The sequence below is a fragment of the Myxocyprinus asiaticus genome, chromosome 16 (assembly GCF_019703515.2).
Source record: "Myxocyprinus asiaticus isolate MX2 ecotype Aquarium Trade chromosome 16, UBuf_Myxa_2, whole genome shotgun sequence".
Classification (NCBI taxonomy): domain Eukaryota; kingdom Metazoa; phylum Chordata; class Actinopteri; order Cypriniformes; family Catostomidae; genus Myxocyprinus; species Myxocyprinus asiaticus.
In genome coordinates this window covers 25889245-26022673 of record NC_059359.1, presented here as the reverse complement: position 1 = coordinate 26022673, position 133429 = coordinate 25889245, and the positions used below count along the sequence as shown (strand labels likewise).

General features: G+C 40.9%; 1 protein-coding gene across 1 annotated transcript; it reads left to right on the top strand.

The window, feature by feature from the left end:
• Positions 1-27791: 27791 nt before the first annotated feature.
• On the top strand, positions 27792-131672 carry LOC127453547 (small conductance calcium-activated potassium channel protein 2-like). Its single transcript, XM_051719975.1, has 10 exons — positions 27792-28277; positions 28939-30015; positions 49710-49805; positions 73608-73904; positions 84229-84350; positions 102025-102166; positions 117455-117565; positions 122853-122980; positions 127327-127396; positions 130333-131672. Exons 2-10 carry the CDS (start codon positions 28984-28986, stop codon positions 130663-130665), a joined length of 2331 nt encoding a protein of 776 aa, XP_051575935.1. The 5' UTR covers positions 27792-28277; positions 28939-28983; the 3' UTR covers positions 130666-131672.
• Positions 131673-133429: the final 1757 nt, after the last annotated feature.

Sequence of the window (133429 nt, the reverse complement as noted above, 5' to 3'; positions counted from 1 at the left end):
GTTATATGTATATTATGTCAAATGTGTACATTATGCTAAATAGTGTAATATGTATATATGATGTGTAAGAGGACTGCACTTTGGTGGAACAAGCATTCAAGAAATTTCGCTCCTTTCACAGATAAAACAAAGTAGAACTGAACTGCATTGAAATGCTATTCATGCAGGTTATGGTGTCATTCTAGTCATTTTATATGTAATATTGACTATATGAACTCTTATCACTGGACCTAAATATGAACATCATAAAAATGTATATTAATTAATCTGTATCATTATGGTTTACACATAAAATTTCAATAAACTAAACTACATTAATAAAACTTGTGTATATACAACGAGACCGTACATAAGAGAATAAGTAACATATTGTTATAGATAGTAAGGCACACAGACAAATCTGACAATGGAAGTGAATATATGAGGGTAAGTTAAATAAGTGAGCCAGTATGTTTGTGGATGGCATACTCACATTTTCACCAAAGGGGAAAGGTAGATCCTAAAATTGCTAAAGGATTTAATGATTTTACTTCATAATATACTTAAACATTTATTCCCACAGTGCAAGTATTATTTGCTCATATACTTAGTGCAACAAGAACATTTCTGCTTATTTTTGTATAAAGATTAATCTTATCTTTAATACCAATTTCCTTTTGCTATAGCATATCAGTTGTAATATCCATTATCCATAACAACATGGGTTTACCTGTGGGCAGAATAATTTCGGCAATGTCATCTGAACACCTGCTAAAATTATATTGCTCTCCCTCAACTCAGCATTATGAGGTCACATCACATTTACGCTGGTGACATATCCTCCTATGAAGGCTAGGTCCTCAAAAGCATTTGACTGTAGCTTTAATAAAAGGGTAAACCAGCGGGGATTATCATTTTGGCAATGTTATCATTACACCTGCCGAAATTGTAGTGCCCTCCCAATCTCAGGATTAAAAGATCACAGAAACATCACATTTACGCTGGGGACATATCTTCCTATGGAGGCTGTGTCCTCAAAAGCATTTGACTGTAGCTTTAATAAAATGGGTTTACCAGGGGGATTATCATTTTGGCAATGTTAACATTGCACCTGCCAAAATTTTATTTCCCTCCCAATCTCAGGATTAAAAGATCACAGAGACATCACATTTACGCTGGGGACATATCTTCCTATGGAGGCTGTGTCCCTTAAAGCATTTGACTGTAGCTTTTATAAAATGGGTTTACCAGGGGGATTATCATTTTGGCAATGTTATCATTACACCTGCCAAAATTGTAGTGCCCTCCCAATCTCAGGATTAAAAGATCACAGAGACATCACATTTATGCTGGTGACATATCTTCATATGAAGGCTATGTCCTCAAAAGCAGGTTATTCAGAGGGCCTGTGTAGCTCAGTGAGTAAAGACACTGTCTACCACCCCTGGAATCATGAGTTCATAATCCAGGTCATGCTGAGTGATTCTAGCCAGGTCTCCTAAGCAACCAAATTGGCCCGGTTGCTAGGGTGGGTAGAGTCACATGGGGTAACCTTTTCATTGTTACTATAATGTGGTTCGCTCTCAGTGGGGTGTGTGGTGAGTTGTGTGTGGATGCCATTGAGAATAGCGTAGCCTCCACATGCGCTACATCTCTGTGGAGATCAACATCATAAGATGCGCGGGTTGACGGTCTCAGAAGTGAAGGCAACTGAGATTCATCCTCTGCAACCTGGATTGAGACAAGTCACTACTCCACCACAAGGATTTAGAGCACACTGGGAATTGGGCATTCCAAATTGGGGAGAAAAAGGGGAGAGAAAAAAAAGCAGTTTATTTGGTTTTCAGTAAGGATTTACACTACATTTATGCTGCTGACATCTGTACCAATGTGAGATTATGAACATTGTCTTCCAGATTCTTTCACTCACAAACAGATGGGTGACAAATGAAAGGAAAGACTAACATAAAGTGTCTTATTAAGGTGCTGGGCCACAACCTGCCACCAGAACAGCTTCAATGCACCTTGGCATTTATTGTACAAGTCATCATAGGAGAAAGGTGATCATTCAGAACAACTTTGTATGGACTTGCTGAAAATTAAACTGAAAATGCAGTGATTGGAAGGGACTGACCCTTCCCTCTTAGGGGACAAGTGGACCCAAACCATGCCAGAAAAATTCATCCCACAGCATAACAGAGCAACCGGATCCCCTCACTTTATTCAGGCTTTTCCTTTAATTTGTTTAATTTGTGCTACTGGATGTGGCCGTTACCTCTCCCCTCCGGATAGTCTCGAGTGCTTGGGGCACCAGCATGCTGAGGCAGCTTTCGTGGAGGGGTTATGTTCTCATTGCGAGAACATGAACATGAGAACGTTGCGGTCGCGGCTCATTTCCTTCTTCAAGAAGCAAGGAGCCACCGCGGCTGCTTCCCAACATGTTCCGTCCTGGGCTGAAACTCAGGCGGCCGGGTCTGCGAGCGCTGTGGGTGATCTGGATGTAGACATGAGAGCATTTCCCCACAGGCAGTAGAGTTCAGGATGAGGCGGACGCTGAGATGGCAGCCGTGCTTTTCTGAGCGGCTGCAAACATCGGGCTAAAGTGGAACCCTCCACATTGCCCTGAGCATTCGCAGCTGGATGATTGGTTTCTGGGATCGGAGCGTGACTCACGGCCGTGCCCCACCCCGGTGTCTTTCTTCCCGGAAGTGCACGAGGAGCTAACGAAGTTGTGGAAGGCACCTTTTTCTGCCCGTACACGCTTCGCGGGCTCATCCATCCTGACTACCCTCGATGGCGGTGCGGCTAAGGGATACATCGAGCTTCCCCAGGTAGAGCACACCATAGCAGTGCATTTATGCCCGCAGGGCGCAGCCACCTGGAGGGACCGATCAAGGCTCCCTTCTAAGACCTGTAAGTTCTCTTCCTCATTGGTGACGAAGGCTTACGAGGCCATGGGTCAGGCCGCCTCCGCCCTGCACAGCATGGCCATCCTGCAGGTCCATCAGGCCAAGGCGATTTGCATGAGGGCATAACCGACCCTGGGCTTATGCAGGAACTGCGTACTGTGACCGATCTCACCCTACGGGTGACAAAGGTCACGGCGCGCGCCCTGGGCCGAACAATGTCCACGCTGGTGGTCTAAGAGCGGCACCTGTGCCTCAACCTTGCGGAAATGCGTGATGCCGAGAATGTTCGCTTTCTCGATGCGCCCATCTCCCAAGAGGAGCTTTTTGGCGACACACACCCATCAGTTCTCGATGGTGAGGAAGCAGACCGAGGCGATCAGACACATCCTGCTGCGGCGCGACTCGGCCGCCTTCAGGCCTCCGAAGCCCAGCGCCCTGTCTGACCAGATGGCTGGCCAACAGGTAAATATGCTGGTCTCTGGGGCCACTTGCCCGCCTCAGCCATCGGCCAATGTTGCGGGCTTGCGGAGCAGTACATCCCCCCTGAGTTGTCTTTCCGATGGGGTGCCTGCTCTGCCTTGCCGTGAACCACCCTCCCCGGGTGCGGTAAATCCATTCGTCCCCTTGGTGCCACTGGCGTGGAGCCTGGAGGCCTGGTTAGCGCTCTCCAGCCCCTCGTGGTGGCTTATCAGGATGATTCATCTCAGCTACACGATCCAGTTCACCAGACGCCCACCTAGGTTCAGTGGCATCCTCTCCACTTCAGTGCGGGGTGAGGGTGCCTCCGTCCTTCTGGGGAAGGGAGCAATAGGACCCGTCCCCGTAGCCGAGCCCTTATTTTATCGTGCCCAAGAGAGGGAGAGGGTCGTGCCCAATCCTGGACCTGCGTGCCTTGAATGGAGGACTTACACAGGCTTCCAATCAGGATGTTAACGCAGAAGTGCATCCCGGTGTCAGTATGATGACAGGATTAGTTCGCGGCCATCGACCTGAAGGACACGTTTTTCCACGTATCGATTCTTCCTCGACACAGACCCTTTCTTCGGTTTGCCTTTGAGGGACGGGCATACCAGTACAAAGTCCACCCTTTCGGTCTGTCCCTGTCCCCTCAAGTCTTTACCAAGGTTGCAGAGGCTGCCCTGGCCCAGCTAAGGGAGAAGGGTAAATTCTCAATTATCTTGATGACTGGCTAATCCTAGCTCACTCGTGAGATCTATTGTGTGCACACAGGGACCTTGTGCTTCTGCACCTCGATCGACTCGGGCTTCAGGTCAACTGGGGGAAGAGCAAGCTCTCCCCTTTGCAGAGCATCTCTTTTCTCAGTATGGGGTTGGACTCGGTCACTCTCATGGCATGTCTTACGACCGAGTGTGTTCAGTCAGTGCTGACCTGCCTGAAAAGCTTCGGGCAGAAGGTAGCGGCACCAGTGAAACAATTTCAGAGACTCCTGGGGCATATGACATCCTTGCCAGCGGTTCTTCCCCTCGGGTTGATGCATATGAGACCGCTTCATCACTGTCTACAGACTCGAGTCCCGAGGTGGGCATGGTGCCACAGCACTCAGCATGTGACTATCATGCCACAGTACCATCAGATTTTCAGCCCTTGGTCGGACCTGGCATTTCTATGGGCGGGTGTTGCCTTAGAGTACAGTAGGTCTCAAGGCGCGTTTTGGTCATGACAGACACCTCGAACTCGGGCTGGTGTGCCGTGTGTAATGGGAAAGCTGTATCAGGGCTCTGGACAGGGCCCCGAATTAAATGGCACATCAACTGCTTAGAGTTGCTGGTGGAGTTGCTGGCCCTGCGGAGGCTTCGCCATTGATTCAGGGCAAGCATGTGTTGGTCCGGACCGACAACACAGCGACCATGGTGTACATAAACCGCCAAGGTGGCGTACATTCATGTCGCATGCCGGATCTCACCCGCCGCCTCCTCCTTTGGAGTCAGCAGACGTTGAAGTCTCTGCAAGCCACTCACCTTCCGGGCATCCTCAACCGTGCAGCGGACGCACTGTCATGGCAGGTAACACTCCGCAGGGAGTGAGGACTCCACCCTCACGTAGTCCAGCTGATTTGGGAGAGATTCGGGGAGACGCAGGTAGACCTGTTCGCCCCATTGAGAGGCCTCCCACTGCCCCTTTTTTGGTACTCCCTGCCAGAGGCTCCCCTCGGCACGGATGCCTTGGCGCACAGCTCACTGTTTCCTCCAGTGAGCCTCATTGCATATACTCTGGGCAAAGTCAGGGAGGATGGGCAGCAAGTCCTGTTCATTGCACCGTACTGGCCCAACCGGCCTTTGTTCTCAGATCTGATGCTCCTGGCAGTAGCCCCTCCCTGGCGCATTCCCCTGAGGCAGGACCTTCTCACTCAGGGGCAGGGCATGCTCCGGCACCCATGGCCAGACCTCTGGAACCTCCGCGTCTGGCTCCTGGATGGGTCGCGGAAGACCTAACGGATCTTCTGCCAGTGGTGGTAAATACGACTACTCAGGCCCCTCTACGAGGTGGTTGTATACCTTGAAGTGGCATCTCTTCGCGAACTGGTGTTCTTCCCGTGGGGAAGACCCACAGAGCTGCGCGTTCAGGTCTGTGCTGTCTTTCCTACAGGGAGGGCTGGAGAGACGGCTGTCTCCCTCTACCCTGAAGGTGTATGTGGCTGCTATAGCAGTGTATCACGATACACTGGAGACCCTCAAGACAGCACGACCTGATCACCAGGTTCCTCAAAGGCGTGAGGAGGTTGAATCATCCTAGACCGCGCCTGATTCCCTCTTGGGATCTCTCTGTGGTCCTACCTGCCCTACAGGGAGCCCCCTTTGAGCCCCTGGAGCAGGCCGAGCTCAGCACTTTGTCACTGAACCCGGCCCTCCTGGTGGCGCTCGCTTCCATCAAGAGGGTGGGGGACCTACAGGTGCTCTCTTTCACCAGCGAATGCCTGGAGTCTGGGCCGGCATACCCCCACGTGATCTTGAGACCCCAGCCCGGTTACGTGCCCAAAGTTCCCACCACTCCCTTTCAGGACCAGGTGGTGAACCTGCAAGCGCTCCCTTCAGAGGAGGAAGACCCGGCCTTGTCATTGCTATGTCCAGTTTGTGCTCTGCACATCTATCTGGACCGCACGCAGTGCTTCAGACGCTCAGAGCAGCTCTTTGTCTGCTTTGGAGGGCAGCAGAATGGGAAAGCTGTCTCCAAACAGAGGCTGGCCCATTGGATTGTGGATGCCATTTCCTTGGCTTACCAGTCACAAGAACTGCCGTGCCCCTTGGGAGTCCGGGTGCACTCCACTAGAGGTGTTGCATCCTCCTGTGCACTGGCAAGCATGGCCTCTCTAGTAGACATATGCAGTGCTGTGGGTTGGGCTACACCCAATACCTTTGCAAGGTTTTACAACCTACGCATAGAACCTGTCTCGTCCAGAGTGTTACAGGTAACAGCAGGTAGGCCTTGCAGCCGGTTGGGTGTACCACTTGCATTTACGCCTTTCCCCTTTTTCCAAGGTGAAAATGTGCGTTATTTTGTCCGCAACAGTTTCCCGTAACTGGTGAACCCTGGATGCCTCTTTAAGTCTTAAGCACTGTTTCGGTGACTAACTCGGCAGAGGAGTGATGCCACCAGGCCCAGTACTTGTGGTATGCCCCTTTTCAGGTGAGCCCGTGTACTCGGGGCTCAGTGCTCCATATGTGGTGATTCCCCTCTTGGTAATCCCATGTGACGCGTTTCCACTGTTCGGTTTCCCCTCAGGTGAATCATGTGTTTCACCTCATCAGAGCTTTGCTCTGCTTCGGCCACTGTTGCTGTGTACCCTCTCCATAGATAGGGTCCTCCCGGTGGTATCATTCCGTATGAGAACTTCCCCGTTGGTAAGTCCATGTGAGGTATTCTCCACATGTTAACCTCCCTCCGGTAGGATGTGGTCTCCATAGTGCCCTCCCTCCTGGAGAGGGAAGAGCATTTCCCAGCGTTATTCCAGAAGGTCCCACAGAAGTAACACAGGTCTTTCAGGTCATCTAGAAAACAGTGATGTTAGAGTATTAAAGTAAATGCAGTGTTATGTTATAGTACGACAACAGTGCATTTAAAAACAACAATAACTTAAAAGAGATTTTTACAGTCACTACATACAGTTGTATGCAAAAATGTGGACAGCTCGAGCCAAATTACATGTTATGTTGATTTTCCAAGTAAGAAAAAGACCATACAATCTTTTCAGTGGGCACACTTAAACTAGACATATTTCTGCAAATTGATGTGCACAAATTTTTGTAATGTATTTGCTAACTTTAACATATGAAATCTACTGAAATCTCTGGATAGATCTAAAACATGCAGTGCATGCAGACGCTCTAAGAATATTGCTGAACTAGAAGCATTCTGTAAGGAAGATTGAGGGAGAATTCCTAAAGGAAGAATAGAAAGACTTTTAGCAGGCTACATAAAACATTTGGAAGCTGTGGTTTCTGTCAAAGGTGGTGTTACTAAGTACTGACTGAAAGGGTTTCCAAACTTTTCACCTGCCACATATATACAGTTTTAATTTCTTTTTAATCTGTTAAATTATGCAATTAAATAATAAATGTGCTCAACAGTTTGAAGAAATATATGTATTTTAAGTGTGTTCACTGAAAAGATTGTGTTGTTTTTAACTTTTTAACTTTTGCATACAATTGTAATTACAAACTGCAAGACCAGTATTGTTACCAGTGTTCTGTAGGAGGGAAGTTGCTATCGCCATCCTTAGATCTTCAATACCACTGGTGGATGTGGACAGTTGTATTGGCTTGTCATTTAAGATGCATTCTGCAAACTAAAAAGGAAATCAATTGACAAATAATGATGTGGTTTTAAGGCAAAAAGTTGTGTCCATCAAAGATAAAGCTTGCAGTTTATAATGATAAATCACAGTTTAAGCTTATCAAAATTCCATGATTCATCATTCGTCCTAAACTACTTACTTTTAGGACAAAGACACCACAGGAACTGTTGTCATTTTGGCATGGGTGTGACAGTGTATCACATGTCCATCTGGATATGTGCACTCCCTTTTGTCTCATGAATGATCTGTAATACATTAAAATAATCAAAAGTGTGAAAATGCTCAGTGACGCTTTGTCTATTTCATGTTTATTCATCATGTTCCCTTTCATAAGACTTGCTGAGAACATTGGTTTACCTTGTCACATCCTGACATCTCTTTAAATTTGCTTGGCTCTCTCCCATGGGTCCAAGAATAGAGCGCTCTTCTCTTGTGGGATCATGACCTGAAAATTTTTTCTTTGTTGCAAAAGCAAAGAAAAGAAACAGTCACACCCACCCACATATACAAATTAGTTATGCCTCTTATATTTATATTACTGTTAGAGTCCAATGATGGCAGTCATTAATGATTCCCAAGATGTATTTGTAAATCCGGGGATCCATTTGAAAATGCAAGTTACATTTAATCTAAAATGCTTGTAAAGAGGTGGAATTACCACCTCCTCTTTTGCCTAATTATGCGTTGAACAGTCACAAACAATATTTATGTAATTTATTAATGGGTGATATCCATCCATCCATCACGTCTCTCTTTGTCTTGTTTTTTTATTTCATAATCTGTCTGTCTGCCTATCTGGCCATCAAAGTTTGTCTTGTCAAATTTGACCTATCTAGTATCTTATAGGTGTCATGCTTAACAGTTAATTGTGATTTTAAAGCCAGATTTATAATACAAAAGCATTTTTTAAATATCAGAGAAATTGCTTAGTTACCAAAAATATATATTTTTTCAAGATGCAGAAAAGTGCTTGCATTCATAACTTCAAGACCTCATTATTATTTTTTAAGGATGCCCTAAAGTCACCAAAAATAAAGCTGCAACTTAAAAAAAAACAAACAAAAAAAAACAAAAACAAAAAACAAACAAACAGTAGAACCAAGATAATATGATGATAGCTGTCTAAGTTTATCAGAGCAACACTGACCATTGTCAGGAGATGGCAAACCTGGTTTCCAGTTATTGAAACAAGATCGGATGTCTGAGTTAGAGCTACTTTGACTCATAAAAAGCACTCAATTATTTTGAATTTGCTATTCACAAAAAGTATCTGCTGGTGTGGACCTTGCCTATCAAAAATTGATCTCAGAAGACCTACGATCAAGAATTGTTGCTTTGCATAAAGCTGCAAAGTTTTACAAAGTTTTCTGAAAAGCTTAGATAGTCATCTGTTCATGGTTGGACAAACTGTCTATATATAGAGATGATTTGGTACCTTGAACTTCTCCCTAGAAGTGACTCAAATGACACTGCAGAATGATCAGTGAGGTAAAAAAAGAACCCTAGAGTGACAATGAAATACTTGAAGGAAACATTGGAACTGGTTATCATCTCTGTTCATGACTTTACTATATAGAAAAGATTAAATGGGCAATATGTCCATGGCAGGGTACAACGAAGGAAGCCACTGTTTCTAACGAAAACATTGCTGCACCCCTGAAGCCTCCATGGGAACATATGTCCCCAGCATAAATGTGATGTCTCTGTGATCTTTTAATCCTGAGACTGGGAGGGCATTACAATTTCAGCAGGTGTAATGATAACATTGCCAAAATGATAATCCCCGCTGGTTTACCATTTTATTAAAGCTACAGTCAAATGCTTTTGAGGAAACAGCCTCCATAGGAAGATATGTCCGCAGCGTAAATATGTGATGTCTCTGTGATCTTTTAATCCAGAGATTGGGAGGGCACTACATTTTCGGCAGATGTAATGATAACATTGCCAAAATGATAATCCCCGCTGGTTTACCATTTTATTAAAGCTACAGTCAAATGCTTTTGAGGACCTAGCCTTCATAGGAAAATATGTCACCAGCGTAAATGTGATGTGACCTCATAATGCTGAGTTGAGGGAGAGCAATATAATTTTAGCAGGTGTTCAGATGACATTGCTGAAATTTTTCTGCCCACAGGTAAACCCATGTTGTTATGGATAATGGATATTACAACTGATATGCTATAGCAAAGGAAATTGGTATTAATCTTTATACAAAAATAAGCAGAAATTTCCTTGTAGCACTAAGTATACGAGCAAATAATACTTGCACTATATTACAAAGTAAAATCATTAAATCCTTTAGCAATTTCAGGATCTACCTTTCCCCTTTGGTGAAAATGTGAGTATGCCATCCACAAACATACTGGCTCACTTATTTAACTTACCCTCATATATTCACTTCCATTGTCAGATTTGTCTGTGTGCCTTACTATCTATAACAATATGTTACTTATTCTCTTATGTACGGTCTCGTACTATTTATAATGGTACACATTATACCCCCCCCCCCCCACCCCATACAATTAAAAGTTTAATATTACATTCTCTCACTATCATGTATTCATTTGTGGTAAATGTGTAATTTTAACATTGATAGTGGAGTTTTTTTTTTTTGGGTGTCCCTTGATTTATTGTCCACCTTATGTCATAATACTATGACCTTTCATTGAAGATATATGTTATGAAATGACATCATACACACTGGAGGTGGACATCAGCCGTTCTATAAACTTCTTTTGAGTTATTTGAAGTTTGTTACTCTTTTGTTTTATTTATGTTTTCCTTTATTTTGTGGTGTTAATCATATGTGGTCAAGCATAACATGTCCACACTGTTATGGGAAGATATATGGGAAATTAATATAATTTTACAATTTCAATATATTTATGTTAACAGAAATAAAACCATCAATATAAGTTTACAAATATGTTTGCTAGATATCAATCACAGTCCATGTAGTGGCTAATTTATCAGCTGATTGTCCACCGTGTTACTGTCCACCCTGTTATTTTCCATCCTGATGCTGCCCATTTAACTCGATGGACATCTGGATTTTTGTTATTTTTTTTTTTTTTTTTTTTTTAGTCTTCATGGAACATGAAGATACTGTAAAATTATATTTGGACTGAAATGGCAAGCGCTAACAATTAGCTGTATTTAGATAAATGAACTTAACCTGCCATTCACTACTGAAACATACTCTCCTCAGCCAACTCAGAAACTCGGGTATCAAAATTATCTCATGAGTTTGAGATATTATGAGTTTCCCAGTAGTAATTACAACTTGAGGGGGTCATTCATGTGCAACTTCTGAGTGGGGAAAGTCGTATTTAAAATAATTCCGATAGCACGTGAAGGCAGCATTTACAACAGCGTTTAAGCTCCATGTAAAAATAAAATAAATAAAGTCGCAATGTTTTGAGAATAAAGTAAAAATTACAAGAATAAAGTCGTAGCATTATGAGATTTAAGTCTAAATATAAAGGAAAGTATTATAAAAGTGATGTGGTGGACAACAGCAATTTTGAGCTTCTGGGTCTTTGGATACAGTAAACACCACTAACAAGGGAGATAATACTGGCTATGCAATTTTGCTGTCAAGTTAGCCGAGCTGAATTTGTGGGAAGGTTTTGCGAGCTCTGTTCATGAATGAGGTGTGCATTAGTACAGGAGTTTTCAACCTGTGAGCTTACACTCAAGTAAAGCGAAAAATATCTGGGACTGCTGTGAATTATATAGGTACATTTTTAAGATATTTACAATCTACAGTGCAGACTTACACGACAACGATGTACTAAAAACGGAAAAGTTTTTCCTTTGCGTTTTTGAAAAGTTTCGCGTACAGACGACAACGTTGTCAAAATGATCCCCGTTCACACGGATCCGCGAAAACGACAAAAAATGCTGTATTATTCATGCCAGACCAGTAGTTGGCGATGTCACTTTGTAAAGAAACACTACGCGCCTGCGCACATAAGCATTCTTCCACAGAGTGGTGAATACAAACAATGAAGATGGCAAAAGCATCAAGAAATTTTGTCTGGACGTACGATGAGTTTGCATAATTACTACAATTACTTTGTTGGAGAAGCATCAATAAGCTCAAAATCTTGAGCAGCACAAACACAGTCCTGTAGTCCGCCATTGTAGTTTTGAAGGTCTCGTGCGCATGCCTATAGACTGAACTCTCAAGATTATTCAATAAAATTTGCTCATTTTTACCATCACTTTGTATCCTGCCTTCTTCTGTATTCCCCCTGCTGACTCTTGGGCTGGTAGGAGAGTAAGTTAACATAACGAGCTGTTGGAGTTGACTGGTTTTGGATATCAGACAGAACTCTGATATATGGATATCTTCTGATGGAGAGAGAGGTCTTGTGTACACTGGAGCTAACATGCTGCCTCATGTTTTCATATTCTAAGCATATCATTGAATACTGTACATGGCATCACATCTCTGTCTATAGGCTGTCTATACAAAAGCGGTGGGTGAATGAATTGCAGGTTAAAGGAACATCAAATAAAATTAAGTAAATAAATAAATAACATTTAAAATACAAATAAATTTTTCCCATCTGAATCCATACATTACATATCTATACACATGAATCCATGCAGGTTCTGCCTACTGTACAATGTTCACACTCCATACAAAACACTCCAATTGAATAAATAGTTGATTATTGTTATTTGCACAGACATCAGTATTCATATTGATAGTTATACATCTCAAACTGATGCCTATCAATCCATCATTCTTTATATAACACGTAATACGCGTGCGCACGACGTCATCGTTTTCATAAATTCACGTTTTTGTATGTTTACACGGAGACGATAACGGCATCATTTTCAAAAACATGCACTTTGAAACCCGTTTTCAAAAGTTTGCGTTTTCAGGCCCCAAAAAGCCGTTGTCGTGTAAACAAACAGCCAAAACGCTTACAAAGTTTTCCGTTTTTAGTTGAAAACGTTGTCGTGTAAATGGCCCCTAAGCATCACCCACGCAGAGTGGGACTGCATGAATATTTGTCTGGTTCTTTCTCCAAAATAAATAAAATTTCCTACATACCGCTGCAGTGTCCAAACACTAATAACTCCATTCTTATGTGTTTATTCTCAAAATATTACGACTTCAATCTTATAATTCTATTACTTTATTCTCGTAATTTTGAATTTATTCTCAAAACATTAAGAATTTATTCTCAAAATCTAGAATCTAAATCTAAATTCCCAACATTGCACTAAAACACTATTGTATCGGGAACGTGGGAATTTTCCCGTGATCTGAATATGTAACGTTGTAATAACCGCAAAATAGTTTACTCTGGTTTTGTTAAATAAGTACAATTTAAGCACACACAACATCTTTCTTAGTATAGGACTTACAGTTGAAAAGAGCCACATGTCTGTTTTTGTTTTTAATTCAGCGTTTTGAGTCTGATGTCTTCTCAGCTCCCATTGCCTTCTGGGATAGTAAAGTTTCCAGTGGATGCGCACTTGGATGTAGTAGGTAATCCGGGTAATTCTCGCCTACTGTTTTTGAATACTGAGGATTTAGTCATGCTACTCAATTAAAATTCAGGCTGAGTTCGGAATGGCATACTACCATACTACTCTTACTATATCTGTCATAGGGCCTATGGCAGAAATAGTAAGAATAGTAGGCTATGGTAGTATGCAATTTCAAACTCTCACTGCTTTTGGTATACTACAAAGTAGGGAAGTAGGCATATTTGGATGCAGGGGGTGTCTAAACAGTGAGTGTGGTGACAGCCTCAAGCCAAGTCGTTATCTAACTCCACTTCTGTGTGAAGTATTTCGACAGATATGTCAAACAAGTACACAGTGTGTATTTGAAATATTAGTCTGGCCATAGGCTGTGTAAATGCAGCAATCGATGCCCCCAGATAAGAATGAATGAGGGAATACGTTAAGTAGTGTGGGCACAAGCAAAGGCCTCGAGAGAAAGCAAGAGAGGGAAACACAGAACTGAAGCTTACAGTGGTGGTTAATGAGTAAGCAGAAGTAAAGGCCACTAAACAACGTATTGTGTGTATATGAGTTGCTCCCGGTGCTTGTGGCATCCCAGTGATGAGCCGCAACAGCTGACACTGTTTTGAGCCCTGAAAGAAATTATTTAAGGATGCTCACACATTGCTTTTCCATGAAAGCACCCACATTCTCAGCTAAGTCCTTCCACCAGCTGACTCAGTAAAATAAAAGTTGTTCTGCAGGCCTGCCTAGACTGGCAGAGAATGACAAATGCTCTAATGTGATTTGATATGTGTGTCTCTGAGAGAGTGTGTGCATGTGTGTCAGAGTGAGAAAGAGAGAGAGAGAGATCAACCTCAGAGGGCTTTCCCTTCTAACTTCCACCTACTCACCAACAGCAGTGGCACAAGTGTTATTACTGTATTTAGAATTCTGTGCATATCTGTGGTGTACATAATGAGATTAAAATGTGCTGCTATTTAAAGTGCATTCCAAATCTATGTAGTTCATTTAATAAATTAACCAAATTTGAAATTAAAACACCTCTTGTGGTGGGCTCACATGTAACTTTGTCTCAAAGGACAACCTTGGACTTTTTTACAGAAACATTATCACAAGATTTGATGCTGTCAATATGCATCATAGAGGACAAAACAGGATTGTGACATCTGTAGAAAAAAGCAGGGTGGCAAGATTAACAGAGAGAGAGAAAGAAGTAGACAGAATATGTGGGTTAATAAAGAAATATGATCCATAAAGTATAGGCATGATTCAGAAAGAAAATAAAGGCAAATTAAAAAAAAGACAACATTTAATGGAGGTTGAAAGGAAAACGCGAGTGGGGGCAAAAGGGGAGAGCTGAAATGGAGACAACAGGGGAAAGGTGAAAGGAAGGTGAGAGATAAGGGACAGGATGATGGGCTGGTATTTGGGCAATAATCTGTTTATAGTAGGCTAACCCTGACCCCTTCGCCTCTGGTTTAGGGAATTTTCCAGGGGCTACAGGTATGCGTGTAATGAGAAAGCTTTAAAGGTTCCCAGCTCTCATAAGTCAGAGAGAGAACAGAGTAAACGTACTCAAACGCCAGATACAGCCAGTGACCAGCAGTGTTTAAATTACACCAGAGGTCTTAGGGAACCCCCTCTTTTTTTCTTTAATCCTTTGAGGAGGATCAGGAGTGATGAGCCTCAAATCATATGATGGGTGGGTGGCAGCAGGTCGAGCCTAATTGTGTTAGTTTAGACTATGTTTTGTTTGTTTCAATATAGAGTCTCAAGTAAAAGTCATAAAATCTAAATTTCATATTAAAAACACAACATGCACACACTTGTAGTATTAAATGCTGTTGCTGTGTTGTGCTACAAATGGAGTATGTTGCAAATCAGGGACTAGGTGTTCTAAAAAAAAAAATTGACCTACTTCTAAGATCAAATTTTTTTGCTGGATTGATACCCAAATAAAGTTGAACCTACATCATTATTATACCACAATAACAGGCATGAAACATTTGTTGCAGAAGTACAGTGAACTGCAATTATCATGATTTAATTACATATAAAAGCATATTTATTACAGTGGTAGTGCATCCATTTGGAATATACATTTATTCATAATGTCTTTAAAACTTAATTATAGTCAAGAAAAACTAAATAATCCAAACCATTGAGTTATACTGTAGTTGGGTTCTTTTCTGAGCTCAAGTACAACGTTTGCAATTTGTACTAATTTGAGGCACTCAGTATCTTTTTCAGAATCACACGTTGTCCCTGTGAATGGGGTGACCTGTCAACGCAGTTGACAAACATGGTTTGTCAAGTTACAAGTGTGATCTCTTAAAGATCTTATTTAAAATGTGTGGAGCATGAGTAGATATTAATTGATAATAAAAAAAAGATATTAAGTAATAATAATTTAATAGAATTTCCTTTAGAATCCTGAAGTTTACTCCAAAGAACTGGATAGCTGCAATTGTTTGATAAATTGTTACATATAGACTATGTTTCTACAAATAATTTTATTGTACCGTTACTCTTATCAGTTGAAGACAAGGATCTGTTGTGTTGGTTCTGTAAAACACCTCACAAAATTGTACATCTAATCATACACTCACTTAGAACTTTATAAGGTACACCTGTACACCTGCTTATTCATGCGATTATCTAATCATCTAATCTTGTGGCAGCAGAGCAATGCATAAAATCATGCAGTTACGGGTCAGGAGCTTCAGTTTATGTTCACATTATCCATCAGAATGGGGGGGAAATGTGATCTCAGTGATTTCGACCGTGGCATAATTGTTGGTTCCATCCGGGCTGGTTTGATTATTTCTGCAACTGCTGATCTCCTGGGATTTTCACACACAACAGTATCTAGAGTTTACTCAGAATGGTGCCAAAAAGTTCTGTGGACAGAAATGCCTTGTTGATGAGAGAGGTCAACGGAGAATGGCCAGACTGGTTCGAGCTGACAGAAAGGCTACGGTAACTCAGATAACCACTCTGCACAATTGTAGTGAGCAGAATAGCATCTCAGAATGCACAACACATCGAACCTTGCGGTGGATGTGCTACAACAGCAAAAGAGCACATCGGCACTTTATTTGGGACATAGTGTTCAGCGAGTTTATAATCAATAAAATTTGCATCACTTATGAAAACTGGGGGATATGGACGTCACACTGTGTCAATATTTAGACAGAAAAATCTCTTTATTCCATTATACCATTTGTTTTTGCCAAGATTCATCAATTGTTTGGCTCAAATCCTAAAGAAACTGAGTGCATCTTTATAATGCCAGACATTGATAGAATTTTAGAGCCCTGATTCCAAATGCAGCTAGTATTTTACTCATTTGCAACTCTCTCTACTAAAGATTTTCTTCCAAAACACTTAGGACACAATTATTTTATGAATACCCAGCCAATTTCTCCAGTTAGAACAGTAGAGAAACATTGAGTGAAGCCTGGCAGAACATTAGGCCTGGGCAGGATGGTGTAGAGTGCTGATGTAGCATTGAGAGTGAGCGTGTGGGCAGTAAGGAAGTCCATTAGTGAACATAGATAGAGAATACTCTCTCAGTCTATTTGTTCGATGTGTTGTGTTTCACTGTAATTGTGTTGCATTGTGGTGTGTTTGCTCTGTAGATGTCCGTGTGGATTATTTAGGCTCTGCACCTGCTGTAATGAAAACGTAATTTTTTTTTTTTTTTTTTTTAAAAACATTTTTTTTTTTAGATGAAGAGCATGAATGTGTGGCATGCATGTTTTGTTTGTGCCTTTTCGTTTAAGTTAATAATTATATGCTGGAAACATGATATGCAGTGTCTGTGCTCATAGTTTAATGGGATCTAAGGCAAAGCAATTGATGTACCGCCAGACTGTTACTGTGGCACCCCTCTTTCTGTTTACTTGTCTCTGTTTGTCCATCTGTCTCTCTCTCTCTTTCTCCTCTCTTTCCCCCCACCCACCCAATCACTCGTAATCTTAACTGACAGTCATTTATTTTCCTTATCTTCCTCCATTCTCTCATTATTTCGCTTTTTTTCTTGCTTCATCCAGCTCCCACTCTCACCCCTTTTATCTTCCTCTCATTGTGCTCTCATATTTCTTTGCCTCTGTCAATCCCATGAACCCTTTTGCTCATTACCGTCAAACAAGAGTGTGCAAGTGAGTGTGGAAACATGCACGCAACTGTGAGCGAAAGAGGGCAGATCGCGTGAATGGCTGAGGGAGGGAAAGATTGTGTGGCTATGACTCAATCAGCTACCTGACATGGCTCTCTATGTGATGGAGTGACACTAGAGAAGAGCAGATAATTTTTAAAACACTGCAAGAGTTTTGCATGTCCAGTGAGTCATAAGGGTCAGCGAGTTACCAACGCCTCCCACTTACTTCGAGAACAGAGTGCGTTTAAGCGGATGGACAGATGATGCATGGCTGAAGTGCAGTATTGCTGAGTTCACATTTGCAGTAAATAAGGTGGGTTTGTTTTCTCATTGCTGATGTTGGACTGCTATTGATTAGCACTGATGGGTGTGTGTTGGTCGGTCCAGGTAGAGATGGGAATTTGACGGCCTGTTGGATGCATGTACGTGACATTGCCTCTGCACACTCATGAATCAAATGTGCTGGGCCTACACATCTATTAAACAGAAGTGCAATTGAACATAAAATAAAAGATCAAGGCTAGATGGATGACGGCTCCTACCTGGTTGATGTGGACTCTAAGGCATGTAGAGAAAATGGTTTCATCCAACAGGAAAAAGAGAAGACAACTGTCTGTATACTCTGATGTTGGCATGGTAACCGCTCTGCCTGTGCTCATTCTTTTGTTTGGTCATATATATTTATCAGGCGAGTGTTTTTCCAGCATTTATCATTCTCTCGCTAACTTTCTCACTCTCTCTTAATGTAATACACAGCTTCGGAGGGTCCTAAAGGAATGACATTGACCTTTTCTCTTCAGCACTTGTTTGATGTCACTATCTCCCTATCTCTGTTTTCCCTATATCCATAACCTTCACTGCCAAAGAGAGTGAAAGCGGCATACTGTAACAGATTTCTCCTTTTTATTATGATTCCATTTCTTTCATTAACTATGGTTCACCCTGTTTCTATTTGTGCCATTGTGTGTCCTCTGAACTGCCCTGTCTGTCTCCCTCTCTTACTGTCACTTGCTGTATTCCCCTGCACACTTCTCGGTTCTCCAGTTATAACTGGACAGCTGTCTTTGCAATGTCACCTCTGCCCTTTCCAGTGGGGTGATTGGGGAGGCTGTTGGCTTTCTGCTGCCCTGAGCTTTCACTCTCCTTTATCTTTCTTTGCCTTTCAAATTTTGTCTTTGTGTTATTTTCTCATTTAATTCCCTATTCCCTCTTATAAAATCTTCTCACTTCCCGCTCACTGTCATTGTTTTAACCCTAAAAAAGTTTTTGTATCCTGGGAGAAACATTTGAGGGACTGGGGAAAGGAGCACTGAGCAAGTGGGCCAAATTAAAACATTTGTGAAAAGGGCTTCCATGCAAAAACTGAGGTCATGTGACTAAATAAAAACTCTGTCATCAACTCACAATAATTATCTAAATGTGACAGGGTAGCATTTTGTGAGAAAAACACTGACCTTGTTAATTATATTTTGAGGGAAATTCTCTGCTTTAAATATTGTTGCTAGGAATTGTATTATGTTCATGTTGAAAACGTATTAATTATTAATAATTATAATTATATATATATATATATATATATATAAAAAATCTCATAATTTGCTCGCCTTTATGCCATCACAGATGTGTATGACTTTGTTTCAACTGCGTAAAAGTAATCCGTAAGCTCCAGTAGTTAAATCAATATCTTCAGAAGCGATATGATAGGTGTGTGTGAGAAACCAATATTTAAAGGTGATGTAAGTAATTTTCTGGAACATCCACGAGACTGTGCCGTTTAATAACCAAAAATAACGTTGAGACCATCACCAAACAGTTCATCTTTTCACGGTTGTCAAACAGAACAGTAGCAAAATAGTGCCCTCAGCTGACAACTGACAACTGATATTAAACCTGACTGCATAAACTAGTACACTATGAGAATGTGCAAAATGGTTGACAGGCATAAAGCACATCAAAATCTTCTGATAGACCTTGATAGACAGCAGCGCCATTTTTGATTTTTGACGGTATTGACAATGAGGCTGTGAGGGATAGACATACAATCTCTTCAATGGGTTGTAATGCAGTTTATAGGGTTTTTGCATCGTTCCGCAGACAAAATATTGAAAAAACATCTTTTCAGGAACATTCAGTAGACAAAAAATCATCTACAAATACTAAAAAAGTATTTGGCCCTAATGTGTCAGAAAGTAGCAATAAATACATTTTATGAGGTTTCTTTATGGTCTTGCCTTTTTGAGGGTTAATATCATCCCGATTGGCCGCTGGGGAAATAAGCTTGTGCAGTGCCCCTAGATTATGTGATACTGAAAAATGTGCCTGGACACATACACTGGAAGTGTGACCCCCTCATCATCACCATGACTACTACTGGGCTTGATACAGATGATGTCTCCAGGGTAACATATGTCTTCTGCTGCAATATTCCCTAAATCTGGGGAAATCATCTCCAGGTGACATGATGAATATTTAATTTATTCATACCTGCCAAATAAAATAACCTCTGTCCAGGCTGATGGAGCATCATCCAGCTATATTTGGTTTAGGGGCTGGCAGCAAGCACGAAATGTAGGATTTAAAGTGGTAATTACTGGAGCCAGAACATAATGACATGATGGAAAGCACACTGTTGCCACGAGATAGCACTTTCACCTGTTTAATTTCCCTTTATTCCTATTTTTTTCTTAGCCTACTCAATGCAGTGCATCAGCAAGGGTCAGCATCCTGTGCATTCTTCTTCTGTTGAATAGGCGGCTGTGGTTTGCTTTTCTTCTGCACTCATCATGAAAAGCTTATGTCAACACTGGCGATGTGCTCATCTTAATTCTTAAAACTTGTCAGCTTTAGGAATACCTCTTACATGGTTATCGGCAGCTGTGTGTGTCCCGGTGACAGGTGCAGATTCTGAAGACAAAGGGGTGGTTAGGTAAACTTTTGATGGAATTAGCGGCTGTGCTCTTTGCCACATGTTGGTCAGCCTTTGATTTGTTCTGACGACTCTGTGTTTGTGCATCAATGCTGATAAGACATTGTCAAGATATGTCATTAACTGAAGCAACAGTGCAGATCATGGATCAGCTTAGGGGCTGTGTTTCGGCCGTCTAGCTGTTTTATAATTGTTTTTCTATGTAAACAAACATAGATGGAAGTCTTTGTGTTTTTTCAGCGTCTCATGCAGTTACGCCACGTTTTTTTAGACGCCATGTCATGTTAAAACATCAAAAGAATTTCAACTTTTAAACGCATTTCGAAACAAGAGCGTTTTTTAACGCTGCGTATAGCTTTTGTTTTAGCACAAGAATGCGTTCAGTCTGAACGGCGTACAAAATAATGTGTTCGTGTGAGGGTGCTGTAAAATTCACAACACCTGCAGAAAGCCATTGTAACTACAGGTAGGCTTACTGTTACTGCAGCTTACTTGGTATTAGCCCAACATGACAATAAATAAATAAATAAATAACAGTTTGAAGGCTATATCTAAAATTAATTTATTATGATTTTACAGAAATAACAAGGGTAAGGGTTAATGACTTTGTGTAGCTAAAAAAAGCACCTGCCACACAGCGTGGCAATTTGCACTGCAAAAGTCTGGTGGAAAAACAGAAAATGAAGACAAACTGCGCCTACTATTGTTGCTGCAAAGGGATGTAACAACAGTGTGAATTGTTTTTTTTTTTTTTCATGCGAATGACCCGGGTTCGATTCCCCCTTTTGTCCCACTTTTCCCCATCCTGTTTCCTGTTGACAGTCTTAATGTTTCCTTTAAAGGGGTCATGACATACTCTTTTTTTTTATATAATTTTATTATCTTCCCTGGGTCCAATTTTAATTTTAGTATAGGTTTTTTGCACCAAAACAGTTATAATTTAGTCATATATAATAATTTTCCACCCTGTCTCTGGCCCTTTATCTGAAACGCTTGGTTTTAAGCTATCTAAGCTGTCTTCAATGTAAATGGCCACTGTTCTGACAGCTATATTTTAAATGCAATCTGAAGAAAATGAAGAAACCCCACACTACATTTCAGGGTTAACACATAACATACACCCAACACATTTCATCTAAATATATTAAACTTTTCACTCAAGCAGCACCATAAAATATTAAACAGTCATGACAAGGGATGTACCTGAAACTGAATACCTTATTCGGAAAGGCACGAATAATTACTTAGCGGATTCATCCGAATAATATAAAAAATATTCGTATGACTGATTATCCAAGAGGCACAAGGATAAAGTGACATTTTAAATAAACATATACAAAATTATAAAGAATTTATGAAGCTGTGCAGCCAATATTTCTAAAGTGTAAACCTTATGAATGAAAATGCACACGTTGTAATTTTGGACGGGCGCGGTCTCGACTCCATTTGCGGTCTCTGTTAAATGTGTACGTCTGGAGCTTATCAAGTGTACAATTAAGATACAATGTCATATACACGTTCCACTTCTTGAAATGTCTATGTTAATGTATCACACGATTCACACATGATTCCCATATATACATGTATAGCCTAAACCTGAGCACAATTTTAAATTCCTGACCTGAAGTGATGATTTCCCATCAGAGCCCATCTATCCGTCTTTTAAAGTTGACCACATTTATGTCCACATCAGCGATCAAGGAAATTATCTGTAAAAAGACTTTATTCCGAAAAAAAAAAGTTAAAATGCTCCATAGAGTATTCATCTATTAGGAATATTCCTCCTTATGTAAAACGAAGAAGCTGAAACATGCTCTGTCTTTTTTTCCTTCTTCTTCTTTAAACTGTGCTACCTTTGGTTGGGCCCTATATAAATGTAACATTATTATTATTATTATTATTTTTATTATATTATTATTTAACTAAATAATTGTAAAAATTCCTGATAGTTTTATGGGATTTTCACCTGTTTGTAGGCTATATTGATTTTATTTTAATGTTTGAATTTGTATTTATTATTCACTGTATAATGTGTGCTTGACATTTCACATTTTGCTTGACACCTCCTTCCTTCAGAATAAAGTTGTTATACATTATCAGGATCCTGTCGCTTTGTCAGTCATGTTTTTAGTGGTGATAGGATACTGCCACTCATGTTTTGTGTTTGTGTTTTTCATGTTCAGAGCGTGGCGTCTGGGTCCTGACTCAGTCTAGTTCGGTGTCTGTTCTGGGTCGGGATCCGGACACTCATGCTCCATTGTCTCATCTTTTGTGAGCGCATGGCTTCGGGTTCGGTCCACTTGCCATGCGCACTTCTGTCAGTCTTGTGTGTTGTGTGAGTGCACATGGCTGTGTTTGGTCCTTCATCATCATATGCACTCGTGTCTGTTTTTAGTCTTGTGTGTTAGCACATGGTTTTGTGTTTGTCTGCCATGTGCTTCCCTGACCCCGTCTCCTTGTTACCCTCTTCATTCTCCCTCGTTTAGTCCTTGTCATGTTAATTGTCTTCACCTGCTCCTCATGTGCCCTACCTGTATTTATTGTTTTCTATTTCTTCTTGTGTTTGTCAGATCGTTTTGTTTCTCATGTTCATTTGCTCTGTCTCCCTGTACGGTTTGTAATCTCGTCTTTCAGTTTGTTGTTCTTTAAGAGTTTGTTACTGTTTTTCTCCCCTGTGTGAGTTTGTTTACCCCATTTGTATTCTTTTATTTAATTAAATCTTAATTTTTTCATCATTCCTGCAATTGGGTCCTCATTCCTGACTCATTCCGGGACATAAAGATCCGACCAGCATAGACCCAGAAGGAATGAGTTCTTCTTTTTTTTACAACTTACCACATGACGCAGAGCCAAGCAGGCCATGAAGCTCCTCAGACTCCAGGTGGAGGAGGCCACTGCTGACTGCCAGAAGGCAGCGACTGTTCCTGCGGTTGACCGCCAGGAGGTGGCGGCGAAACTATTCAGTCCCCTGTGACCGTTGACGAGCCTGTCCAGCCCTTTGTGACCATCAACGATCCTCTCCAGTCACCAGCGGTCACCATCCAGGCTGCTCAGCCTCCTGTGGCCACCAAAGACCAGCTTGCCCGTTCCACTGCGGACCGCCAGGAGGCGGAGGAGCCCACTGCTCTTTCCACCCATGAAGAGGAGAGGGGTCCCTTCATCAGGGTCTGCTGCCACATTCCAGGAGGGGTCCGAGCCCTGTCTGATCCCCGTCCAGCGGCCGTCCACGTCCAGTCAGACCCCTGTCCAGTGGTTTGTAACCTTGTCTTTCAGTTTTTATGTTCCTCAAGAGTTTGTTATTGTTCTTTGCTTTTCAGCTTTATCAGTTTTTCTCCCCTGTGAGTTTTTCCCCCTGTTTGTATTCTTTTATTTAATAAAATCACATCTGAACACTAAAACATCATTTTAAGAAATAACATCTCATAGTGGAGCTTTTAGATTAAATTGCATTCTACACATTTGATAGTCACCTAAAGCTGGGTTGTTAGGTCACGTCACACATGGCACCAACAACAGATCATGCATGGTACAACAGGAAGCAGTTTTTTGTCTTTGAAACACACAAAAACATTTAATACACTTGATGTATGTTTTCCCTTTGCATCCTTCTCTCCTGCACCGTGATGCATGTACTGCCTCCACCATCTTTGGCAAATGGAGCACCCCATATTTTTTGACATCGTCACTGGGCTGTGGTTCAACAGACCTCCTCTTGTTTGTTGGAATGTATTCTTCATCATCAGTGCTCATCTCATCATCATCACTGGCCACCTTGTCAACCTGTTGACCTCGACCACCCTGTGCCTGAGCAATCATTTCTTCAGCCAGCAGTAGCTTAAAGTCAAAATACTGCAGTCTCTCCTTCTCTGGTCTCCCAGAGACCTGGTGGTCTGACCTGTACTTGATCCAACTGTTTGTGGCAGCCAGGTCAAAGAAATGCAGGACCGTACAGATGGTCCATTTTCTTGTGCGGCCTGACATCGGGTAAAAGCTGATCATGCGGTCACACAAATCAACTCCACCCATGTTTTTGTTGTACTCAGCCACAACAGCAGGTCTAGGCACAGTAACATGGCATTTCTCTTTTGCTGACCATCTAAGGCAGCTGTACAGGGGCTCTATTCCATGGACACTGGAGGCCATCAGAACTGCCTTATTGTCCTGCCACTTCGTCACTGCAACCCCTGATGGTTTTCAGACAGCCATTTTGGATGCACATCCGAACATATGATTGGCCCGAAAATATGATTGGTGAACATATTCTGGCCCTTGTAAACTTCAAAATCCAGCACCAAACCATTGGGACTGGCAAACACAAATACTTTCAGTCCTGTGGGATTTGGTTTCCCTGGCACAAACTGCCGTACAGGACACCGACCTGTGAAGGGAATCATCTACTCATCAACGCAGGCCTTCCCTGGTCTTGGCAGATTGAGGCAGCCGTGTTGCACTCTGTTTAAGAGAGGTCTCACCTTCCAGAGGAGATCATTCTTTTTCTCCTCATCAGAGACATCAAGATCATTTGTGACTTTGATGGACTGCCTAATCTTGAAGAATCTGTCTCGACTCATTGAATTGGCTATAACTGGGACCCTCGTCTTTGTCGCCCAGTACATCCGGATCCTAGGGTTTCTGAGACATGCCATGAACATAGATATGCCAAAGAAGGTTTTCAGCTCATCTTGAGTGGTTTTAAGGCTGCCTCCAGAGATGAGCACCTCCCGTTGGTTTGTGTGCTCTGATATTTTTTCAAAAACCTGGCTGTCTATGTACTGTTTGAAGTAATCAGAGGGCCTCCAGTCTTGGTGGTTGTGGCCAGCATTGACTTGCAAGTTGTTCTCCTCCACAACAGGGTTGAAACTTAATTGATAAAGAAAGGAGTGGTATAGTTTAATGCACTTTTAGCAAGTGAATTATTAATTATATAAATCACAAGGTCAATAGTTTGCCAAATCAAGCTTTTAACTGATTGTATACTGTACATTTGTGTGTGTGAGAGAGTGTGTGTGTAAATTCAACTAAAAAGGCTCTCATTTCCCTTTCTAGCCACTGTAATACCAATAAACTTCAGAGCCCTAGCTTACACATTGCTTCTTATCCATAATGGACGGTAGGTGTCGTCACTTTGTCCCTGCTTAGTCTCCTCAAAAGATCATATGTCCTCCTCTGAGCTTTCACCTTCCTGCTGTACTGTCTGGCCCTCCTCTACCTCATCTCCAGCTCTAAATCTGAATCCCCTTCCACAATTCTGAGTAAAATCCTTTCTGCCTCACTCAGCCCTCTGCTTCCTCAAGAATGGAAAACAGGAGTTAGTAAATCCTGCTGTCCACTACAGAATAAAAGAACATTATAAGAACATTGAATAAAAGTTGTGTTTTGAAAGGGTTAAAATTACTGTACATTTCTGAAATCTTACTAAATTGAAGAAACAATTTGATTATTAGCAAGAGAAACATAATATCTGCAAAATATTTATCACTTACCTCCCTTGTTGCCATAAAATGTGGAAGCTGCAATGGCTGCCATTTTGAAAAGAAAGTCTGTGTGCTCTGTTAGCCACACCGCCACAACTGTGGCATCACTAGAAAGCCCAGGATGTCCTCTTGACAGTACTGTAGGACTCAAATAGATTGCATAAATTGTGCTTGACTTAGAAGTCTCAGACTCATGTCCCCAACAGAGGGCTAAAAGGAATTGCTGGGTCTTAGGAGGATATGAACAGATACAGATAATGGCTTCACTGCACACCCTAGTCATGACATATAAAAAAAATCCATGAATAAAATAATTTACTTATGGATTTGCAGTCCAATAGTGTTTTAACATGCCCCATCCTTCAATAACAGTTCCTTTGCAAAGCTTGAATCATATTGTGACTGTAATACAATCCATGATGTTGAGTGCTTCAACAGGCCAAAGTAGAGACGCTGGTCTTCACATCTCACATATTCCGTGTTTGTTTACACACAGGACTGCATGTGTTTCACCCATCCAGTGGCAGCAGCAGAATGAGACGCATTTTTAATAGTAGTGCTTGTATGCTCTTAAAACACGGCGCACATTGCCGGTGTTGTGCGGAAAGGCACCAATATGATCAATGACCAACGTTTTCAAAAGGCCAACAATTAAAAATAGCACAGATGGGTGCAAAAACGGTCCAGGATACAGCATGACAGCGCAGCTAAATGAAACACAATGGGGGTCTCCATTTTAGAGTTATAACTTGATATTGTGTCTTTTAAAAGTGCCGTGAGATGTATGATGACGGTCAAAGCTGTTCGTCTAGTGCACGTTTATGTAGAAAAACACTTAAATCCAGACAGGCACATGAAGGTGTCCTGTGTAAATCCACTTTGGATGAATCTCCCATGACAGGTCCATCTCTCTCCCCTACACCTGTGTGACTGTCTGAGCACCAAAGGGCAGGGCCAAGGGTACAATGACGGAAACATTGGCATTGTATTTGGTCCTTGTGATGTCACAAGTTCCAGGAATTCCAAACAAGCCGTTTTTGCAGCTTGTTTTAAATAAATGCTCTTTTTATTTTTTTATTTTTATAGTACAGATGACCTCTTATATGTCAAAAGATCAAGGAAAATTTTATTCCTCATGTCATGACCTCTTTAATACTACTTATAATAATAAATAAAGGTTGATTTCCTCACAGTGATTTGGTCATGGTGAAGGTCGTGTAGTTGAGCGAAAGGTTTGATCTTGGAAAATGTACCATGGTTTTATTATAGTAATATTGTATTAACCATGTTTTTGGCAGAAGCCATAGTTTTAATGCAATTCACCATTGTGTTACTACATGGTGTTAATATAATTACCTTGTTTAGTTTTTTTGGTTATATGATTTTACTACAAAATACCATAATATGATTACTGTTGTAAAAACCATGGTAATTTTTTTGTAGGGTTAGGTTTAGGGGTAGGGGTTGGTGTAGGGTGTCTGTGGGACTCAAAATTAACACAATAAACATGCTGCAGAGATGCCACTATACTGTATGTTAGTATTAGGGGTGCAAATAGCATAATAAAATGATGGCAGCTTCTATTTGCACTTAGTGCAAAGATGATGCTTTTTGTTGCTTTTTACACTTAGTGTAAATAGAAGCTGCCATCATTTTATTAGGCATATATGATTTATAGAATCATAACTATTATTATAATTTATAGTATACTTTATTATTATTATTATTATTATTATTAATAATAATATTATTATTATTATTATTAGGTTAGGTTTTATTAAAGAATCTTTTGTGCTAGGGAAGAAGGAAGAAGAGCGGAGGAGGCAGTTTTTTTTTATTTTTATTTTTATTTTTTATTTTTTTTATAAATTACATTTTCTCTTTAGTTTTTTCAAAGCTTATTTCTTTGGTTCTGCGATGTGTGTCCAATGAGAGGAGCAGAGAGGAGGGACCGGGGCGGAGAGACGGAGCCCAAAAGAGAAGTTGAGAGGGAGAGAAAGAGAGAGAATGAGAGACGTGCTGTCAGAGTGAGAGCTGGAGGATATCCATCCATTTCGAGACATAATATCTTACCACTGTTAGTTTTCACCTATACTCATATTCAGATGCCTACTTTAAATCGTTGTCGTTCATAGGCGTTCAATGATGGCTTTCGAAGTTATTAACGCAACGAGTGGATTTATTCCCTGAAATATTAAACAGTGGAGAAAATCTTATTTCCCCGCAATTTATTTTCCTCTTTATTTCGACAGCTGTTAGGCGTTAAACGCAACAGTCGCTTTCGTCCGTTAGGATCTAATATTTAAGACGCAAATAACGTTTTATAGACAGAAAGAGGGATCCTTTTTACTTCTGTCATTAAACACCTTCAGTCTGGAGTCATAGGCTGTCTGCAACGAAGCGAATAAGAAATGATGGCATGATTGTGACAACATGAAAAAGAAAAAGTGTGGAGGAATATTTTTCCACCGCTTTTGAAATCACCATATGAACGTGGAGAAGGACTGACAGAAGAGCGGTAAGTGACAGAGAGAAAAAGGTGCCTGGAAAGATAAGAGATCAAAATATAACTGAGTGACTATTAAATGGTTCTGAAGGCGCTATTATGAAAGTGATGCCCACAGTTTTGTCATGTATATTTTGGGTGTTATAAAATGCCTTCAGTAGTACAGTGCATTGATGGTAATATGTTGAATCTTGCATTTGTCACAGGCCAGTCCAGAGACCATAATTTGACCATTAAGTTTTTCTGTAATACAGAGGCTCCTGGTTGCACTTGTGTTAAAGATATTGCTAGAGGGAGAGAAATGAGAGGAGGGGGTGAAAGAAAGAAGGCGAGAGAGAGAGAGAGAGAGAGAGAGAGAGAGAGAGTATGTGTTTAGAGCGATAAGTAGATTGTGGATGGGTTCAGAGGTTCATCAGTTTTGCTCCTTTTCTCTCCCTGTGACATTTAATAAAAACGTGTATATACATCCATTGCAACTCTTCACTAAGTGTAAACCTGCACTTTCATTCTATTCCCCAGTTAACAAACGGGGAGTCCCCACACCCCACCCTACATCCAGCATCCTCTTGTCTACTAATTTTATCAGTTATAAATAAAACCATCCTCCTGTCTCTCTGTTCATTTTTTAATTTGCTTCTCTCTCTGTTTGTCTCTCCCTCTATCTAAACTCCAGAGTTGAGGAGCAGAGCACAAACAAACCTGCTGGAGCCTGGTTGCCATGGATCCCCCTCCCTCTCTGAGTCTGGCCCTTCTCAGTGGGAGTGAAGATGAAGAGCAGCGTCCGTCCCTCCCTCTTAGTGGTATCTCCCATGCCTCCCTTTCTGGAAACTACCCTGGCAGCAACCACTCTAATCACACAGGAGGCAACAGCAGCCTGGAGCGTCTCAATGGCACTCCTTCACCAACTACGCCCAACCTTCCCCCAGCATCGCTGCCCAAGTTACCCCTGTCCACAACTCCCCAGCTGTCCACGCCAATCCCCAATGCGCTCCACCCCACCAGCACGCCACTGTCCTCCTGCCTCGGTAGCCAACACAGCCTGAGCGGGGAGGCCTCGCCCGTCTACAACGCACTATTCTACTCCTCACATTCACCTTCCACCGAGAGAGAACGAGAGCGGGAGAGAGAGCGAGATAGAGGATGTAAGCACAGGCAGGCTAGTCCACTGGTACACAGGAGGGACAGTAACCCCTTTACAGAGATCGCCATGAGCTCGTGCAAGTACAGCGGTGGCGTGATGAAGCCACTCAGCCGCCTCAGCGCCTCCCGCAGGAACCTCATTGAGTCTGACAGCGGCAGTGACACCAAAGAGGGCGGTGCAAGTGCTGGCCAGGGTACTGCGCCCTCCTCTCAGAATAGCCAATCACAATCCCAGAACCCTCCAGAGATCGTTATCTCCTCTAAAGAGGATCCGCCTTATGCACACGCTTATGAACTCGATGCATCTGCCAATCAAATGTCCATCTACCACCAGAACCACGCTCTCTCTGAGAGTAGGGGCATGTTGGGGATGGGTGGCATGCCGGTGGGTGGGACTAATGGAAGAAGGGGCGGTGCCGTGGGAGGGGTGGGGAGGACTGCTTCCAAAGCTACTAAACGTAAGAATCAGAACATCGGCTACAAACTAGGCCACAGGAGGGCACTGTTTGAAAAGAGGAAGAGACTTAGTGACTATGCTCTCATATTCGGCATGTTTGGCATTGTTGTCATGGTGATTGAGACCGAGCTATCCTGGGGTGTCTACAATAAGGTGAGACGTTCACAGGACTTTGCTTTCCAGGAAATTTAATGTCTTTATTAGATCAATAGAGCGCAACTGTGTCCGCCCACTTTTTCACCCATCTTGGTTCCGCAAGTATTTTTCCCATTCATTTTTTTCTATAGAGTTTTCATAAAATTCTTCATAAAAGAGTTCTAGGACATGAACCAAACCAACCAGCTCCAAGGTGAATAACAACATTACAAACTACAAAGCGAAAAAGTATTTGAAAATCGAACAAAAATCTTTACGTCTTTAATGAGGGAATTAACTACAATCCCATGAAGCATTGCCACTTATGTAATCGAATACAAATGATTAAATTATTCATTTAAAGTAGTTTATTACAAGTGTAGTATCAAAGTGTTTTTATTCTATTGTAAATATTCAGATATGTGCAAATATATAAGTAGTTTGAGGGTGTAGGGAGACCGAATCATTTGGTTCATTCACAATGCATCATTGGAGTGGGCGGTCGCTGCTGAGCTGTTTTCATGCACTTTGTGTTGAAATAATGAAGACTGATGGCTACAGCAGAGGCATGTGCAATCGATTAACAACCTCGGAGCTCACAGTAGGTCTGTCTTTACAGGTTTATAAGTTGTCATTAAAATTCAGTTCACATATGAAGAAAACGAATGGGATTTTTACTTTTGGAAACCGTAATGTTGCGCTCTATGGTCAAGCATTCTGCTGGACCTGCTGTGTGTTTGAGTGAGAAATAGAGTGTGTGTGTGCTTCCAACATTATGTTCCTATAATAACAATAACACTTGTATACACTATACAGAGTCTATAAAATAAAGAATCTAACAATGAGGAAGTTAGATGTTCGGTCAGTCATAATGACATTCAAAAACAAATGCAGTGCAGAAAATCAAAAAAATCTTAGACACTTAAAGAGATAATACACACACACACACACACACACACACACACAAATCTGTCATAATTTACTCACCTTTATGTTGTACCAAACTTGTATGACTTTTTGTCTTTTGTGGAATACAGTGCGATTTTGGACTGAATGTTAGCCTCAGTCACTATTCACTTTGATTGCATCTTTTTCCGTACATTGAAAGTGAATGGTGACTGAGGTTGTCATATTGCCTCCTTTTGTGATTTTAAAGAAGAAGCAAAGTAATACGGGTTTGGAACCCGATGAGGGTGAGTAACTGATGACACAATTTTCATTGTTGGCTGAACTACTGTATCCCTTTAAAAACAGAGGTCCTTTGAAACAGAACATTTGTGATCATTTTAAAGCACTTTTAAACTATTTTATAAATCTATTTCAGACGTACCTTCTCTGAGCATCTAAAGATCTTATAATTGGCATCACAGGAACCCACTGCAGTAAGTTGTGTTATTCAGGGGATGCCAGACCATATTATGTTACATAAGCAAAGTCAGTAAGAGCGCTTTGAAAATCAACTCTCAAAACAAAGTCAATGGATAAGTGCTATGGCATTTGTCACCTTTTATTTGCAACAGAAGACAGTAATGATGCACATTTGTCTGGATGAGAGCATGCATGTTATACATAGTTTGTGTCTATCCAAATGTATGTACACATGTGCAGTAGGCATTTGAGGATAGTATGCTGCTGCTGTTAATAGCACCACAGCTTGTGAAGTGAGATTTACTGACAGGACATATCAGATGTCTGTAGGACAGCTGACTGGGAGATCCAAATACATAATACATAAAAGAGATAAAGAGAAACAAAGATAGATTTAGTTAGATTAGGGTTAGAGATAAGTAATATTTGTATGAATAAGACATTTTTGGAAACCTATATTAAAGGAATTTTCTGTGGTAACACATAAACAGAAGTTTAATTCACCTGGAACAGTAGTCCCACAGCTAAAGGACTTTACAGCTTTAATAAACTTACGTTTTTGTGCAGAAGAATTAATACAAGTGCTTTAACAAAAATACGATCTGTATATATTTCTTTACTATAAGTGTGGTGAACACTTCAAATTGTCTGTTGTAATTGACAGCATGCCAACAATGCTGACGAAAGTGCTTAAATCAAAAATGAAAATTGTGTCACCAATTACCTGTTCCTAACCAATATGACCTACTATCTTTCATGGAAAACATGATGTTAGGCAGAATGTTAGCCTCAGCCACCATTCAATTTCATTGCATCTTTTTTTATATACAACGAAATTGAATGGTGACTGAGGCTAACATTTTACCTACCATTTCCTTTAGTGTTTCACAGAAAAAAGAAACTCGTTTGGAACAACATAAGCATAAGTCAGGCTCGACTAGGACTAAAAAACTGCCCTGGAAAAAAACAGCCCATCTGGCCCATGCGCCCCCCTTGATTGTTTTGCTGATCTGCCCACTACTCGAATGGCACACCGGGAAAAGTCCCAGTGCTCCCGATGGCCAATCCACTATCCCTTTATTTTGTTTTGAACCCGGAGCATTAATTACATTTTGAAAAGCTGTGATGTTCAAATGGTGTCACGTGTGTGCAAATTTTTAACCTCCCCAAAAACATTGATTTTACTAGGGCTGTTGATTTAATGTTTTAATTCAGTGTGATTAATTATATAAAAAAAGAACCTGTTAAAAAATTTAACACAATTAATCATGTCCCCAGACCGTAATAAGGAATATTCCTATCATCAGAGCAATTTAAGCTTGAAGTACCACCTTTTTTCTCCAACGAAACTTCAGCTACATATGCAATGCACAGCTTATAAAGAGAACAAACCACACTTACCAACAGCAGACAGTACAACATGAGGATGCATTCTTGCTTTCAAACACAGCAATGTGGAATGCAAATCCAAATGCAGGTATCTCAAGATGTGTTTTTCTAAGTTTCAAACTACGTTTAGCTCAACACAGCGACCTAAAAACAGTATGTTTATGATGCGACGTCATGACGCTCCAAAATCGTCCGTCTGACGCAGGTGTACATTGAAGCGTCTGTAGACAAGCCGTCATAATAAATTTTGGACTGACTGACGAATTCAGTTGCAAAATGGATTAATGTGAACTGATTACTGTTCAATAATATGAAAATAAGCAATATATTGGATTCTAAAGCCAGGTTTGTATTGTCTTATCAATGCTTCCTTTACTCGTCTGCTGCAATAATGTAATGCATTTTAATTAACTGAATTATAATTTTTTATAATATATATATTTTATTTATAATAATTTAAATATAACAATATAGAATAATTTAACCATTATTGAATTATTATTATTTGAGTGAATATTGAGTGAATATTTATATATATGATTAATTCGATTAATTAATTGGCATACCATGTAATTAATTTGATTAAAAATTGTAATGTTGGACTTATGCAAAATCTAAAATAATTTTTTTACAACAAACCTCAGTTTTACTCTGCGTAAGGTTCAAACTCATGACCTTCAGAAGGGGAGGTGTGAACACACAACCACACAGCCTGCTCTGGAGCCAAAAATGAAGTGTTGCTTGATTGATGATCAAAGCAGATGTGACTACCACTCGAGCCTACATAGTGTAACTCAAAAACTGTCTTTGTTCAACTGAATAACAGACTAGTGGCATTTTATATAATGCCAAAATCAGTGTGTTCAAGAGATAGGTAAATGACTGATTCCTGTGCGATTACTTTAAAGTAGTTGAAGGCTTTAATGTAACTGACAGCATGTCAAGGTGAATTATTTTCCAGGCTAATAGCTGCAGCTTCAGCCTCAGATTGAAGATGCTCTGAATGTGTGTGTGTGTGTGTGTGTGTGTGTGTGTGTGTGCGGGTGGGTTTGGGTGGTTTACGAGGACATTTACTTAGGTAACAAACTGGTAATTACAAGGGTATTATGCTATAAATGTAGTTTATGAGGACATTTCTAGTGTCCCCATAATTCAAATCGCTTAAAAATCGTACTAAGTTTTATTGAAAATGTAAAAATGCTGAAAGTTTTTTGTGAGGGTTAGGTTTAGGGGTAGGGTTAGGGTATAGAATCTATAGTTCGTACAATATAAAAATCATTATGTCTATGGAGAGTCCTCATAATGATAGCTGCACCAACATGTGTGTGTGTGTGTATGTGTGTGTGTGTGTGGGTGAGTGAGTGAGTGATAAAGGGACAGAGTTGAGCTCATTATCAACAAATTTTACTTTGGTGTCAGTTGCATATTTTGTTAAGCAGCAACTTGGTGGCATAATACCTAATGTGTGTGTGTCTGTGTGCGCAAGTGGGTTTGTGTAAGCGTCATGAGGAGTTGTCTTGTATCTGGCACTGTTCTGAATGGATCTGTTTCAGCATGTATTCTGGAAAGCACTTTGTACATGTGCTGGCTGTCCTTGTTCGGCAGGTGGTTGTGATATTGCAGACATATAGGAAATGTGTTGTTTCAGTGTCTCTCTTTCACTATTATACTCTCTCTGAGCTGTCTGAGCTTTCTCTCTCTGTCTCTCTCTCTTTTCTTCTTATGCTTTATTTCTCTTTTCTCTCTGTCTCACCCACTCATTTTTCTCCTTCTCTCTCTTTCACTCTCTCAAACTTTTTCCCTTCCCCTCTTTCTTCATCTTTCTTTCTCTGAATCTTCTCTGACGATTCCTATCGTCTTCTCTATCCTGATTATAATTCTTGATCTGGATCTCTTTCTTCCTCATACTCACTATCCTTAGCGCGCTCTCTCTCTCTCACTCTGTTATTGTAGTGGGCGGTGAACGGGGGAGTGTTACTGGAGAGGGAGAGAAAAGCGAGTGAGTGTTAGGAGAGATGAAATGAAAGGCTGTAATAAAATCTCTTTATTTGAGATGGAAAACGGGTGAGTTAGTCAAGTTTAGACATGAATAATAGCCATGCTGATTGTATACCATTATAGCCATTATAAAACAGCACAATAGAAGCCTGTTTGTAGCAGCATCACCCTTCAGAAAAATGAAAGGGTCCGGAGATATGGGAGATGCTGATGCTCTTCTGGATTCTCCACATAATCAAAGCTGTTTCAGTTTGACTCGACTGGGATTTGCCACTCAATCCCCCTCTATGTAGATCAATTGTTCTCAGTTGTTTTAATCCATTAAAATTGGACCCAGATTTTACACTGAACATCAAGTGCCAAAATAGTTTGTTATACAAAAGTAAACCATTAAAATAAAAAATACCCATAAAATGAATCAACAACATTTATTATTGTTGTGCACAGTATGCAAAATAATTAATATGATGTATGGGTTGAAGAAAATGAACGATTTCGGTTCCTTAATGTGTCTTGAATATTAATGGTTTGATGCTCTCAGGAGCTAATAATTCACTGCACAAAACAAATTGTGGTCAGCACAAACCATGTTTATCCTCACTGCATGTAAAAGTGTATTTAATGTAGTCTGGGTGTATTTTATTTAACTTGAGTAGCTTTGTTCACTTCTCATTTGAGAACCTATGTAGCATGATGTAACATATGTTGGTAATAGTGACTCAAGAAGTTTTTAAAAGGATAGTTCACCCAAAAATGAAAATCCTGTTATTATTTACTCACCCTCATGTCTTTCCAAATATATATTACTTACTGTATATATATATATAGAGAGAGAGAGAGAGAGAGAGAGAGAGAGAGAGAGAGGTTTGATATAATAGGCATGTTGCCATATTTATTTGGTAACTTGGGACATGAAGTTGAACAATGTTTTGATTTGATTTTAGAGTGAATAATGGCATACATTTTGGTCGGTTCATAACACAAAGTGATCATATACTTTCAGAAGACTTGGAAAATAGTGCACAAGTTGTACCAACTACTTTTACCATGGTTTGATGGTGTTTTTGTCCTTTATGGAGCTTGACATCTCAAAGTTACATTTATTTTCATTATATGGCAAATAGAGTTGTAACATTTTTTTATTTTTTAAACTTGTGTTCCACAAAAGAAAGTCACATGGGTAAGAGCAACATTAGTGTGAGTAATTAATGACAGAATTTTCAGTTTAGTGTGAGCTGTTCCTTTAATAGATGATGGAGAGTCTGGAAGTAGGGAGTGGTCACTGAGGGAATGAATAAGGAAAGCGGCTGCTTTGATGCCACTGTACACACAGCAATTTAAGTGATTGCCTATATCGATTATTGATAATCACCTTTGCACATCATAAAGCTCCCACTGATGGCTTCACTGCACTGCTTGAGCTGTGTGTGCATGCGTGTGTGTGACAGGTGCTTTTGAAAGGATGAAACCAGCAGGAAATTCTCAGTGAGGCTTCATTACATTAAATACACTTTCCTAGCCCTCTTTGTAGAGGACAGCCATATATGTGTATGTGTGTGTGGTTTGGGTGGTTTACGAGGATGATTTTTTAGGTTACAAACTGGTAATTACAAGGGTATTATGCTATAAATGTGGTTTATAAGGACATTTCTAGTGTCCCCATAATTCAAATTGCTTAAAAAAACATACTAAACAATGTTTTTTTGAAAATGTAGGGGATAGAATCTATAGTTCGTACCGTATAAAAATCATTATGTCTATGGAGAGTCCTCATAAGGATAGCCGCACCAACATGTGTGTGTGCATTCAAGCAAACAAGCAGAACAGTGCTATCTATGTTTATACATACGTATGAAGATGAAGGTGTGTGTGTGTGTTGCCCTGCTGAAAAAATAACTAAACCAGCCTGAAGTGGTTTGCTGGTTTTAACTGGTTTAAGCTAGTCTAGCTGGTCTCCCAACCTGGCTAAGCTGGTGAAAAGCTGGTCTAGCTGTTCTCCTAGGGTGCAAGCTGATGTTTAGCTGGTCACCTAGCTGGTCAGGCTGACCAGCTGAAAAGTGTTTAAACCATTAAAAAAGAGCAGCTTACCAAGCTTGACAAGACTGGAATACCAGCATATCTAAGAATGGTTTAAGCTGGTTTTCTCAGCAGGTTGGGCTGTATTGGAATATGTAAACATACTGTACATATGTACTTGACTTTTGTATTCATGTTAAATGTGGTGGATGTGTTTAGGTGTTTGTGAAAGAGAGAGAGAGAGAAAGTGTGTGTGTGTGTGTGTGCATTACACGCTTAGCTGCTGTTTCTCAGGAGATCTCTGGTTCATTCACACTCAGTACACATACTTCCTTCTTAAAATAGACAGGTAAAAGAAACAGATGAGAATGAAAGAGAGAGAGAGAGAGAGAGAGAGAGAGAACAAAAAAGAATGATAGTGCATGGTGAAATAGGAGCCATTGTGTGTTACCATCATTTGAGTGTTACTTTGTATTTGTGTTTGTTTAAAATATTTGCTCTCTCATGCTGCCTTTTTGTTTGCCATTTGAACAATACATGAACTATAAGATATTTAAGCTATATCACATGCACAAGAGTGCTGTTAAACTGAATATCATGAATATGTTGCATGTGCTGATATTTAGTACAATGGCACAATTGCAAGTGTAAATATAGCTTTAATATAACAGGTCTATAAACAAGTTAACATCGAGTAACTTACAATAAAGACACAATATGGCCAGTTATTTTGTCTACTTTTGCTCCCCTTATGAAAATAGTACCAAACAAAGTTAAAACAGGATCAACCATTGCATGCAACACACAGACTGACACCCTGTCTGGAACGTTGCAAACACAGATAATTGAAACAGTGAAACGTCCCAACGCTGTTATATTGTTGTATATTGAATTCTAAAAAATTCTGTTGATATGTGGACCCAGAATATGTGTTTAAATATGTTAGAGAATGTAAAATGATATTTTTTCTGTGTGGTCTTTTAGGTCTAGTTCAGTGGCATGTAGAATTGCACAGAGCAGTATGTGTTAAATCCTTCCTTTTCCAGCTCGTCACATGCCTGCTTGATAACTAACAGCCCTGAATACCTAAAAGCAGCTGTCAAATCAATACTTAATTTTCACACCCTCTTCACACAGTCATGGCTTCCCTTGGGACCATCTTGATTTGAGCTTGTTTAGCAGATGCAAGGAAGCGTGCAGATGCCTCCATTGGTCAACCTGTGTGCAAGGTCATGGGTCGCTTTGAGAGGGTCTCTGTGTGTGTAGGTCAGGTTTTGCCTACATTGTGGGGAATAAATGCCCTCACAAGGATAGTAAAACCTGAAATCACCAACATTTGTCCCCACAAGAAAACGACTTAAAGACCATGTGAATTTGCTTGATGAGCATAGTTTACTGTTCTGTGTGGATGTATTTCCTATTGAAACAGGAAGTTTGGTTGGGACATATCGAAGGACTTTTCGTCTTTTATTTAAATAGCTAATAGGCTTTAGATACATCACACCTATGAACTGATTTGCCTAGTACTTAGTTACAGGTGGTATTAGGAGGAGGGACATTCTCATTTGAAAGCATTTTATTGGGCATAAATCTGTGTAGTGCAGGCATCAAAAATGTTTTGATCCGTTTTCATGAAAGAGAAATATTTTACATTTTAAATGCACATATAAGCTGAAAGTGCATTTTGTCAACTTTTAGGAGTACACTAGCATATCCTTGACTTCAAAGCAAACACACATGGACTAAAAGCCACAAAACTCTAATTTTAGTTTCCTGGAGACTTTAAAAAACATACTAAATAATGTCTTAATGAAAATCTAAATATCATTAGCTCAGTATAAGCTAATGATAATGTGTGTGTGTGTGTGTGTGTGTGTGTGTTTGTGTGAAATCTGTAATTTTTAAGGCACATATACAGTATAACGAGTCGTCTAGTGGGCTGTGAAACCCTAATTCTACTTCTGTCAAACTAACGCTCTTTCCAGCATTCCCACAGGAGCAATATTCATCAGTATATACAGAAAGGGAGAGAGGAGGGAAGAAGGAGATGGATAGCCTGAGGGAGGGTCTTTAAGGGAGAGAAGGGGAAAGCGGCAGGGCGGTAGTGCTCTGAATTGAAAGGACCCTCAAATGACCGTTAGTGCCAAGCTTAATGTATGTGCTTGTGTGTGTGTTTCTGTGTAAGTGTGGCTGTGTTTCCATTTTTCCCCCTCAGCCTCAGAGTGTGTAATTGGGTTTTCAGGGGTGTGATGGTGTATGCCAGTGTGTAATCAAGTGTTTGTGTGTGTGTGTGTGTGTGTGTGTGTGTGTGCCAGTCGGTGTGTAATTGGGCTTTTCTGTGTGTGTGTGTGTGTGTGTGTGTGTTTCATTAAGTGTGATACATTAGTGTTTTTTGTAACCATTGCTTTTTGGAGGTGTATGTTTTTGTAGCGTTTTTGTTTTGTGGTTTGATTAAATAGTTAGCGAGTTAACCCACAGGAAAGACATCACATATGAGATCTCTTTAATATCTCAGTTGTTTCTCCTAGACAGCAATTAAATTAAACGGAAAGCAAATGGAAATCTGCTTCTAAAATATTTCTCCTGAGAAAAAGTAATCTCACATGTGCCCCCTCTAGAGTTTCAGAGGACAGTGTCACAAACTGTTTTCAGATTATTTGCCAAGACACTAAAGTTTGTTATCAAATTTGAAAGATTTCAGTATGAACTCAAAAATTTATCATCAAATTCTTCCAAGACCAAATAATCTGGGCTATGCTGTGCACATGAATTTTCCCAATCTATACTCTTACTGTATGTCATCAATTGATTGATTTGTGTGTAGTTTTGAAACTTGGTCTCTATGGATGGGACGATATGGTTATCTCACGATGATTCGGTTCACAATTTGATATAATCTCGATTCGATATAATAACAATTAAATTACAGAAATCTTTCTGAAAAAATGTTGAGCAAAATGCACATTATAATTTCTCATCAACATAAAGTTATTTAATACACAATATAAATGCTCAAAGTTTAAATAATAAGAGTTGCTCATATACCTTTCTCTATAAGTAAAGATCACAAACACATAGGCTTTCAAAAATAGTGGGCTACATTCAGGCTGATCAGGTGCAGAACAAGTAATATAACTGAACAGAACTTGCATATATTTATTTTTTAATAATTTGTTATTATGATCAAAATTTAAATGTGTTAAATACAAAAAGTATATTAATTAATATTATATAAAGAAATTGCATATAGTATATAGTAATGATATGAGCTATCATTGTTTGAAATACTGTGTATAACTTACAAGTAATAACATTAAGTTTACATTCATTTGTATAAGAAATGCTAAAAAGATACTTTAAGAATTCAATGAGCATCTCGCAGTGTTCTGGTTCAGCGAACATTAATACGAATCTCTCGGTTTCTTTAGCGCATCCATGCTGAATGAGATTAAAATTATTTTTTACTTTTTTATCTGACTGTAAAGAACAGAAAGGATATTAAAACATATTATTCAAAGAAAGTGGAGTGCGTCTCATCTTTGATGGACACACATTACGTGGAGAAAACGATCCATTTTAATCTCAAGCATTTTTCATCAAAACAAGGTGATTTTCCAGGTATTCCAGTACTTACATTTCTAAAAGCTAAATTCAAGCATTTTAAACACTTCAAGGACCTTGTTTGAACCCTGTAAAGTGTTGAAAAAAGCGCAGTAGGGGTAAAATCAAGCGATAGAGAGTTTATGATGTTTGACGGGTCATTTCATTTATGATTACATGGACAAACTTTGAAATATTAAGTTTTGCCACGATATGGTTCGTAATTTTTTGGGTCACGATAAATTGAAATTAGATATATCGTCCCATCCCTATTTGTCTATAATCACGTTACTATACCTATAATTTTGCTAAATTAATTTTACAAGGCTCGTGGAATGTTTTGCGACAGTTTAAGTGAAATGAACACTACATGCGCTTCAACAACAATTACTTTTATTTTCTTTAACACAAATCACAAGTAAAATGGCATATTATCATTTCATAAACACTTACTTTTTGCCCTGTTCCTCACTTAATATTTTCTTATGACAGATAAACACTTACTGTAGTGCATAAGGTACATTTTAATGTTTGCATTACAAAATCAACTACATTGACAAGCTTGTTTGGGCATGGTCAAATTGCACAGAAGCTCAACTGATAGAGCATTGCACTGGCAATGCAAGGGACCGGGGGTACAAGTCCTGAAGAGTACACGTTGACATGTGAGCCGAAAGTGTCATTAAAGCACCACAAAATGATGTTATGACACTATCGGTTATGTTTAGGTTTAAGGTTTAGGGTAGGGAGGTTGGTTTTGTTGATTTAAATCTCGACTGAGCATTAACATTAAAAACCTAATCTGTTATGGAGAACATTTAACTTGCTTTTAGTGCCACACAGTGGACATTTCACATTTGCAATGATAAGTGTAAGAAACCAAGATAATTTTGCAAAAATGTTGCCACAGTCATGTAATTTTCAAGAGATCAAGCTGTATTTTTGTATCTAATTTTGGGAGAAACATCCAGTACAATACAAAGAAACATGACTTAGAATGCTATTAAATCTCCTGAACTGTGAAAGTGCAACACACGAGCAATGAAATTTTCCTCCAGGAAAGGTGACATTGAACGTGTTACCATATTACCAGCTGGAGCTGAGTGTGTGTTTATGTCTTTAGGGGTGAGTGATGTATTTGTTGTACCATGTGTGTGTTTATAGGAGTGATCGTAGTTTTTGTCTCTGTGTTCCCTATTATGGAGTGAGTACAGGTCCCGAGGTGAATGATAAAGTGTTGTGTGTTTGTATGATTTTTTTTGTCAGAAGGTTCAGATCATTAGACTGCTTGACTCAGATAAAGGACTGTGAATAAAGGATCACTCACACAAAGGGCACTGCACATACAGCGACATTCATTATCTACAAAACTGTCTTTGTCCTGGATGTCGAAGTGCTCTTGAGGGATTTTTGTGTGTGTTGTGTTATGCGTATTTCTTTGAGCTTGTGGGGGGGGGGTTATGAGGACTTCTTTTTAGGTTACAAACTGGTAATTACAAGGGTATTATGCTATAAATGTGGTTTATGAGGACATTTCTAGTGTCCCCATCATTCAAATTACTTAAAAAAAACATACTAAACAATGTTTTTTTGAAAATGTAAAAATGCAGAAAGTTTTTTGTGAGGGTTAGGTTTAGGGGTAGGGTTAGGGTTAGGGGATAGAATCTATAGTTTGTACAGTATAAAGTAATTATGTCTGTGGGAAGTCCTCATCTAGATAGCCGCACCAACGTGTGTGTGTGTGTGTGTGTGTGTGTGTGCATGTGCGTGTGTGTGTGCATGTGCGTGTGTGTGTGTGTGAACATGCCCCTGGTAGTTAAAGGTATAGTTCACCCAAAATTGAAAATCCTGTCATCATTCATTCACCCTCATGTTGTTCAAACCTGTATGACTTTGTTTCCCCTTGAACATAAAAGAAGATGCTAAGTGGAAAGAATTGTAACTGAGACTAACATTCTGCCAAACATCTCCTTTTGTGTTGCATGGAAGAAAAAAGTAATACGAAGTTTGGGACAACTTGAGACTTTTACATGAATAAATGATGACAGTATTTTCAGTTTTTGGGTGAACTATTCCTTTAAAATGTAGCTGAAACTCTTTTTAAAATTAGCTCTTTTAACTTTGTATGTGTGTGTTTGAATATGTGTTTTACGTGGCTTGTATTTGAGATATTTTTATGTTAGTCACTGCACCCAGCATCAGTGGCAATTGAAGAAAATGAAACAAGAGGAAGTAATTACCTTAGAATCACAGATGAATGTGTATTTGTAGAGGTACATTCAACTGTGAACGTGTGTGTGTGTGTGTGTGAATGTCTTCGTGATGCTGCATGACAGACAGAAGGCTCGAAGATGACTGTGTATTCAGACGTCAGAGCAGATCCACAAGGTTTTTATGAAAGGACCAGAGAGAAGAAAAGATGTTGAACAGATTGAAGAGATTTGAAAAGAAAAAGATCAGAAGGTAGATTTTTTGTGTGCGAATGTAAGAGAATGCTGATGGAGTTAATGGACCTCAGAAGGCCCATAAGCTCTGCATGGTGTCCATCATGTAATGATCAATAACTGCTAATCTAGCCATGAGTCTGTTCGTCATACTCACTGTTCATACACACATAGGCCTACATAATGTATGCTTAGGCAATCATGTCTCAGTAACAGATGACTCACTTAGGAAGATGGTAACACATCAAGAAAAACTTCAATCACGCAAAGAGAAAGGAAGAGCGAGAGAGCGGGGTGAGGGAAAGTGAGAAAAGAGTGGGATGGAAATTACCTGGCTGTTGGTGCATTCAGTTCAATTAAGTCACCGTCCTTAACAATAAAGCTCAAAACTTTGTGTGATGTCTTACAATACACATATTCAATCAAAGGCACACAGTCAAAAATGGCTCGAACATTTTAATTATACATTGTCTGATTCCAGTCGATTTCTTCATGATATTAAGCCAAGTTCCTGGTTGGACCTGTTAAATTATCACATCTAAACATAACCAACCTCTGAAATCAGAGTGAAAAGATACATTGATTAGACTGTGAAAATTTTATTTTCGTTTACTCACCCTCATGTTGTTCCAAACCTGTATGACTTTCTTTTTCCATGGAACACTAAAGGACAATTTTAGCAGAATGTCAAAGCTGCTCTCTGTCATGAAATGTTCACTAACTACGTTTCCATCCAAGGATTTTTTTGCAAAAATTTTTAGCGCATCAAAATAAAGCTGATGAAAATGCAAATTATTGCTAAAATTTCACAAGTGTCGACATAATATTTTTCCGTTTAACTCTAGCACATAAACTCTATGTCGATACTTCAAATATCGCGAAAAACTGGTTTGGAAACACATTTTGTTGAGAAAATTGGCATTAATGCAAAAATATAGTGTCAAATTTACCCCAATCGTTAGCCTGTGTTAATCATGACGACAAGGTATACATCCTTGAAAGCCAATTTATTTTACGTGATACGTGATCTTAACGGCATATAGATCCGATGCTGCAAATATGACACTTCCAGGAGTGCCAACACAAATATCTCGTATCATGCACTTCGACAAGTGCACGGAGAACAAATGAATGGCCACTGTTTGTGATTAATTTAAGCACGGTAGCCATCTGTTTATTTAAGTTGCTTTTACACACTATTCAAAATAATAGACGGCAGTCACGAAATTAGCCCATAATACAAAAAAACATATCATTTCTATGCATAAAGATGTTTTAAATAAAAAATAAATATACAATACTAGAAGAAAAGCATCAGTGTGCTTTTTTGGAACACTAACATATAACCCAGTTCTATTAAATTATTGTTTAGCTTACTTTTGAAAAAATGCCTGCAAAATTCCCTGTGTTAAATTAAATAAATTAGCATATAAAAATGAATAAAGCATTAAATAAAATAAATTACCAAACGAAAAAAATAATATTGTTAGGCCTATATACTTGCCTTTTCTTTACACAAATTTAAATTAGCCTTATCCTGTTCTATAGATGAAAAAAGTTGGATGAATGACATTATCAGAATGTTCAACACTTTTTTCAAGACTATAAACTATCAGAACTATTTGTCCAATGCCGAGTTCACTTTCAGAGAACAAGCTTTTTAACATTTTAATCTAACCCTTTTTACCTTGGATCGCATTTGCTGAGCTTCTTCAGAAAATGTAAATTATGTTATAATGTTAAAATGTATTTTAGATGATAATCAAGTTCAGTTGGTCGTTAAAAGTTGCTGGACAAATATGCGGGACATTATGCAATTGTGATGGCAATGCTTTAGATTAGATGATGGTTCAAAATAGCCTATTGAATATCAGGAATGTATTATATTTGTAAACCCTGATATTACACCGCATACATTTTTCTTTAATAGCTGTGCACACCGCATATACACATCGATTGATGGTCCTTATGCTAAGACCGAAAGTTTCCCCCACTACTTGGTGAAGGTTGCCAGCTTGAACAGGGCCATGACGAATCGCTTTTGGGTCGGAACCGGTGGCAACCTGCGATAGGCGCAACATCAGGACCAATATTACAGTCCTATTAGAAGGGCAACCGTTCCCTTTTGATTGCAATTCCTCCTTTTCTGATTGCTTTTATTTGTGGAATTAAAATGACAGTAAGCTGGCTAATTTCAGTGAATTGTCTCAATACTCTCTCCATTTTACCAAAACTTCAGAGGAAAAAACATTAGGGACATTTGGGAGGCGAAAGGTACACAATTAGTGATAAACACACATTTCTGTATGGAAACGGCTTAAGGGCAGATTTCTTTTGCGATAAACCAAAACTTATGCGACAAAGTGTTTTTTTAGGCATGACGTCATCATGTACACCATTTTTATCGATAAAAGGTCATTTGAATGGAAACAAGCAGAAGACGGCAAATTTCATCTTTCCTTCCTCAGAGGGAAAGCCACCCTAGCGGCTCCCCGCCGCGGTCTTTATACCTATGGGTTTGAGGCCACGTTGGTTAGCACTGGGAGCGATTTGGGGATTCCAATGGGAGCCGCTCCGCCGGGTAACCCCCCACGGACCTCCCATTCCCCAGCACTCTCGTTTGCCCCTGTCGAGTTCCGCGATGGGATCGCTAGCTCATCTCAGGGCGAGTTCGTGATCTCATTTGGGGCTCGCGAAGCGGATGAGCTCTCAATTGCAGCATCGGAGAGTGGGCTGGTTCAGTCTGATGCCAAGGACTTGACGGGGCTCCCACCTACGGGTGTGGTTGCCCTGTTGCAGGCCGACGCAGAGATGACGGCCATGCTTGCCTGGGTGGCTGCGAGCGTCAGGCTGGAGTGGACCCCTCCGCCCCGCCCTGAACCCTCGCGCCCCGGTCCGGTCCCTTTCTTCCTGGAGGTGCATGAGGAGCTCACGAAGTCATGGAGGGCACCTTTTACTGCCCGGACCCGATCGTTGAGCTGCCAGGGGGTATTCGGCAATTCCCCAGGTGGATAAGGTGGTTGCGGTGCATTTGTGCCCGCAAGGCTCCGCCACCTGGCGGAACCGCCCGAGACTTCTGTCCAGGGCCTGTAGGCTCACGTCGTCACTGGCGACTAAGGTCTGCAGTGCCGCTGGTCAGGCAGCCTCCGCCCTGCATGCCATGGCTCTCCTGCAAGTGCACCAAGCCAAGGTGCTGAGAGAATTGCACGAGGTTAGTTCTTACCCGGGATTGATACAGGAGCTGCGCTCGGCGACCGATCTCACAATCTGGGCAACGAAGGTCATGGTGCGGACTCTCGGGCAGACGATGTCCACCTTGGAGCGCCACCTTTGGCTCAACTTGGTCGAGATGAGGGAGTTTGACAAGGCACGGTTCCTTGATGCCCCATCTCCCATGTTGGCCTATTCGGTGACACCATCAAGGACTTTGCCCAGCAGTTCTCGGCGGTTAAGAAGCAGACGGAGGCTATTCAGCATATCCTGCCCCGGCGCGGATCAAGATCCCGCACCCCATCTACTTGTCGCCAGGGGCTTCCTCCTGTGGCGACGACACCGGCTCCACTGCGGACCAGGCCAGCATCCTGGCATGGAGCCACCCGCAGGAAGCAGATGCCCCCCCGTCTCACGGCCTGCCGCCAAGAAACCGAGGAAGGCTTCTAGCCGCCCCTGAGACGGGCGACCCATCCTGGGCCACACACTAGGTGTTTTTAGCCATCATTATTGTGATCGCCAGACACCGCACATTTATGGCAGGCACAATGCTGCGGAGGCGTGAGGCCCCACCCCCCGGTACGTCCGACGCGATTGTCTCCTTGGTCCCCCTCGCCCGGAGTTTGGGGGCATGTCTTGTGCTCCCCAACCCATCACGATGGCTGACCTGGACTGGTCATGCTCAGGGGAGAGTGGAGACTCCACCCCCAGGTGGTCCAGCTGGTTTGGAGTCGATTCGGTCAAGCGCAGGTGAGCCTGTTCGTTTCCTGGGAATCCTCCCACTGCCCGCTCTGGTATGCCCTGACCAAGGCTTCCCTTGGCACAAATGCGCTGGCACACAGCTGGCCCCGGGGGCCACCCTAGTATGTGTTCCCCTAGTGAGCCTACTTGCACAGACCCTGTGTAAGGTCAGGGAGGACGAGGAGCAGGCCATCCTAGTGGCACCCTACTGGCCCACCCAGACTTGGGTCTCAGACCTCACACTCCTCGCGACAGCACCTCCCTGGTGAATTCCCCTGAGGAGGGTTCTCCTCTCTCAGGGACAGGGCACCATCTGGCATCCGCGACCAGACCTCTGGAATGTTCATGTCTGGCCCTTGGATGGGACGCGGAAGACCTATGTGGTAGACACGATCACTCAGGCTAGGGCTCCCTCTACGAGGTGCCTCTACGAGTCTTGCAGTGGTGTCTGTTCGCTAAGTGGTGTTCTTCCCGACGTGAAGACCCCCAGAGATGCGCAGTTGGGTTGGTGCTTTCCTTCCTGCAGGAGAGGCTGGTGGGGCAGCCGTCCCCCCCACCTTGAGGGTGTATGTGGCCGCTATGGCAGTGCACCACAATGCAGTTGATGGTAAGTATTTAGGGAAGCACAACCTGATCATCAGGTTCCTTAGAGGCACGAGGAGGTTAAATCCTCCCAGACTGCGCCTCATTCCCTCATGGGATCTCTCTGTGGTCCTTCGGGGCCTAGGGGGAGCTCCATTTGAGCCTCTGGAGTCAGTTGAGCTAAAGGCACTCTCCTTGAAGACTGCCCTCACTTCCATCAAGAGGGTAGGGGACCTGCAGGCATTCTCTGTCTGCGACACATGCCTGGAGTTCGGTCCTGGATACTCTCATGTGGTACTGAGACCCCGAACGGGCTATGACCGTTTCGGGATCAGGTGGTGAACCTGCAAGCGCTGCCCCAGGAGGAGGCAGACCCAGCTTTGTCTTTGCTGTGTCCAGTGTGTGCTTTGCGCATCTATTTGGATCACACGCAGAGATTTAGATGCTCTGAGCAGCTCTTTGTCTGCTTTGGAGAACAGCGGAAAGGGAGCGCTGTCTCCAAACAGAAGATCGCCCACTGGGTCATTGACACCATTGCTTTGGCATATCACGCCCAGGACATGCCGCTCCCCTTCGGGCTATGAACACACTCTACTAGGAGTGTGGCGGCCTCCTGGGCTCTGACCAATGGTGCCTCTTTAGCAGACATCTGCAGAGCAGAGGGCTGGGCAACACCCAATACCTTCGCGAGGTTCTGCAATCTCCAGGTTGAGCCGGTCTCGTGCCGTGTGTTGTCAGGTACGAGCAGGTAAGTTGCGGGACAGCTGGCCGGGTGTACCGCTTGCGTATAGTGCCTTTCCCCTCCCGGAGGTGAAGACGTGCTTTTTACCCCCAGTCATGTTCACAAAGTCGTGGACCCTGGATGTCCTTTCTCCTAAGCCCTGTAGCAGGCAAGTTTGCAGAGAAACTCATTGCCAGCCCAGTACGTTGCCAACTTGGCCCTGTACTGGGGTAGATGCTCCACATGTGCTGGTTGCCCATATGTAACCCCGTGTGATGTATCTTCCACGAGACGGTTCCCCCGTTGGTGAACCCACGTCTTCATTGGGCAGAGGCCCCTCTGCCCCCGGTTGCCATGTTTGTAGAGCTCCTTCCCCCCTGGGTAGAACCTACCACAGGGACTTCTCCACATGAGACACTGCCGACAAGATTCGGTAAGACCATGTGACGTATTTCCACACAATTTCCTCCCCCCTCGGGCAGGGTGTGGTCTCCGCGGTGTCTTCCCCTTGGGAGTGACACCCCCTGACGCGGATGCTATATGGCCTCCAGTTGAATGATTTTTACTTTTGGGGAGAAGAAACAGAAGAGGCCCCAGCCGGTCCCCATTTTTTGGGCAGTCGACTTGTCCCTGAGGTGCAGGGGACAGTACGATGTTCTTAAGAAGGCGCGGACTCTTAAGAGCTTTGGGGAGGTTACGTGACAGCCGGTTGCGCTGGCTACGAGGCACACAATAGTCTGCTCATCTCGCACCGTCAGTTCACGTAACACAGTTCATCTAGTTGTGGCGTTTTGTATAGGGACCCCTAGTGTCATAACATCGACACAGCGTCGAGTGAGTGACAGATAGGGAACGTCCTGGTTACTTTCATAACCTCCGTTCCCTGATGGAGGGAACGAGACGTTGTGGACCTTGCCTCGGCTCCTCAGCACAAAACCTGAATGAGTGGTTGCAAGCCAGCTACTTTTATACCCATATGTCCGGGGAAGTGGCATGCAAATTCCACTCGCCAATTCCCATTGGCCTTTTCTCAAAGATCAGAGGTGTTTGGGGCTCCCAAGAGTGACCCCTAGTGTCACTACATCGACACAGCGTCTCGTTCCCTCCTTCAGGGACGAAAGTAACCAGGACATTCCAGTACACAGCTTTAAATTAGACACACAGGTGGCCATTCTAATAATGTGTACACTGTGCAGTTCAACTGGACAGCACCGTGGTCCAGGTTTTGGCTTTTTAGTCAAGGTAGAGTTTAGTAAGGTGTGTGTAATTAACCAGAACCTGTGTTAATGTGTGCAGCGTACAGTAATGTACAGTATGTGTCAAGGTGAGATCAATTCATCACACACTCATACATATTTGAGTACCTTTGAGATTGTATATGTGTGTGGTGTGATTTGAAGTGATGTGCATGTAATCCGTAGATTATTAAAGGCACTAAAAATGTAATTGGCAGACTATGTGGCACAGATGCACATTAACACCTATAAGTAAATATGTGTGAAATAATGATGGTATAAAAGTAATGTGTATAAATATATGATGTGTAATAATGGTATGTATAATGTAGTTTCAAAATAATTTATAATGTTGAGTTGAGTTTGTGTGCTGTCGTGATTCTAATGTCCTTTGTATGTTTTTTACAGAGCTCCATGTATTCTCTGGCATTGAAGTGTCTTATCAGCCTTTCCACAGTCATCCTTCTTGGACTAATCATTGCTTACCATGCTCGAGAGGTGCAGGTAAACACACACATATAAGAAAAATAATGATCTCAGCAATTTGTGGTTAACTTAACAAAATTAACAAAAAAAGTACTAAAAATACTTTGGTATTACTATGTTTTTTTGGAAAAGGTTCCATGATGATGCCATGTTTTTTTGGACATGTACCAGGGTAGTACCATGGTATTCATTAGTACTTTGGAGTACCATATAATTACCATGGGACATAAATATGGTTATCATTCATTACAATGGTAAATACCATGGGATCACCACTGTATGTTTTTGTAAGAGAACCATATTTTGATCATAAAAACATCTGTTCTTGGACAGTAAGCCTACCTCATCCTCAAAGCATGTTGCTACGTCCATGTTTAGATGTGTAAAACAAACAAAAGCAAACTGAAAAACGCGTTTGTGTGTAGTCACTTCTGTCTAGCACTATCAATCTACTTTTCTTACACTGTGCAGGTATAAAAAAGAACTTGAGAATTTTTTTTTCTCTTGCTTTCAAAAGTTCTCTGTTTTTAATCTACCCCCCCTTCTGATCTAGTGTTGTGTAATGAACAGATGAGTAATGTTTTAGGCTGTTGCCCACAGCAAGGGGAGCTGACACACAAGTGCTCATTAGCATTAAGCTAATAGGAAGGTTAGCACTGGAAAGTCACTCACATCCGCTTTGTAGCTCAACGTGTCAGAGAACCACAAACACTCTCTCTCTCTCTCTCTCTCTCTCTCTCTCTCTCTCTCTCTCAAAAACACATACACACACACATACGATACTTAAAAATCAACAACTCCTTTGAAACTCTCTGCCTTTCTTATAAAAGCAAACTTCGAGACATTTAGCAGATATTTTTGGGGCTATTTGTGTGTGTTTCTGTCTGTGTGTGTCCAACACTGTGTCCTCATGAACAATTTGATTGTATTAGTTAAGAACTGCATTTGTTTATGTACTATTGAGACTGTTTTATTGTTACTACCAATAATTGAAGTACACTTAAAGGAATGTTCCGGGTTCAATACAAGTTGCTCAATCGACAGCATTTGTGACATAATGTTGATTACAACAAAAAATTTATTTCGACTCATCCCTCCTTTTCTTTATAAAAAGCAAAAATGTAAAATGGGGGCCAATTTTTTTCTGTTAAAAGACTCACTGTTTGAAAAGTTTAGCCAGAAGACGTAAACAATTTGAGTGTGTAAAGTTATAGCCAATTGTACAACTTCGTTGCCATGATGATGTAATCTCAGCAAACCTAAAATCTTAAAACGACTGTAAAAATGAGGATTTAAAGAACTTTACAGCTCAAATAATACATGAGTTTTAACAGAAGAATTAATATATGTGCTTTTATAAAAAGCTTTACATTTCTGCCTTTAAACCCTCCAAAAATTGTCCCCATTCACTTCCATTGTAAGTGCCTCACTGTAACCTCGATTTGTGCTTTTTTTAAAGAAAATGAGGGACGAGTCTAAATAAATTTTTGTGGTAATCAACATTATGCCACAAATGCTGTTTACTGAGCTTAACTTGTATTGAACCTGGAATATTCCTTTAAGTACTGAAGTATAGCCTAATTGGAGCACTATTTTGATACTGTGATTGGTTGTCTGATTGATTGTCTGATTGATTGACTAATTCAGTTAATGAATGGCACTCATTAACCTATAAATAAATAATCATTAGGGTGGTCCCTTGTCAGCTGTATTTAATTCCAGGGTCCAAGTTGATTGGTTGTCTAAGTGTGCATTCTTATTGGTAATTTGTCAGAGCTCTTTTAGATGTATACATTTTGTACTTTTTATTCTTACTCTAATAAAGGCCTATGTGCCGAAATGTGTTATTTTCATTTCCTACTTTTAAATTAAAATAAAGTGTTTTACCGCAAGTGTTGCTGGATACCTCTACTTCACTCCTGTTGATTTAATCACCTTGTGAGCGGGTAAAGTTGTGCCAGATCTACTCTTCAAACACTGTTTCCTAGCCAGGCATTATGCGATAAAGGAACAAGGGATAAAAGCTTCTACTTCCATGTAATCTTAAATATGGATTTTGATTTCATTGGCTCAAAATACCCCTCCTCATAACTGTTCAACATGATCTCACGGGAAATCAACAAGCTGCCTCTGAATGTTCATGTAGCCTGAAATCAACCCCCTACAAGCCAATAACTGACAAATTAATGAGAAACACTGTAATTTTTACATCAATTCAAATGTTTTCACCTTTCCTTGTGGGACTAATGATAGTGAGACATGAGTTCTGGTCCCATGGAAACTAGGAAGTAATCGCGCTCACATAAACAATTTGGAGTTTGCATTTTTGTTCTAAATTTAAATTTTTACTCCATTGACGCTTAGGTTTAGGGTTTAAGGTAGGGCATCGTTTGTTAAACTATGGGTCATGACCCAAATTGGGTCGCATAGCCATACATGTATGTTTGCGACTTATTTTGATATATGTGTGTGTAGAGCCGAGGAGGGCGGGACCGGGTGTGTCTCATTCCAGCCCGGCCCCTCCCTCCTTGGCTCTACAGTGTGATTATTTCCTTAGTAAAAGTAAGTGAAATTGTTAAGAGCAAATGTAATCTGTTCAGTGCACTGCTGCGTTGGCCGTGACTGTTTTTCGGCTGTTTTCCACATTATCATTTGATAGACTCGGTCTCTCACCGCGATATCAAGTGAGGCGGAGGCATGTACGGCGGTGATGTGGACAACAGTTCACTCCACACCGCTGTTACCATTCACACTCGCCAAACAGAAAGATGACAAAGTATCAGAAAGAGCCAGGAGAGCCAAAAAAGCGTTATGTGGACAAGTTCAAAGTTTTGAGTCGTTTTAAGTTGTCATCACATGCGGCACTCGCAGGTCGAGAGAAAGCCATGGAAAGTCAGGAAAATGGTTAAGAAATGATGTAGTGGTGAAGATAAGCGGAAATATGCAAGTACTGTCTGTATAAGTGAGTAAGTTGCATACAAACTATCGCTCTGTACTGTTATGTGTCATGCAGTTTTTTCATTGTCCAATCCTTAATAAATAGAAAGACATCAGTTCAGTATGTATGATGAATAATGGTCAGCTTGACACTCATTTATTGATCTTACCTGTTTTGTGGAAACTATTATTCACAAAAGTATAAACCTTTTACCATGGCAACCAATATTTTCGCCAAAATACTGTAGTTAGTCTAGTGCAAGTATTGTTAGGCTACTATAATTTGAAATTCATATGGTATCACTTTCAAACTGTGTGAAATGCTTGCAGAATTTTTCTATCTTTTACTGACTAAAAGTTCCCACCAGGTTTGCTTATCTTTTTTTAATTTTATTATTATTAACAATACCTGTAGTAACAATGGTATGTTTTGGCAGAACTATGGTTGTCATGGTACATGTTTGTAGGGGTTACAAAATATGATGCTTTCCAGTTCAAAATGGATGCAATTGATTTTATCAATATCAACCATTTTTTTTTTCTTTATTTCTAGAGTTTGAGAGTGCATGGTTAAATATTTATTTTTTTATTTTTTTTTTATTTTTAATTTTTATTTTTTTTAAGAGTCTGTGAAAGACTAATAATGCTTTCTGTAAGAGGCTGTCTATATCACAATTGTTTTAGTCATAAAAAAGTCAATAAATTAAAAGATATAGCAAATACAGAGTATTGGACGGTTTTGTAAGTGTGGGTCCCAGACAAACACAAAATGTCTAATTTGGTTCCTGGGCCGAGAAAGTTTAAGAACCCCTGGGTTAGGGAGTAGGGTAAATAAAATATGCATTTCCATTTACTAGGGATGTCATAAAATATTGATATCAATTATTGATCAGCACGTTATTTTATTTATAAATTTTTGAGGCATCGAATTACAAACCTTATTTGTGTGCTTTCAGTTCACTGCCAGTTGCATTCCATTCAATGTCTTTCATAAAATCAATAGACTGAGGAAGTCATGGTGTGTTTGACTCACTGAGTGAGCTTGACTCACTGAACATACACTTGACTGTCTGAGGAAGCTAGGCACCTTTTTTTGTTTCTTTTTGTGTTGGATCCGCCTAGCGGCTGGAGTTTATTTTGTGGAATAACACTCCTTCAGGACAGTTGTGGATGAATCTGCATGTTCCTTGTGTTTATGCCACCTATTTGTTTTGTGAGTATTTTTTGCAAGACATTGGAAGGATTAGGTAATCTGCTGCATTCATGAACAGACGGCTCACTGAACATTTGTTTGACTGTCAGAGGAAACTGAATGGCTTTCTTTTTTGTGTGTGTGTGCTGGTTCCGCTAACAGCTGCAGTTTGTTTTGTGGAGGAACACACCTTCGAGACAGTTTTGTGAATAAATCTACATGTTCTTTGTGTTTATTCTGCATATTGGCTGGAGTTTGTTTTATAGATTATTTTCTGCTATGAAAGTCTGTCTCACAAAATTTGTATAGAAACACCGGACTTGAGCAATCCGACGGCAAAGTTGTCGCGGGGACTCCCGTAGGCGTACATGGACTGTTTGAGTTTAGACGGATGGACGCTGGTTGGCGCTGTCGTGTGTGGGGTTAATGCGCATATTTTTCTTTTTTCTGTTTGTTTGGTTCGGGGGGAAGTTAGGGGTTTGACTGTTGCGCTAATGTTGGAATGTGGTCTTTATCATTTTAATTTTGACACGCAATCTATTTTTTCTAATACAGTACTGTGCAAAAGTCTTTCACAAAAGTATTTGTCTTAAGATGTTTATTTATATCTTCAGCTTTAGTGTGTCAATAGGAAATATAAATGTTAGACTCCCAAACATTATGCAAATAGAAAAGATTAGATTAGAAGAACAGTGAGCCCTGCAACAGATGTCATTGACCCCACAGAGCCCCCCACTGAACATCGTGTCAGTCTGAGATTACATGAAGAGACTGTAGCTCTCTCTCTCTCCCGAACTGCCGCCTCCAGCCGCCTTTATCCCGCTCATGGGCTTGATTAGCCTGATTGGGGCTGGGCGTGCCCCGCCCTCCTCCTTGCCACATAAAGTTATGACATCTCTTATACATATAGATCAGGTGGAGTTTATTCGGGGCTGCAGCTCTACTGACAACATTAGGCGTCTCATCAATATTATGTGGTTAGTGGCAAATGATCAGACTCCGGTTGCGCCCATCTCACTTGATGCTGAAAAGGCATTTGATATGGTAGAATGGGATTATCTTTTAAAGATTTTGGAAAAATAATGGTTCAGGAATACTTTTATTGGATGGATTAAATTACTTTATAAACACCCAGTAATCCAACAAATGGATTAATTTCAGATTATTTTACTCTGGACAGGTGCACCCAGCAGGGTTGCCCTCTTTCCCCATTATTGTTCTGCCCTGGAACCATTAGCAGCCGCGATAAGAAAGGAAGATGATTTTCCAGGGGTGGTGGTGGGAAGTGTGGCGCATAAGCTTTTGCTTTATGCAGATGATATTTTATTATTTGTCTCCGACCCCACAAGATCTATGCCTTGCCTCCACAGAATTATTCATTCCTTTTCTAAGTTCTCAGGATACAAAGTTAATTGGTCTAAATCCGAAGTTTTGGCTCTGACAGCGTACTGCCCAGTAACAGCTTTCCAGCCGGGTGCCTTCCAGTGGCCCAGACAGGGTGTTTAGTATTTGGGCATTTTATTCCCATCAAATTTGTCTGATTTAGTTAGAGATAATTTTGATCACTTAATAAAAAGGTTTTCGAGTGAGGTTGGCCGGTGGGCTTCATTATCGATGATTGGGAAGGTTAATGATATTAAAATGAATTGTATTCTAAAATTTAACTACCTGCTACAATCTCTCCCTATAGATGTCTCCCTCTCTTATTTCAAGCAATTTGATAGCATAGCGAAGTCCTTCATTTGGAATGGTAAGCGTCCCAGATTACATTTCAATAATTTACATAGGCTGATTGACAAAGGTGGGCTAGGCCTACCCATGATTTTGTTTTATTATTATGCATTCGGTCTCAGATATTTGGCTCATTGGTCTCTTTCACCTGAGAGAGCCCCTCCCTGGTTTGGTATTGAACAGGAAGTTCTTGCCCCTATTTTGCCATTGCAAAGCCTTTCTATCAAACTAACCGGAGAAGTTAAGTTACACCCCGTTATCTCGATTTTGCACGCAGTATGGACAAAAGTGTCCAGAGTGTTTAACTCAGACATTTATTTAAATGTTACCTCGAGCATATGGCAGACCCCAAAAATTATGTATTAATAAGTCCCCTTTCGGCTGGTCAGAGTGGATTGTGAGGGAGGTTAATATGTTCGGTGACCTATATGAGAGTGGAGCGTTGAGATCTTTTGAAAATTTGGTTCAACATTTTGGGATTCCCAGATCTCAGTTTTATAGGTATTTACAACTGTGCCACCTGCTCTGTACTATTTTTGGGAGTAGCATACACCCCCTGAAGCGGCAGATACTCTGGGAATGGTGATTGCTGCTTTTGGAAAAGGTCATGATGCATCAGTGTATTACTCCCTGCTAATTTCCCTGATCCAGCTAGACATTAAAATATTGTCAAATGTTGGCTAACCTATTAAGTAAATTGTGGCAAGGAGGAGGGCGGGGCCGGGCCGTGATGACGCACGCCCGACCCCTAATCAGGCTAATCAAGCCCACGAGAGGGATAAAGGCGGCTGGAGGCAACAGTTCGGGAGAGTCTGGGGATGGAGCTTTAACTTCTATCAAGAGATTATGGGAGAAAGATTTCAAATTGGTATTGGAGGAGGGATTGTGGGCTAGAATTCTGAAGTCTTAATAAAGCATTTACTTAAAGAAGTCTGCATCTAGAGATGCAAGGGTGTGACTTATGCAATTCAAGATTTTACATAGATTTTATTGGACCCCCTCTAGATTGTATAGGCTTGGTCTTAAAGACACACCCACCTGCTGGCGATGCTAATCGGAGGATGGAGACACGGCCCATGTTTTTTGGTGGTGTATTGAAATCCAGGAATCCTGGTTGAAAGTTCCGAGTTTTGTGTGTGACGTGGTGGGCACTCGGGTTTCGTTTTGCCCCAGACTGTGTGTTTTGGGTGATGGGGCCGGCATCAATGTGACATAGTGAATTGGGTTCTGACCTATGTGATGATCGACAGGCAGTTGGAGGTAAGCTGGTGCGCCCCCATTTCGGGAGTGGTGCACGGAGATGGGGAGGGTGACGGCTTTTGAAGAGGTGTCATTTGGAAGACGGGGTAACTTAGATTTGTTTGTACGGAAATGGGGCAATTATTTAGAGTTTTTGGAGAGCTCTCGGGGTGGGGCGTGGAGAGAGTAGTATAGTTTTAATAGAGTATGATTATATATATATATATATATATATATATATATATATATATATATATATATATATATATATATATTGTTTGTGTGTTTGTTTGCTTTTTTCTGTATATTTACTCATGTGTGACCACGGGGATGTTTGTTGGGGAGTAGGGCTGGGGATTGGGAGGGGTGGTTGTGGGGTTTAAATATATATATGATAGTATATATATATATATATATATATATATATATATATATATATATATATATATATATATATATATGTATATGTTTTTGCTTTTCTTTATTATTGTAAGATTTAATAAAAAAATGTTAATAATAAAAAAAATCATTTAATGCAAAATTAAACTACTTAAATATTTGACACTCGCGCTGCATTAATCACAAGACACAAGTGTATGGGCAGACACACACATATGAGCATTTAAAAGCAGCCGGCTGTGATCAAACAGTGCACAGGTAGCGAATTTAGTCAGGTCTGGGTAATGCCTGTATTTTTTTAGCATTGGTCGGTGGCTATTAAAATATTGAATTGAGCAGAGATTCTGTCACACTCCTAGCTAATCGTAGCTGCACCCTGCAGTTTGTAAAGCACTGTGCTAGACAAATGTCTTTGGCTGTTGCATTTTAGTTTATTCAGTGTCTCATGCAGGAGCACTTTTTGTAGATGCCATATAAAGTTTAAAAGATCAACATTTAAAAACGCGTCTTGAAGTAAATTTCTTATTTAAATTTGACCACCTTACAAACACTATATAAAAAAAATCCTGTTAAATTGACAAAAAACTGCCAGCTGTGGTTGCCAGAAATTCACCGTTAAAAAATACAGTAACCACATTTCAGGCATTTCAGTACCCATAATGTAGGGAAAATCGGATCCACACTCACATGTGACTTACACCCTCTAAACACAGCTGGAAAGTTAAAGAGATGCAGTGTAAAATAAATGAAATTATATAAAATGACATTTGAACATTAATGTCTTTCAAATAAAATTATGTTAACTGAACTCACTCACTGTGCTTAAAATTGTTCAAACAGGGTAAATTTTGTCTTTGAAACATCTTTCCTTTTTGACTGATGTTACCAGTTACATTACATTTTTCAGCCAATCCACCCACATGACTCACTTTCCACGATCCAATCAATTCTTTTTGGATAAAATCAAGTCCTACATCTTTTTCTTATTGAATATCCTGTTTCACGCAGAAGTACATTACATTACGGAAATCAAATTGGTTGCACACATTTCAGGTTGACTTTAAGCCTACAATTTGCTTGTGTGAATTCGAGAAACTAGCACGTGTGGTGTGTTCCATTAAAGGGTGAAATCAGTTTACACATTTATCTAACAGAGTATTATTACAAGCTCGCACATGCACACACAGCAGGTTCTCGCTTTTTCACTTTATCTCTCTCGATATTCCTTTCTGTGTAGTTTGCCCTATCACTCTTTTTCTGTCTAACACACTCTGTCGAACCCTTTCTCTCTCTGCTCAAATCAATTTATTGTGAACTTTCTCTCACACTGTGTTATGTTTTACACCCATTCCCCACCCTCTGCCTGCATCCCCCTCTGGCTTTCTGCTCTTTCTATCTGTCTGTGTCTCTTTTTCACCCTTAGATGTTATGTTGCTGCCCTCTCTCTCTTTTCTTATATTTCTCTCTCTCTCTCTCTCTAGTTTTTATTTTTACCTTCATTCAACCTTCCCATGCCCCCTCTGTGAATCTTTGAATTGTTTGACTGCTTCAGGCTCTTTTAAGCTGTCTATGATAAACACAAATATACAGCCCTGGCACTAGTTTTGTTCCCATTTTTTAGACAATATGTGTTTAGAAGAGAGTGTTATGTTTATGTGTGCGGTTATGTGTATGTTCCATTCATTTAGCTGGATTGAGATGTTTCACATGTACGATTATGTGCGTGTTTCTGTGGTGATGAGACTCTCTTCCTGTGTGTGAGTCAGACTCTAGCTCTTTCCTGGACAGAAATGGTGCGTGCGTGTATTTGTGTGTGTACTACGTGGTTTAAAGGAGATAAAAATATGATGTGGGTAGGTGTTGATTAGGGATCTTTTGAGGAACACTTTAAAATCAGAAAGAGAGAGAAAGAGAATAAATAAGAGCAGAATTAGTATTCACTTGTCCCTCTTTAGCCATTCATTCCCAAATCAATATTACAAATGTACAAATGTAAAACTGTATACAAATGACAAACAATCTGAATCCTTAAAGACCTCATGAAATAAAAATGGTATTTTTGTGGATTTATGTCCATGTCTAGATTTAAAGCCTTGTAAATGCTGGTGTATTCTTAAAAGTAAAAAAATCTAATGGTCACACTTTATAATAACTACATGGTATAAAGTATTTGTATAGCATTAGTTTATAGTTAATTGATCATTTATAAATTATTGTTCCAACACTGGTAATACATTAATAGGCTTTTATATTCACTGTAGTAAGTTATTCATTATTGTTTAATAAGTTCATTAATAACCAGTTTGATCATGTTTTTTCATATGTAGTAAACAGCTTATTCACAATACCTAACTAATGTTTTCCATTTATGCAAACCAGTGGTAAAGAAGTGTTATGAGAACACTAAGAAGGCATAAATTCATTCATAGTTACTAAAGAAATCATATATACATTTATATATGTAATGAACTGGATATAAATTTATGCTTAAATCATGTGTTTATTACTGTTCTAAAAACACCTACTATTACAATATTAATGGTTAATAAAGGTCGTAATAAAGCAGTGACTAATTGCTAGCTAAGGATTTTACATGACCTAATCCAAAATGAGAACTATAAATGTCTAATTAAACATTTATTAATGATCCATTACTCTTAAAAGTTGTTTACTAAGGATGAAAAACCACTTTCTATCTGATTATAAATGAACTTGTTAGACAATAATAAGTTTCCATTCGCTAACATTAGTTAGTGCATTAGGTATCATGAACTAACAATTAACAATATATTTTTTACAGCATTTATTCATCTTTATAGATGCTAGTTAATAAAAATACAATTGTTCATTGTTAGTTCATGTTAGTTCATAGTGAATTAACTAATATTACTTATACAACTTTGGATTTTAAAAATGTATTACTATATGTTGAAATAACCTTAAGCAAGATTAATAAATGTTCTAAAACTATTGTTCATTGGTAGTTCATGTTAGCTAATGTTGTTAACTAATGTTAACGAATGAAACCTTATTGTAAAGTGTTACCTATTACATTTGCTACAGTATATATAAATGAATACCATACTATTTGTATATAATCTATTAATGTATTAACAATGTTGGAACAACTTGTAATAAATAATGAATTAACAATAAACTAATATTTAAATGGTTCTTTCTCTTCTGGAAAAACACCAAAAATTTTGATGACTAATGTTGCACTACACTGATTTTTGTTCATTCAAATTCTCTCTAGAATGAGAATGTCACTCCTTCCTGCAACAGACCAGCTAGTGACAAATCATGGTTCATGGCTTTGATGTAACTTAAGCCTATTGGCTATTTAAAAAAAGGTATAGGCCCTTCGATATATCCAACCCAAGCTTCTTATTAAAATGGGAAATACTTCAACACAAGACAGAAAACTGTGCTCGTCAAGCAATTTTATTGGGTCTTTAATTTCTGTAAAATACACAGCCTCTCAATGGATCAAAACTTTATTTTCAATTCAGCATAATTCAACTTTACTCGACAGCAGTTAAGTTTTTTTTATTTATTTTTTTATTTTTTATTTTACAGTTACTGTAGAATTATTAGTTTGTCAGTATGTTAAAAGCCCCTCTAAGTTAATCTTTCAACTCAAGTGTATGTGTTAATGTAAGAGTACATTACTTACCAAGAGCGAACCTTAATTTTTGGCTAAAGTTTGCATACTGCTTGGCTCTTGTAGAACCACATTAAAATGATGTGGTTTTAGAATTGTGTTGCTTTAGTTTACAACCTGCAAAAATCCTTAAAAAAAAAATAAAAATAAAAACAACAACAAAAATCCTTTGATTCTTTGTAGAATCTTAAATATTTCTTATACATTTTAAGTCATAATGTTTCTTTATTTTTACATTTTCAAAATCCTAAAACATTCTGTTTTTTCCATGTTTAAATTCTATTTTGAATCCCGGATTTTCAGTGTGGACTTTTGAACCCCATTGTGTATATCAATTTTAACCTAAAATCTTGATGTTGAAACAACAAAAAAAAAAGTTCATGGACATGATATTTGTATACTACCCAGTTCTGATGCTACATTTTTATATAGGGAACAGCAAAAAGTTGTGTTGAGGGTTACAGAAAAAGGTGGGTGCTTATGTAGAATGCTAATGTCGAGGAGATCTGGGTTCTGGCGAAGGAATGAGATGTCAGCAGCAGTCTTGTACTGAGATCTGAGAGGTTACTATAGTATTAACCACATAGTACAGTTCCCCTGCTCTTACATAGTGAAGGAAACTTACAGGTATTGCTTTTAACTGTGGTAAACTCTCAGGAAGAGTATGGCTGGTACAGACAACAGAATGACAGGAAAACTTTTCCGGAACATTGCGAAAGCACTGTCACAGCAGCATGTCTTGTCGCTTAGTTGTAGCTAAGTGGAAACTAAAGGGATATCCTACTGGTTTTGCTATTGGCTACACACATGGGTGTTTATGCATATGTGTGTGAGAGAGAGAGGCTCAAAGTGTATATACACAGTTTATGTATATATTTTATAAAGAGGGAATTCCAAACAGATCTCACATTTGTGTTTTTAAAGACACAGCAGGCAGATATATCTGTTTATTTAGCTGTAAATATACACATATACATATTTACACCTGCGTGTGAGAGTGTTGGTGTGTGAATCCCATAGTGTGGAGAGAACACATGGTATTTAGGGCTTTCCTCATTGGTAATCTGAGTTGATGAGTTGATTGTAGTTGTCTGCTGTTCTCTTTAGTCCTTGTGGAGAAGTGTAGTTGCCTGAATTAGTATGTATGTAAACATTTGTTTGTGCATTATGTATATGTGTGTGACTTACAATTCCATTATCATAACAAAGATGTTCATCTCTGACAGGGTAAAACAACAGAACAGACACTGTTTTTCTCTCTCTGCTTCACTCTGTCCTTACCTCTCTTTTTTCAACCCTTTATCTGTTTTCACCCTTTCCTAACCTATCCATGAATGTTTCTTTTTCTCTCTCTTCCTCCATTACACAGTCTATTTTTTCCCTAATATTTCCTAATTGGCTCTGGCCCTCATTTGTTGGGAGGTTCTGGGTTCTCTTTCAAACATTCGTTCCGTTTCTCACTATGGGGAAAACGCCCTCGTGTGTGAAACGATGGAAGCAATTTTATAGCACCACATCTTTCCAATGACAGACAAGTCACAGCAGTGACCAGGAAGCCCCGCCTTCCTGATATAAGCCACTGTCACCTGCCATTACGTAATTCTCATTCTCTTCCCCATGAAGATCGAGTTGGAAGCTATCCTTCAGCAGAGTTTATGGGATTATTGCCGTTTAATTGTTTTCAAGGACAAGCCATCAAGGTACGTCACTAAACGCGGTTACAGTGTATTTTTCAAAAACTGCAATTGTCAAAGAATTTACCAGCACATTACGGTGGGTCATTTCTCTATTGTCTCTCTCCATGTTACCGACGGTCATAGTTGGTATTATTATTGCACCGTTGAGGTGTTATTTATCGCATTTAGTTATGATAAATAAGAGAGAGGAAGTGATTTTCTGCCTCGAATTAACACGTCGCGGTGAGTCGGGAGGATAAGCACTAGACCATGGCCACCACAAATCCAAGCAGATCAAAAGAGAAGGAACCTTCTCGCATGTGTGCTGTTAGATTCCTGTTAGAGTTAAGGGTTTGTGAAAGGCAAGTGTGAGTCTCGGCTGTGGGCAAAAGAAAACCCAGATCTTTCTCCGCACTCGGTGGAAAACGAACCTTCAAAACCTAAGTCCAGAAGTTGGGGGGACATTATGAAGGAGGCCTCGCCAAACCTCCGTCCTCTTTTCGATGTCTCCATTGAGGAGAGACAAGAAGAGGAGGATGATGATGACGATATGAGCGATCGCCTTTTCGAGGATGATGAGGAGAACAAAGAGGATGCGATCCTTCCACCTCAACCAACCATTCAAGCCACCGAGTGGACAGAACGGGGGCTCCCCTTCCACAACACCTGTGGATCTTGATCTGATTGAGATGTGCCGTCGGGCAGCGGCCAAGCTGTTTGTTTGACTAGACATCTCAACAGATGGAACAGGGCATGGAAAGGAACTTGTATGATGGAAAGAGGCTGCCGTCGTGCCTCGCTCCCAAAAAACAGCTCTTTCAGTGAGTGCTCTGAATGCCTCATCCCACCTGATGGCATGCCAAGCCGAACTGCTGGAAGAAATGGGAAAAACAGATTGACGCACGGACCCCTTCAGCAGTGTAGGAGGAAATATGCGTTATAGTGGATTTGAATTTACGCACGTCCCGAGGGGCAGTTCAGAGCAGTGGCTGCAGCATGAGCCTCTCGGTGGTGGGAGAGAGGGCATTATGGCTGGGACTGTCGGATCTCTGTGACAAAGAGAAAATTGAAAATTCTGGAAGCCCCGGTGGAGCCTAAAGCTTTATTTGGGACATCAGTCACGGCCATGAGGCAGCAGTGGGATCTCCGGACAAAAGGAGAAGCATTTGAGACGTGCCTCCCTCGCAAGGTCATTGCATGCCTGTTTCAGATGGCATGCGCAAGCTTCACAGCACCTAAAAAAGGGGGACAGGCGGGATTTGCCCCAGGCCCTCCCCCGTGCAGCCGCCAGCCATAAACACGCAGCTGAGACCGGCTCATGCAAAGAAGACGTCCTTCGTGGCAGCAGCTTCTAAACATCGCCCTACCAATCCCCAGGGAGGGAAGAAGAGGTGGGCGACCTAGCTGCATCTCAGGTGGGAAAGAGGGGACAGTGAACATCACCCAGGAATTTCTGTACACCTCCCCTCCTCACAAAGTGAGCGAACTATTCTTCCCCCAATTAAGAAGAGAAGGGGGATAGAGCAGTCGCTCTATTTGAGAAAGAACTGTTCAGTGGCATGTTCGGTTCATCCACTTCACAGTTTAAATGGTGTGGAGGCACAAGTTCAAGTAGTGTCTGTGTGTTAAACCTCCCCCTCCACCCACGGGGTTCAGTCTGAGGGTCAGATAGTTCACAAGCAGAAGTGTGTTGAATGCAAAATTAAATGTGTTCCCTGTGCATCCAGGCAGTGGGCCGAGGGCACAGAACATTATCAAATTAAACACAAAAGAAAAAAAGAAAAAATATCACTATCAGACCTGCAATTCCCAGCTCTGCCACTGGAGGGTGCCATACGCCATCAGTGTGCAAGAGCTCAAGCGGCCAGCTCGCTGTTCGGGTGGAGAGCTGGCGCACATGCACAGTCCACCCCTGGGTACTGTCCATGATAGTAAGGGGTTATCGACTGCAATTCCCTGTGAAACCACCAAATTTCAACAGGGTGTTAATGTCAACAGCAGAAGGGGAATCAGCTCTGATTTTAGAGCAGGAAATAGCCTCTTTATTGAGCAAAAGATCAATATGAGTAGTACCGGCGGAGGAGAGCCATCAAGGGTTTTACTCTCTGTATTTCGTCATTCCCAAAAAAGGGTGAGGTCTCCGCCCCATTCTGGATTTGCGGAACCTAAACAAACATCTCAGAAAATACAGATTCAAAGTGCTGTGTTTCTGTTTTCGTCCCAGAGATTGGTTCACATCACTGGATCTCAAGGATGCGTATTTCCATATAGACATTTAAACAACTCGCATACAATTCCTGAGGTTTGCATACCAGGGCATAGCCTACAAATTTTTTACAATTCAGTTCTGACTTTCATTAGCACCGAGAATTTTCAGCAAATGTGTCTGACTCCGTTGAGGAGGGCAGGTGTCAGAGTGTCTGCATATTTGGACGATCTGCTCCTCTGTACACTGTCACGGCAACAAGCAGAGACAGACACAAACATGTTAGTGTCTCATATGTAAAACTTGGGTTTTGAGATAAACCTCGCAAAAAGCTGTCCGGTGCCATGTCAGGAAATAAATTATCTGGATCTCAGACTGAACTCCAATCTGTATCAAGCATTTCTTTCAGAGGAATGCATCAGATCGATTCACAGTTGTCTATCCCTTTTTCAGAAGGGGAGAATGGTTCCTTTAAGGACAAGTCTGCATCTGTTGGGTCTCAATAGTTTCGGTCATTCCTTTGGGATGGTTGCGAATGAGAGAGTTTCAGCACTGGATAGAGATACATCGTTTGTGTCCCCAGCGACACTTAAACTCTCCGTCACTGGAGAATTCACGCTTTCTTCATGAGGGAGCCCCTTGAGGGCGGTCTCTTTTTGGAAGGTGGTGATGACAGACACATCACTCAGAGGTTGGGGCACAGTGTGTGAAGTCAGAATAGTGAATGGGCTTTGTCCCGTGTCACTACAAAACGCACACATAAACTTTCTGGAGTTACTGACAGTGTTTCTAGAATTGAAGCACTTTGTGCAGTTCCTTCAAGGCCACCATGTCTTAGTCAGATCGGACAACACAACAACAGTGGCATACATAAACAGACAAGGGGGCACATGTTCACAGCGGCAACACAGCCTGGTGCAAAAACAGATTTTGTGGAGCAGTGTGCACTTCCTCTCATTATGGCAACTCACATCCCAGGTGTAATGAACATGGGGGTGGATTTATTGTCCAGAGGGAATCCCCTGTACGGATTTGGGCAGGCTGCCGTAGATCTCTTCGCATTGCACGAAAACACTCATTGCCCTCTGTTCTTCTCTCTGGTGATCGAAGATGCACCTATGAGTGTGGATGCGCTGGCACACCCATGGCCAAATGAGCTGTTATATACATTCCCTACTTTGAGTCTGATCGGCCCAACTCTAAAAAGAGTAAGAGAGCATGGTCACTCAGTAATACTGATTTCCCCATACTGGCTGGGGAAACTTTGGTTGGTGGAGATAATTGAGCTCCTTTACGACCAGCCCTGGCCTCTTCCTCTATGTAGGGATCTCCTATATCGAGAGCACAGAGAGATTTTTCACTTGCACCCAGACTGAGTAGCTCTTTGGGCCTTGCCTATGAATGAATTAGTTTAAATGCCACTGGGTTGCCTCCGAGGGTGATTGAAATGATTCAGATGCGAGAGCGGCCTCTACACGATCATTATATGATTTAAAGTGGGGTGGGTTTTAACAGCGGTGCGCTCACAGACATATAATTTCCTTTTTTTGTTCTGTAGCGGATGTGCTGAGTTTTCTGCAAGACCTTTTGGATAAGGGTAGAGCATTCTCTACTGTTAAGGTATATCTTGCAGCGATATCGGCATGCCTTGTTGGATTTGACTCGGGAACAATTGGTTAATGCCCTCTGGTGTGTAAGTTCATGAAAGGGGCACGGAGGTTACATCCGGTCTTGAAACTTCTGATTCCGCCATGGGATCTGTCCGTGGTTCTGAACGCACTTTCTCCATTTGAACCCATGGAGAGTATTAGTATGAAGCACCTTTCGCTAAAGACTGCTTTATTGAGCAGTAAAGCATAGGAGTGATGGTGGCGTAGTGGACTAAAGCACTGAACTGGTAAGCAGAAGGTTGTTGGTTCAATCCCCACAGCCACCACCATTGTGTCCTTGAGCAAGGCACTTAACTCCAGGTTGCTCCAGGGGGATTGTCCCTGTAATAAGTGCATTGTAAGTTGCTTTGGATAAAAGCATCTGCCAAAATGCATAAATGTATTATTAGGTCTCGCTACTGCAAAGCGTGTGAGTGAACTTCATACTTTGTTGGTTCATGAATCTTATATGCACGTCGCTCCGGGGTTTTCGAGAGTAATCCTCAAGACAAACCCTGCATTTGTGCCAAAGGTGAGCGATTCACTGTTAAACGGCCAATCAGTGTTAACTTTTCACCTGCAGCCATTTTCCTTGTCAGAGGAAGAAAGGCTTCATTGTTTGTGCCCAGCTCGTGCCTTGCGTATGTACATAGAAAGGACACAGACACTGAGAAACAGACTGGATGTTACTGAGCCTTCACTGGCTCACACTGTCCTTTGTGTGAATTGGTCTGATACTGATGTATAAGCACACGCATACAGGCTCAGTTTTTAATAGAAGTTTAAAGTATCTCATTCCATAACTATTCCCTGGTGGCAATATAGTTTGGATATGTTTCATAAAATATTCTGAGTCAGTCTGCTTCGGATAGCATATCTGCAATCCGGGAGTTGTCCACATCCTATAGTGAGATACTGAACGAATGTTTGAAAGAGAACGTAAGGTTACCTATGTAACCCCGGTTCTCTGATAACAGGAGTGAGATATCTCACCACACTTCCCTCATTGAAGCAGCACGGAGAAGAGATATGCTGAGAATGACGTAAAGGCAGGTGACAATGGCTTATATCAGGAAGGCAGGGCTTCCTGGTCACTGCTTTGACTTGTCTGTCATTGGACAGATGTGGTGCTATAAAATTGCTTCCATTGTTTTACACACAAGAGTGTTTTCCCCATAGTGAGATACCTCACTCCTATTATCAGAGAACCGAGGTTACATATGTAACCTTACATTTTTCTCTCTGTCTCTGATGGGCTGAGGAAGGCAGCTCACTCTAGTCACTCATGTTGACAGATTACCTTCACTAATGGAATTTAATTATTCAGCAGATCCTGGTGGCAATTTTGCCCGAAAAAGAATGACAGGATCGGGGGGGAAGAGGTAGCGGAGAGATGAATTAGGGGTAACGTGCGGAGGAGGAAAGGGAGAGATGATGATGGAGGAAAAGTGAGGACATTTGTCTCATCTTTGTCTTCAGAAAGTTACGATGGAACATTCACACGATTACTCTCATAAAAGAATGTCTTGCACTGATGAGAACCAGTTTTTATGCAGATAAAGACTGTAAAAAATATTACAAAATATGGAAGTACTTATAAGTCATGAAAGACCAATAAATCGTCCAAGCTGATAAATTGACTGGTATTTTGAGGGAGTGGGAGGGGGTCAAGCACAACAATTCACTCACACAACACACTCACGATAGAGATGGCTATATATCAAAAGTGATTGGAGACAACACAAGAGTTTTAGGGCACTTTGCTGTATATCAATCATGGGACAAAAGTATGAACCTGTGAAGAGTGAACACGATAGAACAGTATGCAAATCAAAGATTTGGATGTTTTGTTTAAACTTCTGTTGTTTCGGGTTTAATACAAGTTAAATTGATGGCATTTTTCACGTAACGTTGATTATCATGGAAACTCATTTTGACTCGAAATCGCATGGAGTAAGGCACATACAATTAAAGTAAACAGGTCCAATATACAAAACATTAACTACACACTGTTTCAAAAGTACTGCCGAAATACTTAAGCATAATACATGTTAACATGACTCTAGTGTGATAAAATTGCTTACTAAACTTGTCAGTGAAAAGTTATTTAGCATACATGACTTTGTTGTCATGATGACATAGGTTGGTAAACCATGAAGGCCTAAATCCCGGTAACTTTTGCAAGATGTAAAGCAGTGGCTCTCAACTGGTTTGCTTTGGGACCCAGATTTTACATATGACATCAAGTGGCGACCCACCATAGTAAAAAATATAACCTGTATTTGATGTATCCTGGGTAACATTTTCTTTTATCTTGCATAGTTTCGTTAATAGTTTTCAAGTATAAGGGCATGTATAAAGTGATTATTTTTGTTGTTGATGTTCAAATGGGTCACATCAGTATTGTGGTCCACATGTTGCAATACCTAGGGAAGCCTGGTTGATGCGTGTGCACGCTAGAGAGCAGAGTTGAAAACTGGCGCAAGTGGTTCCGTTATACTCGTATGAAAACCAAGCTTTAAATGCACTGCAAAAATATCACGTTGCAGATAAGAAGCCTTTAGCGAGCATAAAGCACTGAGCATGAGATTATCATTACATTTGCCTTGGCATCCCTACTTTCACTTGGGTGGCCTCTGAACATTTTTGAAATGGGAGAACCATGGCTTGTTCTTTCCCTGCATGAACGTGCGATAGACCTGCGACACACTTTTGGGTCGTGACCCACCAGTTGAGAAATACTGCTGTAAAGGATACCAAAAGAGAGTTGACATGACTTTGAGTTTTCAGTTTTCATCGTCTTCTGTTTTTGAACAGGTCATAGTGTTGTCCTGTCCATGATCAGACATACGGAGAAGACTCAATAGAATTAGTTTGCCATCTAAACAAACATGCATGTTTGGAGTGCGAGTAGCAGAACTGCGGCCAAGAAACATGCTTGCTCCGGTTTGGTTATGGACTGCGGTCCATTCTGACAAATGATTTTAATCTCACCATGACGTTTAGTGTAAAGGTCCGCTTTCATTTCTCTTCCGCAAGTGCTGTTGAACTAGTGCCAGCCCGGAACAGCTGTCACGTCTGAGTTATTTTGAATCCTCCGCTGTAATGCGATCTCATGCACAAGGCAGCACAGTATTCTTGTTCCTCTTAGTATTACACATACAGTTGAAATCAGAAGTTTACATACACCTTGGCCAAATATATTTAAACTCAGTTTTTCACAATTCCTGACATTTAATCGTAGAAAACTTTCCGTCTTAGGTCAGTTAGGATCACTACTTTACTTGAAGAATGTGAAATGTCAGAATAATAGTAGAGATAATGATTTCTTTCAGCTTTTATTTCTTTCATCACATTCCCAGTGGGTCAGAAGTTTACATACAATTTGTTAGTATTTGGTAGCATTGCTTTTAAATCGTTTAATTTGGGTAAAACTTTTTGGGTAGCCTTCCACAAGCTTCTCACAATAAGTTGCTGGAATTTTGGCCCATTCCTCCAGACAGAACTGGTGTAACTGAGTCAGGTTTGTAGGCCTCCTTGCTCGCACACGCTTTTTCAGTTCTGCCCACAAATATTCAGATTGAGGTCAGGGCTTTGTGATGGCCACTCCAGTACCTTGACTTTGTTATCCTTAAGCAATTTTGCCACAGCTTTGGCAGTATGCTTGGGGTCACTGTCCATTTGGAAGACCCATTTGCGACGAGCTTTAACTTCATGACTGATGTCTTGAGATGTTGCTTCAATATATCCACATAATTTTCCTTCCTCATGATGCCATCTATTTTGTCAAGTGCACCAGTCCCTCCTGCAGCAAAGTACCCCCACAACATGATGCTGCCACCCCCATGCTTCACAGTTGGGATGGTGGTCTTCAGCTTGCAAGCCTCACCCTTTTTCCTCCAAACATAACAATGGTCATTATGGCCAAAAAGTTCAATATTTGTTTCATCAGACCAGAGGAAATTTCTCCAAAAAATAAGATCTTTGTCCCCATGTGCACTGGCAAATTGTAGTCTGGCTTTTTTATGGCGGTTTTTGAACAATGGCTTCTTCTTTGCTGAGCAGCCTTTCAGGTTATGTAGATATAGGGCTCATTTTACTGTTGATATAGATACTTGTCTAACTGTTTCCTCTAGCATCTTCACAAGGTCCTTTGCTGTTATTTTGGGATTGATTCACTCTTTTTGCACCAAACTACGTTCATCATCGTTGGCTGCGTGGTCCCATGGTGTTTATACTTGCGTACTATTGTTTGTACAGATGAACGTGGTACCTTTAGGCATTTGGAAACTGCTCCCAAGGATGAACCACAATTGTTTTTCTGAGGTTTTGGCTGATTTCTTTTGATTTTTCCCATGATGTCAAGCAAAGTGGCACTGAGTTTGAAGGTAGGCCTTAAAATGCATCCACAGGTACACCTCCAATTCAGTATACCTCCAATCAGAAGCTAATTGTCTAAAGGCTGGAATTTTCCAAGCTGCTTAAAGGCACAGTTAACTTAGTGAATGTAAACTTGTGACCCATCTGTCTGTAAACAATTGTTGGAAAAGTTACTTATATCATGCACAAAGTAGATGACTTTGCCAAAACTATAGTTTGCTAATATGAAATCTGTGGAGTGGTAAAAAATGAGTTTTAATGACTTCAACCTAAGTGTATGTAAACTTCTGACTTCAACTGTAATAGCTGCGATTCCAATATTGGGCCAAATGAGAGCGTACTAGTGCATGCCATCATTGTTTTCAGTGATGTGCAATGTGTACATAACTGTTAGCATTCTTATTACAAACATTTTCTGTTTTAAATACTTTTTAGTGAATGTTGCGTAAATATTGTGTGAAATAAGTGTTCATTTAATTTCAGCAATTTTATCTGTTTTATTTCCCATCAATAAATTGGGTTATTTACGATATATCAGGCACCCTCTACTGTAGATATTGGTATCGGCATTGCTCATTAAAAAACCCATATCAGTTGACCACTACTGACATCACCCATATAAGTCACCCACCCATCCATAACAGATTCACATGCACTCGCATACACCCACATGCACACACACTCACAGATTCTCTTTCACTCTTTTTCCACCCACCCACATGCGTATTTTTTACATTCATTCCCTCTCTCAGTCTCTTTCCCTCCCTTCCACCTCCTTTCTATTTTGCTTCCCTCTCGCTTTCATCGCTTGCTCTCTTTCTCGTGTACATACACACAAACACACAGTCATTCTCTCCCTCTCTCACCAGGGGACCCTAATTGAGCTTGGCTGGTCTTTGATGTTGTCGTCTAGGCAACAGTCACCATGACGAGGCTGGCTTTTCCAGAAAAAAAAAAACATGCACATTTTCTGCCATGCCCTTCACACACACTGAGTCAGACACGCATGGATAGAACAACATGTTAAAAGGCAAGCACTAGCTGTAGCCAACATTATCAGTGCATTCACTAAAATATAGCAGTTAGAAAAGCTAAACAATTTTTGTCAGATACTAGAAAGACCTGTTGCGCTGTGCACACACGCAAACGCAGCCTCACAATTAATATAGGTGAATGCAGCTACAAAATATCTCCAAGGAAATATGAGGCTTCATGAGTCCTCAGGATTCCTGTACTATCATTTGCAGCTCTTGTGTGGATGTGTATATGTGTGTGTGGGTGTCTCAGTGGGGAAAACCCTGCTTGCCTTCTACTTATCAATTAAACAAACTTTGCCAATGTAACACTTACAATTAACATTAAACACATCTAACACCGCCAACAGCACAATTAGCTTCCCGTTCCATCGTTAGTCTCTGCTGATATACTGCCTGACATGAAGTTGCAGTGGAAGAGAGAAAGAGAGAGAGAGAGTCATATAGCTGTCATGGCACATTATGCCAGCAGAATTCTGTTTGCTTATTGCTCAAACTTTTTGGCTTTCCTGGCAGAGTAAAATGACTATGAGCATGTTCTCATTGTGGTGCTCATCAATCTGTTTCCCTTTCATTCTGCGTCCAGTGCTGCCTCTCAGAACACCTTTTTCAGTTTAGGAGGAGAGCAGCTCTATTTATTATTTGTTATAACAAGCTAATCTGAATTATTAATTTGTAATTGAAGTTTTTTATTAGATGTATGATGAATGCTTAGTCTTGAGGAGTGCCTACGCAACTCATAGACTTTAATTGTTTTTCTGCGAGATGGTGCATTGAGTTGCAACTTTCATTTGCTGTGAGGGATTTTGTGTTACCATGTCCAAATTATGATATGCGTGATGTGACACATTTCCAGTGACAAGCAATTTGTCTGTCCACACTTAAAGCAAAAAAACTGGGCGATGCAACACAAAGATATTTGAAATTTATAGACCCCATTTTTTTTTTTTAGATTATCAGGCATATGCTACAGAATTCCTAAAAGGTTGACCAATTTTACTTAAAGTGTATAGTATTTCTCTTTGGGGTAAACGGACCAGAAATATTAATGCCTTACCTTGCACTACACTGATTTTTCTCCTATCAAATGCTTTCTAAAATGAGAATGTCACAAATCATGGTCACGTACTTAATGCTTATTGGCAATTTGAAACAAAACAGATGAGACCTTTATTATGTCCCACTCAAACGTTCTGTTTTTGAATAGGAAATACATCAACATCGGACATAAAATTGCACTCATCAAGCGATTTCCTGGGGTTTTGAATATACAGCTATTTGGAATGCGATTTTGGACCAGTGAGATTTTAGCATGGATGGATCCATCCAATAAAGCCAAGACTGTCCTGTCATTTGTAGCAGTTGTGGTTGGATGTGACAAAAACTCAGATTGATATAGAAGCTTTATTGTTGTGGTTAGCATCTGGTTAGGACACTTTGCTAGGTTAAAACAGCAGTTAATAAATCTGTTTCTGTGGCTGTGTCTTATTTCCATTTTCCATTTTTCCTTTATGTTATGTCAGTGTTGCAGCTCGTGATGGCTGCATTCCCTCGAGCACTTCTTTTGAGTGACTGAATGCAAATATCATATCCATTATGTTAAGTGTTGAGGTTTGAGAGTTATGTCCTATAAAGGTCTAAATTGAAACTTTGCCATGGAACTTCATTTAATTTACATTGTTTAACATTTTCATTCTGACTTTTCCCCTTTAGCTCTTCGTCATTGACAATGGTGCGGATGACTGGCGGATCGCAATGACCATGGAGCGAGTGCTGCTTATCGCTCTGGAGCTAATCGTCTCGGCGGTTCACCCGGTGCCGGGGGACTTCAAGTTCATGTGGCGGGCACGGCTGGCCTTCTCCTACGCTCCCTCGCAGGCGGAGGCAGATCTGGACATGGTGCTGTCTGTGCCCATGTTCCTTAGACTCTACCTCATTGCCCGAGTAATGCTACTACACAGCAAGCTCTTCACCGACGCCTCTTCTCGCAGCATAGGGGCACTAAACAAGGTCAGAGGTCAAGCCAAGGGTAATCAGGGGATCAAAGCTAAGGGTTTAGGGCAGAGGTCACCAATTTGCAGACTGCAATCCAGTTCTGGATCCAAGATTATTTCCACACAGACTGTGAATCCTTTATCATAAATAAACATAAAATAATAACAAGTATAGCATTTTTTTCCATTAAACTAAAAAACTGAACACTAAAGCAGCATATAAATGTATTAATACAGGAATCATAATAGTGAGAAACAATGAACGAGCCAAATGCCTGCAAAGGCAAAACGCAGTTATTGCACATTTTGTCAAAACTGAGTAATGACCAGAATCGTGTCTCTTAAAATCTGGTCTGTCCTTTGACAGGCAGGTTTGGCTCAACTATGCTCAGATTCAGAGAAAATAGAGTGAGCCTATTCCAGGGGTACTTACACTTCTAAGGAATGAGATCTACCATGCACAATTTAAATAGGCCTACATTATAAGTAGTGTTGCCACAATACCAAAATTTCAGTAGTCAATTACATTTAATTATTACGTTGTTTAAAAGAGTAAAATTTTTATCATGCTTGGTAATCTAACACCGCTCATGAATGTCATTAAGGCGAGACTCACTTTTCATAGAAGCTAAATGGGAATCTAGTGGAATATTCCAGTGCCACGCATCAGCAAGGTCAGCCGTTCAGATTAAGAATGTTAGTGCCACGTAAGATTAAAATGTAAGTATCTAACCAAACATGCGATATTTGCCCACTATTTTATGATAGAAATGTTGTACAGACCGATAGTAATTTCCAAGGATTCCAGGTTTCCTGGACTGCAACCATTTTATTTTGGGTATGTCCTTGTTAGTTCTGTGCTCAGAAAGTGATCAATTAAAGGAGCAGTTCACCAAAAAATGGAAAAATCTGTCATTTACTCACCCTTATGTTATTTGTAACTATATGCTATTCTTTTCTATATTATTCATTTTATCTGTACACAATAGGACAAAAGTCCTCATTGGAGTAGAGAGAGTGAGTAAATCTAAAAAGGTTTACAGAGTTTGGCAACCATAAATAACTAAATATAATATAAAATATAAATAACATTGCAATAATTAACAGATTAATTTCTCTATTACAATACATACATTTTTCAGTTCTTGCCATATTGTATATTTCAGGCTATTAGGCGATTTCCTTTTTTGGCATTGCACAAATCTAGTTTGTGGCAAAGAATATGTGAGGTGTGGACATTGCCTGTTATTTATATACATTAATTGTATGTGAAACCTCATTCACACTGGGCTCTGATCCTGGGATATTGGCGGGATTAATGCCAGGGAGCCTTCTGTGTGAACGCAAGCCGGTGCCGGGATGTCCGAAAATTTTAATATTTTACCTCTGTATGAGGTAACACACAGACCAAATTCCTTAATCATCAATCACATAGGGTTAGACTAAAGAATATAGTTCTGATGTGCGGCAAAAGGTTGTTGAGCTTCACAAAATGGGAAGTGGCTATAAGAAAATAGCCAAAGCATTGAAAATGTCAATTTCCACCATTAGGGCAATAATTAACAAGTTCCAATCAACTGGAGATGTCACGAATCGGCCTGGAAGAGAACATGTGTCTATATTTTCTCCACATACAGTGAGGAGGATGGTTCAAGTGGCCAAAGAATTTCCAAGGATCACAGCTAGAAAATTGCAGAAATTAGTTGGGTCTTGGGGTCAGAAAGTCTAAAACTTACACCTACATCACCACAAGTTGTTTGGGAGGGTTTCAAGAAAAAAAGCCTCTGCTCTCATCCAACAACAAACTCAAGCGTCTTCAGTTTGCCAGACACTGGAACTTCAAATGCGACTGGTTCTATGGTCAGATGAAACAAAAAAAGAGCTTTTTTGGCAGCAAACACCAGAGATGGGTTTGGTGCACACAGAGATGAAGTACCCAATGCCCACGGTTAAATGTGGTGCTGGATCTTTAATGTTGTGGGGCTGTTTTTCTGCCAGAGGTCCAGGACATCTTGTTCAGATACATGGCATCACGGACTCTATCAAATACCAACAGATAAAAAATCAAAACCTGGCTGCCTCTGCCAGAAAGCTTACAATGGGCCCTGATTGGATCTTCCAGCAGGACAATGATCAAATCAAATCAAATCACTTTTATTGTCACACAGCATATACACAAGTGCAATGGTGTGTGAAATTCTTGGGTGCAGTTCCGATCAACATAGCAGTCGTGACAGTGATGAGACATATACCAATTTACAATAACATCAAATTAACACAACACAAAGTCTAATATGCACATAATAATTACACACAACACAATATACAAATAATAACATACACTGTACAGTATACAATACACACAATATAGATAAACATTATTCAATAAAAAAAGTATATATAGAATGTACAGTAGGTTGTATTGTACTGTATTGACATTCAGGCTGTCGGTTGATAGTAAGTTGTTAAGAGAGAATATAATATAATAATAATAATAATATAATTTATGACAGTCCGGTGTGAGATATAAGAGTAAGAGTAATAAAGTACAGTGCTGATGTATTTTGATCGTGGGAGATCAAGAGTTCAAAAGTCTGATTGTTTGGGGGAAGAAGCTATCATGGAGTCGGCTGGTGCGGGTCCTGATGCTGCGATACCGCCTGCCTGATGGTAGCAGTGAGAACAGCTCATGGCTCGGGTGGCTGGAGTCTCTGATGATCCTCCGAGCTTTTTTCACACACCGCCTGGTATATATGTCCTTGAGGGAGGGAGGCTCACCTCCGATGATGTGTCTGGCAGTTCACACCACCCTTTGCAGTGCTTTGCGGTTGTGGGCTGTCCTATTGCCGTACCAGGCGGAGATGCAGCCAGTCAGAATGCTCTCTACAGTGCAGGTGTAGAACCGTGTGAGGATGTGGCGGTTCATTCCAAACTTCCTCAGCCGTCTCAGGAAGAAGAGGCGCTGATGAGCCTTCTTCACAACGACTTCAGTGTGGATGGACCATGTGAGTTCCTCAGTGATGTGGACACCCAGGAACTTGAAGCTGCTGACTCTCTCCACTGGTGCTCCATTGATGGTGATGGGGCTTTGTTCTCTGTCTTTTCTTCTGAAGTCCACCACAAGCTCCTTTGTCTTACTGACGTTGAGGGAGAGGTTGTGCTCCTGACACCAGTGTGTCAGAGTGTGCACCTCCTCTCTGTAGGCTGTTTCATCATTGTCAGTGATCAGACCTACCACCGTCGTGTCATCAGCAAACTTAATGATGGCATTGGAGCAATGTGTTGCCACACAGTCATGTGTGTACAAGGAATACAAGAGTGGGCTGAGAACACAGCCCTGTGGCGCTCCAGTGTTGAGGGTCAGTGATGAGGAGATGTTGCTGCCTATTCTAACCACCTGGCATCTGCTTGACAAGAAGTCCAGGATCCAGCTGCACAGCGAGCTGTTTAAGCCCAGAGCCCGGAGTTTCTCATCTAGCTTGGAGGGCACTATGGTGTTGAATGCTGAGCTGTAGTCTACAAACAGCATTCTCACATAAGTGTTCTTTTTCCCAGGTGGGAGAGAGCAGTGTGTATTGTAGATGCAATGGCATTGGGTCTAGAGAGAGAGGCAGCACAGAGCAGATGTAATCTCTGATTAGTCTCTCAAAACATTTGCTGATGATGGGGGTCAGAGCAACAGGACGCCAGTCATTTAAGCAAGTTATTTTTGATTGCTTTGGAACAGGCACAATGGTGGATGTTTTAAAGCATGTGGGGACAGACAAAGAGAGGGAAAGGTTGAAAATGTCTGTAAAAACACCAGACAGCTGGTTCGCGCACGCTCTGATGACGCGGCCCGGAATGCCGTCTGGGCCCTCGGCTTTGCGGATATTCACCCGTCGGAAGGATCGGGTTACATCCGCTACAGAGACGGAGAGTGAACTAACCTCTGTAGCTTCGGCCGCGAGAGCTCTCTGCGAGGGTGGTGTTATTTCCCTCAAAACGAGCATAAAAAGCATTTAGCTCATCCTGGAGAGAGGCAGCGGTGTTTATGGCAGAGTTTTTATTCCCTTTAAAGTCCATGATGATGTTAATTCCCTGCCACATGCTTCTAGAGTTGGTGGTGTTAAACTGTCCTTCAATCTTGATCCAAAACACACATCAAAATCAACACAATAATGGTTCACTGACCACAAAATCAAGGTTCTGCCATGGCCATCCCAGTACCCTGACCTGAACCCCATAGAAAATTTGTGGGGTGAACTGAAGAAGAGAGTCCACCAACATGGACCTCTGAATTTGAAGAATCTGTAGAAATTCTTTATGGAGGAATGGTCTCAGATCCCTTGCCATGTGTTCTCCAACCTCAAAAGGCATTATAGGAGAAGACTCAGAGCTGTTATCTTTGCAAAGGGAGGTTGCAAAAAGTATTGAATAAAAGGGTGCCAATAATTATGACCAATGCGTTTTGGAGAAAAATATTTATTTAATAATGAGATATTTACCCCGTTTCACTTGTTTTACTTCAATTAAAGGTTAGATTTTTGTAATATTTTTTTAATGATAGGTCAAAAGGATAGATTTGTTTTCACAGCCTCATATTTAACAAGGGTGCCAATATTTTTGGACACAACTGTAAATATAGACCCGCTTACATAAGAAACAACCAGATACAGTACACTTTTACCAGTTTTGTAATGAATCAATATAGTTTTTGAGGTAGACTAACTCGCCACAGCACTTGCAACCTTACGACAGGCCAACTGTTTGGTCATACATTTATTTTCTTAAGCCTAAAAGGACAAGAACATAATGATACTGAAAACATTAAGTTCCAAATAATGCATTTCTGTTTTTCTCCCAAATTTATTTATTTATTTTCAATTTTAAAGCTTGTAGAAATAATGATCGAAAAGATGACATTTGCCTCGATGCTTCTCAATGCTTAATCGCAGCGCAACAGTTAGCATACAGTGTTTTATTCATTTTATACATTTTATTAATACGTTTTATTTGTAAATTAAAAAGTGCTTAAGGCATACAGAAAAAATTGCAGTGCTAGTGCAAAAAAAGAAAGAAAAGAAAAACAACAAATAAATGACAAATGAATAGCTGTTATGCTAATAAATGCTAATGTCTCAAGAAAAAAATATATAGTTTTACCTTTTCAGTGTAAGCTAGTTAGTTTTCTTTATTTTTAGGAAGGTAGACCCATTTAGAATCAAACTAAATTACAAACGCGATTACTAAATCGAATGCACAACTTAACTTTTGCTAGGCAGTATTACTGAAAGTTAAATATCATTTTTCTATTATTTAATATTAATAATATTGCAATGCACCTTGATACCGTGCATTTTTTTGTGTTGTTTTTTACGGTTATTTTCACTTTCAATCTTTATTGTTCTCGGGAGGTATTTCAGTTGGTAGACAGCAGAAAATAACACAAAAACAATTAACATTGTTCAAAAATGATCTTATGAGCTATTTATAAAAGTAGACCTAACTGTCGGAACAAAATCAATAAAATTGGCTATCATGAAAATCTCATACATGGACCAGTGAACTACTCGCCATCTGCACTGACGATGACAGTAATTGTCAGTTTAGTTGTAATGTATGCAATTTATTTGTTTACAAAAGATTGAAAGAGCGAGCTTCTCGAGAGAAAAGACGCAGTTATCAGTAAACTTAAGATGCTATACATTAGACGTCACACCTTAATGTCAGATTTGTCTACATAGGATTGTCCTGGGATGTGTGTAAATGCGAACACAGATTACGGGAAAGCTCTTGCAGAGTGAATGAACAAATTTTGCAGCCCTAGAACAGTTGCCGGAAAGACTTTTCCCAGGATCTGTGTGTGAAAGGGGCTTTAGTTGCATGTACTGTGTGAACGTCAAAAGAACAGTGTATATTTTAAAACCAAAACGTATTACATTTCGGGCATTTATTTCAAAAGTAATTGCATTCAGCACCTTTACTATTTTAAGGACCAAATAGGAACCATTACATTTGTGAACATTTAACCGCGAATCCGCAGTAGTGCAACCGCTCTTGGAGCATATGCACACAAAGGACGCACACACATAAGCTGCCTGTCAGGCACACAGCGCATGGCTATAAAACCGCAGAAATAAAAAGTAAATAATTAAGATTCTTGTTGTTTACGTAGTTTGGTTATTTGAATATAACTACTATATACTTATGTATATATACTTGCATTTCTACTCTCTTTTCCTTTTGACCTGTTATCAAGAAGTGGTTGTCTTGTGATCGACGTAATGAGCAACCCTGGCCTATTTGATAATCCACATTTGGCTGGACAATCAAAAATCACATACATTCAGTTTCAGTGTTGGCATAGTTACAGTGTTTTGGATTTGTAGGGCAGCATTATATCTGTTGTTTTGTCTAATTGCCTGTGCTCACTTATAATGCATTCAGAGCGATTGCTAACACTCACATGAAAGGAGACACTAGTTATGGTAATCTAATGCTTTGTTAGTTTTTCTTGGAAAAAATTAGTTTTGTAAAGCACTAGAAATAATTTTGAATTCAATGAAAGTAATAATTGGATGTTATTATTGTCTTGGAGAGATGTAATAATAAATACAATTTCTTATTTTTATGGTATTATATTATTTGTAAGGTATTATACAGTAGCTGCCTACAAAAATGCACACTGTGTTTTGAAATGCACTTTTTTTATTTATTTAATTTATAGCCATACAATATATTGACTCCTGAAACAGTGTAAACATTATTTTGGGACCTTTGATTGTCCGAGCATTTGCTGGGAAGGGCATTTAGAAACAGCACCTCTTAGAAATTTAATTGAATACAATTGAGTGTGCTTTTCCTTTTCCTCTTGTTTCCTGTCTTCACCTGATTTTTCTGGAAATGACTTCTCTTCCAAGCCTTATCCACTTGCCAGCTTTTCTTTTCTGTCTGGCATCTATGGTCACTTGTGCTCTCACATTCAATAAGCACATCCTCTCAGGAGAATACCCTTTTGTCTCCCCTGATTCTGACTGCATGTCTGGTCTGACAGGACCTAAATCTGTTTAGCTGAGAAAGGCAGTATGCAGTGTAGCTAAGTGCTGTGAAGTTCAGTTTTATGAGAACAATCATGAGCCATGGAGCCCTGTGGTTTTCTGTGCTGGAGGAAGTGTTTTGTGTGTTTGTTTTCTGTCTCTTGAGAAAGGTGAACCTGTCAACTTTGCTGATGGTTTAAAGACTTTAAATCCATGACTTAGATTCAGTGTGAGGTCAGTGTTGGACAGGAGTGTAGTCTAATTGTTTTTGCATTGCTAGGATGCAGCATCACAGACTGATGTCACTTGATGTGAATTTTCTGCAGGAATGGATTTTATGATTGATGGCTGTGTGTTTTTCATGCAGGTTTATCTCTGCTCCACTTTAGATGGGTTTAGATGTTTTTTTTTTATTTTTTTTATGTTTCTGAGTATATTTAATCTTTTTCAGCTTTGTCCTTAAGAGAACATGAAGAATGTCGATCTTGGTTTTGTTTGATACTTCTAAGTTTGAGCTTTTGTCCTTCCATGACATTGAAATTACCTAAAACAACTAAAAAAGAGTGCACATGTACTTTTATTTAAATGGCTGATTGGAGAGGGTAATCACTTTGTCCTTTGAGAGAAGCTCTTGTTTCAGATAGATGTAAATGCTAATTCTCTTTCCTCTCATGTGCTGTTTTTCCATTAATGATTATGTGGTCTGTTTTAGTTCAAAGATCTCTGCCTCCCTAGTTCAAAGATCTCCACCTCCCAGGGTCTGAAATTAACGCTCGTCAAGCGATTGGCTTTGGCGAGTAAATAAAGATTGGCTTTGGTGAGTTACTCGCCAGTTGTTGGTAACTTTGTAAGGACCCAAAAAATTCTTTAAAATTCTGTCATAATTGAATCACCCTAATGTTGTACTAAACCCATATGACAAACCCGTATTTCTTATGTGGAACACAAAAGGAGATGTTTTAATAAATATACCGGTCCATCTTCTCAATACAGTGTCAGCTGATAATGAATCTCCTTGAGACTTAAAAAGGACCAAAAAGTAACATAAAAGTGGTCCTTGTGACTCTTGCATCATATTCCAAGTCTTCAGAAGTCATACAATGTAGAGCAAAATGAGAAAAGCTTGTTCACAATGGCTGGCATTAAAAACAATGCAAGTTTTTGTGTAAACATGTGTGGCATTGTGAACTAGCTTCTTTCATGCACTCATGAATGTGCAACAGATGTCAAGATATTCACTGAAAAATGACAACATTTCTATCGCGAAATAGTGGGCAAATATTGCATGTTTAGTTAGATACTTACATGTGCATCTAACATGACACTAACATTCTTAATCTGAACGGCGTAGCACTGAAATATTCCATTATGTTCCCTTTTAGCTTCTATGAAAATTGGCCTTCAGAACACTTGGAATGTGATGTTTTGGGGTCCTTTTTTTAAGCCTTAGGGCTCTATTTCCTTGTATGTGTTACACGCAGCGATATGCACTACAACTATGCACTACATCTTATCCCATTTTCGTGAGAATGCTAAATCTAAGTGCAATATCCGTGACTGGGTAATGTGCAACTTGCTGCAGGTAGGAGTGTTTGCGCTACCTGTGTGCATACAGTACGTGCGTAAACTGTGGGTATGGGAGCTTTTTTTATCTTAATTTTTAAATAATTTGATATAAGTAATCCTCTTTTTTTCCTGAAAACTTTAAACTTTGCAACATTAAGTATTATCCTGAACTAGTCAGTAAGTGTCTGATCCTGAATCCCCTAGATTGTTTAGGGCACCCAGCTGCAAGAGCATAAATTGCACGTCCACACAGCGCATTTACTCTGCACTCACAGAGCACTTTATTAGGAACACCTGTACACCTACTTATTCATGTGATTATCTAATCAGTCAATCTTGTGGCAGCAGTGCAATGCATAAATTCATGCAGATACAGGTCAGGAGCTTCAGTTAATGTTCACATCAACCATCAGAATGGGGGGAAAAAATACCTTAGCATGTCTGTTGGTGCCAGAGGGGCTGGTTTGACTATTTCTGTAACTGCTGATCTCCTGGGATTTTCACACACTACAGTCTCTAGAGTTTACTTAGAATGGTGCCAAAAAAACATCCAGTGAGTGGTAGATCTGCGGACGGAAATGCCATGTTGATGAGAGAGGTCAACACAGAATGGCCAGACTGGTTCTAGCTGACAGAAAGGCTACGGTAACTCATATAACCACTGAACAATTGTAGTGAGCAGAATAGCATCTCAGAATGCACAACACATCGAACCTTGAGGCGGCTGGGCTACAACAGCAGAAGACCACGTCGGGCACATTATTAAGAGCATAGTCATCCTAATAAAGTGCTCAGTGAGTGTAGCTACCAACGTCTTATGAATGGGCTGCCTTCATTTATCACTTGCGCTTTGCTCCATCCCAATAATCCTTTGATTTAGCGCATGCTTGCACGAAAATACCAAACATCGTTGGCCATGCCCACTGATTTTGTGCACATGGCGTATGCTGCGTATTACATAGTACTGTGCTTGTGACGTAGTGGTCTTAAAATGAATCTCTGTCATCTGCCATTGTATTGCCAAATAAGACGGAGAGGGATATTCATTAAAACATAAAAGGTTTGGAGTGACATGGGGGAGAGTAAATTATGATAGAATTTTCATTTTTGGTTGAACTGTTAAGTTGATCATCTGGCCTTCAGTGAGTGATTAAAATCAAAGACATACAAACTGTCAACTAATAAAAATATCGGTTACAACTTTGACAATTTCGAAAATGAAAGAATTTTACCAAGGATAAAATTATTTAAAAGTTTTTCCCTCCAGAATTCTATGTGGCAACACATATGTGGAATAGTCCTCATATTAAACCACCTAAATGAATAGATTAAGAACAAAATCACATTAGGAAAGTTTTTTTTATCATGTTTTTGTTACAGGTGCATTTTTACCAAAAGAGAGAGACTGGCTCATATATGATGTTGCGAGTGAAAATAACTATGCAAGGAAAAAACAGCAATACATTTTCATAATGAAAATATACATATTTTTGTATATAAAAATTATGCAAAATACTGTTTCGTTAAGGAATATTTATGGCTGGTATATTTTCTCAAGTCACTCACGTGGCAGGCCATCCTTCTAGAGAGCTGCTCATTATGCAACTTTTCAGTAAAGAACACCCATCAATAATAATGGTGACAGTGATAAACAATATTGTTTTCAGTGCAGTGATAATTTGCTGAAGTATTGTGATAATAGAACACACTCCATTTGGAATAATGGAACAGTGTCAGATGTCTTTATCTTTTCAGGTGCACTTTAACACACGGTTTGTGATGAAGACTCTGATGACCATCTGCCCAGGCACAGTGCTGCTCGTCTTCAGTATCTCCCTGTGGATCATCGCTGCCTGGACCGTAAGAGTGTGTGAGAGGTGAGAGAGAGACAGAGAGAGAAAATGAACAAATGAATCATTGTGGTATTCTGTCTAGACGCTGTCAAGTGTCTTATGTTTAATGAGGACTCACCTGAATCCCCAATAAGTGCCACTGCCTGGATGATAACACACCAGTTCAGGTGTGGAAACACTCTTTGCTATTCTGTGGGGAGGAGAGGAGATTTAGACCAGAGAGAGAGAGAGGAAAAAGACTGCTTGTTTTTCTGCACTTTTATTCACACCCTTGTCTCCGGGAGACCTGTCTGTCTAAACAGCGTTCCTCCTTTTACAGACACACATGCATATACTTCAGGCAGCAATCACGATTTGAATCAACAGATTTCCCATGTTGCATCTTAAAAGGCTCACAGGATAAACTAGGCCCTCGGGCCAGTGAGTGGGTGCTTCTGACTCTATCAGGCCTGTTGTCATGGTTACGAACTCCGAATGTGTGCTAGGATGAGAATGTGTAATTTAAAATAATGAGGGTTCCCCCGACTGAGGAGTTGAGTTTTGATAATTGTTGTGATAGCTGCAGGCTTGAGCGACACTATGTGAGTGATGGTTTGTGCATTTGAAGTGGCGTGTCCGATCAGGGGAGCACCTTTTTGAGATGAGCCTGCAGGGATCTGCTCTATTTTTATGCACTGCTTTCAATGTCATCATATTAAAGGCCCTTTCCAGAGGAGTCTCCGTGCAGGCTGTGTGCTGCTCTTACACAGTCCAGCACGTATACAGTGGGCACAACATCTTACAACCAGAAATGCACAACCTTTAACTGAAAACAGAAACCAAATGCCCTTTGTGTATTTTTGTGAATCGATTGTGAGCTTTCAATGCAGTGTATCGATTTCAGTACATGCACACATGGCTAAATGATACATAGACTAATTATTAAATAAATGCAAAAATAATGTTTCATAACTCTAGACACTCTGTAACATGTAACTTTTTTTCTTTTGCACCATGCAAATGCACTTCAACCCATGCTTAAGGATAGTAGAAAAAGCACCTAGATTATTGCCACACCTTATTAAGAATAATTACGTACATATTCGATATCTCTACAGCATATCAAGAGACATTCACTCATTACTGATTTCAAAGACTGTTTAAAAAAAAAAAAAAAATCTGAATTTCCTAAATAACAAATCTCTTAAAATTAAACATACATGCATGTTATCATTATATTCCATCTTCCATCAACTACGTTATTCTTGGAAAACAGGAAGCCACACTTTAAAAAAATAGTGGTTGCAAAGATATTTTCATATACAGTGGCATGCAAAAGTTTGGGCACCCCTGGCCAAAGTTTCTGTTGCTGTGAATAGTTATGTGAGTAGAAGGTGAATTGATCTAAAAAAGGCATAAAGTTAAAGATGAAACATTCTTTTCAACATTTTAAGCAAGATTAGTGTATTATTTTTGTTTTGCACAATTTTAGAGTGAAAAAAAGGAAAGGAGCACCATGCAAAAGTTTGGGCACCCCAAGAGATTTTAGCTCTCAGATAACTTTTACCAAGGTCTCAGACCTTAATTAGCTTGTTAGGGCTATGGCTTGTTCACAATCATCGTTTAGAAAGGACAGGTGATGCAAATTTCAAAGCTTTACAAATACTCTGACTCAAACCTTGTCCCAACAATCAGCAGCCATGGGCTCCTCTAAGCAGCTGCCTAGCACTCTGGAAATTAAAATAATTGATGCCCACAAAGCAGGAGAAGGCTATAAGAAGATAGCAAAGCGTTTTCAGGTAGCCGTTTCCCCAGTTCGTAATGTAATTAAGAAATGGTAGTTAACAGGAATGGTGGAGGTCAAGTTGAGGTCTGGAAGACCAAGAAAACTTTCAGAGAGAACTGCTCGTTGGATTGCTAGAAAGGCAAATCAAAACCACTGTTTGACTGCAATAGAGCTTAAGGAAGATTTAGCAGACTCTGGAGTAGTGGTGTATTGTTCTACTGTGCAGCGACACCTGCACAAATATGACCTTCATGGAAGAGTCATGAGAAGAAAACCTTTCCTGTGTCCTCGCCACAAAATGCAGCGTCAGAAGTTTGCAAATGAACATCTAAACAAGCCTGATGCATTTTGGAAACAAGTCCTGTGGACTGATGAAGTTAAAATCTAACTTTTTGGCCACAATGAGCAAAGGTATGCTTGGAGAAAAAGGGTGCAGAATTTCATGAAAAGAACACCTGTCCAACTGTTAAGCACAGGGGTGGATCGATCATGCTTTAGGCTTGTGTTGCAGCTAGCGGCATGGGGAGCATTTCACTGGTAGAAGGAAGAATGTATTTAATTAATTACCAGCAAATTCTGGAAGCAAACATCACACCATCTGTAAACAATCTGAAGATGAAAAGAGGATGGCTTCTACTACAGTATAGCGATCCTAAACACACCTCAAAATCCACAATGGACGACCTCAAGAGGCACAAGCTGAAGGTTTTGCCATGGCCCTCACAGTCCCCCAACCTAATCATCGAAAATCTGTGGATAGACCTCAAAAGAGCAGTGCATGCAAGACAGCCCAAGAATCACAGAACTAGAAGCCTTTTGCAAGGAAGAATGGGTGAAAATCCCCCAAACAAAAATTGAAAGACTCTTAGCTGGCCACAAAAAGTGTTTACAAGCTGTGATACTTGCCAAAGGGGGTGTTAATAAATACTGACCATGCAGGGTGCCCAAACTTTTGCTTCAGGCCCTTTTCCTTCTTTGTTTTTTTTTTGAAATTGTAAAAGATGGAAATAAAATAGTACAATTGCTTAAAATATTAAAGAAATGTGTCATCTTTAACTTTATGCCTTTTGGAAATCAGGCCATCTTTTACTCGCTTAGCTATTCACAGCAACATACATTTTGATCAGGGGTGCCCAAACTTTTGCATGCTGCTGTACTGATGCAACAGGAAAATGTTTTTAAGTTCCTATGATGCCAAAGGAGTACTTCAAAAGAACCTATACACTCTGACTTCAAAGACTGGAATAACTTGCTTCCCCTCTGAAATTACTTTTCAGCTGATGTTACCTAGGCCACAAGCATATGTATAAGCTATACCTGCAGATACGGTAATGTTAACCAATGACCAAATAGCTGTGAAGGCACTGGCTACTGCCAATATTTAATGTGAAAATTTGATTTAATTCAGCAGGGGAGTAATCCAACACAATTTAATGCAAATTCAAATTCAGGTCTGGCCCATTTTTCAATCCATTCAATTGTATAAAAATGCATAAAATCAAATCCCACCCTACATTTTTTGTGTGTGTGTGTGTGTGTGTGTGTGTGTGAAATATTCTGTTATGTCACTTTACAGAAGTATAATGGACTTTGAATGAAAATTAGAATCAGAATGAGCTTTATTGCCAAGTATAGTGTAGAGGCTAGGGGAGGAAGGATGGTAAGGGTTGACACCTGTGGGAAATTTTCTATAACAGCTGTTCTGTGTTTCAGTGAGAGCTGGAGGAGGATAAAAAAGGTGTCCAGACTGCTGGAGGAGAGAGAGAGAGAGAGAGACGCATGATGCTGACTGTGTGTTCATTCATTTTATGTTGTGCTGAAAAGCAATTTGTTGGTTGACGCTGAAAAGTGTAAAAATAAAACTCACATTGGATTGTTCACCTGGCTCCTGCTTCCTACTTCAGATTGAGTGTTAGTACCTTGGTGCCGAAATCCAGGATTGTTTGGAGCAAGGAAACGTTGTCATGAAGACCTCGCCATTGGCCGAAATCTTCAAGACCCTCCCGGCATCCACCAGGCTCAGTAAAAGGCCCTGCTTGAGCTGTGCATGGAACAGGAGCAGGGATTTCAGGTGCTGGTTCAGGCTCAAGCAGAGGTCCGGCAGGTGTTAAGGAGCTTAGTACCCCAGGAGGGATCTTCCACTGCGACCCCAGCTGTGACTACGGTCACGCAAGATGACCCTGAGGCTTACATTGAGCTGTTTGAGGGGCTAGTCGAGGCGAAGAAATGGGCGAACACCCGGTGGGCGGTCCGCCTACTGCCGCTGCTGACTGGGGAAGCCCAACTCATGGCCCATCGACTTCCGGACAACAACCTCCTGGGTAGGGTTGCACCAGCTGTGAGTAAGTTCTCACGTAAGTTAGGATGTAAAGTTCACACTAAGGGCTTAGTAACTACTAGTTAGTTTGTAACTAAGTTAGTGCTTAATTTGGTTGCACCACCTGTTCTTAAGGCAAGACTTAACTAGTAGGTCGTAAACTCTCCGTAAAGTAATGTGTAGTCGCATAATATGATGTTTACCTTAATTGATCCAATAAGCAGCCTTCAAATTTGTACACAGAAGTGTTAAAAAGATGTGAATTTCAGTTTGATCTTGTTATGGTTGATGTTCAAACCTTGTTTGCTGACATAACTGTCAGCTGTAATACATTATATCCCCATTAAAAAACGATACTTTTTCATTAATGGTATATTTAGCCTATGTAAATAACAATATTTAATAACTGTATCTAAAATGAATAAGGGACAATAAATAAATAAATAACAGGCTGGAAAAATAGACATTTATTCATTTTAATATCTTATATATTTCGTATATGTTGAAACTTGACACGGCGGCGTGCACAGGAAAGTGCACCGTTAGATCGGGTTCATGCTGAAGATGTACGTTTTTTACATAATGTTTTCTCTCGTAAATGTAAACGAATGTAAATGCCAACATCATCATATATGTTGAAAGAGCTGAAGCCTGTCAACCTAAACATGAGCTCATTGATGTCATTAAGGGAGTCTGCTTCTTTATTCCAACCGTTACTCCTGGTCGGAGGCTTCCATAAATATTTAGTTTATACGTAGGGTTACGTCCTACCTAAGTTTAATGGTGCAACGCTCAAATATTTAGTAGTGCATAAATTGTGACTTAGTGCCCATTTACACCACAACTAGGCTAAGTTGTAACGTATGTATAGTTGGTGCAACTGGCCCCTGGTGTACGAGGATCTGTAAAGAGCCATCTTGCCACGGATCGGCTATAGCCCAGAGCAGCATCGCCAAAGCTTCCGGCCACTGACACTTGGTGAGCACAGTCACCCGTTCGCCTTCTCCCGGCAGCCCTGTGACACCTGCCAAAGGTGAATGCTGGCTGAAGATCATGACGCCGAGGAGATACTTGATTTGGTGGTACTGGAGCAGTTCATCGCCCGGCTTGGCAGCATATTCGGTGGCCAGCAAGCCCTCTTCTTCTCTCTCACTCTCTCTCTCCTCCCTCCCCCTCTATTCCCCTCATCCTGTTCCTGTTCCCCAGAAACTGGAATTCCTACCCCAAAACCGGTTCCCGGTTGAGCGTCCGGGTATTCCCGGGATACCGGGTATCATGGGCTGTTCATCCTGATGGTTTCCCTAACCCTCTCTGCTCTTCCCCACAGGCTGTTGTGGGCATAAAGTCTGGGCCGGTCTGCTGGAGCTGCGGGGAACCTGGGCATTTCCAGGACCGATGCCCCATGATGGAGGTGGAGGCATTGGTCCAGGTCCCCGACACAACACAGGCCACCCCTGATCGAGCAGGAGTGTACCGGATGCCTGTGAGTATTGGGGGGGGGGGTACATATCAAGCTTGGTGGATTCAGGTTGTAATCAAACCTCCATTCACCAATGCTTGGTTCAATATGAGGCTTTGGATGCAAGCCAGCAGGTGAAGGTAAGGTGTGTGCACAGGGATAACCAAAGTTACCCTGTAGTAACGGTCACTTTTCAATTTCGGGGACAAAAATATAGTGTCAAAGCTGCGGTTAATTCCCGCCTCACCCATCCACTAATCTTGGGAACAAATTGGCCGGCATTTACTACCTTATTAAGGGGAATGTGTGTGGATGGGTCCTGCAACAAAGCGTATCGGTATGTGGTGTGTGACTCACTGGCTGGAGAGGTGGAGCCAGGGCCGTCTACATCAGCTCCACATCAGGAGGATGTAAGGGAGGGGGAAGTCTCTGCTTCCACAGCCCTTAGAGGATTCCCTGCTGGGGATATCCCTCTGGAGTAAACGTGAGACAAGACCCTTTGACTAAGTGGAAGTGATTGATGGTCAACACCTCCAGCCAGACACTACACTCACATATCCATATTTTACAATTATCAAGGATGTGTTATATCGAGTGACGCAGGACGCTCAGACAAAGGAGGTTACAGCCCAATTGTTAATACAGCGGATTCATTGGGAAATGTTATTCCAGACGGCTCATTATAATCCGATGGCGGGTCACTTAGGGCAGGAAAAGACACCGAACCGTCTAATGGCCCTTTTCTATTGGCCGGGCATTCACGGGGATGTTTCCAGGTGGTGTGCGGCATGCCATGAATGTCAGCTGGTGCATCCGCCGGCCACCCCAAGAGCACCATTGTGCCCCTTCCATTGATTGAGGTCCCCTTCGAAAGAATTGGCATGGACCTCATCAGGCCATTAGAGCGGCGGAACGCGGGCATCCCTTGTGTTGGTTCTGGTGGATTATGCAACGCGATATCCAGAAGCAGTGCCTCTGCTTAACATCTCAGCACGTAGTGTTGCGGAGGTACTCTTCAGAATAATCACTCAAGTGGGGATTCCGAAATAAATCCTCACTGATCAGGGCACGATGTTTATATCAAGGACACTACGTGAAATGTATGAATTATTGAGGATTAAATCGATTCGGACCAGTGTTTACCACCCCCAAATGGACAGCTTGGTCGAACGATTTAATCAGACACTAAAGAATATGATTTGTGAATATGATATGACTGGCTCAAGCCCCTATTATTTGCAGTATGAGAGGTCCCGGTACGGGCGTCGACCACGCAGCGTGCTCGACATTTTACGGGAAAACTGGGAGGAGGGACCTTCAAACAGCAAAAACTAAATTCAATACATTCTTTTTTTTGTTATTAACATTTTTATTGATTCATAATTAACACAAAAAATACAACATATATATATATATTGAATCAATCACTTCAAACATTAAACCCTCACTATATCCTCTCCCCCTACCAAACTCCCACCCCACCCTGACCCCCCCCACGAACACCCCTGTGGTCAATAAAATATAGACACACACGCACACACACAAAAAAAAACACAAAACTGAAACAACAACAAAAAATAAAATAAAATACAATAATCAAGTTTAATAAAAAAAAAAAAAACTAAAACGAAACTCTAAATTACTCCCTCCACCGCCCCTCCTCGAGATTCCCCCAAAAATGCTAAGTAATTGCCCCATTCTTATTGTAAGAATCCCTAACTCCCATCCTTATGATTGACCCCTCCACCCTCCCCATCTCCGCGCACCACTCCGGGAATGAGGGTGCTCCATCCGACTTCCAACTCCTCAAAATAACCTGCCTACCAATCATCACACTGGTCAAAACCCAGTCCTTCATGTACTTATCCTCCAAATCAATGACCTCTGGAGTCTGGGGCAGAACGAGACCTGAGTGCCCAACCCATCACACACAAAACTTTGCACCTTCAGCCAAAATTCTTGGATCTTACAACACCCCCAAAAACATGGGTGGTGTTCCATCTTCAGAATGGCATCATCAGCAGATTGGTGTGTCCTTAAGACCAAGCCTATACAATCTTGAGGGGGTCCAATAAAATCTATGTAAAATCTTAAATTGCATAAGGTGAACCCTTGCATCTCTAGATGCAGACTTGATGTTTTTTAGAATCCTAGCCCACACTCCCTCCTCCAATAACAAATTTAAATCTTCCTCCCATAATCTTTTGAGAGAATTTAAAGCTCTATCCCCCAGACTCTGAATTAGCAGGGAGTAATACACTGATGCCTCATGACCCTTCCCAGAAGCAGCAATCACCACTCCCAGAGTATCTGCCGCTCTAGGGGGGTGCTTGCAACTCCCAAAAACAGTGCAAAGCAGGTGGTGCAGCTGTAAATACTTATAAATTGAGATCTGGAAATCCCAAAATGTTTAATAAAATTTTCAAAAGATCTCAATACTCCACTCTCATATAGGTCACCAAGTGTATTAACACCCCTCACAATCCAATCTGACCAACAGAAAGGGGACTTATTAATACATAGTTTAGGGTTCAGCCATATGCTCGAGGCTACGTTTAAATAAATATCAGAATTAAACACTGGACACTTTTGTCCATATCGAGTGCAAATGCAAAATAACGGGGTGCAACTTAACCTCCCCAGCTAGTTTAATCGAAAGGCTTTGCAGTGGCGAGATAGGGGCAAGATCTTCCTTTTCAATACAAAACAAAAATAATAATAAAACAAAATCTTGGGTAGATTTTTAACCCACCTTTGTCAATCGGCCTATGTAACTTATTGAAATTTAATCTGGGATGCTTACCATTCCAAATGAAGGGCTTCACTATGCTATCAAATTGCTTGAAATAAGAGAGGGGGACATCTACAGGGAGAGACTGTAGCAGGTAGTTGAATTTTGGAATACAATTCATTTTAATAACATTAACCTTCCCAATCATCGATAAGTGTAATGAAGCCCACCTGTCCACATCATTCGAAAACCTTTTTATTAAGGGATCAAAATTAACTCTGACTAAATCAGACAAATTTGTTGGGGATAAAATTCCCAAATACTTAATTTCCTGTTTGGGCCACTGGAAGGCACACAGCTGGAAGGCCGTTACTGGACAGTATGCTGTCAAAGCCAAAGCTTTGGATTTAGACCAATTGACTTTGTATCCTGAGAATTTGGAAAAGGAGTTAATAATTCTATAGAGGCATGGCATAGATCTAGTTGGGTCGGAGACGAATAATAAAATATTTTCTGCGTAAAGCAGAAGCTTATGCGCCACACCTCCCGCAATCACCCCTGGAAAATCATCCTCCTTTCTTATCGCGGCTGCTAATGGTTCCAGGGCAAGACAGAACAGTAATGGGGAATGAGGGTAACCCTGCCGGGTGCCCCTATCCAGAGTAAAATAATCTGAAATTAACCCGTTTGTTTGTACCACTGCTAGAGGGTGTCTATAAAGTAACTTAATCCAACCAATAAATGTACTCCCGAACCCATACATTTCCAAAATCTTAAAGATAATCCCATTCTACCATATCAAATGCCTTTTTGGCGTCAAGTGAGATGGCAGTGACCGGAGATTGATCATTCACTACTGACCACATGATATTGATGAGACGCCTACTATTATCAGAAGAGCTACGGCCTCGAATAAACCCCACCTGATCTATATGTATAAGTGATGACATAATCAATAAGCCAGAATTTTTGACAAAATGTTTACATCTAACTGGATCAGGGAAATTGGACAGTAACTCTTACACTCGCTTGGATGTTTGTCCTTTTTAAGAATATGACTGATCCGAGCTTGGTTGGAGGAAGCTTTCCATTCTTTAATGATTCTGTATAAACTTATAACAAAAGTGGAGCCAGTTCTGTAATATAAGATTTGAAAAACTCAGAGGAAAAGCCGTCAGGCCCCAGAGACTTGCCTATAGGCAAGGCCTTAATTACCTCATCAAGCTCCTCCAAGGTTATCTCAGAATCAAGAAAATTTTTTTGCTCAGTCGTCAGTTTAGGGAGATCTAATGGTTCCACAAAGTTCCTAATATCTTCATCAGTAGACGAAGACGTGGAACTATAGAGATCAAAGTAGAATTCTTTAAAAGTATTATTAATATCAATGGCCGAGGTAAATATTTCACCACCAGCAGATTTCACTGAGGGAATGGTAAAAAAAAGACTCTCTCTGCTTTATATATCTAGCCAAATGTTTTCCTGCTTTGTCCCCAGACTCAAAGTATGACTGTTTTGCCCTGAATAACCAAAACTCCACTTTCCACGACAAAATAGTATTATATCTATATTTCAATCGGGTCAATTCTCTGAGGCCATCAGATGACATACGGCGCTTCAGCTCTGCCTCTGCACTTTAAATATTTCCTTCCAACTCCACAAGTTCTTGTGCTTTGGATTGTTTGGTGAATGAGGCATACTGTATGATACAATCCCTAAGAACCGCCTTAAGTGCCTCCCAAGCCACGCCCACAGAGGATACTGAGGACCAGTTGGTCTCCATATAAACACTGATTTCAGTCTTTAACATTTGTTGGTAATCAGGATTTTGCAAAAGGGACACATTAAGGTGCCAACTATATGATTTTTTTTTCTCTGTATATGGCAACACCTGTAAACTCACCAGGGCATGATCTGAGACTAAGATATTTCCAACTGACCAATCAACAACAGATGAAATGAGGGATTTGGATATATAAAAAAAAATCTATTCTAGAATAAATCTTATGGACTGATGAAAAAAATGTATAGTCCCTACCAGATGGGTTCGAAAGTCTCCAAATATCCGTAAGACCAAGATTTTTACACATCCTGTGAAGCGTCAGTGTTGCTTCAGGGGGTTTACACACTTTTGCTTCACTGTGATCAAGTCCAGAGTCCATCAAAAGATTAAAGTCTCCTCCCAATATTATATCATGAGGGGTGCCAGTGGTTTGCAGCATCCCTTCAAGATCTATAAAAAAGCCCTGATCATCAGGGTTAGGTGCGTAAATATTAACCAAAATCAACCTTTGCCCTTGAATTTCAGCTAAAACAATAATGACTCTCCCTAATTTATCTTTAGTCTGTTTGAGACATTTGAATTGTAAATGTTTATTTACCAATATAATGACTCCCTTGCTCTTGCTTGAGCCAGCACTAAAAAAATATGTCCACCCCATATGTTCCCAAATTTTTCAGCTTCCTGCGGGGAGAGATGTGTTTCTTGAAGAAACACTATATCATATTTCTTACGTTTAAGAAAAGAAATAACCTTTCTTCTTTTTATGGGGTGCCCCAACCCATTCACATTTGACATTTTGATATAGTAGAAAAAATAAATTGTTGTCAAAATCAAAATTATACAGACCACATTCCCCATTAGTGAAACAATCAAACCCCGAACTTCCCCCCGAACAAAACAAACTGAAAAAAGAAAAACGTGCGCATTAACCCCACGCACGACAGCGCCAACCAGCAACAATCCCTCTAAACTCAGAAGGTCCATGAACAGCCACGAGCCCCCACGACAACTTTGCCATTGGATTGCTCAATTTTGCTCTCACAAATTTGTGAGGCAAAATTACATAACAGAAAATACTTTGTAAAATAAACCCCAGCCAATAGGAAGAATGAACACAAAGAACGTGTAGATTCATTCACAGAACTGTCTCAAAGGTGTGATCTTCCACAAAACAAATTCCAGCTGATATAAAACCGTTCAGATTCCTCGGACAGACAAACGAATGTTCAGTGAGTCGGCTGTTATGAGTTCAGCGGATGACATAATCATTCCAATGTCCCGTAAAAATACTCAACAAAACAAACTCCAGCCAGCAGAAGGAATAAGCATGAAGTACGAACAGATTATTCCACAGTTGTTCCAAATTAGTGTTATTCAATAGAACAAGCTCCAGCTGCTAGGCGGAACCAATACAAAAAGTAACAAAACCGGCATCATGGTTCCCCGGATGGTCGAGTCAATTCACTCGGAGGCTGCATAAAAGTATATACCGTGACTTACACAATCTGTCAGCTTTATAAAAGACATCCTTTGTGTGAGCATGTAGATATTTTGCAGTCATCCGTAGTGTCCACTCTCAAACTGGCCGGGAACTTCAATGCAAAAGTAATCTTTCGTCAATGCAAAAGTTTCTTTAAGGAAAAGTGTTATTCACAAAACAAACTCCAGGCACTCGGCGGAGCCAACGCAAAAAGCGAAAAGAAACCAAAATGACGCCCAGCTTCCTCAAAAGCCAGAGTTAGTGCAGCAAGTTGATCCACTCACATGAGAAACACCCAATGGTTTACTCACCCATTGATTCAATAAAAGACATTGCCTGATTGGGACATGTAAATACTTTGCGACCGTCCTTCGTTTCTATTCTCAGTTTGGCCTGAAACATCAGAGCAAAAGTGATCTTTCACTGATGTAAGAGTTTCTTACATTCCTTGAACCGATCGTGTTTCTCTCTTGTCGAACACGCGAAATCCGGGAACAAGAAAATATTATGGTTCTTCCAAGAAAGATTCCCTTTACTCCTCGCCTGGCGCAACACAAGATCTTTATCGGATGATTTCAGAAATCTAGCCAGAATCGATCGGGGTCTATCTCCCTCAGCAAATCTGTGAGCTGGGACTCTGTGAGCTCGCTCGATTTCCAGCTTGTGGCCTGTTATGTCGAGCAGACTCGGGAAAAGCTCATCTAGGAATTACACCATATCTCTGCCCTCCTCATGCTCAGGAATTCCAACAATTCTAACGTTATTCCTGCAGCTTCTATTCTCAAGATCTTCAAGCTTTTCAAGGAGATGTTCCAAATCAACTTTGGTCGTGGGCGGATTAGCGGTTAATTCCCTCTCCGAAGATTCCAGACAATCGATTTGTCTCTCAACATCAGTCACTCTTGTAACCAACTCAGGATTTTATTTCCATCGCCGTAATCGATCAACGTATTACAGCGAGATCCTCCAAGTCAGCAAGAACCTTCGTCAGCATCACCGACATGTTGGACAACTGACGCTGGATCACCTCTCCCGCCACGCCATCCAAATCAAGTCCCCGGTCTGTAGGCCTGTCGGGCTTTCATTCTGAACACGTAAGTGTCTTTTAGTGTCTCCAGAGCCTGAGGATTTTGACTTCTTTGCCATGTTTTGCCTCAAAGAGCAAATGTGTAACTGGGTGAATCAAATTTCACCAGATTATAACATGAAAATAATAAAAAATTTAGCAAAGTGTGCAGAGCTCGTCGCTCACACGTCTGCTTCTTTCATGGTGTCACGTGACCCCCCCCCAAATTCAATACATTCTTGACCTGAGAGCAAAACTCCACACACTGGGACAATTAACACAGGATAATTTGCCCCAGGCTCAAACATGGCTACGTGAATTTACACCGGAAAATAAAGTTCTTGTATTACTCCCCACATCAATCTCTAAATTACTCACCAAGTGGCAAGGGCCCTTTGAGGTCACACAGCAAGTCGGGGAAATCGATTATGAGGTTAAACAAACGGATAGAGGCAGAGCATGAGCAGATTTACCACCTCAATCTCCTAAAACTGCGGTGAGTTTTTCTGGAGAGGGAGGAGCTTGGACTGGAGGTGAACTTAGAAGCCACCAATCGAGTCACCCTGGTCACTTGTGGAGACCACCTCTCACCATCACAAGTCACAGAGGTTTCCAGGTTGCAAGGAGAATTCTCCAATGTGTTGTCACCTCCCCCCAGTCATACAAATCTCATAGAGCACTATATCGAAATGACAGGGTAGTGGTACGCAGTCGTCCCTACCGATTACCCCAAGCACAAAAAAAAAGAAGTGATTCAGGAAGAATTGAAGGCCATGCCAGATATGGGGTTAATAGAAGAATCCCACTGTGACTGGGCCAGCCCGGTGGTGCTGGGTCCGAAGAGTGACATCTCATCCGGTTCTGTGTGGATTATAGAAAAGTCAATGCGGTGTCTAAATTTGATGCATACCCAGTGCCTCGGACTGATGAACTGCTTGATCGGTTAGGCGCGGCTTGCTTTTATTCAGCACTGGATTTAACAAAGGGATATTGGCAGAACTCCCATATCCCGTAAAAAGACGGCATTTTCCACACTGTTCAGATTACACCAATTTGTGATGCTTCCATTCGGTTTGTTCGGGGCCCCGGTTAAGTTTCAGCGGCTCATGGACCAAATCCTCAGTCTGCACGCTGCATATGCCGCTGCTTATCTGGATGATATCATTATTTACAGTAATGGCAGCGGCATCTGCAGCATCTGAGGGCTGTCCTGAGGTCATTGAGATGAGCAGGACTCACGTCAAACCCAAAGAAGTGCGCAATTGGGCAGGTGGAAGTACAGTATCTGGGCTTCCACTTGGTTCATGGGCAGGTGCAGCCCCAAATTGATAAAACTGCAGCTATTGCAGCCTGCCAGACACCTAAGTCCAAAAAGGAGTTGAGACAGTTCCTGGGGCTGTATTTGTGCATAATTATTCGACCATCACCAGCCTGCTGACTGATCTCACTAAAAAGGGGGCATCAGATCCGGTTCAGTGGATGGAGCTGTGTCAGTAGGCATTCACGCTGGTGAAAGCTGCACTTTGTGGCGGGCCGCTCTTGCATTCCCCTGACTTCTCTCTCCCTTTTTTGTTGTAGACAGACACTTCAGACAGGGAGTTGGAGGCTGTATTATCCCAAGCAGAGGAGGGGGAGGAGCGCCCTGTGCTGTACATTAGTTGGGAGCTCTCGATGCGAGAGACAAAGTGCAGCACGATAGAGGAGTGCCTGGCCATCAAATGGGTGGTCCTCACCCTCCGGTACTACCTGCTTGGGAGGGCCTTCACCCTCTTTTCGGACCACGCCCCGCTCCAATGGATCCATCGCATGAAGGATGCCAACACACGGATAACCCATTGGTGTCTGTCTCTCCAGCCTTTTAAGTTCGAGGTGGTCCAGAGGCGGAGGGCGCAGATGGCTGTGGCGGATTTCCTCTAGAAATGGTGGAGGAAGGGAGTAAGTCAAAGGCCGGATAGCTCCCCGGCCTGAGTCGTGCGATGGGGGTATGTAGTGATGTAGGCATGGCTGATCGACATCTGTGGAGAGCGAGGCCGGGGGAAGAAGAATGTTAAGTATTGACACCTGTGGGAAATTATCTCTAACAGCTGTTCTGTGTTTCAGTGAGAGCTGGAGGGGGATAAAAAGGGTGTCCAGACTGCCAGAGGAGAGAGAGAGACACATGATGCTGACTGTGTGTTATTAATTTTATGTTGTGCTGAAAAGCGATTTGTTGGTTGATGCTGAAAATTTTTAAAATAAAACTCACGTTGGATTGTTCACCTTGCTCCCGCTTCCTCCTCCAGAGAGAGTTAAAGAACCTTGTTACACTCTCCTACTCGAATAACCGAAATGAACCTGGTCCAAAACTCAATGGTTTGTCTGGTACCGTCAGACTCAGATGGGGTTGGAAACCTCTATTACACATGTAGAATAACCGTATAGTGATTTAGATATTTGAATACGTGCGCGTCTAACAGTTAACCAAATTCTGACTATCCGTGCACATCCCTATTAATCACGCATGAATTTGGTTCAGCCGTGTAAGATATTGCACACGTTTTTCACTGTAATAATTACAATAAAATTTTCCATAATTTTCTACTGTTTATTTGAAAAATCCAACCAAATCTGCCAAGCACCCTGTAGAGTGCATAAAGGTGAATGTATTCACATAACTAGTGTCATGCATTATTATTATTATTATTATTATTATTATTATCATCATCACTGGGCATGGGTGCCCATGGGCCTCTCAGTTCTTAATCCGTCCTTGCATGCGTCAGATGGACGCTTTTTGGAGTGTCTCACTTTGGTTGCGTCACATAATAAACACAGCGTTTTTAGGTCGCTGTGTCCAGTTGAATGCTGTTTGACACTTAGAAAAACACGTCTAGAGACCTCTTAATTCGAAAATTGCGCTCCGTCCAGTTGTGTTTGAACGCAAGAACATGTTCTCATATTTTACTGTCGCTTGTGTCAAGCAAGGTTGAGTGTGGATTGTTGTCTGTACTGCTGCGCATTGCCTAGACCAGCGTTTCCCAACCATGGTGCTGTCTGGTGAGATCAGGGGTATCGTGTGAAAAATCCTTCAAAAATTAAAAAAATCCAAAAATGCATATAAAACATCTTAAAAACCGGAATGTCATACATTTCTCAATAATAGCTAGTAATAATATTATTTCTGCCACTGCGTTTCTCTCGCTCATGCGCGGAGCACTCCGGAGCTCGAGTGCAAACAGGCAATGAGCCGAGGAAGTCTCTGCAAGCCAGTGAAGCGATAAACAATTGCTCCTGTTGTGTGACATTGGAGTGATTTATTTTTTTGTTTTTTTGCATCGTCACTTCCTCGTCCTCGCTCATATTACAGCTGCTTTGATAACAAAGGCAGAAATAGTGTATGTAATGCTTCCAGAACAGCTTTATGGTGAAGAGAAACATTTCAAACTACATCATCATCCTGTTAAACACATGATACATCTCTCATCTCCATCTGACCTGTACAGGTATTTTTTCTGCCTTGTGAATTAGTCATTTTAATAACTAGGCCTGTTTAACAATTTACATAAAATAAATACAATATTAATAATAATATACATGCATTATATGCAACATATCTTATCTATCTTTCTTATAAATATTATCTATTTTCAATAAACATAACTGATTTAGCAGCAAAGTCCCCTCTTTCAGGATTAATCTGTTAATTTTCTGTGCATTTTGTCAATTTTAAAGTGGAAATCATTACTTATTAAAATGATACCACCACTCTTAAAGGAATAGTTAACCCCAAAATGAAAACTGTTATCACTTAATCACCTTCATGTTTTTGCAAGCACATATGGCTTTCTTTCATCTGTGGAACTTAAACAGAGATGACAAACTGTTATTCTCAGTCACATTCACTTTCATTGTATGGAAAAAAAGATTAATGAAAGTGAATGGTGACTGGGACTAACATTCAGCCTAACATCTCCTTTTGTGTTCCACAGAAGAGAGACATTTCTATGGGCTTGGAACAACATATGGTCGAGTAATCATGATAGAATTTTTAGTTTTGGGTGAACTACCCTTTTAACGACCTGTAAAAGTATTGTCAAAGGTATTTGCCAAGAACAACAATATAAATATAAATATAAGTCAGCACATAATTGCATGTCTTGCTGGAAAAAAAACTGACTGAAGAGAAAGATCATAATGTAGGATGTATACCAAAAAATCATTCCATCTGAATAAAACTAGAGGTAAGAGTTGAGGTAGTCCCCTGTGAGATTTAGATGAGATTATTACATTTTGGATGTTTTAGTATTACGAGTTATATTAACCCACACAACACAACTGAATAAACACGTTAAATCGACAGCCCTAAAAAAATGTTTTGTTAGGTAACGTAAAAAATTTGCTTCATTAGGCAACATCTAAATGAACTTGTTTTCTTCAAGTCAAAAATGTTATTAAAACTGTCTAAATAAACCTGACAAATTATGTTACACCTACAAAAGTAATTTTTTATGGTTTACATCAAGTAGAAATAGATCCTCAAGGTAACAATTGCAGGTTACCACTTTTTAGTGTATGACCAGTACAGATCGATATGACCAGATCGCCTCAATCCAGGTGGCAGAGGATGAATCCCAGTTGCCTCCGCGTCTGAGACCATCAACCCTCCCTAGCAACTGGGCCAATTTGGTTGCTTAGGAGACCTGGCTGGAGTCAATCAGCACGCCCTGCGATTCGAACTAGCAAACTCCAGGGGTGGTAGCCAGCGTCTTTACCACTGAGCTACCCAGGCCCCTGAAAAATGGTTCTTGATAAGAAGAGGGTTTGTTGCTGAATCTAATGTACAGAAAAGAACGATATAAGAACCTTTATTTTTACGTTGCTTGAAATGCTTGGCATGATTTTAAATTGTTCGGTTTTCTAGAATTTGCAGCAAGAAGGTAGAAATTAAGGATTCAAGGGACATAAAAGAACTATTTGATGTGAAAACTAAAGTATAATTTTGATTTTCAATAATTTTGCTTATTTCACGTCCTGTTATTGCTCTATAGAGAGCATCTGTTCAAAGTTGCCTTCAAAAACACTCAGCAACTCTAGTAAGTGCTTCTCTCTGCTTTCTCTCAGGTACCATGATGCTCAGGATGTAACTAGTAATTTTTTGGGTGCCATGTGGTTAATCTCCATCACCTTCCTCTCCATTGGATATGGAGACATGGTGCCTCACACCTACTGTGGCAAGGGAGTGTGTCTGCTCACAGGAATTATGGTACACACACACACACACACACACATATCACAACACAGCCACGGTGGCAAAGGACAGTCTAAAGATGTCTACGTTTTTTACTTGTTATCTCATTCCTAGAATCCCAAACATACACACACTTTCACCAACCATGTGATGACACATGAACACACAATCATCCAGCGTTTTTGATTAATCCTCTTGTGTATTCTGGTATGGCACATTTGTTCAGCTTTGAGGCTGTTTTGGGCTTCCATTGTTCTGCTTGATTTCTTGACGATGGAGTTAGCTTATTGTAAGCCCCAGGTATTTCTTTGTATAATCTCTCACGGCAAGACTTTGTCTCTGTGCCTGAAGAAAGCTTGACAGGTGGTAAACACAAACTGTTTGAGTACCTGTTATTTATTTTAGTATTGAGTTTGCAGATGGTAAATATCTGTTAGGAGAGATCGCCTTCTCTTGCTTTTCTTTCCTCTCTCTGTTGTTCTGTATATTGGAGTGTTCGTTTTGCCTGTTCACATACTGTCAGCTTCTGTGCCTCTTCTGTGCCCCTAAATATCCACACACATCTACATCACAGATATTTTCAAACAAGCACGCTTGGTGTGACATTTAATGTGACTGTTCTTTTTCTGTTTAATTGTGAGAGCTATATTTTGCTTCCTCTTGTTTTTGAGATCATAATCGTAATCAGAATGAGCATTATTGCCAAGTGTTCTCACGTACACAAGGAATTTATAACAAGGTAAGAGTATAAATAGACATACAAATAATAGGACATATAACAGAATGGCGGATGTACATGTGCAAGTAGGGGTATGTACAGTTATTGAATTAAATATGTGAATTTACATGTGTACATGAGGTATGGATTTACATTATTGCACTATGGGGGAGTCCTGAGGCAGTTTAATTGTTCATGAGGAAAATGGCCTGAGGGTAAAAACTGTTCTTGTGCCTGGATGTCCTGGTGCTCAGTGCTCTGTAGCGCCGGCCAGAGGGCAACAGTTCAAAGAGGGAGTGGGCAGGGTGTGTGGGGTCCAGAGTGATTCTACCTGCACGTTTCCTCACACTGGACATGTACAGGTCTTGGAGGGTGGGCAGGGGGGCACCAATAATCCTCTTAGCAGTCCTGGCTGTCCGTTGTAGTTTCCTTCTCTCTGATTTGGTGGCTGAACCAAAACAGACAGTTACAGATGTACACAGGACAGACTTAATCTCTCTCGTTTACACACACATCAGTGTTGGATAAGTTACTTAAAAAATAATAATCCACTACATATTACTAATTATTTATTTAAAATTGTCATCAGATTACTTTATGAATTACTTTATTGAAAAAGTAATCACATTACTAATTACTTTTGAGCTACTTTCAAAAACACTTTTTCGCTCAACAGTTTCTAAATAATGTCTATATTTCTTTCTTGTTCATGATTACACACAAGTCATACACTCAGCACCTCACATTTCTCCTTCACAATGACTCGCTACAGGGCCATAATTCATATATTCTACATAAATAATATATTAGAAATAAGCATAACCCTATAATGTACTTAAAAGTCAGTAACTGCAATCTGATAACAAGAATTTAAAATGTAATGCATTACACTACCTTTTTAGATTAAAAGTAATTAGATTACAGTAACTAATTATATTGTAAATGGATTACACCCAACACTGACACACACAGACACACACACACATTTAGTCTAAATAAGGTCATACCCAAGACTTCTTTTGTTTTTATATAAAGCTTATAATTACTACAGCTTAATTTCTAACCCTGCTCCTAAAAGAAAACTTATATATAAAACTTATTAATACATTTTATGATTGATTTCCCAAATGAGGGTGTCCCTGAATGTCCCCAAACTATAGCTAAGTATGCACACACCCACACACACACATTATACAAGACAGCAGATAACACTGCTGTATGCTTACAGTCTTAATTGTTTGAAAGGGCAGCACATTTTTTAAACTGTGTTTCCTCCATTTTTGAATGTGAGCCACTGAAGAGATGAAAGGCTGCGGAGTAATGACAGAGGGTGAAAAACAGAGAGAGAGAGAGAGAGAGAGAGAGAGAGAGACTGAGTGTTGTATGTGATTTCTTTTACTGTTGAAAGTGATTGTAATGACTTTCTATAGGTGGAATTATGGGACTAGTTGCTATGACAACATTGAAGGCCAACTCTGTTAGAATGTACCACTGCCCTAAGGGAACAGGAGTGTTTGGGCAGGGCTTTCGTTTGCTAGTCACTTGGTGCTACTAGAGGATTTGGGGGTCTATGGAGCACCTGTCTGCAAATCTAGGTGTGGAATAAAGGATATTATAGGGGAGGCCAGGGCTAGCTGTCATACTTTTACTCCAATGAATATTTCTCAGGGTATTTTTTTTTTTTTTTGAAAGTCAATTTCTGCATAAACACAAACCTTTAAGCCTTGTCTATCAAAAAGCTATGGAACATTTCCACCGGAAGAAAGATACAGTTGATTGAATACAGCAAAACAACTATGTAATGTATTAGGTAAAATCATTGTTTTGGCCAAGAAATGCTGTAGTAATTAAATTGTATAAATGTATTACATCTAAAAACAAAAGCATTTGTCAACTTGACGCAATAAAAATGTGATCCCCTTACTTATTTATGAAAAATGTCCGTGTCCTGAAAACACAGATTTAATACATACTGTAGTTGACTCTTACCTGAATGTATGCTAGTGTTGTTTATTTGTGTGCACTTGTTTACCTAACAGCTATAGCACATGATGACATATATTATGAGCATACTGGAATTTGAGTTTTGGAAGATTATTCTAATTTCAAAGGATTTTAAATTGTGCTGTCAATCGAATAAAATTTTTAATCAAATTAATTACATGATGTGCTGATTTATTAATCGAAAAGGCCCCCAAATGAAGACAATTACTATATAATAATTAAAATAATTATAAATATAATGTATAGCAGTGGTTCTCAACCAGGGGGTTGGGACCCACTAGGGGGCCTCAGCACACTTCCAGGGGTGCCTCAAGATCAATTAAAATTATTTAAAATATGATAGATTATTATAATTTTTATATAATTATTATAATTCAACTTACTGAAAATTCTAAACATTTAATAACTCCCTTCAACAGCTTGCTTTTTCTGAAGAATATACAGTTCTAGACATTTCTGGAATCATAATAGATATATCTTATAATATAAATATCTAATAGCCTAGATGGGCGGCCTTTGAATATTTTCTCAGACAATGGGGGGCCTTGGAGTCAAAAAGGTTGCGAACCACTGATGTATAGGTCCTAACAAATATTATAATTCAGATAATTCAAATACATTTTATTATTTACATATATTGTGGCAGCAGACATGTATTTAGACAATACAAAAAGTGTCTTTAAAAGTCAAAATATTGTTTGAATTATTTGCATATCATTCAACATAACTTCTACTAGCCTACTTCTTGTCTGCACTATTTTTAATTGTTGGTCTATGACTCTATGTACTCATGCGTCAGATGGACGCTTTTGGAACGTCTCACTTTGGTTGCGTTGCGTCTCACTAGTTTCCAGTATCTGTAGTCATAAACACTGTGTTTTTAGGATGCTGTATCAAGTTAAACGTTAGTTTGAAACTTTGAAAAACGTACCTCGAGACCTCTGCTTCTGTTGTGGTTGATCTAGCTGTCTTTGAGCGCAAGAGAGCATCATCTGTAGAGTACTGTGCTGCGTGGTCACGTTGGTTTGACAAAGCTTGTTGCCTGTATTGCTTGAGTTGCACGGACTGCCTCCTACTGCCACAGATTCGCAAAAACATCAAGGTGGTACATCAAAGGGATAGTTCACCCAAAAATTCTCTCATCATTTACTCACCCTCATACCATCCCAGATGTGTATGACTTTCTTCTGCTGAATACAAAAAAAGATTTTTAGAAGAATATCTCAGCTCTGTAGGTCCTTACAATGTAAGTGAATGGTGGCCAACATTTTTAAGCCCCAAAAATCATATAAAGGAAATGTCATGGTTACTTGCGTAACCTCCGTTCCCTGATGGAGGGAACGAGACATTGTGTCGATGTAGTGACACTAGGGGTCACTCTTGGGAGCCCGAGACACCTCTGGTCTTTGATAAAAGGCCAATGAAAATTGGCGAGTGGTGTTTGCATGCCACTCCCCCGGACATATGTGTATAAAAGGAGCTGGTATGCAACCACTCATTCAGGTTTTATGCTGAGGTGCCGAGACAAGGTCCGGCCATTTCAGCGGGTAGTTCAGCGTTGTGGCAGGAGGGACACAACATCTCGTTCCCTCCATCAGGGAATGGAGGTTACGCAAGTAACCATGATGTTCCCTATCTGTCACTCACTCGACATTGTGTCAATGTAGTGACACTAGGGGTCCCTATACAAAACGCCGCAACTGGCTGAACTGTGTTACGTGAACTGGCGGTGTGTGGTGGGCAGACCACTGTGTGCCTCGTAGCCAGCACACCAGGTCGACACGTAAGCTCCCCCAACATAGTTATGAGTGTCGAACGGCCCTTTGGGGTCAAGTCGACTACCCAAAAGATAGAGACAGGCTAACCCAGTCGTGGCCTCTTTTCCCCTTCTCTTTTTCCACTCCCTAAAAAAGAAGGGGGATTATCCGACTGGGCTGCCAGGTCTATCCCAAGGGGAGGACACCGCAGAGACCACACCTCGCCAAAAGGGGGGGGGATATTTAAGTTGAAAAATACGTCACATGGTCTTTCCGACCATGTGGATAGTCTTCAAGGTAGATCCTACCCAATGGGGGAGGAGTTACTACAAACATGGAGACTGGGGCAGAGGGGCTCTGCCCAAGGAAGACACAGTTTGCCAACAGGGAAACGAATTAGCGGAAGATATATATCGTATGGGGTTAGCCTTACAGGGAACCACCACATGCGGAGCACCTACCCCAGAACAGGACTCTTAGTTAGCACGTGTACTAGGCCAGCAGCGAGTCTCTCTGAAAACTCGACTGCCACAGGGCTCAGAGGAAGTCAACCAGGGAACAAAGTTTGTGAACACTACTGGGAATTAATGGCGCACGTCTTCAGCTCAAAAGGAGGTGGAAGGCGCTATGTGCAAGCGATACACCCGGCCGGCTATCCCGAGCTTATCCGCTTGTATTGCGTGCCACTACCTGGGACGAAACCGGTTCCACCCGGAGGTTGTAGAACCTTGCAAATGTGTTGGGTGTTGCCCAGCCTCCTGCTCTGCAAATGTCTGTTAGAGAGGCACCCCTGGCCAGGGCCCAGGAGGCCGCTACACCCCTGGTAGAATGGGCTCATAGCCCTACCGGGGGCGGCATGTCCTGGGCATGATATGCCATTGTTATGGCATCAATGAGCCAGTGGGCGATCCTCTGCTTGGAGACAGCACTTCCTTTCCGCTGTGCACCAAAGCAGACAAAGAGCTGCTCAGAGATCCTAAAGCTCTGCGTGCGATCCAAATAGATGCGTAAAGTGCACACCGGACACAGCAATGACAGGGCTAGGTCTGCCTCCTCATGGGGCAGCGCTTGCAGGTTCACCACCTGGTCCCTAAAAGGGGTCGTGGTAACCTTGGGCACATAGCCCGGTCGGGGTCTCAGGATCACGTGAGAGTAGCCCGGACTGAACTCCAGGCACGTTTCGCTGACAGAGAACGCTTGCAGGTCTCCTACCCTCTTGATGGAAATAGGCGCAGTCAGGAGGGCAGTCTTCAAGGAGAGTGCCTTAAGCTCAGCTGACTGCAAAGGCTCAAAGGGGGCTCTCTGTAGACCCTGAAAGAACTACAGAGAGGTCCCATGAGGGAACGAGGTGCAGTCTGGAGGAATTCAGCCTCCTGGCGCCTCTTAGGAACCTGATGATCAGGTCGTGCTTCCCTAAGGACTTACCATCGACTGCGTTGTGGTGTGCTGCTATGGCGGCAACATACACCTTCAAGGTGGAAGGGGACAGCCTCCCTTCCAACCTCTCTTGCAGGAAGGAAAGCACTGATCCGACTGTGCATCTCTGGGGGTCTTCCTGTCAGGAAGAACACCACTTAGCGAACAGATGCCACTTAAAGGCATACAAGCGCCTCGGAGAGGGGGCCCTAGCCTGAGTGATCGTGTCTACCACCGCAGGTGCCATCCTGTCCAGGGGCCAGACATGGAGATTCCAGAGGTCTGGTCGCGGGTGTCAGATGGTGCCCCGTCCCTGAGAAAGAAGGTCGTTCCTCAGGGGAATCCACCGGGGGGGGGGGCTGTCGCGAGGAGCATGAGGTCCGAGAACCATGTCTGGGTGGGCCAGTAGGGTGTTACCAGGATGACCTGCTCCTCATCCTCCCTGACCTTGCACAGGGTCTGTGCAAGTAGGCTCACTGGGGGAAATGCATATTTGCGCAGGCCAGGGGGCCAGCTGTTTGCCAGTGTGTCTATGCCAAGGGGGGCCTCGGTCAGGGCGTACCAGAGCGGGCAGTGGGAGGATTATTGGGAGATGAACAAGTCCACCTGTGCCTGTCCGAATTGACTCCAAATATGCTGGACCACCTGAGGGTGGAGTCTCCACTCTCCCCTGGGGGTAACCTGCAGTGACAGCGCGTCCGCTGTAGTGTTGAGGTTGCCCGGGATGAGAGTGGCTCGCAGTGACTTGAAGTGCTGCTGACTCCAGAGGAGGAGACAGTGGGCGAGTTGTGACATACAATGAGAGCGCAGACCGCTTTGGCGGTTGACATATGCTACCGTTGCCGTGTTGTCTGTCTGAACTAACACGTGCTTGCCCTGGATCAACGGCCGAAACCTCCGCACGGCGAGCAGAATTGCCAGCAACTCGAGGCAGTTGATGTGCCAATGCAGTCGCGGGCCCGTCCACAAGCCGTCCACTACAAACAGTGCCCCAGCCTGTTTTGGAGGTGTCTGTCATGACCACGACGTGCCTGGAGACCAGTTCTAGGGGAACACCTGCCCGTAGAAATGAGAGGTCGGTCCAAGGGCAAAAAAGATGGTGACAGACCGGCGTGATGACCATGCGATGTGTCCCGCGGCACCATGCCCATCTCGGGACTCGAGTCTGAAGCCAGAGCTGAAACGGTCTCATATGCATCAACCTGAGCGGGGTGGCCACTGCTGAGGATGCCATATGCCCCAGGAGCCTCTGAAAGAGTTTCAGTGGAACTGCTGTTTTCTGTTCGAACGCCTTGAAACAGGCCAGCACCGACTGTGCGTGCTCGTTCGTGAGGCACGCTGTCAAAGAGACTGAGTCCAACTCCAAACCGAGGAAAGAGATGCTCTGAACCGGGAGGAGCTTGCTCTTTTCCCAGTTGACCCGAAGCCCTAGTCGGCTGAGGTGTGAGAGCACCAAGTCCCTGTGTGCACACAACATGTCCCGAGAGTGAGCTAGGATTAGCCAATCGTTGAAATAGTTGAGAACGCGAATGCCCACTTCCCTTAACGGGGCAAGAGCTGCCTCTGCGACTTTTGTGAAGACACGAGGAGACAAGGACAGGCCGAAAGGGAGGACCTTGTACTGATACGCCTGACCCTCGAATGCAAACCGTAGGAAGGGTCTGTGTCGAGGTAGAATCGAGACGTGGAAGTACACGTCCTTCAGGTCTACCGCCACGAACCAATCTTGATGCCAGACGCTTGCCAGAATGCGTTTTTGCATCAGCATCTTGAACGGGAGTCTGTGTAAAGCCCGGTTCAGTACTGGCAGGTCCAAGATCGGCCGCAACCCACCACCTTTTTTCGGTACGATGAAGTAGGGGCTGTAAAACCCCTTCTTCATCTCGGCCGGAGGGACAGGTTCTATCGCACCCTTCCATAGGAGGTTAGCAATCTCCGCGCGCAAGGTAGCAGCGTTTTCGTCCTTCACCAGGGTGAAGTGGATACCGCTGAACCTGGGCGGATGCCTGGCGAACTGAATCGCGTAGCCGAGTCGGATGGTCCGGACCAGCCATCGCGACAGATTGGAAGGCGCAAGCCATGCATCCAAGTTCCGCGCAAGGGGGACCAAAGGGACAACTTCGTTGGACGTACCAGCAGGTGGGTCCTCGCGGCGGACTCGAGCTCGAGGTGCCACACCATGTCATGGCCGTGCTGAGTCTAGGGACATCGAAGCACTTACCTGGCTCCTTGTGACCACACCTGGAACAGCCTGGGACGGGGAGGAAGAGGCCTGTCCTCGTGACCCATGGAGACTGTCACATCGGGGGTGGATTTGTGCCACAGCTGGGCGCTCAGGGGCGGGAGACCGCCGCTGGAGCACCAAACCTGCCAAACAGAGTGGTGGACGGTGGTCATGATGACGGCCGTGCACACCGGATACGTGACCCAGGGTACAAGGAAACCGCTTTTGCTGAACTCTTGAGTACTGCAGCCACTTGGGCATGCAGCGCAATTAAATGCAAAGGTAACAAAAAGGCCTTCGACCGGGGGATGGACTGGTCTGATAACCAGCTCCAGAGCAGTGGGTTTCGTCGTCCCCGGGTCGCCCGTCCCTTCACGGGTTCTTGGCGGCCATGAGATGGGTGGCGTCTGCTTCCTGGGGTGGGCTCCACGCAGGGGGACGCCCTTGGCGATGAGCAGACGGGGTGCGGGATCTTGAGCCACGCCGGGGCAGGATATGCCGTATAGCCTCCGTCTGCTGCTCCACCGTCGAGAACTGCTGGGAAAAGTCCTTGATGGTGTCACCAAATAGGCCAGCCTGGGAGATGGGGGTAGCAAGGAACCGTGTCCTGTCGGCCTCACCCATCTCAACCAGGCTGAGTCAAAGGTGGCGCTCCTGGACCACTAATGTGGATATCGTCTGCCCGAGAGACCGTACCGTGACCTCCGTTGCTCGGAGAGCGAGGTCGGTCGCCGAGCGCAGTTCTTGCATCAATCCCTGGGTGGAACTACCCTCGTGCAGTTCCTTTAGCACCTTGGCGGACTTGCCGGAGAGCCATGGCATGCAGGGCGGAGGCGGCTTGTCCAGCGGCACCGAAGGCCTTGGCCGTCAGAGACGACGTAAACCTACAGGCCTTGGACGGGGGCTTTGGGCACCCATGCTAGTTGGTGGCGCTCTGTGGGCATAGGTGCACCGCGAGCGCCTTTATCCACCGGGGGATTGCCGAATAGCCCTTGGCTGCCCCACCATCAAGGGTAGTGAGGGCGGGGAAGCTGAAAAGATCGGGAAGTAAAAAAGTGTCTCCCACGACCTTGTCAGCTCTTCATGCACTTCCGGGAAGAAAGGAACGGGGGCGGGGCGTGGCTTTGAGCAGCACCGCGAGCCCAGGAACCAGTCATCAAGCCGCGAGGGTTCAGGGAAGAGCGGAGGGTTCCACTCTAGCCGACGCTCGCGGCTGCCCGGGAAAGCATGTCATCATCTACGCATCAGCCTGTGACTGGGCAATCGTCCCCGAAGGGAGGAGCCCAGCTGAGGCTTCCGCGTCCGACTGGACGAGCCCGCTCTCCGATGCTGCGCTCGAGAGCTCATCACTTTCGCGGGCTCCGAATAAGAGGTCAAACTCACCGTGAGACAAGCCGGCGGACTCATCCGGAAGCCCGATCGGGGCAGACGAGCGTGCTGGGGAATGCGAGGTCTGCGGGGGGATGCCCGGTGGAGGCGGTCCCATTAGGGTCCCCAAATCGCCCCCAGTGCTTGCCGCGCTGGCCTCATACCCGTGGGTAAAAGGACTGAGGCGGGGAGCCTCTGGGGTGGCTTGCTTTCTTGCATTGTGAGGACATACAGAGCTGAAATATTCTTATAAAAATCTTAATTTGTGTTCAGCAGAAGAAAGTCATACAAATCTAGGATGGCATGAGGGTGAGTAAAATTTTCATTTTTGGGTGAATTATTCCTTCAAGCTTTAATTGCTCCAATGGTAGGAACATTCCCTTTTATCATATGGGTCGATTAACATGCTAAATCGACAGCCCAAAATTTTAAATGGAATTTTTTACTTGTTTGAAACCTGCACACAAAACCTCTGCTAGAGAAAACACATTTGTGTAATTGGACATTTGATTCAAAACCTTATAGTTACTGAGATATAGTCCTTGTGACAACATCCCTTTTTGACAACTAGCCCCAGTCTCCCCTATGTCATCATAGTCTCTAAATTAACTCAAACCTCATTTGCTCTTACACACTGACACACAAACTAAATGGATTGTTACAGTTGGGTCTTACCCTTTCTCTAACATCATAACAGTGTAGATTCAGCATTTTAGACTGACGCTCTAACACAATATATTTTGGTCTGAGGGCAAGAGTTTTTTCTTTCTTATGACATCAATAACCGTCATATCTGGGAAGAGGCAGTAATATATAAACTGCAATGGAAGACTTCTGCTGATAAATGTACCATTCTGACATTTTTGTCAGTTTAACAGATTAACAATGTCTTCCATGTTTTGTTTTATATTTGTTTTATATTTATATATTATTTTTATATATTTATATTTAATATTTGTATAAGTTGCCATATGGAAACACACACACACACACACACACACACACACACACACACACACACACACACAGGTGGGTAGAGTAGCCAAAAACTTTACTCAAGTAAAAGTACAATTGCTTAAATGTAAAAGTAATAATGTTATAAATTACTCGAGTAAGAGTAAGAAAGTATCCAATAAAAAGAATACTCAAGTAGCTAGATACTTTCACATGTAACATAATGGATGTTTACTCTCCTACATTCCATTATATTATACACATTTAACATGCATTACAGAATGATTAATAATAATAATAATACTATTAATATTATTGTTAATAATGGAAATTGTCACCATTCACCACCATGTTGTTCCAAACCCACATGACTTATTTCTTCCATGCATCAAATTAAAGGGATAGTTCACCAAAAAATTTAAATGCTCTCATTTTCTCACCCTCATGTCATCCCAGATGTGTATGACTTTCTTTCTTCTGCAGAACACAAATGAAGATTTTTAGAAGAATATCTCAGCTCTGTTGGTCCATACAATGCAAGTGAATAGTGACAGAACTTTGAAGCTCCAAAAAGCACATAGAGGCAGCATAAAAGTAATTCATACGACTCCAGTGATTTTCAGAAGAAACATGATAGGTGTTGGTGAGAAACAGATAAATTTAAATAACATTATAATATGTAAAGTCCTTTTTTACTATTAATTCTCCTCCCTGCCTAGTAGGTGGCGATATGCACAAATAATTGAATCACCAAAAACACAAGATAGAATATGAAATTGAAAGTGGAGATTTAAAAGTAAAAAATTATTTAAATATTGATCTGTTTCTCACCCACACTTATCATATCACTTCTGAAGACATGGATTGAACCAGTGTCATTTGAATTCCTTTAATGCTGCCTTTATGTGCTTTCTGAGCTTCAAAGTTTTGGTACCCACTCACTTGCATTCTAGTATAAACTAACAGAGCTGAGATATTCTTCTAAAAATCTTGGTGTTCAGCAGAAGAAGAAAAAACATCTGGGATGGCATGAAGGTGAGTAAATGATGTGAGTGTTCAATTCTGGAAAATATTATTCCTATAAGGAGATGTTAAACAGAATTCTAGCCTTAATCATCTTTTACTTTCACTTTATGTTTTTTTCCCTTCCATATTTTGAGGAAATGGTGACTGAGACTGTCAGTCCCTAACATTCTGTCTAACATCTTTTGGGTTCCAAAGAATACAGAAAGTTTCACGGGGTTAGAAGAACATAAGGGTGGAGAAATGATGATATAATATTAATTAAAGGCTGAACTATCACTTTAAGGATGCTTTTCAGATTTGGACGAATCTGTCAGTTAGAAGAGAAGTTTGGAAACCATTTTCTAGTCATTTTTACGGTGAAAAACATGAACAATGTTACACAGTCCCAAGTTATATATAATGTTTAGTTACACACTGAAGCAAGATCATGCTTTATTCATGCCTTCTGTCATTATTTCACAGCTTTTAACATCCTGCGTGAATTTAGTTCAGTGACGGTTCAGCATTCTCAGTGTCGAAAGAATTTAGATAATTAGTTCTGTACACTAAGGGTAAATTGCACCTTATCTCTACGTTTGGAAGCGTGTTGTCCATAAGACAAAGGGGCCCACATCTGTCAAACGCTGTGCATGCGCCAACCTTGCACGTGCAGAAATGCTCACAATTGCAATAGACAGGGCAAAACATTTGCACGCAGATGTTTACAAGGATTTATACAGTAGGTACAGATATGTTGCAGTGCTGATATAAAAATGCAAACTTAGTAACTGAGGTCATAAGAGCCCACAGTTACAGATTCATGCTGAAAATGAATGAGTATCACCATGACACAGACAAGCCCACATTGTCACAATCTCTAAAACTTACCTCACCCTGTTTTCTTCAGTTGGATCTGCAAATTTAGTCTTGAAATATCCTTGTCTTTGTGTAAAATGAAGGCATTGTGTGGTGTGAATAAATGTTTGTTTTGGGCAATTGCTGCTGTAGTGTTGAACACAACTCGAGCAACTGCGTGCAGCTGTGAAGTTCTGCTGTCGTAAGAGTCCCATTCAAAAATCTCAATAAATTGCACATTTATTAACACTTATTAAATTAAAACCAGTAATGTAATGTCAGGAATGCTACCCGTTGTTACAAAGTAAAAGTAAAAAATGTTCATCAGAAATTTACTTGAGGAAGAGTGAAAAGTACCCACCATGAAAGTAAATTTTTTCCAAAAAGTTACTCAGGTGAATGTAACGGAGCAAATGTAGCACTTTACTACCCACCTCTGCGCGCGTGCGCACACACACACACACACACACACACACACACACACACACACACACACACATTTTGTCTGTGTCCTAGAGGGGTTTTCCATGGATTGTCATCATGTTTTATTAAGTGGTGAATACGGGCAAAAAAAGTGCTCCTTGCAAATGGGCTTTTTTGTTGTTTTATATTTATGTTGTCAGCGAAGAGTATTTTTGTGCTTCTATACGTCCTACAAGTGGGTTTGTAAACATTCCATTAGTGCTACAAACAGACCCACTCTATTCACACACCCCCACATACACAGTCATGGGAAAGCACACACATTTTCATTAGTCACTTTTTAATTCAAACTCATTTCTTATTAGTAGCTCTGTGACCTCATTAACACCACCCCTCATCTTCTTGTCAGTTACTTAGTCAGTTTTTTCTCCTTTGTCCTCCTCTTTTTCTATGTTAAGCTTTGTTGTGTTTCTCTTCCCTTTCCTTGAAACTCCTCTTTCCCTCATTCTACCTCTTCATCTCAAAATGGATTTATTTCCACACTCTCCCTCAAACTTGCCTAAATCTCTTATTCTCTGCTCACCTCTACCTCCATTCCTCTGCAGTCTTCACTTTACACTTGTGATGTGTAAATGGGTTTAACCCATCTCCCTCTCTCTCTCTCTCTCTCCCTCCCCCCCTCCCCCCTCTTGTTCTCTCTCTCATACCACCCTGATGTCTACACTTTTAATGTTTCCTAGTCTAAATCAGTACATTGGCAAACCACACAGAACTTGTCAGGAACATGTCTTGGTCAAATTTTACCACAATTTTAAAAGAAAATACATTTGTTGGAATGCATCTGGATGTTTAGCTTTAGAGTGTTTTGTTGGTTGGTTGGTTGGTTGGTTATGCAGTTTTAATTATTCTCATTGATGATTATCATTAGATTCTCATTACTGTGATATTGTGAAGAAAGAAGTCTCATGACAACTCATAATAACTGTTTTATTAACAAACAGAAATTCACATCGATACAATACAGGCATCACATTTTAGTGAGCCTCCTATCCAACACTTTAATATAATAAAGGAAACATCTGTGAACAATTTTGGTTACAATTTTGGTTACTCATTCCAAACGTGCCTGGAGTTCGGTCCGGGCTACTCTCACGTGATCTTGAGACCCCGACCGGGCTATGTGCCCAAGGTTCCCATGACCCCTTTTAGGGACCAGGTGGTGAACCTACGAGTGCTGCCCCAGGAGGAGGCAGACCCAGCCCTGTCGTTGCTGTGTCCGGTGCGCGCTTTACTCATCTATTTGGATTGCACGCGGAGCTTTAGGATCTCTGAGCAGCTCTTTGTCTTCTTTGGTGCACAGCGGAAAGGAAGCGCTGTCTCCAAGCAGAGAATCGCCCACTGGCTCATTGACGCCATAGCTATAGCATATCACGCCCAGGACGTGCCGCCCCCAGTAGGGCTACGAGCCCATTCTACCAGGGGTGTAGCGGCCTCAGGAGGGACACCCCCCGACTAGACCTGGCGGCCCAGTCAGATAATCCCCCTTGTTTTTTAGGGAGTGGAAAAAAGAAGGGGAAAAGAAGCCACGACTGGGTTAGTCTGTCTCTATCTTTTGGGTAATCGACTTGTCCCCAAAGGGCCGTTCGACGCTCATAACTATGTTGGGGGAGGTTACGTGTCGGCCTGGTGCGCTGGCTATGAGGCACACAGTTGTCTGCCCGTCACACAGTTCACGTAGCACAGTTCAGCCAGTTGCGGCGTTTTGTATAGGGACCCCTAGTGTCACTACATCGACACGACGTTGAGTGAGTGACAGATAGGGAACATCCTGGTTACTTGCATAACCTCCATTCCCTGATGGAGGGAACGAAACGTTGTGTCCCTCCTGCCACAACACTAAACTACCCGCTGAAATGGCCGGACCTTGTCTTGGCTCCTCAGCATAAAACCTGAATGAGTGGTTGCATACCAGCTCCTTTTGTACCCGTATGTCCGGGGGAGTGGCATGCAAATACCACTCGCCAATGTTCATTGGCCTTTTATCAAAGACCAGAAGTGTCTCGGGCTCCCAAGAGTGACCCCTAGTGTCACTACATCGACACAACGTCTCGTTCCCTCCATCAGGGAACGGAGGACGTTAATTGTCATGAAAATGTCACATTGAAAAAAACTCTTAATGGTCCTTAAAATAGGCTTTGTTTTCTTTATGCTGAATGTAGTTTATTTTTTTCTTTTAATTTGTGTGAAATATGACCCAGGCATATTCTTGCACAGTTTGTAAATCTCTTTTTATATTCAAAACTCTCCCCACCCTTTGTTTCTCTCACTCTTTCTTTCTCTCTCTCCCTCCCTCTCCCTCTGTTTTGAATCTTTTCATTTAATTAGCACTTTCACACATGGAATGAACTGCAGTTAATGTTTGACTGGCCCATCTGTACATCTCCTTGTTTGTTATGAATTTGTTCACCATGTTGCTCCATTTGACCTCTACCAATGATAAAAGTATGTAATGTGTTATTGGTTCTGTCTGTTCTTTCACCTTGACCTCCTTTCTTCTGCTCTTCATCTCTCTCTCACAGGGAGCAGGATGCACTGCATTGGTTGTTGCCGTGGTAGCCAGGAAGCTTGAGCTGACAAAGGCAGAGAAGCATGTGCACAACTTTATGATGGACACACAGCTCACCAAACGGGTACACACACAAACAAACACACGCACATAGAGTTCACTAAATGGATACATAAGCACACCCTTATATTCGGAGAGCATACTTGAAAAAGCTGTATGCGTGCAACAGAGGTTTTCTCTCTCCCTAGGTCCATTTCAATTTTTTATGTGGTTGAAAGACTCAGAAATAGCTCTCCATATCAAATATGTAGGCAACACCATGGCAGACATCACTGACTAGGAGGCTGGTGATCAATAATTGTAACACAGATTAAAAAATCACTTTAGATGTGGAGTGCTTCTTCAGATGATCACCTACAGTAAATGCCTTCCTCAAGTGAGGGAAAAAGAGAGAAGGTTCGAAAGAGGATGGAAAATTTTGTTTTTTAAAAGTTTATTACCGTACACTCACTCAATTGCCTCAGTTTAACAGGCTGTCTGAGGAAGAGAGAAAGGGAGATCGATAAATGCTGTAGCGTTTCCGTGGCCGCCATCCTCTTCATGCATCGAGTTTGCCGCTACTATGATTACAAACCTCTACTAAAAGAGAAAAAAAATCACTTACAACTTTGACCTCACATACCTGTTGCCTCAGAGACATAGTACCAAATGGTAACTTTAACTGGATGACAGACTGGGTGTTTTCCTCATCTCTTCTCATCTCATCATGATTAACTGACATTACAGTTAAGAAGGACAGGCCAGTTAGCTAAAGCTTATCAGCAGTTTTGGGTGTAATCTCATTACAAAGTAATTAGTTATAGTAATCTAATTACCCTTTTTTAAAGTAGTGTAATGCATTACAATTTAAATTCTTGTAATCAGATTACAGTTACCAAATTTAAATCAAGCATTTACTTTTAAGTACATTATATGGGTTACACATTTCTAAATGTATGTTATGATATTTATGTAAAATATAAACGTCTGTTAGAGTTTCTGTGGCAGCGGAAGAGATAACACCAATACAAATTCAAAATAATGTCTATACTAAAAAGAACTTTTCTGTGAAAGTAACTTAAGTAAATTAATTTGTAATGTGATTACTTTTACCATGAAGTAATCAGCTAAGTAACCTGATTACAATTTTAGAGACCTAATTTGGAACTTGTAGTGGATTACTACTATCAAACAGGTTTCCTGAACACTCCACTGTCTTGGTCAAAAATAGATAGTCCTGCACCATTTAAGCCACTGTTGCTGTTAGGGTGTTGGTATGCTCATACAAACAGAGCAATGTTTAGATAGCGCTACAGAGTCAGGTTTTATTGAGGTTTTTTGTATTAGAAAATACACATTTCAGCTTTAAGCACAAATGCTAATGTGCACAACATCTCTGATACAGTTTTTAAATCACTTTGGTGCTATTTTCAGAAGTAGTTTAAGTGATACATTTCAAAACTGTGAGTACCAAACTCCAAATTGATCACACTTGAAAAGGCCAGTCTTTCCTCCAAGAATGAATATGCATTAATTAGGGTTGTAAATATATACACTATATTGCCAAAAGTATTCGCTCATCTGCCTTTACACGCATATGAACTTAAGTGACATCCCATTCTTAATCCATAGGGTTTAATATGACGTCGGCCCACCCTTTGCAGCTATAACAGCTTCAACTCTTCTGGGAAGGCTTTCCACAAGGTTTAGGAGTGTGTTTATGGGAATTTTTGACCATTCTTCCAGAAGCGCATTTGTGAGGTCAGACACTGATGTTGGACGAGAAGGCCTGGCTCCCAGTCTTCGCTCTAATTCATCCCAAAGGTGCTCTATCAGGTTGAGGTCAGGACTCTGTGCAGGCCAGTCAAGTTCTTCCACACCAAACTCGCTCATCCATGTCTTTATGGACCTTGCTTTGTGCACTGGTGCGCAGTCATGTTGGAACAGGAAGGGGCCATCCCCAAACTGTTCCCACAAAGTTGGGAGCATGGAATTGTCCAAAATCTCTTGGTATGCTGAAGCATTCAGAGTTCCTTTCACTGGAACTAAGGGGCCAAGCCCAGCTCCTGAAAAACAACCCCACAACATAATCCCCCTCCACCAAACTTCACAGTTGGCACAATGTAGTCAGACAAGTACCGTTCTCCTGGCAACCGCCAAACCCAGACTCGTCCATCAGATTGCCAGATGGAGAAGCGTGATTCGTCACTCCAGAGAACGCGTCTCCACTGCTCTAGAGTCCAGTGGCAGCGTGCTTTACACCACTGCATCCGACGCTTTGCATTGCACTTGGTGATGTATGGCTTGGATGCAGCTGCTCGGCCATGGAAACCCATTCCATGAAGCTCTCTACGCACTGTTCTTGAGCTAATCTGAAGACCACATGAACTTTGGAGGTCTGTAGTGATTGACTCTGCAGAAAGTTGGCGACCTCTGCGCACTATGCTCCTCAGCATCCGCTGACCCCGCTCTGTCATTTTACGTGGCCTACCACTTCATGGCCTACCACTTCATGGCTGAGTTGCTGTCATTCCCAATCGCTTCCACTTTGTTATAATACCACTGACAGTTGACTGTGGAATATTTAGTAGCGAGGAAATTTCACGACTGGACTTGTTGCACAGGTGGCATCCTATCACATTACCATGCTGGAATTCACTGAGCTCCTGAGAGCGGCCCATTCTTTCACAAATGTTTGTAGAAGCAGTCTGCATGCCTAGGTGCTTCATTTTATACACCTGTGGCTATGGAAGTGATTGGAACACCTGAATTCAATTATTTGGATGGGTGAGCGAATACTTTTGGCAATATAGTGTATTTCCTTTCAATCAACCACTGCTGAAAAACGTAATATATTGTTTGTTGTGTAATTAAAATATTGATTTAATCACTCAAATGCAACATAATAATTTTCTTTTAATGACGTCATTTTAACTACCAATTAATTCAAAAGATACATGTTTAAAATTGCCCTCATAGATGTTGAATGAACAATGTTACAGCATTGTAATATACAGTTGACGCATTAGACAGCACACCTTATTAAATTGACAAAATCCATAACACGTATTATATCTATCCAATGTATAATAAAAAATAAAACGGTGTAAACAAAGACATGACGTTGCCATGAGGTTTTCCGTCAATTCTGAGAGATGAACAGAGTATATAATCAGTATTGTTAATCCTACTTTAAGAAGTGAGTAACAATGATATGCAATGTTCTATACAATATTGAAAGTGTGTGTAGTACATATGTTTTGGTCTATGATTTAATTGACAGTTGGCCTCTTCCATGGTAAAGCTTCTGTATACGATTGGCCGGACTTCATTAAAGTAGACAGCATTAGGACAGAGTTCCCTTCCCTTTGCCTCCTTCTCTCATATCCACTTATTTGATGGGGTCCCGTCCAACTTTTTTGAACTCTCTGACCGGTCTCTTTTGCTGTCTTGTCTTTGATTGGTTATAAAGCAGTCTTGGTTGCCATGTGAAAGTACTGTAACAAGAAGTCATTATGTTTGGGTTTTTTAGATACTGTACTTTACAAACACAAATAACAATCAAACCAGAAAGGTTTCAATAAAAAGTTCAGATTTTTGTGTACTGGATTGAGCTAATTGAAAAACTCTAACATCAGAAAAAACAGCATTTTTGATAATCTATTTGTTGATTAGCAGGCTATTAAGAGGTCTGAAAATTGACCAATTACCTGTGAATAGTACCAAAGTGATTCAATATAAACAGAAATGCTGTACACAATATTTTTATCTGTTATTTATTTTTTGTGCAAGGGGATCTTCGAATAAACGAATGTGTTGGTACATCTGAACTGTCACTTTGCACATAATTTTTTCTGATGTGAACACAGTATACAGCATGCTGGAATTAGATTTTTGTGAGAATTATTAGTCAATGTATTGTAAGATCAAGTTGATATATTTAAGAGATATAGGCCACATCCACACAAACACATTTTTGTTTGAAAACGTATTGATTTCACTATGTTTTCTCCTTTCATCCACACTGGAACTGTTCCTACACTGAAAATAGAGCGTTTCAAAAACAGACTCAATTACCGTGTACTTTGGAAAACGATGATGTTAGGAAACTGAAAATGGAGTTTTCAAACAAAAACAAATTAGTGTGGATCTGGCCATAGTCTGGTCTGAATTGTATTTTGAATTGTATTAGCAGTATTTATAATTACCTAGATTAGATTTATCTAAATGTATAATAGGCCTCGAAAAATATGGAGTGGCATATTCCAGAAAACTCCAGTTATAGCTGTGAACACCCCACCATCATAGGATTAAATTATAACAGGTGACATCCTTCTCCCTCTTTCATTCTCTAACTTGCCCTATCTCTGGTTCTTCTCATAAATGAAACCTGCATTGAGGTTTGCACACAGCTCCTACTCTTGTATTATTAAATACACTGACCACTGTTAATTAATTAGTGCTATATGGTGCTAAATCCAGAAACAGTGTTTAAAAAAAAAAAAGCCCAGTGCTCCCCTATGGCTGGAGGGACACTGTCAAATCAGTAGCTTATTAAAAGCGGAAAGTCCTGTCCTCCCTCCATTGCCCACCGAGGATGTCATTGTTCTTTCCCTCATGAAGCAGCATCTCTTTGAAGTCCTCATTCATTTTTTTCTCAGCAGATTTTATTTTTTTATTTTTTTAGTGCCATATCTGAGATTTGCAGAGCATTTGTAGTTTCAAGACATCTCCACAGGAACTTTCTATGTATAAGGAGGTCTATAAAGGAAAAAATCTGGAGTTAAAGGTATAGTTCACCCAAAAATGAAAATTCTGTCCCCATGTACACACCCACATGACTTATTTTGTTCCATGGAACACAATAGAAGTTAGGCAGAATGACAGTCTCAGTCACTATTCATGTTCAATGGATGGAAAAAAAAAAAGATACAATGAAAGTGAATGGTGACTGAGGCCAACATTCTGCCTAACTTCTTTTGTGTTCCATGGAAATAAAGTTGTTCGGGTTTGAAACAACATGAGGGTGAGTAAATGAGAATTTTAATTTTTGGGTGAAGTATCCCTTTTAAATACACTCAAAGATTTGACTTGAACCACAAACCTACACCCCCTAATACAAGATTTACTTCACTGCTTTAATCCTTCACAAAAATTGAAGGACAGCAGCTGTAGACATGACTCTCTCTTTTTGGGGACCACTGGTCTGGGGCCAGAATTGTGAATAGACATGATTTGGCAGACGTTTGAGACTGGTGTATGCAAGTAAGTGAGAGTGCATATTGGCAAAGCAGAGGTTATACTGTGATTGCTTTTTCCTGAGCTGGCTTTTCTGTTGCTAATATGGTTGTTATGGCGACATATCTCCTCAGATAAAGAATGCAGCGGCAAATGTTCTACGAGAGACTTGGCTGATATACAAGCACACCAAACTGATGAAGAAGATTGACCACTCCCGTGTACGCAAGCATCAGAGGAAGTTCCTCCAAGCCATTCACCAGTGAGAAAAATGACCTCACACAGACACAGAGCTTTACACAACAAATTCACCCAAACCTGGGACATAGCAACCATTACAAACGGTGTGAACCAGAGCCATCAGGGTACTGTAAATGTTGTCCTGGGACGAATGATGAGGGGGGGGGGCCTCTGTTACAGGGGTTTTTAAACTGGGGTCTGGGGGCCCCCAGGGGCCGCAAGTGGGCGCTTGATGGGGCAATGACATTTTTTTACGAAAAAATATTTTAGAAAATGTAATTTATAGGGCAAAGTTGTCTTGTATATTTTGTTTGTTAATGCAATTTGACCTAAATTTACATAATTTCTTATATGACATTGTTTCATTTTTTATTTCTAAAGACTGGTCGAAAATCATCAGATTAAACATGACTATTTTATTCTATGAAAGATACACTGTCAATTTAATACAAAGTAAAAAAAATATATATTTTTAGGATTTAGTACAGTGCCAAATATTTAAGTTTGGAAACAATCGTTGCATCATAATATCCATACTTCCCTTCTATATAGTATGCCAAAATCAGTATGGAGTTGTTGGAGTAGTCCGAATCCTCAGTATTCATGAAGCAGTAAGCGAGAAATACCCGAATGACCTACTGTTTCCCGTGAGATTCTAAGTGCAGATCGACTGGACACTTAACAATCCCATAATCCCTCGGTAGCTGGGGTGATGTCACGTTCAAAACACAGTTTTTATAAGAACGGTGGTAAATCGCGAGTCTGATGGCTTTTCTCAACTGTATTACTTGCATGCATACTTAAAAGAGAAGTGCGTCCTTCATCAAATACAGTACATACTGTGACAGTATGCAGTTTTGGACGCAGAGAATGTTTTATTTATAATATCAGTTATTATTTTACTCAGATTAAAAATATGTCTTTTTATGCATGTACTGTACTGCATACAGTATATATACTGTTCATGCATAAAAATATATAGCTTTCTTTATATTTTAGGAAGGGGGTACCGCTCAAGGGTATCATCATATTTGAGGGTGCTTGGCATCAGAATGTTTGAAAACCTCTGCTCTATGGTTAAGTGAGAGGGGGCCCACCCATAAAAATTTTGTCCCTGGCCCCTTTCATTTTAGAGATGGCCCTGTAGGGACATGACCCCACTTTTAGTTTACCTCTACCACCCTTATATTTTAAGAGCTTTGTTTTGCTTGGCCACAGTGGAAAGAATAGAATTGTAGAAGTCTGTGTAAAAACAGCTGTGTAAGAGCAAGCTGAATGTCTGCCGACTGGTTAATCAGCAGTCGACTTAATGAACATAATCCTAATATGGCTAGCACTCACTTACCTGCTTTTCAGCAAATTAGTTAAGACTATAGAGCAAATGTTATGTCATCTAATTAATATGAATTAATATGAGCCAAGCTGATAAGTTTTATATTGTACCTCCCACTTTTTACATTATTCATACGCCCCTGCCAAGCCTAATTTATATTCTCACTTTGAATTACACACACATACTGATGAACAACAAAAGCTATTGATTTACCAGCATTGATTTATAGTTGGTACTCTACAATGTCTTTAGATATTTTTGCGTTGGCCTGCTAAGTGAGCTTTAGTGTTGACTATTTGAACTAAAACCACACAAAAAGCATTTGAAGTGCTTCACATTTTGGCTGAGTGGCTAGTTGTGTGCTGAGTGTGATTGTAGCAGTTTGCACACCTGACCTAACTGCACAAAGAAGTTGTACCTGAGAGAAAAACATGACAATTTCATACACAAACAGCAACTTCCTCTGCTAACTCTTGCCTATAGGGGCCAATCAATCTAGTCTCACAATTTTTTCATAAGTGTGAGAATGATGGATTTAATCACTTTAAATGTGTTTGCTCTTCTATTTAGTAGATCAGCTATCTTAAGCTTTTAATTAGATATGATATTTATTATGTAACATTTTTTTTATGAGGCAGAATCATTTATTGAAGAATTTCTTCACATTTTAGTATTTTTAGACCCTCCCTATTGGAAAGTCCAGCTTAAACCACATGCATTTTTAACTGGTTTATGCGGGTTAGTGCTGCTTTGGTGCTGGTCTAGCACAGTGTTTCCAAACCCTGTTCCTAGAGTCCCCCAACAGTACACATTTTGGATGTCTCCTTTATCTGACACACCCAATTCAGGTCAGTCCTTGCATTCCAAATGGCATAAATTGGCCTCCGAAGGACACTTAGAATGGAGAACAATTATGGCCACGATGTTGGAGGTCATTCCCAACCAAAGTGCTCAAAAATAGCTGCTTGGAAGAGCCCTTTGAAATAAACCTTTCTTTAGGGTTTAAAGAAAGGTTCACACAAACGGACCTGGGCTGCATTTCCCTAAAGCACTGCAAGCTTAAGTTGATAGTAGAGACCACTGGCGCCAATAGTTTCTACGATCTACTTAGGCTAACGATGCTTTTGGGAAATGCAGCCCTGAACCAGACCATACATCATAACTCTGCATATGGTTTGCAAGTGTGTCGTAAATTAAACCAGCTGCACCTGCAAACACACTCTAGTTCTGTAAACTAAAACCTGTGACAACCTTTTTGTTCTGTGGTTTATAAAAGCCTTTAATTGTTATTATTAACTTAAAAAAAACTTATTTTGTTTTATTTATTTTTAATGAAACTGATTATTGCTTGTGTTATTATACATCAAGTTATTTTATCTGTCATTGCAAAAGCAAAATGTTAAAATAAAAGAAGTAGCCTACACAGAGTGACATTTATTATTATTATTATTTGATAATTGAACAAAGACTACATTTGTTCACTGGTTAAAATTGTCTATTTAATATAATAACTAAAACAAATATTTATAAAACAAAGCTTAAAATTTCAAAGTCTAACGGTTGTAATGCATTTCTTTTTGCTTTGCATAGTTAAGCAAAATCATGTAAAAGGGTTTCTAACTGAGGTACAAGAAGCTCGGTACAAGTGATTTTTATAAGCGACGATAACAGCAACTCCTTTGGCTTGGAAAGATGACGTTGAAGTGCATTCTAAATGGTCATTATTTTTAAGCCCAATCCTCTTCAACACTCTGAAGCTCTCACTCTGAAGGGTAAAGCCTTCAAAGGTAGGGATGGATTGGCCATCGGGAGCACCAAGACTTTTCCTGGTGGGCCAGTCAAGTTGTGGGCCGATCGGGAACCTGCCAAGCGCTGCCATTATGTGACTTTTAGTGACTTTTTTATTGCTTTCCCCCACAGTGGACTGTAGAACAGAAAAATAGAATAGAATAAAATAGAATAGATAAAATAGTATGTGAATGTGTAAGTATACATTCCTTGTTGCAATACACATACAATACAATATAATATACACCACTAGACAATACAATTTGCAATATACAAACAATAGAGAACAATATACAATACAATGTGCTATATACAGTAGAGAACATATGCATAGCTTTCTTTCTGTTGTATTGCATGTATAGCCTATTAAGCCAATTAAGAACAAGAAGAGATATGAGAGAAAATAAACCACACTCAATTAGTCAACAGTCAGTTATAACTGGTTTTACACTTGACACTCTGTCCCCCTCACTTCTGAAATGATGCCAGCACCCCTGTCAAAATGTGTGCTGTCTGAGTGTCCAGGAACAATGCAAGGAAACACTAGCTGATGGACCAGCAAAACCATTCTTTTTACTTGCAAAATGTGCTGGTCAGCCATGATCTTTCTGTTGAATCTGGTTGACTAAGAAAGTCTTGCTAGTTAATCTAGTTAATAAACCAGATGGGGACACCAGCATACCCATTGATTCCACTGATAACATCCTCAGAAATTACCAACATTGCAAATCCATTGCCAGGTTAATAATGAATCCCTACTTGGGATTTTTCACTTGGCCGAGCTCTGGCTGCTTTATCAGCTTAAAGAGTAAAGACGGTTAGCTGAGTGAGGTCGAAATGTTAATGCTGTTCTCTGTCCCTGTGTGGGTACCTTCCACACACAGACTTATTTAAAGAACTCTAATCCTACTGTCACTGTATTGTTTTGGAACTGGCTGCCAATTTGAAGGGCTCCTTTCATATTAAAGCCTTTCCTTTAAAGACTACAGGAGAAATAAGAGAAATCCCACACTCGTGGAATCCTTTCCAATGCTTTTAGGATTAATGCTGTAATTGTGTATTCATCTCAGGGGATGTAAATTCACATTAACAACAAACAAATAAAGAAAACAAGCTGATTAAGTTAATTAGCCAGTTGTTGAGTTAAATTTGAGGGCTGTTGTAGCTAGTGAAATTAGAAGGAGATCTAATGTGCTTTGTGTTGCAATAATGTGTTTGTGTTTGTGTGTGTACCCATGTTTTTCTAGATTGCGAAGTGTTAAAATGGAGCAGAGAAAACTCAGTGATCAAGCCAATACTTTGGTGGACTTATCAAAGGTAAGACTACTGCAAACATCAGACATTACATGCTTCATACACATACACATCACAGGTCACAAATCAGAGCCCACGCATGTGCACGTTACATCTGTTAGGAAACAGTAGACACCCACACACACTTTTAATGACACTGTGTTCCCTTTCCTGCAATATTAACTTGCCCACATACACACATTATAATGCCCAAGGCTGCAAGTACATACACGACAACACAATACCCAGTGACACACACATACCTTTACTTTCCCAAATATATCTCAGCATTCAACTGTTTCCATGCTGACCCGTTTGTTTCTGTGGCTTTGTGTCTCCTAGCAACCTGAACAAGTGTTAAAGCAGGGATGACAGTGGGAGCGAGGAGACAGGGAGGGTGGGAGGGGAGAGAGACAGGAAGCCGAAGAATGACAGAAAATTGTGTTCAATTCAAGATATTTTTGCGATGTGCGTGTTTGTGCAATTTTGCTGAATGTACCTCTTGTGTGCGTGTGTTTGTTTATTCTATTTATGTGAGTCTCTTCATTTGTGATTTGTGAAAGAGAGTGAGTTGTCGTGTATTCCTGGAATGTGAACCATTTCTCTTTAGATATTTAGAGGGTGTAGTACAGTGTATGCTTGGTATGTCAGGCTCTTAGTTATTTTTTTGTAAGATTTATATGTGCTTTGTATTATAACATACTCATTTGTATTGCTTAAGATACTTTCTATCTCATTTTCTATCTGTCCATTTTTGAAGCTTTTTCTAAATATTCCTAAATTATTTCCTTAAAGAAATATTCTGGGTTTAATACGAGTTAAGCTCAATCGACAGCATTTGTGCCATAATGTTGATTTGGCACAAAAAATAATTTCAACTCGTTCCTCCTTTTCTTTAAAAAAAGGAAAAATCTGGGTTACACTGTGGTATTTATAATGGAAGTGAATGGGCCAATTCGTAAACATTAAAATACTCATAAGTATGAGTTTCAAAAGTATAGCCACAAGATGTAAATAATTTACATGTTAACATAATTTTAGTATGATAAAACCACTTACTTGTAAAGTTATATCCAATTTTAAAACTTCGTTGGCCTGGCGACATAACGCTGTAAACCTTAAAACAACTCTAAAATTATTATTTAAACAACTTTACAGCTCAAATAATACACAAGTTTTAACAGAAGTGCTTTTATAAAATTATAAGCTTCACATTTCTGCCTTTAAACCCTCCAGAAATTGCCTCACTGTACCTTGATTTTCCCTTTTTTCAAAGAAAAGGAGGGGCAAGTCAAAATATATATATATATTTTTTGCAGTTATCAACGTTATACCACGAATCCTGTCAATTGAGCTTAACTTGTATTGAACCCGGAATATTCCTTTAAAGGTGCTGTAAGAGATTTTTTAATAGAAAGGTATGCAAAAAACGTTCCTACTCCCTGAAAGAAATAACTGAAAGAAGTGTCGTGAGATATCTCGCTGGTCTCTGTGACAGCTCTAGACTCTGTAAACAGCAAACAAAAATGTGTCCGCGGGCTGCAGTCTCTGGCTTTCGACCTGTCAATCATTTTGTGCATTCTCATAGTATCATAGTTGCAGCGAAATTAACTGCCATTTTATGCCATGTTGTTCATAACAGTTGCCAGTTAATGGTGCTATTTTGCTGCTGTTGTTTTTATCAAACATTTCTGCACGATGTTTGGAAAGAGGGCTAATTCAACGGTTCAATCTTGTGGAAGTAGAATGGCTGAAATTACTTACAGCACCTTTAACTTCAAATTCTCCTATTCTTCCATGCCTTTTTTTCTCTGGACTACTGTACCATCTTTTTCATGTCTTCCTTACCCAGAGGAAAATTTTATTGCTCAGAGGCTGCCCTTTCCAAACTCACAGGGCTTATTGGAGATCGTAGTTGTTTGAATATAAACTTTGTCTCAGGTGTTTCTCCTAAAATTTCTTTGGAGAAAAAATTAGACAATTGTTGACATACACTGTAAAAATTAAAAGGTATCATTTAAGGGGAAACCCTCTGGAGATCCTCCAGGCACCTTTTCAATTCTCTGACAGACATACTCCTAGATAATGCAAGAACTCTGAAGAACTCTTAGGACTAACAGCAGTTCATTCAGTAACCCTGTCATAAGTAAAAAGCTTTGAGGCACTTTAAATATATCTTGAAGTTCCTTGAGGACCTAAATAGTATGTTGGAGTCTTCTTTAAGGGAGTCTGGAGGATCTCCAGAGGATTCCTCCGGCGCTGCATGTCAGGAACCCCAAATGGTGCCTCGAGTATTTTTTCATCTTGACAGTTTTCACAGTAAAGCTACAAAATGAATGTGAATAGCGAATATGATGAGAATTTTTTTTGTTAATATTGGAATCTTTGACTCTGGCATCTTTGCAAATCTGAAAAGTTAGTTAGTGACATTGACAAGGACTGTCAACTGTTCCTCCAGTAACCCCATTCTAAAGGAAAAGCTTTGAGGCACTTGAAATGTATATTGAAGTTCCTTAAGTACACAAAGATACTTGAGGTACCCTGAAAAGGACTCCTAGAGGTTCTTCAGAAGGTTCTGAGAAACCTCAAATGGTGCCTCGGAGATCTTTTTTTTTTTTAGAGTAAGAGGAGAGACATATGAGATTATTAGGGTCTTTTTTTTCTGGAGAAACATCTAACTTAAGACAATTTAAAGCTCTCCATTTCATCTCCATTTAATCTCATGGCTGTCTAGGAGAAAATTGAGATATTAAAGAGATCTTTCCTATGGGTATTCAATGCTTCATTCATTACCATTCTGCTCTATCTTTCTTCTGATCTTTCACACTATTTGTACTCTCTCCATTTTTTGTTGATACCTTGGTATCGTCATTGGCTCTATCTCTCCATCTGTCCTGTATGCTTTACCTTCATCACAGTATTTCAATCTAACCACACTATCCTCCTCTCTCTCTACGCAGATGCAAAGCGTCATGTATGAATTGATGTCAGAGCTGAATGACCGCAGTGAGGATCTGGAGAGGCAGATGTTAGGTCTGGAGCAGCGGGTGGAGCAGTTGACAGCCGGCTTTATCGCTCTGCCCGCTCACCTGTCCGCCACTCTCACTGCCCAGCATGCTGCACTTGTTCAACTGCTGCGTGAGCGTGATGCCAAGGTCCTGAGCCCCACTGTGCCCTCTGTGCTCTCACCCACCGCTGCCAACATGCCTCTAGCCAACCCCCCCTCTGGCTCCATCACCACCCTTGCCCAGCCCACCGAGGACAGCCCCAACACCAGCACCTCCAACTGCTGAGAGCGCTGGCATGGGCAGGGCCTCTGGGGTGGAGAGATGGATGAATAGTCAAAATAACGCATACACATAAAATGCACTGTAACTACAAGTATTACACAGCTTAACACCACAGAATATATCATGACGGAGGAGAGGCTAACATTTGCACAAATACCCTATGACAAAACTGCCATATTTCATGTAGTCCACAAGAAGGAGATACCTTACTGTTAACATGAATGTATACATTTCAGAAGACACTGACACATACATATACATGTTAACATGCATGGACACACACACACACACACTTTCTCTAATTTTGTCTTTGCTACCAAAGTGCTCTGTCTATATTTGACTGAAATGGACTAAAGTGTGAGTTGCAAATGAGGGACTGGGGTGGGCGGGGGGTGTTTAGAGAGATACAGATATAAATAATGAATACCTGAGAATGTTATGATGGAAAAATCATCATAGAAATCTGGACAGCACTTTTTTTTACAGTCTTCAAGAGACTGACAGCCATTTGAGCAAAGTATTATTACAAAGAGCGACGCTAAAGCCAGTCAGTTTCAGTCAGTACATTATAAAACCACCCCATCAAGGTGGAACAGCTGCTCACACGGAAATAACTGTAGAATGAGGGATTATAGTCATTTTCTGAGTGGAATTGCTTCTATTATAATGGTGTGTTGGAATAAGACTGTTTTACTTCTAACCCCATTTCAATGGAGACTATTTTGATAACTGACTAATAGTGACACCCTGTGGCCGGAATACTGAATTATATCCGCTTGGAATATTGTACAGTATGCTATTACTGAAACTTAGCTTTGTATCGCTCAGTTTTTTACCATTAATAATTACTAACGCAGTTATAGCTCATATTTAATATAATTATACAATATAATTTTTCTCATTCGTCATAAAAATTATGATTGCTGTACAAATAATGATTTTATTAATATTCATTATAGATAAGGGAGGTGCCGTTTGAGGTTTAAATTATTTTGTAATTTTATTTTACCAGAGAGAATTAATAAAGTATATATCTATACATGACTGTGTCTATGTGTGAGTATCTTTGTGTAACTGACAAGACCAAGCGAGTGCATAAAAACAACTTAAAGGGATAGCTCATCCAAAAATGAATATTCTCTTATAATTTACTCGCCCTCATGCCATCCCAGATGTGTATGACTTTCTTTTTTCTGCTGAACACAAAGATTTGTAGAAAAAAATCTAATCTCTGTAGGTCCATACAATGCAAGTGAATGGTGGCCAGAACTTTGGAAGTCCAAAAAGCATATAAAGGCAGCATAAAAATAATCCATACGACTCCAGTGGTTAAATCCATGTCTTCAGAAGCTATTTGATAGGTGTAGGTGAGAAACTAATCAATATTTAAGTCCTTTTTTACTATAAATATTCACTTTCACATTCTTCTTCTTTTGTTTTTGGCCATTCCGTTCTTTAAGCATAAGAATGGGCAGGGAGGAGAATATATAGTAAAAAAAAATAAAAAGGACTTAATATCTGTTTCTCACCCACAACTATCATATAGCTACTTAAAATATACTCTGCATCCGAATATTCATACTTCCCTACTACATATGGAGTATTATGTCCAAATCTACAGGATTCGAGAAATACCAGGAGGACCTACATAAGCTTAACGATCCCACAATCCCTCGGGAGCTGAGATGTCACGTTCAAAACACTGGATTTAAAAGAAACGCCAATGAATCGTGAGGCGAACTGCTCTTCTCAACTGTAAGTGATGTACAGGTGCATCTCAATAAATTAGAATGTCGTGGAAAAGTTCATTTATTTCAGTAATTCAGCTCAAATTGTGAAACTCGTGTATTAAATACATTCAATGCACACAGACTGAAGTAGTTTAAGTCTTTGGTTCTTTTAATTGTGATGATTTTGGCTCACATTTAACAAAAACCCACCAATTCACTATCTCAAAAAATTGAATATGGTGACATGCCAATCAGCTAATCAACTCAAAACACCTGCAAAGGTTTCCTGAGCCTTCAAAATGGTCTCTCAGTTTGGTTCACTAGGCTACACAATCATGGGGAAGACTGCTGATCTGACAGCTGTCCAGAAGACAATCATTGACACCCTTCACAAGGAGGGTAAGCCACAAACATTCATTGCCAAAGAAGCTGGCTGTTCACAGAGTGCTGTATCCAAGCATGTTAACAGAAAGTTGAGTGGAAGGAAAAAGTGTGGAAGAAAAAGATGCACAACCAACCGAGAGAACCGCAACCTTATGAGGATTGTCAAGCAAAATCGATTCAAGAATTTGGGTGAACATCACAAGGAATGGACTGAGGCTGGGGTCAAGGCATCAAGAGCCACCACACACAGACGTGTCAAGGAATTTGGCTACAGTTGTCGTATTCCTCTTGTTAAGCCACTCCTGAACCACAGACAACGTCAGAAGTGTCTTACCTGGGCTAAGGAGAAGAAGAACTGGACCGTTGCCCAGTGGTCCAAAGTCCTCTTTTTCAGATGAGAGCAAGTTTTGTATTTCATTTGGAAACCAAGGTCCTAGAGTCTGGAGGAAGGATGGAGAAGCTCATAGCCCAAGTTGCTTGAAGTCCAGTGTTAAGTTTCCACAGTCTGTGATGATTTGGGGTGCAATGTCATCTGCTGGTGTTGGTCCATTGTGTTTTTTGAAAACTAAAGTCACTGCACCCGTTTACCAAGAAATTTTGGAGCACTTCATGCTTCCTTCTGCTGACCAGCTTTTTAAAGATGCTGATTTCAT

Bases quoted from the DNA above. Each gene is read 5' to 3' on its own strand.
- LOC127453547 (XM_051719975.1), top strand. From the start codon at position 28,984: ATGGATCCCCCTCCCTCTCTGAGTCTGGCCCTTCTCAGTGGGAGTGAA. The intron at 84,351-102,024 runs GTGAGAGAGAGA...GCTTTCTCTCAG, and splicing joins ACCGTAAGAGTGTGTGAGAG to GTACCATGATGCTCAGGATG. The intron at 102,167-117,454 runs GTACACACACAC...TCTCTCTCACAG, and splicing joins GTCTGCTCACAGGAATTATG to GGAGCAGGATGCACTGCATT.